Source organism: Populus alba, chromosome 2 (genome assembly GCF_005239225.2).
Source record: "Populus alba chromosome 2, ASM523922v2, whole genome shotgun sequence".
Lineage (NCBI taxonomy): Eukaryota > Viridiplantae > Streptophyta > Magnoliopsida > Malpighiales > Salicaceae > Populus > Populus alba.
In genome coordinates this window covers 1,956,369-2,092,421 of record NC_133285.1, presented here as the reverse complement: position 1 = coordinate 2,092,421, position 136,053 = coordinate 1,956,369, and the positions used below count along the sequence as shown (strand labels likewise).

Genomic DNA, 136,053 nt, shown 5'->3' with positions numbered 1-136,053 from the left:
CTTTTCGTGCCGAAAAGCATGCCAATAATGTTTTTTTATTTTTTAAAAATTATTTTTGATATCAACACATCAAAACGATCCAGAAAGTACAAACCGAACTCAATTTTAGCAAAAAAAAAGTTTGAATTTTTTCGAAAAACAGGTCACACCTCAATCCCAAACGGCCTCTAAACACCCTCTAAATGGATGTCCAATCAACTAATTGCGTTTCTAGCCAGGTCTGTTCCTACTGACTGATTTTTTTCGGTTCTTTATAGCCTTCTCCACGTGGGAAGTCTTGCTAGAATTTTTACAAATGGGGGCGTGTGTGTATGAAGATTTCAGTCATTTTAGAATTGTAGTAGTTTTAGCGGTTTAAAATAATTTTTATTTGAAAATATATTAAAATGAAATTTTTTATTTTTAAAAAAATTAATTTTAACATCAATAAATCAAACTAATTTAAAAAAAATATATAAAAATTAAAAAAATTAAAATTTTTAAAAACACGACTTCCTTCAAAACGCAGGATATACAGAGTTAGATTTTGGAGGCCATTGCCACGTACCCTCCCCAACCGGGCCATGTTTGTACGGAGGGTCGTCTATCTGGGTTTTGATGCGTTTGGGCTACAAATGTACGGCATGTCTGTCTACCGTTACTGTCATGGGCTTAAAATAATGTATTGTATGTGGACATGGCCGAGGGTCATACGAGAAAACCTTGGCCCTTTGCTTTGCAAGGAGTCCACTTCTCCAGTTCCTCTTCTTCTTTCTGATTTCCTGCTATTCTTCGGATCAAGAACCACGTGCAATTTTCCTTGCATCATGGTTGACAGGCTGGGCTTAACCTCCTCCTCCTTTTTTTTAATAAACATGCAGTACTTAATTTAATTCCAAAGGGATGTTGAATAGATGAATCTAGGACGATATCTTCTAATAAAATTTGTTGGCATGTAGTTTTTATACTTGGCTCGAGTGGTAGATTTTCTTTGATGAATAATTTGCGGGTAATCTAGGTTTATCTGAATTATATATTTTCAATTTTTTTTAAATAATATTTAAATAATATCTTTCTAGGTATGTTTCTTGAAAATTTCTTTCAAGTTGGCCCAATTAGGTCAATTTTCAAGATTTGTTTTGGCCTCATCTTAACTTTGAAATAACACGTCGCTAGACTGAACAATGAATCCAACCGAATTCAATAACTATGTTTTGAAATAGTAATACTGTAACTGAAAAAAGATTAAAAAAGAAAAAAAGTATGAAAGGCATAATCACTACTAAACTTTTCCCCACGTGATCATTTCCAATCTTCCCATTGAACCTGAAACGAAACATCGTTATAATATTTTTAAAATTTTTTCCCTCTTGTTCGATGTCTTTGATAGGAGCGTTGGTGAATGTAGTGGGTAAGGTTTTGATTTATAAATGCATGTAGTCTAATTTTTTTATATTTAAAAAATATAAATCCGACCTAATTTTTTAACCCGACTGGGTTGGATATATCAAGCTTAGATATTTTTTTATGGATATATATTCACGGTTGAGCATATTAACTTTATTATTCTTTAACGATTCTAAAAAAAATCTGGTTGCAAAAGAGCATCGATTATATGGATAACATAAGAAATTGATAAGTAATTAAGTGCATGAAGTTTGAATGGGATAATTGAAGGGAAATAAACTAAGACTGCTTGTTTCTGTGTTTGCACCTGTGTTTGGTTCAAATTTGAAATTTTTTTTTTTGTTAAAATTGAGTTCGGTTTGTACTTTTTGGATCGTTTTGATGTGCTGATATCAAAAATAATTTTTTAAAAATGAAACAATATCATTGGCATGTATTTCGGCACGAAAAGCTATTTGAAAAGCAACCGCTACCACACTGCTAAACACGTTTTAAAAAAAAGATGAGACTCCGTGAGTGTATGTAGAGACGACAAAGGATGAAAATTAAAAATATTATCTATATAAAAAACTAGAGTTTATTATATTAAATTATACCAATAAGTCAGGTTGAATGAATTTTAAAAATCCCAACCCACACCTAATCTATGGTATTTATTTATTAGTTTTTTAACTTGTTATTGTCCATGATATCTATTTTATCGAACTTTAACAAATTGAGTTGAATAAAATAATGCAAATATCATACATTACATGGTTTTTCTTAACAGCTCTAATATTTGGTTTTGTGTTTTTGGGTGTATAAAATTATAGTAAATGTTGTTTTTTAAAGTATTTTTTATTAAAAAATATATTAAAACAATTTTTTTTTAATATGAGTGTATTAAATGATTTAAAAATTAAAATATAATTTGATGTGAAAAATTAAAATAATTTTTTTTTAAATCTTTTTAAAATATAAAAACAAAAGTTTATTCAAATCCTAGTCAGCACAAGCTCTGTGTTCCGTAGAGCGTGAATTGAAGTCGACAAAAAATTCAAATTCGAAATCACGTGGTTTCACCAGCAACGACAAAACAGGAAAGGAACCGGTAATTTCCATCCCAGTCAAACAAACATCTCATTATCTTCATCCTTCCGTCCCATGGTCCCAGCCGTCCTTTTGTCTTCTTCTTTTTAAGTTTCAAATGGCTAATTAAGCATGTCTCTAGGACTCTAATAATAAATATATTTGAAATTTCGTACCCAATTATTCTTTAAACAACTATATGCGTTGCGTATATCAACGATTTATTTTTATATTTTAAAAATATTTTTTTTAATATTTTTTGTTTTAAATTAAAATTTTGATGTTTTATAATTGTTTTAATGAATTGATATTAAAAATATTTTTTTGAAATTAAAAAAATATAATTTTAATATATTTTTTTTATAAAAAAATATTTTAAAAAATAACCACTAATATTCCTATGAACACCTCCTAAATAAATATTTTAAAAAGCAATATTTTGGACTGTCTTGAAAATTTAAATGAAAATAGTGGAAATATTTGAAAATATGATTGCGATTGGGGTTCAAATTATTTTTCACTTTAAAATATATAAAAATATATTTTTAAAAAATTATTTTTAATATCAATATATTTTTAAAAAATAAATATATATATATAAAAATAATTTTAAATAAAAGTACTTAAAATTTTAAAAAATATAATTTCAGCAGCAGCAGTCTGTAAATAAAAGCAACAAAATCCAAGGCCACCAGCCCACATCCAAGGAGCGCAAGCTTTTCGGGAAAACGTCGTTAGAAGTGACCATCATCGTCCACTTCACTCCATACAAGCAATATACTGTTTTTTAGCATTTGTGTATTCATTTACTGAAATGTATTTGAGTATAAATAATTTTAATTTTATTCAATTATTATTATGTAATGGATAAGGGTGAGCATATTGTTCGGGTTTAGATAAAAATCCAGTCAAATTGATTTTATTTTTTAATTTAGAATCGAACTAGATAATGAATAAATTTTAATAATTCAGTTTAGTTTGGTTTTATATTTTAAAAAATTCAGTAATTTCAATTTAATTCACAAAATTTGAATTATTTTTGACATCTATTTTAATTTATAATAAGCTTTTCTTACCTTATTTTTTCTATTTTTTATTTTTGAAATTAAAACATAATCGAATCATTTTTTTAAAACATTTTTTAACTAAAATAATTCATTTTTTTACTTTAACTAATTCTAAATTAACTTTTATAAATATTGAAAATAACTCAATTAATGTACTGATTTCTAAGACGACAGATTTGCCGATTTTTTATGAACTTTAAAAATATTCCATTTCACTTCACAAAATCCTAAAGTCAAATTTCCCACCTTCCCTTTCTTGTTCCCTAGTTCATAAAGATTGCCTGCAAAACTACACGTGTCACAATCACAATGGCAGCTACCACAAACTTCTGGGGATTCCCCGCTTACAAATATCTCCTATCTATCCTTCCACTGCACAGACTTTCCTGGCCACACAATGGAGCGCTTTTCTCTGCTCGCTCCCCTCCTTCTTACACTCCTATGCTCCGCTGTCGCATCCACAGTATCTTCCAACGACCTCGACGATCCTTTAATCAAACAAGTTGTATCAGACGGCGAGGATGATCTCCTCAACGCAGAGCATCATTTCACTTCTTTCAAATCCAAATTCGGCAAAACATACGCGACTCAAGAAGAGCATGATTACCGATTTGGTGTTTTCAAAGCTAATCTTCGCCGTGCCAAGAAACACCAGATGATAGATCCCACCGCTGCCCACGGCGTCACCAAGTTCTCTGACCTGACACCGAAAGAATTCCGACGCCAGTTCTTTGGATTGAAGCGGCGGCTACGGTTGCCTACGGACGCTAACCAGGCGCCGATCCTTCCTACTACTGATCTACCTGCTGATTTTGACTGGCGCGATCACGGTGCCGTTACCGAAGTCAAAGACCAGGTTTTTAAATATCCATTTTCTTTTTTCCCTCTTGTTGTAGAGGCGCAGTATCCTCAGACCAGCTTTTCTGTCTTTCGGGTTTTTCCATGGTGTCTGTATTATCATGTTGGTTTTTTTTTTTGTAGGGATCGTGTGGATCGTGCTGGTCGTTTAGTGCTACCGGGGCGTTAGAAGGAGCTCATTATTTAGCCACAGGAGAGCTTGCGAGCTTGAGTGAGCAGCAGCTTGTGGACTGCGACCATGAGGTTTGACTTCTTTATTTCCACGCTTTTGATCCTGTCTTTCTTCGATTTCCATGAAAGACACCAATTTTGTTACATGAAAGTGGATTTTTTTTAGCTGACGAAGGAGACATGAAGTTTTAGTTACTGGGGTCATGATTTCTAATTTTGGTGCCCTGCTGTATTTCTACTTTCTTGTTGCAGTGTGATCCAGAAGAATATGGTGCCTGTGACTCTGGGTGCGACGGTGGGCTGATGAATAATGCCTTCGAGTACGCACTCAAGGCTGGCGGACTTGAACGTGAGGAAGACTATCCTTACACTGGAACTGACGGTGGCACTTGCAAATTTGACAAGAGCAAAGTTGTAGCATCCGTATCTAACTTCAGTGTTGTCTCAATCGATGAAGATCAAATTGCTGCGAATCTGGTGAAGCATGGTCCACTCTCAGGTATTTTAGCTACCTCTGGGTGCAGGCATTGGTATCTGTATGCTCATCAACCCCTTCGGTTGAGATATTCTATTTTGCTTACTCTTACTGGACACTAATTGTAAGGTTTTTTCCTTCTACTTTCCATGGTGCAGTGGCGATCAATGCAGTTTTTATGCAGACATATGTAGGTGGAGTTTCATGCCCATACATCTGCTCGAAGCGTCAGGATCACGGGGTGCTACTGGTGGGGTATGGATCCGCTGGTTATGCTCCTATCCGGTTTAAGGAAAAGCCCTTCTGGATTATCAAGAATTCATGGGGAGAGAATTGGGGAGAGAATGGCTATTACAAAATCTGTAGGGGTCGCAATATCTGTGGTGTGGATTCCATGGTTTCAACTGTTGCTGCAATTCACACTACAGCTCAGTAGATTGTTGTGCCCCTGGCATATCGAAGCACCAAATTCTTAGATGGTGCTCGTGCTCGTCTATATATTAAGTGTGATAAATGTATTGGCGCTATATATATATATATCTAGCGTAGTGTAAGATTCAACGAATCTCTGGCAGAAGTTAGTACTTAAAATCATTTTATGCCAGAACTCTATGTATAAGACAAAGGGTTTATGCATTTGCCCAATCTCATTAATAATGTAATTATTGCTTTTTAAGAACATCATGTTGTCATCACAACATGTCAACTTGTCTTTTTTCTTCTTCTCTCTCATTTACTCCTGTGTTTCGGAAAATTTTCTCAACAATTTAAGAAACCTCGTGTTATATTCCCAACTCCTCATCTACAAAGAGAGTTCAATGTCTATTTTCAACACTGATTACTTTCTTCCCCTCACTAGACAATATTGCACAACAGTACCCTAACAATCACTGACGAAGAACACAGCCAACACACCATGAATTCTAACTGGCAAAAATTCTTGAAGCTTGTACGATGACTGAGTTTCGGATAAGCTTCTTATTTGCTAACTGGCTGGCAAAATTCTAGAAGCATCATACAACAAATTTCCTTTATAGCTGCCCATATCAAAGTCAATCTCGACAATCCACGCGCAGGGAATAGGCAGTCACACCAGCAAGGTTTGATTCAATAATCAGGAACACTGCGAAATTGGTTGTTCCCCATGAACAGGTTCTTCCGAACTCGGAAGCGCTTCCTCGATTAGCTTTCTTGAGCTCCTTGATCATGTTTTAACAGGATTGCAAGTTTGCTATACTTTCATCAATGCATGATAAATTCTATTTCCTATCTAAGCCTGTGACTATTCTATTGAGTTGACGTATCTCACTCATCATCTTCACCAAGCGAAGCAAATGAAAATGGATAGAATTTGTATCCATCTCCCACGTAAAATTTGTTTTGAAACTCTACCCAATGAAGCCTCAAGGCATGTAAGAATGCACTAAGGGTCTCCATCACTAGTAGGACACCAACAGTTGCAAATATAAATACAATCAAGCCAATACTGCGAGCTAAGATGCTGTTGTACCTGCAGTCATTCACAGATGATTCATTACATTGCTTGATCAAATTTGTGACGTCAAGTTGCTTTCATCACAAGCCAAAACATGGACATGAGAACTCACCCCCAGGATAGAAGAAGAACCTTGTCATAGAATACACTTGCTAGCTCTGAATGGGCCAGACTGAAAAGTCAGCAAAAAATTCACTCAAATTAAACAGTTAACTTCCTGTACTAGAATGCATAAAAGTACCCCACATTCATTTTAAACACGAGAGATGTTTCGGGGAAGGCATATTTTACACAAGATCTTAACAATCAAATTGATTTTCCTCTGCTTTTAGACAGGAAACGGAGAAATGACAACTATATTCTAATGAGCAATCACAAACAAGAATTCAAACAAGGGCGGAAATTTAGCTTGAAAATATAAATATCAAGTAATTACTAGAAGAACCAACCTCAGGGCCCATAAACGTAAATATGAAGCTGTATTCGACACTGCTCCAAGCACAAACTCTATGGTATGTATAAGTTGGTGAACAAACACCTCGCTGAACTCGAATTCCTCATGGTTATGAGAAACAGAATGCGGCTCGATTTCAGGAGAGTAATCACTGCTGTCCAGCCGTGCATATGATTGACCTTGGAACCTCTGAACAAGGCATTTAGGGAAAATAGAGTTAATAATATTTTTTACAAAAGAGCTATAGCAACAAATGCAATTGAAAAAGATCAAGCATACTTCCTCATGTTGTTTCTTCAATAGAAAAGGCTTTGGAAACAACATCCATGGGACAGCAGCAAGGGCTGATAGTAGCAACAAGATCTAGTGGTGAAACACAGGACATGTTAGCTAGTTTGTTTTCCTTAAACCACGAGGGAAAATTTCCACACAATCACTATAAAAGAGATAATACCTGAAAAAATTTCTGGCCGAAAAAAAGCTGATTGTCGTCCAAATCATCAGTGGGACTTAGAAACATGTATATCATCACATGGTATAGATCAGCTTGTGAACCAGTGCACCATTTCACTATTATGAGGAGTGAAAGGTAACCAAACAAGCTGTTTAAGAAAATCATCTGGGGCACAAATTGATACCTAAAACAATGCAACAGTTTCCAGTCAATTCCGAAGATGGAAATAAGGGGGCAAAAAAAGATACAAGCAATGAAAAGCAAAGAATCTATATCTACATGCCCCCAAGGCCCCATCTCTCCACTCCAGCAAATAAGGACATTCATGTTTATAAGACCAAATTCTCTAAGAAATGAGAGCTGGATGTTCAGGAATGGCCATTAACTTAAAATCATCATTATGCTGATTATTCCCATAAGGACATGCTGTAACATATTTGAATCAATGCAATGCATGCAGGAATCGAGTAGAGCTCACCAGATATTTATGTGATCTCCAAAGAACTTTGCATTGAAGTAACTTATTATGATACCGAGATTCATCTGGGCCACTCCAAATAAAATTGACATCTTCATCTTCATTGAGTTAAGAAAAGGTAACTCGCTCCGGGTACCATGCCATTTAGGATCCAAACCAAATGGATAAGTGGCGCGAACCTTAACTAGACCAGCAGTAGAAGCATCCCTACAATGCAAAGAAAACATGGTTAATTTACAAGGAAAGTTGAACCACACATGCATACGAGTAAATTTGTACTAGTCAATACCCGCAAGACTGGTCACGACACCCATAGGCTGACAGCCCGAACAGCTCAAATGGAACCGAAAAGAATTCATTGTATATCAACCCCGTGTAGATTGAAAAAATTGCCATCATCATTATCACATAACGGCCACTGAAAGCCATTTCCATAATGTCTCCAAGCTTCTGTTGTTTACAAAAGCAAGTAAGCAAAAGTATGCGACAATTGATAGGAAGAGCTAGCTAAGACACAAGCTGTATCACAATTACCTGACTGGAAAGTTTCTTTTCCCTGAAAATAAAATATAATGTTGCCACCAGCAAGCAAATACCATGGCCCCAATCACCAAACATAACAGCAAAAAGGAAGGGAAATGTGACAATTGTGTATACACTAGGATTTGCTTCCTGGTACTTGGCAACCCTGAAAAAATAGTCAGTTAACACCTCTATTTCATCTTTGTAACACTGAACTGGTTAAATAGAATGATGCATGATTACAAGTCATGGAGCGGGAGAAATGTTCTAGTCAACTGTATTCGCTAATTCTGCTAAGTGTATTGACAAAGAGAACCACCCCTAGATTGTTTATACAGATAAAATGAACAGTATTGAATTAGTGGGATGGACATAATGCAAAAACATATAATATCAACTAAATAAGCTTTGGTCACAAACTAACTTTACATGATAAGATGGACCATATTAACAACAACAATGGACTAGTTTTCTGTCTCTAAACTACCATAATTTATGTGCTCAAAGAGAACAAGGAACAAACAATCAATTATTAGAGAAACTGTAAGTTCTGTCAATGCTAACAGAGTGGTCCCGTTCTGGCATTAACATTCCTATCTTAAAGGCATCAGAAAACTTCTACAGTTATGATAGAGCCCTGATAATCAATTAACCTGCCAAAAATCACTTTAAAAAATTAAAGACCCCTTGTATTGTCTGAAACACAAGTAACTCACCCATATGCATCTACAATTTCTTGAAAAGCAGAAGTAAATTTGTTTGTTCGGAAATAGGTAGGGGGTGAATCCTTTGTCTGCAAAACATGGAATATGGTTCCAATTTGTGAGCTGCTGTCTAAAGTTGCTCGCCGTAATCCATTTTGTATCTGTAGAGAAACAACCATGATATGGTTTAATAGTTACTGTTCATGCAAGATTTAACCAAGCCCCAAGCAATACAAGTTAACACCACAAACCTGATCTGTTGCAAAAACTGGGCACCAACCTTCAGCAACAAGACACTTCTTTGTCACATCCATGTTGAGCATATTTAAAGTGTGGTATATAGATTTTTCCTTCTTCACCTGTACAAGTTAAAAGAGACAAATTTAGTTGACAAAAAAGATTCAACTCAACTTAACTCAACTTTTATTATTCCCAGCAATGATCCAAAGGATGAAGTAAAATGACCCAAACAAACCAGAAAATTCCACTGCTCAAACTCAAAGCCAATGGTTTGTAACAAATTGCTCCAGTGCGCCAACCCAACATCTATAGTAGTTTTAAGCTCAGCAAGTCTTCCAGACACCTAGAAATCAGTGAATTTACAAATTTTACATCAGACTGGAATGTGAACTTGATTCTAGAAAATTGGACAGAGATGCTAGTGGAACTATGACAAAGCACTAAAGAAAAACTCAAGGTTAATTTCAAAAATGGGAATAAGGCACTCTCTTTTTAAATCTTCAGTTTGCTACCAGCTAAACATTATTTGTAAATGAATTAGGACTTTAGTGCAATTATTCAGCTTCACCTGCTTCCACACTAAAACTAGCTAGGGATTTAGGTTTATCTTCAGATAATGATGCTCTGCTGCTTTATTATTAAGGGTATTCTCCAGGTCATTGAACTTTTCCCAATCCAAAGCATCAAAACTTGGATTTAGCTTTTTTTTTTCAGCCCCCCCCCCCCCCGCGAAACTGTTACTCATTTATTTATATGCCTATAAAATAACACACATAAGGCCACACTACCATGCACTGACAAATTCATGTCTATGGACATAAATGATGGCAGATTAAATTCTTATGAACCTTGAGGCACGTAGTTTCACCTCGACATGCTGTACTTGGATCTACTGTCCCAATGATTAACTGCCAGCTGACAGGGAGTGAACTCCCTTTTCTTTTGAGTAATAAGAGTATGCTTTATCTTTGCATAGACCAAATGACAGTAAAGTGCCCAAAAAGCCAGAAAGAAAAGGAAAGAAAGAAAAAACAATTCACAATCCTTATGTGTAATCAAGTTAATGAGCAGATGGTAAAAAAGATGAAACAGAGAGAAATCAGAATCCTCAAGAAGAAACATAGAAATAATCATTTGCTCTCTAAAATTGACCGAGTAATTAATTTTAAGTGTGCCAGGCTTCTCATCCACAAGAATCAGAGGTAAGACACATGAGCAATCATAGTTTGTACCTGAGAAATTATCTGAAACTGTTTGTTTAGGTCCTCCAGAAATGGGTAGCGATTTGCTCCAAAACCTTCACAGAGTTTAAGAATCTTGTTCTTTGCTCTTTCACCAGAATAGAAGACAATGAATACATTTTTTTCAACCTGTAAACTGATACATCATGAGTTTCTCAAAATAAGGTCTGTATATCCAATTCTAGAAATGAAGAACAAACAAATGCAGGAATTAACCTTGTCCCCTGACACGGGATCAACAACAGCATTTTCAAGCACGGATTGCTTCAAAAAGACATTGCCCCTAGTTGCTCGAAACAAAATCCTTTCAAAAGCCATTGCCTTTTCTCTTGCAACAAGACCACTGATATACCCCAGCTTAACTTGCTTTGATGGATCCATTGTCATTTCCTAAACAATGTTGATTTTTAAGCATCAGTTTGCAGAGAATGACAAACTTTCAGCGGCTATGATAAAGAACAGAAAAAACCAAAATCAGTACTTGCTCCAACAATAATGCACTGTCAATGGATGCTTCAGCAGTGTTATATGCTTCAAGTTCACTCTGCTGAGCTGCAACACTGCTTTGAGCAGAGTGAAAAAGTTCACCAGCCTGACATGAGATACAAAAAATACACAACCCATTTCAGAGCTCCAGTGGACTTTTAAAGTAAATCACACAATCCTAATTTCTATAATATTCAAAATTTCAGGTTGAGTACATTCATAGTAAAATGTGAAAGCATTTGTTACTGAAGTTTCTCCTCATAGAAGAGGCCAATAGCCGGTTCATCAATGTGTAGAAATAATGTGTGGTGTGTGCAAATGTGTGTGGCAGAAAGATCATTATCTCAAGCACTACAGAGCTATATAAAGATGGACGAGAATTATAGGTCTCATCATCACACCAAAGGCTTTGGATGCAAAAGAAGCCATACCTTCTGCAAGACAAGCTTATATTCTGATAGTTCATTGTAAGAGTGCTGTAGCATTTCATTATTCGAATTTATCTCTATCAGCTCCGATTCCAGTTCTCCAAGCACCACCTTCTCGTGCCAAAACAAAACAAAACTTTGCCTCAATACATCTCAACAAGTTCTAATTCCAAGAAAGCATAGTCCAAAAAACTAAAATCTACAATAATACCTCCAAACGATCCAGATCAATATCACTACTTCTTAAAGATCTTGTCGGTGACAACCCAGCCTTTGTCATTTGCTCCTTGAAGAAACGTAGCTTGCGAGCCATTTCTTCGCATCTTTTAATCTACACAGCGAAAGGAAAGTTCAACACCTAACAAATAACAGCCAACATTTTCCACCACAGAATTTATCTCTACAACATCAAAACCAAAACCAAACCTGGGCAGCATACGTCCGTTGGAACGGGCTCTTTTCCGCATTAAGCTGGATAAAACAGTAAAAACACACCATCAATATATTAAATCTGAAACGTAAGAACAAAAAAACGAAACAGAAACTCAAGTTCTTCTGATTCAATTTCGTAACTGCAAACACGCAATGCTGAAATCATTGAAAGCAAAACAAATCCAATCGAAGTCTATCCTAACTGAAATCAACGAAATCACATTGCGCAAATCATTAACTAAAACAAATGTTAACAAAATCATCAAGATAATTAGGGTTTGGTAAGCAGAGGAATCAAACAACAGAAAATCTCAAAAGCTTACATCATTGAATTGGAAGAGGCCGAGGTCACCGAGATAAGAAATGGTGCGATAAGCTGATTCGATAGGAATGATAAGTTGCACTAATTGCATCGGCTCCGATCGCATCAGATCCATGGTTGGGCCAAAAATTCCGTCGCCCATTTTTTACAGATCCGAATATTTGCAATTTATTTGGGCTTAAAAAAACAGATATTGAGGAAGCGACCGTACACACTGGAGAGGTCTCACCAGACGATCAATTCACCTCTTCGTTTGTTTACGTTAACAATTACAGATTGCGTGGTATTGAATTATAGATGCTGTTTTGCTTCCCCCGTTGTTTTCACGCGCATAATTCGGATGTTTAATAGTGCTCAGGAAAAAGATATACGGTGTCGTTTTGAGCGCTATTAAAAGTCAATGTTGCTGGTGACTATAGCTTGACCTTTAATCGTTGACCGAGAGGAATAAAATATGAAGTAATTATGGGTAAAGAAAATTGACCCGACCCACCCGGAAAAATCAGATTTTGAAGCCAATTAACGGGCTTTTTCGACCAAACGCTCAACCCTGAAAATGATATTATTTTATTATTCTTGGATAAACGCTATTAAGTCATTATATCCATACAAACAATTATTCTTATGAAATCCTTATAAATATAATAAATATATTATAGAATAAAAAGATTGGAGGAATGATTTAATGTAGATGATCCTTATAAATGTAATGTAGATGATTGACTTACGAATATGTGATTCGTGTTAGTTTGGAAGTGTAATTATAGTAAAATATTTTTTTATTTTTTAAAAGTGATTTTTGATATCAAAATAATATAAAAATATTAAAAAACTATTAATTTAAAATGAAAAAATATAAATCTTTTAAAAAATACTTTTTGAAACATAAAAATTAACAGGAAAAGTAATGGATGATATATATTAATTTTCTTTTCATGAGGTGACAAGTGACGAATAGAGTTACAAGAATGATGTAGTTGCCCCTCAAGTAATTTATAAAATCACTTTATCGAATGCGTTTTGTGTTTGTAATAATTCAACATATTTTATAGGATAAAGAATAAAAGAAAAGGGGATAATGTATTCTGTTACTTCAAACTTGAAGTTTTAATAAAAAATTAATAATTTAACCCGGAGGAAGAACACGGAAAATATTCTAAGAACACATAAAAAATAGAAATAACCCATATACATACTATGGCTGCGCGCGCGCACAAAAGGAAATTACCGAAAAACTTAAAATACTCGTGTTCTTCAAGATATATTAAACTGCCATGGACATATTTTTATTACCAGGCTTTATGGATATATTTTTTGTTTTTTTAAATAATAGTTTTAAAACTCAGTTCGGTTTGGCGAGTCGACTTGAGACCCAGCTAACTTAGGGCTGAAATCGAGCCAAGTTTATGAAAAAATAAAAGTAGTTGAAAATCCAACTGACATAATAAGATCTGGTAAAAAATCTAGTTGTAATCTATTGATTATTATTTTACTAAAATAATATTGTTTTGATTTATAAAAAAATTAAGGTTGATCTGATAACCCGGTCAAGACCCATAACCCGAGCCTGGGGTCGGGTTTAAAAATATTATTCTAGATTTTATAATTATATTTTTGACCTGATTTTAACATCACTAACTCATTGAACATATTAGCAGTTGCAGTTCTCTAATCATGTAATTGTTATTTTTCTCAAATAAACATGAGATTTTGATAGTATGGATGTTTTTCTGTATTCTAATCACAAATAAGATTTGGTAACTTAATTAACCATGTTAAAAACTTAATTGTAATTTATTTATTTATTTATTATCAAAATAATATTGTTTTGATTTATAAAAAAAATTAAGATTGACTCTGGTTTTGGATTGGGTTGACTATCAAACCAGATTTAAAAACACTATATATTAAGTAATTATCTCCTCTCAAAACTTTAAACCAAGATGTGAAATTCAATGAATGATTTGATATTATTCTCGTTTAATACATTTTATTAAATAAAAAATAATTAAACTTAAAATTTATATAAACTTATTATTATTTTATATTTAATTTAATTAAAAAACAGAAATAATAAAATTCAAACGCGGAAAACTATACTTGAAGAAAAGAAAAGAAAAGGCCGATTAAAGCTTTTGCACATGGATCATGGATGTGTCCCATTATTATTTTGCTTGATGGGAATGGAATTCTCTCCCTTCAAGAGTTACTTTTAAAACGTATTGCTTGAGAGTAAAGTCATGAATTTGACATTTTAGGGCACTAGATCTCATCATTACAAATCCTTACGATATCTAGCTCGTTTTGTATTTTCTAGACAATGGAACAATATTTCGCATGATTTGTATTGTATATTCATAATTAATTAATTGTAATTTTCCCCATCAGTAACTTTCAATATATACATATCAATGCCCAAGTATTTTTTTTTTCATTCACGGTAATGCTTAATAAATCCTGGATTACACAATAAGATAATGATCATATTATTATGCAGAGGATGTTTTGTATATACTATATAGATTACTCATTGTATATATATAATTTATCTATCATGCGTAGTATATTTTATTATTATTATTATACAAAACCCTAAACACACACACAGTCACACGCACATATGAAGACAGTTATTCTTTTCAGTATCCATTATTATTCATATATAAATATATTATTCTTCTATTTTTAACTTACATTACAGAAAAAAATGAAAATAAAAAATAAATCAACCATCTCCAAATCATATATATCTCATTTCCATTAAAAATCCCAAATCTCAACTATATGATTGTATATGTTATGCACGAGAGCATGATTCTAGCTAAGAGTGTGTTTAATATTGAATTTTAACTTATTTTTTTATTTATTAAAATTTTAAATTTTAAAAATAAAAAAATATATTTTAATATAAAAATAAATTTTAACAGATTTTCAAACACTTTCAAAATTATAATAACACTGATGAGAAGCAACCGCCTCACAAGATTTTGACTCAACCGGACAGGAGAAGCCTACAGGGATTTTTGTCCCTCCATAGACAAAGGTAGAGACGGAAGTAGAAACAGGTAAAATTATTTTATTTATCCAGATATAAAGACAATATCCTTTAATTTGAGGGACATTTATACCTGTATATAATTTATTATATCTATAATTTTAAATATATATTTTAAATAATTTGTATAAGAAAGTATTTAAGAGTTAAAAAAGGGTTGCAATTTAAAAAAAAATTTACTTAGAAATATATTAAAATAATTAAAAAAATTTAAATAAAACATAGACACTGTTTAAAGATGTAGCGTTTTAAAAACGTGCGACACCTAAGGGGGTAGTAGAATCAACTCGTGACACAACCAAGATGCATCACGAGTTGTTCAGGGGTGTCTCTATATCTCATAAATATGCTTCGCAAAACCCTTATTTATTTATTTATTAAACACGTTAATTAACTCTGTACACTATGTATCGAATATTTTAATTTTTTTATAGTTATATATTTTGTTTAATGGAAATAAATCATGTAGACATTCAATAAAAGTCTTTTTTATATAAAAATAAATAGGAAGGACTGAGATTTGTCTACGATCTAAATAGAAATATATATGAAAATTAAGAGATCTCAAAATAAAGGTGGAGACAGAAGGTATACCTTTCGCCTCTACGAGTCTTCATCGTCATCTCTGGAAACTCATGAAAGTCCAAAAAACAAAACTAAATTTGACCAGAGAATAGCCAGCAAGATCCCAATGGGGACTTTTCAACATTCTAATTCTAAGCGCTGCTCGTCCAAAATAAAGAAAAGGGAAAAAAAGAGCTCCAAATAGTGGCAATTAACAGGCATCTCTTGTGCATGAAGCCTACCTATTCCTGTTTTATATATCATTTCCTCTACTCACAGTTATTCATAGCAAGCAACTGAGGTTTCCACGTTTCAAAACCATGTCAAATTCGCAAGATGGTCTGGTTAATTTACTTCCTAGGCTATGTAGAATATTATTGACGAATTATAATAACTGCTGCACGTACCATCTAGCAAGATTTAATTGATAGAATAAAGGCTATTAGCTAGCAATCAATTAATTTTAAGGTTCTCTCTCAACTTGATCTCTTAATTTATTTTGAGTACAGCACTTCTCAGACACGACACTAGCTAGCTGCATGGTGGTGTTTCCAGAACCAAGTATACTATGAGCATGCTATACTTTCTGCAGAAGTCAGTTTGCCGATCGAGAAAACCTGACAAGATCATATGTTTTTAACAGAGATTTTCACACACGAATACGACCATGGATGTGTCTGCTGGCTGTAATAGAAAAGAACTGATAAAGGGACCACAATTTTCTAGCTCAACTAAACAAAGCCAAGAAGAAATAAACAGAGCAGATATGCATGCGCCTGACCCATATCCTACACTACCTAAAGAGAATAAAATCCTATAGCTTCGCGGTGACGAACCAGCCTTTTCAAGAGGGCCTGCAGGTAAAATTAAATTGGATTTGCAGGGCCATCCCTGGAGGGTTTACTTATGGGATTGATGGTAGCTTCTAGCTAAGCTTTACGCATCATGTTGAGTATATCTTCTCATGCAAATCCAAAGGGCATCTTCTTATTGGGGTTTAATTAGATCCCCACTACAAATACATATACAGCCATTTTTTGCTGTATTATACAAAATTAATAATGTTCATCCGCATTACAAAATAATTCTACTGACTTGTGTATTGTAAATGTTCTTTCCAAAGCTAAAGAATGAGTAAAAGCTGAAGAAGTACGTATTGGTGTCTGGTATATACGGTTAGGTGACACATATTTTAGGTTTATTTTGGTGAGGAGTGTGCATGAGAGAGCCTGTAGTTTGAGAAATTATTACAGTTGCAGAAAACAAAACCAAACCCAAGGCAATGCATCGATCAGTGACCTATATCAACTCGGAGCAGGGTTTGGGCCAGGTTTTATCTGACATCGCCACCACCCATGGATCTGATAATTTTTGTGTTTTAAAAGTATTTTAAAAAAAATTTAAATTTTTTTTATTAATTTTAAATTAATATGTTTTTAGCGTTTTTAAATTATTTTAATATAATAATATTAAAAATAATTTTTAAAAAATAAAAAAATAATATTAATAATTTATCATATATTTTAACATAAAAAATTATTTAAAAAGTAATATACTGGCTAGCTGATTCTTTTTCCTTGTACAAATTCTGTTATACAGAAATCATAACAACTTTTACGCATTGGTACCCTTCCAAGACAAGACAAGACAACACAGGAGCCTATTCTTACTGCAAGTCTTCGATATATAAATTTTAATGATGATAGCGTCTAATAAAAGATTAAATTATTGATGCTGCCATATATAGCTTCCTTAATATTGATCATTAATTATTAAAGGTATTAATAATTATACCGCATTGTCTACCAAAGAGAGCACAGCTGCATTTAAGCGATTTTTATCTTTAAATTCAAGGCAAATCTATGCAAAGGAAAGGAAAGAAATTACTGTTGTTTTACCGTCAATTACTTTGCCAAAAAAAAAAAAAAAGAACTTAGAAGTGACATGAGGTTTTTAGAAATGTAATAATGATTGTTTTTTTAAAGTATTTTTTATTTAAAATATATTAAAAAATATTTTTTATTTTTAAAAAATTAATTTTAATATCAACCCATCAAAATAATTTAAAAATATTAATTTAAAATATTTTTAAAATAAAAAAATAAACAGCACAAAATAATTGAAAAGGAAGGTGGGGGAGACCTGGGAACAAGATCCTCTGCCTTTGATTATATCGTGGGAGCAATATACACACAAAGGTCTCCTCATTCATGAATTAGGTATCCATATCCTGTAGATGCGTCCACCTTTCGGTTGTCAACGAGTCAATTTCATATTGACGAGGACAAGACAGGCCTCCAATAATTATCGCCTCTTATTTTCTACAGTTCCACACATATATATATATATATATATATATAAGAAAGAAATAAAACTATATATACATTGCCTTTTTTCACATTTTTTCTTTCAAAAATACTGATTTTATCTTTTAAAATATCGATTATCTAGCAGAAGGAAAAACATTACTAAAATATGATTGTTTCAACTACTTTGATCTATAATAATATATCGAATATGTTTAAATACTGGGACATGGATGAAATGTCCCATCATGCTACGTGGGAATGGTTTGTATTATTATTTATGGTTATTTTATTTTTTTGACATATGGTAAAATAGGGTGTGAGTTTGGTACACATTTGTGAACTTTTAAAGTTTTCGATTTGGTTTTAAATATTTTCTATTGTTTGAAGGACATTTTACTAAAAACATTTGGTATGTATATTTAAAATCGGATATAATTAAGTTCATACAGCATTTATTTAGTCTTTATTTTCAATCCTTACATGTTAAAATACAAATACATATCCATACATTTCATTTATATGGGAGACTTTTGAGATTTAAGTTTTATTTTACACTTATAATTGATTCACTAAAACCCACAAATTAATGACATTAAAATCTTTTTTGGTGTTTATTCAATTATAGTAAACTTTATTAAGAAAATCAATAAAATTCCATTTAAAATCAATTTGGTATAATCTATTATTATCAAATAGATTATAAATAGTAAAGTAAGAGTGAGAAAACTAGTATTAATATTTATTTAAGAGCCTGATAAAAGTTATTTCTCAAAGTGTTTTTTTGTTTATAAAAGTATTAAAATAATAATTTTTATATTTTTTAAAATTTATTTTTTAAATCAAGTGCATTAAAATGATTAAAAAAATAAAATAAAAACTAATTTATAACCAATTTTTTTTTCAAAATAAAGTTTTAAACACAGCTCGCCACGAAAAAAGAAGTTAGTGAAATATAGGAAGGAGCTAGATAACCTTTAGTTTCACCTTTTACTTTCTACCGTCCATGTTACTTCCTGGTGTAAAAATTTCAAATTGACTTGATATCTAAACCAACTAATGTTCGGCAAGTGACCAAAACTAACCGACAATGGAAACAATGAATCACAAAACTTTCTCTAATAAGATCATAAAAGTTGAAAAAGGGTCAATGCTAAAATACAAAATCGTGCATTAATGAGAGCGCTAAAGTTGAATACGATTTCCAAAGGTTGAGTTAGGGACTAAATTGACTACATTAAGAATGTGTTTGACAGTGTAGTAGCAGTTGCTTTTCAAATAGCTTTTCATGCCGAAATACATGTCAATGATATTTTTTTATTTTTTAAAAATCATTTTTGACATCAGCATATCAAAATGATCCAAAAAGTACAAACCGAACTCAATTTTAATAAAAAAAAAAAAAATTAAATTTGCACCAAACACAGGTGCAAACGCAGAGACAAACGGTCTCTAACTCTTGGATCGATGGCATGGAGGAACTAACTTCCTTATCATTATGATTTTAGTAGAAATATACACGCAAATTCTAAGGAAATAAGACCTTATGTCTATATCTTATGTAGAAATCCCAAACATGCACACTCCATACATACATGCATGCATATATATAGATGTGTTTGTGTATGCGTGAGCGCTGTAACAATGATCCGGAATTTATTTCATGAAACACATGGATGCATCAAAATAATTTGCCATTCCACATCCATCTGGCAAGCATCGAACTATGTTTTAATTTCCATAGAGAAATGACATATATTGGCTGTAAACTGGACACTAATGGGGCCATATGAAACGCCATATGAAACAATTAATACTCTCGAGGTGAAGAGAGAAGTCAAATAATGCAAGCCATAACACATGCAATTGCCGTAGTCTCACGTTTGATTTCAAGTGTTATTGGCTGGATTTCATGTCCATTTTCTTCATGCTTTGATTAATTCCTCAACATTGCTATCCAATTCCCTATTAATAAAATCTACAACCGACAAACAATGTGATCAAAATATATGAAAGTAACTTACTCAGTCGCTAGCTAGCTAGGCACTACTCATTGCGAGACTTCATGCAGCCAGGTGACTTGGATCGAACGGCTGACTTGTTCATGCTCAAATGCTGATTTTAATGGGTGAAGTATTGTAATGTACTATTCTTAAACACTAGAGAAACTAAGCTTATGTAATTGTTTTCCAACACCATGCAATTGTGTCTGCTTAAGCTTATCGTGATATCTAATCATACGTCTATTCTTTTTGTGCACGAGCTTAGGTTCCACAGCTACCTGCTCTAGGCAATTAAATCAGAAAAAACTTCATGTGTATATATATAAGGAACATGCATGTGTAGAAATTTTTAAATAATTTTCTATCTTTCAGATCAAGTTTTTATCTCTAAAAAAAGACAAGATGTCTTGAACAATACAGGCATTCAAATGTCTTCATTCTAAATTCCTATCCAAACCGGCCCCCACCCTTCCCAGTATTTGAGGTAAGCCCTCCAGGTAGAAACAAGAGAAACTTACCTGGAGTCATCAAGGCACGAGATCCGAATGGTTAATACTAATTTCAAATGCCGTGCATTATATATTAGCAGGCAATCATCGATACCTATATTTAATTACCACAAAAAAAAAAAATGCAAGCATTTTGTCCTTCTTCGACCAACTAGAGCCACCGAAATATTTGTCAAAATTCTCAGATATGGTATTAGGGAGATCGGATGATTCATCCTATATTTCATGTATACACGTAAGCATTTAAGAAATTAAATAACCCGAAAGCAGGGACAACAAATAATGATATACTTCTGAAAGCAAAGACGAACAGATAATTATAGAACAAAGTGTTATCTAGAGTAGTAAATCTTGATATAGATAGAAAATGAGAGAGCACATGCCATTGGTCAGATCTTACAAAACGAGGGAAATTTCTAAACTTTTCTATTTCTTTCCTATGTACCAAATCTAGCAATCTATGGAAGCATCTTCAATCCCTATTTTTATATACACGTACCTTAACCCATGTCATTGTTTATAGCCTAGGCAGAACACATATCACATGCAAGAACATTAAAAATTTCTGATCATCACAATCAACGTTTTCTACTCTACCATCTAGGTCACGTCCATGCACGTCTATTCAACTGGCTAAATATTGCAGTTGTGCAGACAAGTAGTTGATCTAAACGCCTGTAAAAATTAACCCTCCCATTACATGTGTAAGAAAGCATGTAAAGGCTTCCAAAGCCCCCCATGCCCATATTTTGTTTTATCTTTTAGAGTTTTATTAAATATATATAAAAAGGGTTTTTAAATTCTTTGCTAAACTTATTACCAGGAAACAAAAAAATTCTTTGCTTAGCAGAACACGAAACCTATTTCTTCCCACTGAAATCCGGCAAGCAAGCCAATAAACGGGAAAAAAGCAGCATCGAGTTCAGCACCAACCAGAAAGCGATCAATTCAATATATATTTCAGCCATGAAGAAATCAATAACCAACGAGAGAGATCAGCAAAATTATATATAGAAAAAGTACTCTTTTTTTTTTTGAGAAGCAAAAAGCTTTATAGCCCCAGTAAAGGCGAAAAAACGTACATTGCACGAATCCACATAGAAAACGTAAAAAAAAAGAAGAAAAAGAAATAACAAGGCATTCATCATGGATAAGATCAAATTAAATAAATCCATGCATATCATGAAATCTGAATTGAAATTCGAAACAAAATCCAAAAACAAAACATCCAAATTCTCCTTTCTGGCAATGTCCCATTTCTAATCTCTAAAATTCCTATGCTCTCTCTACTTCAGTTTCGAGGGCATCATGCATGTTTCAAAAAAGAAAAACTACAAGACCACCAATTTATGGAGTTCTTTGACAAATGGAGAGGTTTAGTGTAGAATGCAGCTAGGACCTTGGGGGTGGGAAGAATTGCGTACCAGCAATAAAAGCATTGAGAGGAGCTGGATATAGAGAAGACGGATCAAAAAAAGTATTACCAGCAGCCGGATTACTAGTGTTTGTTGTAGTTGCTGTGGTGCTAGTTGTTGCTGCTGTTATAAGACCAAGTTGTTGAGCTCCACTGGAGGAGCTCTCACCACCTGTACTGGTGTAACGCCCGTCAGGGCCTTGATCGTAGAGAATTCCTCTGAAAACATGGCCTCCGATGTTAACTGCCGTTTGATATGCTAACTGATCTTCTGCATCGTCCAGGGCGCTTACTTTAACGCAACGAAATACGGCTTGTGAATTCACTTCTGGTGGAAATGTTGTCATTTCAAGCCCTAATTGATCTCAGAGTTGAAGAGAATTAGTGTGATTTAAAGCAAAGCATACTTTGAGTAAAACTAAGAAACATAAAGCAAAGAATTTTATGTGAACTTTTTTTTGTCGTCAGTTTTACTAACAAACAGTGAAGGAATGGAAAAGAAAAGAGAAAAGAGAAAAGAGAAAAGAGAAATAAAAGCATGTGGAGGGCGGCTGACGATGGAGGTGGACTTGCTTACACACGCGAAGGATACTTGACTTGTTGAGTAGCAGGAACTGAAAGTAGTCTTGGAAGAATTATTCCTTCAAGATCTCTAGATCTCTATCTAACTTTCTTAAACTGTGATCAATTTCTTGAAAATTCTTTTCACAACCCATTAAAAGATTTGAGGACAAAAAAAAGCCCACCATCATATATAGATTTGTAGGAGTGGTGATTTTCGTTGGTCTTTGTTTGTATTGAGAGCTCCTACAAGTAGTAGTAGCACAACTTTACCTGACGTGGTGGTGGCTAAACGAGTGCAAGCAAGAGAGGAAGCACCACCTTGATTCTCTCTCTGCCTTTTTGGATTCTCTCCTCGAAACTGTTGTTGCTGTTGCTGTTCTTGATTTTGTTGTTGCAAAGCAGCTAGTTGTTGTTGCCTTTCTCTCCTTTTAGCAGCAGGGACCCAAGTGCTCTTAACGTGTGTATGGCACTGAAACCCTCGACTCTTACAACAAGTTCTACATCTCGAATGGGGACAATCTTTTTTAGCTTGGTTCCCACAGTCTTGACAGTTCATTCCTCCCCCTAAGCCTCCTCCTTGTCTCATCACTGTAAAACCTAATCTTGGAGAGTGATCATCAGAAGAATTTCTTCGACTAGGACCCACTCCAAACGAGAAGCTGTTCGTGTTTTGCTGCTGGGGATAATACTGCGGCCATAACTCAAACCCCTTGTTGTTGTAGATCTCCTCGTTTGATGATCTGTACAAAAACAAACTACTATTATTGACTTCTTTCTCTTGATCTTGTTTGCTTGATGGCCCTTCTCTCTCACCTAGATAGAACCACCCTGCCATTTCTTGCACCCAAAAGCTGATACAAACCTCAATTTAGACAAAAAATCCATAGCAGAATAACTCAATATCAGGAAAGTGGCGACTCTGAAAACTCTGCTAGATCACTCTGGCTTTGCTTTTTGGGTTTTTTCAGACTTGAATTTTGGTGGGGTTTTTAAGAGAAACTTCAATTAACTGAGTGTTTGTCTGTTGGTTGGTTATATATCTGATATTACTCCTTGACGATTCTGACGACTCTCTGAGACTAAGTTTTTTGCAGCTTTTTTTGGTTGGAGATTAAAGAAGAGGTAAAAGCTTTCAAGAATTTGTTGACTGTATATATGATACTTAGAGAGGAAAAGAGGGGAGGGGTACACTATACTATTCTTGACTTGTGGCTAGAATCCTAGAACCAACCACCAGCCAGACAACCATCCAGCCAGCCACGCCAGGCCAGCTTTCTTTAATTCTCCTTCAATGTTAATGAAGCAATAATGGCACGGAATTAGAGCCCTGCAACGCCGCCATGGTAACTGCACTGCTCCTGCTGCGGCTGCTCTCCCCACTCTGCTACACTCACCTCATTCAAGACAAACCTACTTTTCCCTCTCTCTTCTCCTCAATTACTCTCTGGTTCTTTCCTTGCAGTAGCTCCTAGTGTTTTTCTTAGAGTGTTTGTAGAGAAATAAAAAGAAAGACAAAAGAAAAGAACAAAAGGAAATCTCTCTCCGGGCACTTCTCTACAGTTGTCTTCCAGTTACAATGTACCTAAAATCAAAGATGTTTCAATCCCAGCCATTCAATTTTTATCTAGCGGGAAGTAGTGGACCCACGTGGCAGAGCATCCGCTTTTGCTTATTCGTCCTTTGCACCGGAAAACCCGCTCAGTACTTTTTCTGACCCTTTCGATCCTGTAATTAAATTGATTTTACTCCAAATTTTCGGTCTCCAAGCAATCCAATAAAAATAGAATGCCACTGTTTCGCCTGTGTACATCTTGTACGTATTACCTCGTTGAGACAATTCTGTGCTGACACGTATTTTAGATCAACGGTCAGAGACGTCAGTCCTACAATAAATGTAACAATTGTTGTTAATTTAGCTAAGCTAGGAATTTTACCGTAAATTCAATAGCGTTTTTTTTTAAAAAAAATATTATTCACTTTTCTCCATGTTTTTTTTATTTTTATTTTTCCGATTTTCTTGCCCGTCAATTCCTCGTATTCAAACACTCGAAATTCTTCATGTAATCATTTTATCATTGACTTGAGAAACAAAAACAGTTCTGTAAACTGGATACTTGTGTTTTTAATGTCAATTTAATTAACGGTCAACACATTTGATTTAGATATGACAAGGCAAGGGTGCCAGAAAATCACCCCATTTCTTGCAGATATGAAAATAATAATTAACACAACCTCCTTCTAACATGGTGGAGTCCAGTTGTTTCTTTTATATATTTTTCAGCAATATTTAATTATTTTCTTCAAATAAAAAACAAAACTAATAAGGATACAGAATATTTTTTTTCTTAAACTTAAGAGTTGGAGATAAATGGACTCGAACCGCACACTGTAATCTATCATAAGATAAATTATGGCCTCTCAGGTCCCTAATAAAAAACAATTCTACCACAGAGGCTAAACATGTTTATTTATTTATTTATTATATTATGCTATGTTCATATATCTTTTGTATTTATTCCTCATATTATGAGACGAGTTTAAAGAATTTTACTACAAGTTCACCTAGAGTTAAAGAATGCTTAGTCTTCCTTTTTTATTGATTCTTAATTTCACTTACCTAGGTTTGCTTGGATGAATGAAAATCCCAAGCATGAAAAACTCGCAAGACATCTAATATAATTAAAACGTTAATAAAATTGCATGTGCGCTGGAAATGTGTTCGTTGTCCAGTGGAAGAACCCTTTCACACTCTCCTTACAACTCACACATGTTCCTTCCTAGTTAATTTATCTAAAGTCTACATAAATTTCCTCCATGTCGCTGAAACTTCTTTTCCATACCCTATTGTTCGTATAATTAATGCATTTTTTCACTATAATCGTACGTTTTAGAATGTAAAAAGAAATCAATTAAGTACTTCATTTAGGCAATTTTATTTTTATGTTTGGAACTGTAACCAATTGCGTTTCAAAAACATATTTAATTTAAAAAATATTTAATTAATATTTAAAAATTTATTTCAACATTTTTTTAAAAATAACATCTACAAAGCTAGTTAAACACAAACTTTAATGGAACACACACATGTAGGGTATAGCCTCTTGGAATCGTTTTTGTAATAAAACTAAATGGTAATTACTTCTAACATTGATTCCCGAGAACGATGAACGTTGAGCCAAAATTAGTCAATTTACATGATCTGAGAAAGGGATTATTTTTACCATTAATCTCTGTGACAATGTCAGGATTAAACTTGAAAAGCAGATGGGATGAATGATCGATCATCCACCAGGATCTAAAAAAAAAGATTTGAAAACTTCATAATTTAAAAACCATAATGAGTGTAAGTTGCTGATGATAAAGTCTCGTAATAATTGAACTCTAGTGCCTAGAGAACCATCCTTAGCTTCCCATCTAATTAAAATCGAAATCTATATCCATTATCGTCGAGGATGCAATGCACCGATCGCTTCCATGGACTCGTCACCACAAAATTATCCCTCTCGAAAGAAAATGACTAAGCTTTCAAGTCTAGCTAGCTTGCTAATAGAAGAATAATAATTTCTTTATCAAGCCATCACGTGAACCGAAGGTCAGAGGTCTCTAATAATTGGATATCAGTGAGAGCAATTCCATAGGTACGGCTGGACTCCGGCTGCTTACTGTAGTTTTTAGATTACAGTAATATTTTTAAAATAATTTTTTGTTTGAAAATAAAAAAATAATATTTTTTATTTTTAAAAATAACATATCAAAACAATAAAAAAATTAATTAAAAATCACAAAAACACGGTTTTAAAGCAAAAACAAAAAGCCACTACGTATTAGTCCTCACGGCGCTCACTAATGCTGACAGTACGTGCCGATTATTACTGCTAATTATAATTTAGTACTTGTGATTTAATGAAAGTAATTGGCTAATCATTGTAGTTTTAGAAACTACATATCCAGTCCCTGGATTTAAATTTGTTTATATATCAGTTCTTTTTTTCATTTTTTATGTTACTATTTAATTATTTGTTTTCTTCAAAACAATTGGAAAAAAAAAAGAAGATTAGGTGAAATGGAGTATTTTGGATATGAAAAAAGGTTTTTTTAAAATGAGAAATATTAAATTGAGTATGATTAATATCATACGAGTTATTTAATTATTTTTTTATATCATAGAAAATAATTAATTAGTTTTTTGAACTACGAATACTAATTTATACATCAATATTTTTCTAGCGTTGGAGATTTTCACTGTAGTTTATAGATATCAAGAACAAGTTTTTCTCTCCCGGACGTACACCAAGATTTTAGAAAAAAACCATCCTAATATTCTCTTGAATTTAAATAAGCAATTAAGTCTAGTTAATTAATTAGTTAATATATTAGCGAGGACGAAAATTTGAAAAACCATATGAAGTGCCGAAAATCGATGAAAAGTTGAAGTTAATTAGTTTTGCTAATTAGGGGCCCGAGGAAACATGTGCCCATTTTCTTTACAATTGACTTGCTCAATATCCTTTGTCTATTGCGCGTTATCTAATGATTTGTTTAGCGATCGCCGACACGAAGCCCTTAATTTCAAGACTCCTTGTCCATATATGACTTGTGGCAGCAGCCTAGAATCAACCCCTTTCTAATATTTACCAAATGATAATTCACTCCAAAGGTACGATGAATATATTCTCTGCTCCTGGTATTGGTTCAGAAAAGACATATCAGAAATGGGTGGAAATCTTCGTTTTAGGGATTAGGGATCATCAGCTAAACGTTAATTAGTAGCCTGTCATATTTCGTAGGCTGTGTTTTAGCAGTGAAATCACCCTGTCATGTTTATTTAAATAGCCAGCTTACTGTATTATAGCCTTCCTTTCTGAGAAAAAAATTTGAAACTAAGTAAACCCTGTTGAAAAACATTTCAATATCCTGGCAGTAATATAATTAATCGGTTTCGTTTGCTGGGCGTTGAATATTTTCTAATAGAATAGCTAGGTCACAGGTGTGCTTGATATCATAATAGTTTTTATGGCTGTAATTTGAAAAGATAGGCTTCACTTTAGAAAGCATACCTAGTTTCTAAGATTTTAGAGTTGGATTTTACACGGAGTGCAATCTATCGGTCTGTGCAAGCCCTATCACAATGCTGTAATATTGTGGAAGTGTGGCAGTTCGAGGTAGGTCATACAGGGACAGGAAGGTGACGTTTATCTTTGTGGTTGTGCGATGTTTTTGCAAAATCTTGAAAAAAATTAAAAAAAAATATTACTTTAATATATTTTTAAATAAAAAAACTTTAAAAAAATAAAATATATCATAGTGATGGACAGGCCCGAAGAATTAATGCCGGACACAAATGCCTTATAGACGTGCGTCCTGTGGGTGTAAAAAAAATGTGGAATGTTGGAAACAAGTTCTTACTGTGTGTTTCGAAGACATTGGTGGTGACAATCCTCTTAAATGGGCTAAATCTTGACAGATGTGAATTGAAAGGAGATTTAAATTCCAACAAGAACTGAACTGAACAGCCCTACATTTGACCATGCAGAATCCTCAAACATGACCCATGAAGCTAGGATGTGACAATCTTCAGCTACTGTCATTTTCTCTTGCTAACTAGGTACAAAGGCTCACTGGCCAAACTATCCTAGCTAGATCTTTGCACCAGTCATGCTGTGATCACACTTAACTTTCGTCATGTTGAATCTAACATTTCCTTCCGAGACAAGAAGCATGGGGATTGCTCAGCTTCTCGAGCAACTCATCCTTGCATATAAATTAAGAAAACAAAATAATCATTGGAAATATTAAATTATCATGAAGCATAAAGCATGACAGCCAATTGAAGAGCTTCAATGTTTAATTATGATTAGCAGAAAGAAGTAAACCGTTTAAGCACAGCTACTTAGGTTATAGCTGGAGTGTAACACTAGCCATGCATCTTCTCAAATTTAGTGAAAGCAGGAACCCGCGGCTAAAGTAAAACCCTTGTTTTTTCCTTTTTTTACATTTCTCACTTCGCGGCTGTAGAAAGTAAGAATATGTTTATTGGTTCTGGCATGTAAGTGATTGATGTGTGCGAGTCTCAATAATTGTGTCTGCATCTTTCACTCTCGAGCCTTGTGCGCTCTTTCTCCAGTTGACTCTTCTTCTATCTCTTCCACTCTCGGCTATGCATTGATACTCGATCTTTCTTATATACGGAGCTAGGTTAAGGTGGAGGAGACCATGGGTACTGCACATCATGAATCCTCGATTGGAATCTATGGTTTTGGACTTGTTATCATGATATCTTCGGATTAAAAAAGAAAAAAAGCAACCTCCTTTTATGGGAGGATGTATACGGCAGGAGTACTTGAAATGATTCGCATACATTTATTATAATTTGTGCTTTTCACTCGTCTGAGTACATCTTACGACTGACCCTAATGTTTTGGCTAACAGCCAAGAAGATGAAGATTATGCAGCATTTTGAGCTACCAAATTCGAGTCTTTTATATGGTTTTTGATGATACATGCACTTCAAATTTATATTAATGTAAAAAACATAATATTCCCCTCCTAGTTTAAAAACAATAACCAGCTACATCCATTTTAGGTGCTAATTATTTTTATTTCTACTATTAGATACTTTTCATATATCAAGAGATTTGGTGAGAACATCAGCAAGCTGATCTTTAAAAGAGATTAAACGAACTCGAATCTCTCTTTTAACAACTCTATCACAGACAAAGTGATAGTTAACATCGACATGTTTAGTACAAGCACGAGAGACTGGATTAATCGATAAATATATAGAATCCAAGTTATCACAACATAACGTATGTAGTCGTGGAAACAAACGAAAGACGAAGCTCTGAAAGCAAAGAATGAATCCATAAAATTTCAGCGGTACCATTAGGTAAAGACTTGTATTCAACTTCATTAGATGAACGAGCAACCATCCATTGTTTCACTAATTTCCATTAGATAGGGATAGAACCAAGGAACATAAGATACCCACCCGTAGACTTCTGATCATCAACATTGCTAGCACAATCAACATCAATGAAACCATGAAGAGAAAGAGTGTCACCACAATGAATGTGAAGACTCGTAGGAAACCGTGGCCTATACATAGCGCATAATGCACTTGACATCAGCCCAATGAGCTGCAATGGAAGCATGCATAAACTGACATACTTTGTTCACACCATATCACAAATCAGGCTTAATGAAGGTAAGATACTGAACAATACCAATAATTTATCGATAACATGTAGAATGAAAGTACAAATCACCAAATAATGTAGCCAGCTTAGAAAAAGAAAAGGATATGGGAGTATCAATAGGCTTAAGGGACGTCATGTCTACTTTGTGAAGAATATTGAGAGCATATTGGTGTTGAGTGAGCATAAGTCTCATGGATGTGGATTTAACCGTAATGCCCAAGAAATAATGGATGGAGCTGAGATCCCAAAGCTTGAACTCTTAGCTCAGTTTCAAAAGTAGTTTGGCTATTATAGCCGAGTTGCTATATGTAAGCAAAATATTGTCACCATATACAAGCAAATAGACAACATCACCAGCCATATATATGATAAATAATGACATACCAACCTTAGAAGCACAAAAGCCAAAGGATAACATATAATCACTCAAATGATTATACCAAGCCTAGGGAACATGTTTCAAACTATATAGAGACTTATACAAATGACACACATGAGAGACCAGAGTAGGATGAGTAAATTCAAGAGGTTCATCTATGTAAACCTCTTCTTGAGGTATCCCATTAAAAAAATGTATTATGAAACATCAAGTTGATTTATCTTCCAACGACGATAAACAACAACAACAACAAATACCAGGTGAACCGAAGCCAATTTAACCACATGACTAAATGTTTCTAAATAATCAACACATTTTTGCTTAGTGAATCTTCTAGCAACCAAACACATTTTATAGCGCTCAACACTACCATCAACAACCTTTTTAATTTTGTAAACCTAACAAATACTAATAACATTTATAGAAGGGTGAGGGGTACTAAAAACCACGTACCATTGAATGAAGAGCATCGAGTTCCTTTTGCATGGTATGATGTTAAACAACATACATGTTTGCTTTCTTAAATGTGAGAGGCTCATGATCAGGATGAAAAGCTAAACAAGAATAAAAGAAGACAATAAGGTGAGTTATTTTATGTTATCCTAGGTGAAGAATCATGAGATGCTAACATGGGACAACAGAGCATGAGGTTGATGGAAGATAAAATTTTTAAAAGATCAACCACCAAGTTCAGTTGAGGCGGTGACATGCCAATAATGGATAATGAAGAGGAGGACACTAAAGTGGGTAGAAATTATAGGGAACTTAACACAACAAGGGATTAAGAGGAGGTGTTTGATTCTAACAAAAATTAGGACACAGACCGTGAGGTGTCCAGCAAAATAAGAGAGTTACATGCAACATAAGAAACCAAAACAGATATGCACACTTAGCATTAAAAGAAATAACAAGTGTAGATATATCAATAGGACTAAAACATACTGAATGAGTGTCATGAATGGCTAATAAAGGCAGCTGCATTAAAACAGTAGGAGATGTAGCGATATATTATGGGGAATGCACAGAGGGTATGTGATGGGCAATTATAGAGCCAGTTGTTGCATTTGTTCAACAATCACAAATGAAAAAAAGTGTTCATAAAATTTAACATGTCTAGCAATATAAACTCGATTGGATGACAGATTAAGACAATGATAACTTAAATACGAAGAGCTATAACTAAGAAAGACATCAAGAGTAGAGCGAAAATCTAATTTACGAGTATTATAAGGGCAAAGAAAAGAAAAACAAAAACAACCAAAAATACAAAAAAAATTGTAATAAGGAATATACTGAAACAAACATTCAAAAAGATATTTGTCATTTAAAATAAAAGGGGACATGCAATTAATTAAATAGACAAGAGTTTCAAAAGCATAACCCCTATATTTTAATGGAGTGTGACATTGACCAAGAAGTGTGAAACCATTTCAACAATGTGCTTATGGAGATGTTCAATGGTGTTATTCTCTTAGAGGCCATTTGTTTACGCGGTTGTGACTGCGTTTTAATTACAATGCAGTTTGCAACCGTTTGGTAATGAAAAAAAAAAGTGATTTACTATTCATGGGTCCCACATGTTCTTTGCGTTGGTAACGCAGCTAAAGAAAGGCAAGGAATTCTTGCTTTTCTTGCACTGTTTATGCTAATTGCACTGTTCAATGAACAATGTACATTGATACACTATTCATGTGAACACTGCAAGAGAATTGCACTGTTCATTTAAAAACAATGAACAGTGCAATTCACTTACACTGTTTGTGTGAACAATTTTAGTTTTATTTTTTTTTTCTCTTCAGTTTGTTAATTTTTTTAACATTTTTTTTTTTAAAAAAAATTGTTTAGAGTGAATTAAATTCACTTGCAATGTGACGTGAATAATATTTTTTTTTCCCAAAAAACTAGTATAGAGTGAATTAAATTCACTTGCACTGTAATAACAATTTATACATAATAATATTTTATCTAGTTTTATTACACGCTCAAAAAATTATGAAAACTGTAAGTTCTTGTCGGATGTATTTTATACGTAATGGAATTATAGATGGTTTCATGGAATAATAAAAAATATTCTATATAAATTATTATTTATTTCATGATGCAATAACAATAGTTAAATCTATAATATTTAAATTAAAAACCATTAATATTAATATATATTTTTTAAAATTATTTTATAACCTTAATTTCAAAAACTATTCTTAACCAAACACATTAAACTATTTTTTGTTCAACCTCATTTTCAACCAAACACCTATTTTTCCAATCCAACCTCAACTAAAAGTACTTTTTATAAAATAATTTTTTTAAAAAATATAACCACAACAGCAACCACAACACCAAACACACCCTTAATGAGTATGGGGACGAATTAAGCGACGGTGAATGCCAATTTTTTTAAAAATAAATATATAATTTCTTACACTTTTTGCCCTAATAAGTTTGAAGCAAATTATTTTTTTTTATAGAATTGACATTCAATATGAGCTTGAAATCATTGAAACACACCAAGACATTAGATTTAGTAACCAGAGAAAAGAACCAAATGTATTAGTACATCCATAAAAATAACAAAGTAGAAAAAACAGTCAGAAAAAAACATAGGGAAGGGTCCTTAAATATCACTCAATAACAATTTATATAGAACATAGGTTTTGTGAGTTGTAGGCTCTAAAGACAAACAATAAGATTTTTCCAAAGGATATGCTTGATAATTAAAATCAGATTTTTTTAAAGTATAAGACACCTTTTTATTTGACATTAATAGACTTAAAAATACATGGATTAAGATGTCCAAGATGACAACGTCAAACATCATCAGAGGTAGACAGACTAGTATATAATAATGCCTAAGGTAAAGACGTTGTAGAAGATTTGGAGATATCATAAATTCATCCATACTCTGACTATAAAGAAACACTTTATTGGTTAGTAGATCCCTGACATAAAACACAAATGAGTGAAATTCAAAAAAGCCATTATTTTCAACATACAATTTATGAACAAATAATAAAGGTTTTTTAATATGGGAAAGATGTAGAATATTTGACACGGTAAATGTATGTTTTGGTGTGCGGATTATAAAGTGAGCAACATTTGATATACTAAGTCCCTTACCATCGCCAACATATAGCTGACCAATGCCCAAATACGATTCTGAATTTGTCATATTCATAAAATCATGTGTGACATATTAATTAACACCCATGTTAGGAAACCAATTAGCTGATGTAGTGCTATAATGATTATGGAATGCTAAGTTAGCATTTATGGTCACTTAGTAATTCATAAATTGTGGAGACTGTGGAGCATAATGTCCCAAACCATAACATAACTGATATTTGGTTTGGCGATTATTAAACCACTGATTACTGTAGGAAAAATGATTACCATGCTGCCCATTCTGATGAGAATTATCAATGTAATTATTGTTGTAATTGTCATTGTTTCCACGAGAATTATTGTTGCAATTGTTACGGTTGTTGTGCCTTCATCCACCTTGAAAACTGCCTATAAAACAATATTGAGAAGAGTTTCCAAAACCACCTGTTGATTGGCCATGAAACTAATAGGATCGACGCTAAGCAAAAAAGACCAAAGAGCTGTTAGATAGGGTAGGCACCAGAGGGGCTGAAATGTGTTAGTCACAAGAGAACTTTTATGAAGATATTCATGGGTGGTTAGATTGTTATGCAACTCAGTATAAGTAAGTGATTTAGCTTTGATGAAGAGGCTAGTAATTAAGTCTTTTATATGATTGAAGAATAAGAATAAATGACTAATTGAAGATCAGCGGAGCATAATGACATTATAGACTTGTCAGCAGCATAATCAAGTGCAGATTTGGTGTTTTGATTAGGATCCATAAAGAATAGGTTTGTATAAAGCTCTGATGACAAATTGAGATATAATAAGTTTTTAGAAGGCTTAAACAATTGTACTAATCATCTTCTTTATTTATAAAATTTAGGGTTGTATATAACATTAACAATGCAACCCCCTCCACATAATCAAAATCATACAAGGTAACATAATTTGCTATATAATTGTATTTCCTATAATACAATTTAATTTTATTTAATTAGTATATTAGAATTGTTATCCACATTTGTTTTTTAAAACTAGTGTAATCTCTTGAACTGGAGTATAACTAATTTGATCCAATGGATTCATAACAATTTGCAATACAAGTTTTTATTTACTTATTTTTTTTAAAAAAAAAGAGTTTAACTAAAAAAATACGAATTGGGAAACTTAAAGTTTTCTATTGTTTGCCTAGGTTAAAAGAAGCACCCAAGACAAGGTTGAGCTCAAGAAATATAAGCTTTGCCATTCTTTTTATTATTATTATTGTTATTACTATAAATTTCATGAATCCTATGTGAGATTAATGAATTCATTAAAATAACAAAATCAAATCTAAAGGTTAAAGCGGATTGTAAATCATTAAAAGTGGATTAAGGTTGTTCAATAATTGCGTTAATTAAGGAATCAAATAATTGAATTGACATGGATTGAGATATTATTTTATAAAGATAATTGTTGTTTTCACTGAAATTAAGATGGCTTGCATGCCATAAAGCATATATACAACGTTGTCGCACGTAAAATATTTTTAAATTTCGGAGGAAAGTATTTTTAGTTTTTGGTTTGGAGCGTTGTGATTTAGAACAATTGGAACCCATAATGATATTTTCGAAGAACACGTCCACTTGGTAATCAAGACAGATTTGAAAGGTCATATGTCAAAATGATGCTTGCTGCTTTCTTGTCATTGCGAAAGCTTTGCCGCGTTCTAAAGGGAAATGATCGAAGGTGAATGACTTAAAACGATCCAAGCACGTGTTACTACTTATGTTTGGTAATGTAGTTCTTTTTAATTTTTTTTTATTTAAAAATATATCAAATTTATATTTTTTTAAAATGTTTTATGACATTTTTAACAAGCTTGAATAAAAAAGAAATTAATTATAATGTATTTTTGATTAAAAGACATTAATAAAAAAAAAAACAATATCGTATTAATAAACACATAAAACATGTGGTATGGAAACCAGTCATATCGTAAGGCTGAGCTTCTGCAAAGATTTAGATCAGGGGCGTCATCACATCAGGTTCATTTCTTCGCTATTTTACATACAATAAAGACAACATAGTGGTGTTTCGTGCATGTTTGCTAGAATTTTTAAGTACCTTGATTTTTTTTGAAAATATTTTAATTTAATTTTTTATTATTATTTTAAGGCAAATCAAAGATTATAATTGGTTGAGAAAACATGTTATATTGTTTTGTGTGCGGTTGCTATCATGAGATAGAGTATTTTTAAAAAAATATTCCACTTGAAAATATACTAACATATATTTATCAGCATATTTAAATTATTAAAAAAAACATTAAAAAAACCCATTAATTTTAATTTTTTTCTAGTCAAGTTCATGTTTAAAAAACATATACAAATAAAAGTTACCCGTGCTTACTACACGCTACTGTGTGTATGTAGTACTGGACAACAGGAACTTACCAGGGCCTCGAAGTCTTATTGTTCCTCGAGGAAAAGTGAAGGCCAAGAAGCACTCGATTCAAACTTCGAAGGCCAAGTACTTGAAAAACAAAAACACGCGCGCGCTCCGTAGTGAAATTTATATGTAACCTTTGCAAAAGCAAAAAACGCGTCCCTTTGGAGACATGTTCGGAGAAACACGTAATTTGAATCAATATGCCACTTGTACGTCTGCCTTTAGATCCGAGTATTAAAACGTAACTACAAATCTTGCTAACAAGGTGTTCGAGGAATCTCAAGGTCCCACCAGCAAAGCCTTTGAAATACTCTGTGGTGCTTTCGACGTCTATGGACTTAAATAAGCTTTTGAGCTGCACTTACGAGAGGTTCTTTTGTCCTAGTAGACATGGCAGTACAAATATTGGTGCCTTTATGTCACTAAGGTTCCTCCCTCGCTCTTATTTACCAAAGCTAGCCAGCAGATATTGTCACTTTGGAGACGAGTCAAGAACCCTAATCCTACCCCACCCGTCCTCACTTGCCCCATACAGCAGGGAGGGAGACTATTTGAGCATATATTAGGTGAATCTCTGTAAAGAAACCAACCACATTGCTTCGACTTTCTCTTCCTTTTGTCTGGCGAAATTAATCCATCAACTGCTCGGCGTGTCATTTTATCAGATCTTAGATTATAGTTTCAATTGTATGTTAAATTGGACAACCTATTTTCCTCTGCCCCCCTGCCATTAGAAGAAAAGTAAGCTCCCACGTCACAAAATACGTAGCCACTGTTGGGCCACGAAGATTTTTGGTACACAGGAGGGCTTCGATATACACGATCCCCATCGTAGCGTGGGTCCGATTGGGACATAGAGAGGGGTCCGTCTGGCCTTGCATGTGAAAGACATGATGAAGTAATAGTTGTCAATAGACTGAAATTTGTAGAGTGTAGGTCACCCTTTAAGCATATTATTGGTGTAATGGCCGTTAGATTGACCAAATGTCTCAACAAAGGTTACGGGACTTCCTGTCTCGTTCCTACTGCCCCACTTTTGACAACCCTAAGAAGACCTGTTTGTAGGAGCTCGGCCTTTCGTTCTCAAATCTCATCAATCAAAACCAGAGGTCATCTCCATGGTCATGGCAAGCTATTTATTAACCTCTGTCACTGGGACTCTGCATCTCACCCGGAAGTACCCGAGTCGATACGGTACACGGGTCCGATACCCCGCTTAAATTTCGGATCCTTCTGACAGATGGAGGAGGAGGAGGGTCCTCCTGGTTACGTTTTGATGCAGGGAAACTAAAGCCTTAACCTGATAGGCAAAAAATAAAAGTTGTGGGCCTCGGTTTTACATTAGCCCACCCTTTTAAGTTATAACTTAGACCTTATAGCTATGAAATCTCATTGGGCCTAGAATTTAAGCTATTTAGGCCTTGTTAAATGATGTTTTAGGCTTGTAAGCAATCTATTAGACTGGGTCATTTGAGATACCTATCTGTATATTGATGACAATTGAAGAAAAGTTGGAAGACTTGACCCAGCCCATATCCTGTTCACAGCTCATATCACGGGTTTGGGTGAATTATCCCGAGTTAATCATTTGATCAATGCCTCGTCTGGGCAGCTTTGTGTGATTAAAACAAGTAGTAAACGAAGGATAGGAATTGATCTTAAATTTTTTCTTCAAGAATTTACAAGATGATTATAACATTTTTTTCCATTCAAATTGTATGAAAGTTTTCAAAAGAATTTTTCAATTGATAATATATTGATTTTTTTTTTATTTTTGAGATTAGTGCATTAAAAAAAAAGTTAATTTGATATTTTTTAAGTAAAAAATAATTTAAAAAACTTTAGAAAACGAGTTCAGACTAAAAATTGTTCAGTTCCATATAGATTTATTTATCTATTTCCAAATGGCTAATGCATTCAACTTGTATCTGGTTTAGAGCTAGCATCGGTATGCTTGTACTTCCTGCTGGTGTTTGTTTTTTTTTTCAAGAACTGATTTTGTTATTTTTTTAATTTTTTTTAGCATTTTTTAATTTTTTTGATACATTAATATCATAAATAAAATTTAAAAATATTTTCAAATAAAAAAAAACATTAAAAAATAATTATTATTACAATTTCATTCACTGAATTTATTACATGGAAATTGGAAGAAGTAGGAAATTAGACCCCAACACTTGCTCCTCTGTTCTGATTTCTAGATGTATAAAATTATTCTCCCCTGATTACTGGAGATTTATTTCAGCATCAAATCAAATCAATCAATTTTAAATAGGAGTGGAGACAGTACTGTATCTACCATCATTGTTTAAAAATGTAATTACAATTATTTTTTAAAATATTTTTTATTTAAAAATATATTAAAATAATATATTTTTAATTTTTAATTTTTTTTAAATATTAGTATATTAAAATATCAAAAAATAATAAAATAATATTAATTTAAAATAAAAAATAAAAAATTTTAATTTATTTTAAAATATTTTTAAAACATGAAAACAACACATCCTCTTAGTCAGTCTGAGCGAGGAAAGCAATGGTCCCCCTGCATCAGAACTCGGTTCCTATCATACATTTGGAAATAACATCACCATGCTTTATCAATCCCAGCAAAACCTTACACAAATTTGGCAATTCTTTTCATTTTAACCTACATGGATGGATTTATAACAAACCTGCTCCTCTCCCCTCACCTCTCTTCCATCTCTAATATTCTTCTCTTTATATCATTAAGAAAAGAAAGATTCAGAATTAAATTCAAAGGAGCTAGCCAGCTATCAGTTTGAAGGAATAGCGGAGCTTAAAGAGAGGAGGGGGTCATCAAGTAGAGAAAGAAGTTATAGTAATATGGCAAGAGGGAAGATCCAGATCAAGAAGATTGAGAACTCGACTAACAGGCAAGTTACTTACTCCAAAAGACGAAATGGTCTCTTCAAGAAAGCTCATGAGCTCACTGTTCTTTGTGATGCCGAGGTCTCTCTTGTCATGGTTTCTTGCACTGACAAGGTCCACGACTACACTAGCCCCTCCACTACGTATGTCCCATTTCTCTCCCTCGTTTTCTTTTCCTGTCAAACCCTTCTTCCTTTTGTATATTTTGATTTTATTTTTCATGGCCAGAACGAAGAGGATATTTGATCAGTATCAGCAGACTAAGGGAATAGATCTTTGGAGCTCCCACTATGAGGTGTTTAATTATATCTAATTTCTATTATCTTTTTTGTGCGTGCTAAGTCAAGTCCCTCTGGGTTTCTCTGTAATGGTATAAAGCTTGTGTGCTCAGATAATGAAAGAGAACTTGGAAAAACTGAAAGAGGTGAACATGAAAATCAGGAGGGAGATGAGGTGATAAAATGCCTGAAATTTGTGGTCCATATGATCGTTATTCATAGGTGGTATCTGTTCTGTTTTTTGCTAAAAAATTTTTATGTTGTCGTGATTATACTTTACAGACAGAGGATGGGTCAGTGTTTGAATGATTTGAGCTTTCAGGATCTGCAGAGTCTTGAGAGCGATATGGAAAGTGCTTGGAGGGTTATTCATGACCGTGCGGTAAGATATTCGGCCCAGCTCACAGCATTCTTAGGGTTCTAAACTAGGAAAATTTGCTGGACAGATCAAACTGTCACAAGAATGGATATAAACAACAATTCTGGTCTATTGACATGTATTTCAACTTCTACGTTTTGCTCTTGAACTATGGATTCTTCAGCTATAAATGTTTCAGCAAGAATTTGTCTGGACAGTTCTTTTGTTACTTTAATTTGGAGCAAATCAACTGAAAACTTCAACTCAACCACTATAATACTGTCTTCTGGTGACAGGATCGTGTGCTTACTAATCAGATTGAAACTTCCAAGAAAAAGGTATTCCTGTTTGATCATTTAGTTCTGTACATCTTCTTTGATGTCCTTTTGTCTTGGATATTTGAGTCATTAGAATCCATTTCTTCTTATTGTTCCGTTAAAGGCGAGGAATGTGGAGCAAATCAACAGAAAACTTCAAATGGAACTAGTAAGTATGGAGCTCCAACGAGCTAGACAGGTAGTAGAGATTATATTATTAACGGAAAACCTTGAAGCAAATGTTTCACTTTTTGTTATGAAGGAAGCAATGGATCAAGATCCATACGGCTTGGGTGACAATGGAGGGGACTACAATTCTGTTATGGGATTTTGAAATGAAGGTCCTTGCATATTTGCTATGCGATCGCAACCCCACCAGCCTAATCTTCCCAGGGAAACAGGGCCATCTCTCACAACTTACCCCTTGCTTGAGGCTACATCCAAGTTGCTCAATTATCCATGTATTGACTGTTACCAATCAGCTGAATGGCTTTGCTTTCAAGTATCTGTAGAATGAACTTGTATTATCCCGGACTGCTTCCATCTTGACAACTGATATGCTGCGGACGCCTTCTCTTCACTAATTATTAGTCTAATGATTCCTGATTTTCAGTTTTTCACAAAAATATTTCAAGTTCCTACTCGTTGCTTGATGATATATGTTGTTCATCAGCTGAAATATTCGTGCACTACATGTATCTGGCCTGATCAATTTAGCAAGTTAGTGGCATCCCACTCAGCTGCTGAAATTGCATCATGTATTCTGCATTCTTCATTTCCTTTGTTGATTTAACCTTAACGAAAATTGCTCGATGATACATGATGTTCATCAGCAGAAATATCCGTGCACTGCATGTAATGAACCATTACAAAATTAAGAGTAAACATGTAGATAAAAACAAATATATGGACTAAATTATTTTAAAAAAAACTACAAACAGGAACTAGAATAAGGTCTTATCAAGTCGTCCGTTACATTTCTAAAATTCTTGCAACCAAATGATGCACGAAGCATAACAAATTTACTCAAGAGTTTTGCAAACTATAGGTGCTTTTATCTTCCTATTTTACTACCAATGAGGATTTTGTTAAATCTCTTATTGTTGTACGCAATTCAGCTGCTCAGTTTGCTCTTGCATTGATGAATTCTTGGGCATCAATAATTTTAAAAAAGGATGCCCATCATCTAAACTTGAACAGGCACGCATGCTTGATGTTTCTATTTTTTTCATCGCCACTTGACATCCATGGAACCATTTCTGTCCAATTGATAGAATCACCGTGTGATATGTAATCCTTTTTAAAAAGGGAAAAATTCTTTTTCACAGAGTCTGCGGCATAGTTTCAAGACTCTGTTTGGCTTCTGGTACAGAAAAAGGTATCAAATTTAAAATTAAATTTTTAATTAAAAATATATTGAAATAATTTTTTTAATATTAGCACATTCATACAAAGAAAAAAAACATATAAAAAACATGAATTTAATATTTATTTTTAAAAAAAAAACTTAAAAAATTAGAAAGTACTCAGGAAATTATTTAGAACATCCTTGGAAATTGGAATGGACACCCTTACAATGATAATTGTCAGCATTTACAAGTTTCTGTAAGAACCAACCAGTTATCCGACCATTACCTAATCATCGTCAAATAATCAATAAAGAAATTGATCGGAAGATTTGAGCACAAGTAGTAACACATGTTGACAATTTCCTCGACGTTCCTTGTTCTTTACTTGCGACACTTGCACTTCCTTTCCAATTAAGGCCAGCCTTACCTACCCATCATTCCAGAACGATAAGAATAAATCCCTCAATGCCATCCCAGGCGACATCTCGATCAGATTCTCTGTCTAATGCCGAGGAAAAAAAAGTTTATTCCTTCGATGCCATCCGAGACTTGTTCCAATCCAAGTAGACAATTGGCCCCAAGAGGAAAAGAAAAAAACTTGATCTTAGCATTAATGCACTGTCCATTTTAGATTTTACTGAGGGCTAAGTGGTTTTTAATGTACAAGTTCAATTGATTTTCAGCCAGAAAGATAAAATTGAGATAGATTCTATTCTATTTTCAATAGGATAATATTTCTGGACTGAAAGAGATTTTTTGGAAAAAAGTAAGACAGTCACGCTTCCTTTCTTTTTTTCGAGAATAAGATTATATTTTCCATTAAATATTCCTTAAGTGTCTCGGAATACAAGAGAAATTCAATTTCCTTCTAATCACGAAATAAAAAAACAAGAAAAAATAAATCAAAAGCCGTTATTTTCACAGCCTAGCAGCAAAATCTTTCTGCCCCACACCCGGTAATTCGCTTAGACACAACTACCCCCATTTAGTGCGAGACAACAAAAAGGTAATTCAATTTCGGCTCTGAAAAGGAAGCTTAAAAACCCGACTCGCCGCCTCCCCAACCAATTAACTTTATCTAATTTTCCATCTCGAGACGGACAACAGCCGTTCGCGGCGACAGGTCACCATCACCGATAGAGTAAGCGGTGGAGATAACCAAAGCGGTGGCTCTTCTCAATTCTCTTCAAGGGTAGTTTCGTCAAATTCACGTAATTCTCAAGAGTTCCTCTTTTTAGTCAAAAGGTCAAACCCCCAGGAACACTCTTTCTGCCCGCGACAGACAATTAGCAAAGTTTCCCAGTTCCCCGTCACCTGAGAAAGCAGTAGTTGGCACACGTGCCCTTCCCCGAATTTACTTCCATAGCTTTTTTCATGAAATCTCCGGTCACCTGAGAGAGCCGACGCACCAGCAAGAACCAGACTCCCTTCACTGCCCACGTTTCTTTAAAAGAAAAGCCTCCAGCTGCTTCTCTTGCATGTTTATTTTTTAGGCATGGGAGCTCTCGGCCCTGTCTCTCCCTGGATTCCAGAGGATGACGTTTTGTTAAAAAACTCTATTGAGGTAAAAATCTTTTTTTCATCATTATTATTATTTCACCAATTCTTTGTCAATTAAAAAAAAAGTGAATAAAACCCATCTTTTTACACTAATTATTTTTATTTTTTATTGTTATTCTGTAATGGTGGGTTTTTCTTGTTTTCAAGCATGAATTTCTTGAAACAAAGATTATTCTGTTTCTATCTTTTCTTGTAGCATGGATTTTGAGGACATAATTATTGCTGTATTTGATGTTTTAATTAGGGCAGGATTTTCAACATGTTAAATGGCCAATATCGAAGAAAATCTGAATTCGAACTCGGAAATAAATAGTGTTCTTAACATGTGAAAAAGAATGGTTAATTTTTTTATGCTATGATAGCGTAGTTTGGTGAGTTTCGATTTTGTTAATGGTAAACGATGAGGGTCCGGTTCTGTTTTGGTGCTTGTGAGATTCTATGTGGCTTCGGCAATCATATGATAGCTGTTATCAGAGGCATTGAGATATTGAATATGTAAGGTATAAGCCAGGAGGGATATTTGTAATGCTTCATTTTCACAAGGAATTTAAAATAGGAAATTTCTTCATGAGCCAGTGCAAAAGGGGGGATTTAGTGGTGCTGGTGGTTGCACTGCGGACAGGAGAAAACATTGGTGGTGAGATGTATCATCTACACCAATTATTTTTCTAATTCGCTGGCATGACCTTGCATAAGTATTTCAAGAAGAGAAATTTCACGTGTCTGTGAAAGAGAGATCTTGCATTCTTTTATTCTGACTGTTGTCTATATGCTTTTACTAGTGCATGGCAGTAAGAAAAAGAGGGATGACAGCCATGGACATGGCAAGGTGTGATACATGAGGAAAACATTGAACACTAAGTTGAAACCATGAAAATTTAAGTTGTGGTTGTTGGCTAGGATGTCTCTGTGAACCGGTGCATTTGTGAGTGAAGTATTGTTCCTATTGCATCCATAGGAATTTTACCGTTAACTCTTTTTGCTTGCAGCTTTGACAATATAGTTATTGACAGTGAAATTTTTTTTTCTTCATCTGTTAGAACCATTGTTCTTATTGCTCTCTTTATTAAGCTTTTTGAATATATGTGTGTTTATAGACTGTTTAAAAGTAGCAGCAAATGGGTTTTAGTAGTTGTACCTCTTTTTTATGCTTCTTAAGACTGAAGCTTATAAAAAAACCTTGTCAATTGGTGCTTGGTGCAGCTTCTTATCTTATCTTTTTTTGTTGTTGTTGTGGGGTTGGATCTTTGGTTTGCTACCATTGTCTAATTAAATATCAATTGTTAAAGCTTTCTGACTTTTGTTCAGTGTGATTGTTTTGGGAGTCCCTATTTATTTTTGTTTCTTTTTTTATGTTTTGCAGGCTGGTGCTTCCTTGGAATCACTGGCAAAAGGAGCAGTACAATTTTCTCGAAAATTCACTGTTCGAGAAATACGAGATCGCTGGTATTCTCTCCTTTATGATCCAGTTGTTTCTTCAGAGGCTGCTTTTCACATGACTGAGTTTGAGTGTTCTGCATTGACTTTTCCATCAAAATTCAGTAGAGCTGGAAATTCAAAAGAAAATAAATGTTTTTCAGGGAAGAGGAAAACTGAAAGTGTCCGTCATTGTTACTATGCTCCACGTAAAAGAATTTGCAGCAAACCATTTAATTCCATGGAGTTGAGTTTTCTTGAGTCCCCCAATAATAACAATTATGTTGGCAATGAATATGAACAATTATCCAGACAATGCATGCTCGGAGATCCAGTTACAACTCACTTCGCACTTCAGGAATCTAATTTGGACATGATGAATCATGTGTTTCCTCAAATTGTGAGTAGTGGTACTGCCCATGCCTTTGATACTGAATTCCATAATACAATGCAAGAAGATTATTCAATGGAGCATGACAATACATACAATCACATTCCCCATATACTTGGAGAGGATCCATCTAACACTGAAAACAGAACTGTGGTTGAGGAACTCAGTCAACAACTGCCAGTTGATGATGACTTGTTACATGGGTGCTCTAGCTTTGATGGAAATGATGTCCTTAGTTCACCAGTTCCAGAGTGTAGTTTGTCATTTCACAATTTGGAGTTCTCTTCTTCACTTCCTGAGATGCCTATTTGGAGAATGGATGAAGGGATTTCAGTGCCAGATATTCCAAACAATCTTGGATTATGTGACAAAGATATGCACTGTGGTGATGCTTTTTCACTCCTTGATGATGGTGATATTAAGAACGCGTGTTCGACAAGTTTTGATGATCTCCAAAAAGACTCAGAGTTAAAAATGGAAATACTGAGTGATGTGCCACAAAATTCATCTCATAGCACAGAAGATTTTCTGGCTGAACTTACCAATTATTTGTCTAATGATGAGGAAGGGGCAAGTGTGGATATGGATGGAAAAGATTTCAGCACCAATTCTTACATTGCTTGTCTCAATACAATTTTGTTGGATTCACCAAATAATTCTAACGAAAATCACAGGCCCAATGCAACTGAACCAGAAGCATCAATATCAGCGGACTGTTTTGAAAGTCACTCAGGTGCTTGTCCTGGAAACTTATGGGAGAATAGGGGGTCTCACTGTAGTGTTGATGCAGGTTGTAATTCTGAGTTCCAGTTTGTTTCGTCTACATCAGTTCTAGATCCGCATCCTGAGGTGAAAGATGGGATTATTTGCTGTGTGCTAAACACTGAGGACACAGAGATCCCATTCAATGATGATATAGACCCCCCCATTGATTGGCGCCCAAGATCAGTTGCCTCCTTGGTGCAAAGGAGTTTCCAACATGCTGGCAAACCAAATTCTTTATCTGCCAAGGAATTACCAAGTAATAAAAATGGTAGTGTAGTTCCAGTAGTCGCTCACAGGGATCTAGAAAATCCTGGACAATTGCTTGCATCTTCTCGGATGGTAAGATTACAGGCTATGCCAGAACCTGGTCCAGTCCATCCTGTAGGTGATCATAGTTTGAAACTTGAGTTGCCCAGCAGTGACTCCACTCATAGGAGTGCAGGTTTTGCTTTTGGTGGCTCAACTCAATTTAACTCAGCAGATGCTAAGATGGAAACTCTTGTTCCTACTAAACTGAAGGAAGAAACTACCGAAACCCCAATGGCCAAGCATATGAGTCATGAATCAGCTGATTCTTTATTAGAGAAGCCATCTTTGGTTTCTGATTTCTTTACATATCCCCAGACAAATGTGTCCGCTATTAAACAGATAGAAGATGCACCAGACAGAGTTCAAAATCATCAAGTATCACATATGAAAGTGGGCTCTTCAGAAATTGCTTCTTCAGAACTAGTAGTAAACCATTCAGTATCAGATCCAGCTGAGCCATCTATCCAGAGTGATGATGATGTACCATATTTTTCAGACATTGAAGCAATGGTAACTGTATACTGAACTTCAAACAGATGGTGATTATCCTGTCTCTTTTGACAATTTCTCCTTTTGTCTGAACATATACTTTGTAATTCCACTTGCTATCAGATACTTGATATGGACTTAGATCCAGAAGACCAGGATTTATATTGCAGTGAGGAAGGTAAAATACATTCTGCTTCGTAACTAGCAATTGCTTTTCTCACATTTAACAAGCTCAGTAACTTAGACAGTGTTTATTAGGGAATCACATCAGTATGAAACAATGAGTGAAACTAAGACAATCCCAATGTTGTTCTAATTTGCATAACATTGAAAATACAAGCATGTGCTGCTTGTATTGGTAGTTATTTAATTCTATCTCAGGGTTTGTAATTGAAATCACTGAAAGATATTGTATACACAATTATCTGTGTTTGCGTGTGGGTTTGAGCATGCATGTTTAAGGGTACATGTTTTTGTGTTTATGTTCATATTATTAACTAAATTTGTTGACATACCTTTAAAAAATGATGTGCTGTATACGTGCATTGTAGCTAAGCATGGCATATAAGTTCCAATTTTGCTCTGCAGTCTCAAGATATCGACATGAGGACACGAAGAGGGCAATCATGAGGCTGGAACAGGGTGCTCATTCTTATATGCAAAGAGCTATTGCACGTCATGGAGCATTTGCAGTTATACATGGCCGCCATTCAAAACATTATATTAAGAAATCTGAGGTATATTAAAGATTCCTTAATTGCTTAATTTGTTGGGGTACTGGCTTTAAAGAATCCTATTCTTTTAATCCCTTGTGTCCATGGTTGTTTTTCAAATAGTTGCCTCATCTACGAAACCACAATTGGAGCTATAAATTTATACACCAGATACAATGCTCATTCAAATTGTGTATCTGAAGCAAATTGTCTAAATAGTTTGGTAATTTCATGTGATAAATATTCATGGTATATTAGTTAGGAGTAGGAAATATTGTTTCCTTTTCATTCAATTTAAAATTAAAGACTATTCAACCTCAATAAGATGCTGTTTTGCTATGGATCTTAATTTCTGAAGCTAACTATAATGTGTGACAGCCCATAAATCTTAAATCCATGGTAAAATCCATGCCTTGGTTTGGTTTGTAGGATTAAAGTGCATGTGATTTTTCTTTGTGACCATGCAGGTATTACTTGGTAGAGCAACAGAAGATGCTATTGTCGACATTGACTTGGGAAGGGAAGGCCGTCGTAATATAATATCTCGACGGCAGGTGAGATTTGCCCAAGTTTATTAATGTATTTTAACTGTACTGTTAGTGGCTTATTCTCGTTTTCTTTTTTTGGCCTAAAATTTGTAGAATTCAGCATTCAATCCCTATTCCTTTCACTCCTTTATTTTCATATTTTTTTTACCTTTTTCTTGTCACTTCAGGGATTCATTTCTTTTCTTTCAGACACTGTCATCATTTACTAAATTAATTAACTGATAAATTAAGAAGATTTGCTTGTTAAAAGTCATGAAAAGTGAGAATTGTTTATTATATATGGGTTAAATTAGGTTGAGATTGAAGATGGTATTTATGCATATCTCTTTATAAAATTTGTAACCATAGCAATGAAAAATGACATGAAATCAAACTTGTAATTGTCTTGCGTGCCATTTGAGAATACATGTGGGAGTTCTGGATCTTAAATTGCTGTAATCCATTTCTCGCTTCAAAAGCTCAAAAGACTTCAAGTAAAGTTTACTTGAGTTGTAATGGCTGATAAGAAAAAAATAATCCTTTTGAATCTAGCCTGTTTTGGCTCCATCAGACACCCTATGCTTCCTCTTCCTGTTAAATTTCACATCTCTTATTTTTACCTTTCTCTTGTAGTCCCACTAAGGCCTACTTTCTTCCTTAAATTGAGGTGCATGTAACTTTTCCTTATTTGTTTAGGCTACTATAAATTTGGACAAAAGTGGATCTTTTTATCTGAAAAACCTTGGCAAGTGCTCCCTCTCGGTGAATGACAAGGAAATAGCCCCTGGACAGAGTCTAAGCCTTTCTTCTGGTTGTTTGATTGAGGTTTGTTGCAATAGGTCTTTATTTCAGCATTCATGGTTAACAAGACGTTCTTTATGTGTAGAATTTTCTTTCAAGTGCTCTCTGCAATTTTATCACATATTGAATCTTATGTTGGCTTTTCCCGTGCCTGCTTTTACCTGTCAGTGTTTATGCAAGTAATTTTTAGCAATAACAAAAACAAGCCTGTATCATGACTAAGTCTGAAATTTGTGGTACTGCCATCTTTAGGGAGAGTATTTATTGTCTTGAATTATATGCCATAAATCTTAATGAAGTTTCTTTCTTGTACACAATTCATTCATGTGTTGACGGCAGTTAGGTAAGAGGTAATGTCGAGAGTCTCACTGTTTATGCATACACACTTGTAACCTTTATCTCTCTCTTTTTCCCAGCAGCTCATAGATATTTGCTATTTGATTTTCCAAATTAATGAATTGTGTACTATTATGTGCGCCATGAATAAATTGTCTCACTGTTTATGCATACGCACTTGCAAATTTGGACTATAGTTTTTTGATGTGCCAACTGCTCTAAGATCACTTTGTTCATGGCACACATAATTACCACTATTATACAGAACCTTATACTGTTTTCTGCTAAACATTAACAAAGGCAATTTATTTTGTTGCAATTGCTTATCATCACTAGCATCCACATGTTTCAGCTACTACAATACAAACGTGTCTTAATCCACGAATGACTTTATATTCTTCATGTTTTATTCCTCGAAGTTTTATGCTTGCACAGTACACCTAATCTCAAGTAATTCGTGGGTGTCTCTGATTTTGCAGATTAGGGGAATGCCTTTCATATTTGAGATAAACCAAACTTGTATGAAGCAATATCTAGCTAGAAAAGCCCAGGAGAACCAAACCTAGGAGCACCTGGTTTGAATCACACCAGAAATTCAGAGCGTCATCAGAAGGTGCTATTTTTTTACCATGTGCTTTCTGGGTTCTTTCGATAAGCTATGTTCAATCTGTTGTATGTAGATCAGCTGCCTTTGAAAGAGGAGTAATGTTCTCATGTTAGAAAGGATTTTTCCGCGTGATGTCTTAATTATTAGAAATTTATATAGGGATTACCTAAAAACTTTGCATCATCCTCTATGAGCTGCCCATCTTTCCAATGGAATTCTATCAAACAACAGCTACACGTGATGCAAGGAACAAGTTTTCACTTGCATGCAACAAGAAAAATCGCTAATCTAGGTTACTGAGCAATTACTTCTCTGTTGGGAATAAATAATGTTCTCTTGAGATATCGGGGGTGTTCGGGAATAAATAATGTTCTCTGTTGGGAATAAAATTGCTAATCTAGGTTACTGAGTAAAGGAACTGCACGAGTGTTAGTTCTAGCTTCCCCTTTTCTTTTCCCTTCCATCAAATTACTCTGCGCAGACTCTTCCTGGCAGTATGATCAGAGTCGCATTAGGATAACAAGGCTGTCGACATAGACCTGGAGTGTGCTTATGATTGCTTGGGCTCAAGCAAACATCTGAACCATGACTTTCCACTTCTGGTGGCTGATTGGGCCTTGACCTCCTCCACATCATTCCATCTGTTGCTGGAATGGGGGATGATTCCTGTTAGCTTTGAACCTGTCAGTGAAGCTTGTTATTTACTTTGTGAAGGATGAGACTCGGAATAACTTGGATCTCTTATCAAAGTCATTTATCAAATCTCAATGGGACTTTCATCTCTCATCAAAATCTGAACTCTGCTCTGTCTTCTTATCTGATCGATTTTGTTTTGCAAGGCAATAGTCGAAATGTTTTTAAATAGTTGTGGTTGGCACGGTTTCAAGAGTCGAAATGTTGAGAAACTTTAATGTCCTCTTTCCAACGCTTTCCTTCCCTTTCCGTTTCCAATGCTAAAGTATTTTATGAAGAAACCGTGTTTTCTCTCTCTCACTTGCAATCCATGTATAAATACTTGTCGACACGTTCAGAACTCATCGCTAAGTCAGGCACGCAGGTATACAAGACCTGAAGTGTTGTTTCTCTAAAGAAGATCTGGTCACTTTCAATGGAGAACAACAAGAATGTGTAGGGTTTCCAGCTCATAGCCAGGTTATAAAGATCAAGCAAGAATTCGAAAAAATCAAGCATACAACTCCGCAGCAGCTGGAGAAGAGAGGGGTTATAAGATGCAGGATCTATAGGCAGCGATCCTGTCTTCCGTTATCTAGTTTCTCTGTGGAAAATGTCAAGAAGCAAACGCAGCCTCACTTTCTCTCTACAGTAACTCCTTTTTAGGATCACATTGTCTTTACTGTTGCTTAAAGTAGATTCCAGAAGCCACCCTGGAGACATGCGAGTGCTCAAGGATCTAAAACATGCTCCCCAAGTCCGTAGCTCCTGGATCTTTCTAGAACTCGTGGGACTTCTCCGTGGATCCCTGTGACCTTATCTTCAGCGATAAATTCTCCTGTGGGTTCAGGTGTGACTGGGTTGCTTCTGGTTTATTCTGAGTCGCTGGGATTACTCTTGACCTGGTGGGTTACTCTGGTTTTATCTCTTCGATCACCTAGAACCTGCCTTACCTACAAGCCCTTGACGTTTCAGATAACTCCTTCAATGGCTCAATCCCATACTCGCTTTCCAACCTCACTCTTCCCCGTCGTCTCAGTCTCTTAAAGAACTTGCTTTCTGGACAATTCCGTATCTCCTGTGTCTTTATCTCACCTTGAAGAGCAATATGGCATCTCCATGGAAACAAGCTTCAACTCTCTTGTAAGGTTAAAAAGACTTGCAATCCAAGAAAAGAAAACCTCTGGTGAGTATCCGGATTTGGGTGTTCTCAAAGGCCCGAATTATCTCGATGCTTGTGATAACCAGATAAGTAGCCAAGTTCCTTCAACATTGCCAAGGTCACTTCTTGAACTTTCTATGCGAAACAACTTCCATGGAAACCTGCCAGATAATTTAGGAGATTTGGAGTTTTACAGGTTTTGGTTCCAGGCAAGCTAATAGCTCTTGATTAGCTTTACTGATCTTAGAGGTTTGTTGCCTTGATTTTTGGGTTCCATGCCGAGATTGTCAGTTTTGTCTCTACAGAATAAAAGGTTTACAGTAATGATTCCAACTCGGTAATACTTCTTCGTTGGAGAGGCTATTATTTAGATGGGAACTACTTGTGTGGTCCGATTCCGGGTCCTATCATGGATTTAAAACCGGGTTCTGCTAATGTGGGTTGTGTGGATAATTGTTTATATAGGTGTCCTGGTACGTTCTTCATTTGTCAAGGTGGGAATCAGAAGTCCTGAATGGACTGTAAGAAGAGATTCTCGCCTTCTATTTCTAAGACAAGAACACCAAACTAACCAGAATTGTTTATATAGTGACATGGACGACTCGATTAAACCTTCTTCGATTTATCTCGAGTCAATGATGTGATTTATTTTAATGCCCAGGGCTGGATTAGATTTTGGGCCGGTTTCATAACCAAACATGACATGGAATGGAATGGGGCCCAAATATACTTTTAAATTATCCATTTTTATTAGCCCATTTACAAACTACCGCCTCCCGAAGCCCATAATGTATAACGCCTTAAATTTAAGCGCCTCCGCCCATCAAATTGGAGTGCTAAAACAGAGGTACTTACATTTTGAAATACGGAATTGGGCTTTCCTCACTTGCTTACACCTTAGCCCTTAGACCTACCGTGGAAATATCTAAAGCCCTCACTAGCCCTCTTGGCTCACAAGGAGAAGGAAGAGCACTGGCTGGCTAGTAGGAGTCCTGGAAATGTCACCGGAAATGGCCGAACCAGAGCGAGCACGCTCGGATAGAGGCCCTCGGTTGGATCGACGACATAGAAGGGCGCGCCTCAACTGTCCCTCACAGCTCTACTACTCTCTCTCCTTTGCGAAAGCTTATATTTTTAATCTATAGGTACGCTTTCGAATTTGGCGTATTGGATTACTGAAGCCCCCTTTCAATTTTTGCGAGGAAGTGTCGTAATTGCTATGCTGAATTTATCACAAATACACACAGACCCTCAAAACTTGATACACCGTGGAGTTTGGTGGTGAACGTTGTTATGAGAAATTTAAGAGGAGAAAGCTTCATTCGAAGAGTTTGTCGCGAGGACGACGACGAAAAGAGATATTTGAAGAGGAGAAAGATTGTGCTTGATTTAGACTCCTTTGGTGAAGGTTTACGTTGTTAAAAAGCCGATTGTAGTTTCTAGGGTTGGTGATGACTCAAGCAGTAGTGGACTGTATTTGCTGGGCCAAAACCATGGGAGTGATGACAGTGACACTCGGTGCGTGATTAGAATTTCAGCAAGTATAATTTCATCGTGCCCCCGTCACTTTATTGGCTGTGCTAATATATGATTTTTCAATTTTGATTGAATTATTACAATATTTTATTTTATTTTTTGCCATGTGTGTAGTCCATGATAATGGGCAGATAATTTTCACGACTGATGTGGAAGTTTCTTGGGTTGGTTGATTTTTTTATTTTTTTTTGCTTGGAGTTATGTCGGTTTTAGGCACTGTTTGACAACAAGGTGAACAGCAAATTACACCACAGCAAAAGCATCATTTTTTGTGTTTTGGCTAGCGAAAGCTGCGAAACACAATATCTGAGATGTGATATTTTTAGGGTGGAAATCGTGTTTTTAAAATTTTAATTTTTATAACTTTTTATATTATTAATATTAAATAAAATTTAAAAAAAATATTATTTTAATACATTTTCAAAAAAAAAACTTCCAACCAACCTCACTGTAAACTTCCAAATACCATCCGATATCAATTTCCTTCCGCGGAAAACTGGAAAAGGAAGGGATCCTTTTGCTTGCAGCTGCCTTTTTACGCACTGCATAGTACTAATTTAAATGCTAACCAGCCGTCAATCTATGCAAAGGACCTGTGCCGGGCTAGCATAGACACATAGCAGGCGTTTTTTTTTTTTAATTAATATGAATATATAAACCAGTTTATATATACTTCAATTAATTTTATAAATTTTAAATTAATAATAATATAAATATCCAGTAATTCCAAAATTTATGAATCTCAAACTAATAATCTCAAAAAAACAAATCTAAAATTTAATTAATTAAATTACACCTTTCATATTACCACATGCAGGCAATCTGGACACATCTACATGTGACTATTGGGTCATGGGCATTGAATTAAGACCCTCTCTTGAATACACTTCTGTAAACTATTATGTGATGCGGCTATTTTGTCATATGTATTAATGAGAATCGATCCAATCTAAAGAATTTACAAAACCCAACAAACATGTGATTATATGATCAATCCGTAAAAACCTATGTACTTGATTTTTTATGTTCACTTTTCTTTTCTATGAGACTTTGTTGAGATTACATGTTATAATTTTCTTTTACTTTTGTTTATTAACGTGATATTGTATTATGATTATCAGCATATAATATTCAAGTGTCATGAAAGAAGAAATAGCTAATAATAAATTAAAAAAGTTATAAAGATAATTTCAACAATAAAAAATGGTATCTGTATCATTAAAAATAGAGAATTTATATCAATTAAGTTGGCTTATATTAATTTGATATAAAAAAATAGTTCGTAAGAAAAAAAAAAGAAGCTCTTGACGATGTCTCCATAAGTGCATCTTAGAACTTATTTGGGAGTCTAATAAATATTGTTTTTTTAAAGTATTTTTTATCTAGAAATATATAATAATAATATTTTTTATTTTTTAAAATTTTTTTTTTATATTAACATATTAAAATATCTAAAAATACCAAAATAATTTTGAAATTTAAGATTATATTTGGAAAGCAATGTCAATTAACAGAGATGACTGTTGTTCGATTTTTCTAAGAGGGCAGCCCGCTGGATCGTTTCACTCTGTGGTAGCTCGGGCCTTGTGTAAGATTCAAGCTCTCCTAGCTTTTGAAAACAATTCCTAACCCTCGGGTATTCCACAGTTTTAGCCCGCGAAGGTAAAGATTTTATCCAAGCATTACTAGGTTACTCTGTCAAGGAGCTCATACAGTTAGCTCTCCTGATGCTCATGTAAGTACGTGCTAATCCTCTTAGCATAGTTGCGACTACAAATGCAGGAATTTTGTGGTCACCCCAGGAAATTACCCAGGCAACAGTGCCTTCTCATAAATCTTTTGTCCCAGTCAATGATCATCGGCACCTTGGCTGCTCTACGAAGCACTGTGCTGAAAATACCTTTATTGTTGCTTTGCATGAATTTGATTTGCCGTGTCAGGAGAGTCAGTTATTTGCACATGCCTAACATGGCCCTCCTCATATTGAGCTGTTTTGACTAATATACCCGGAGCTACGGCAGAGAGGTGATTACAGATCTTACTGCAGCTTTTTATATGGAATTCGTGGTCCTCTGTATTAATGGCTGGGCGGATCTATGATCAGGACAGACTTTTCCACTCCAATCCAGCTTGGTAGTGTAATAAAAAGCACACCAGACTTACAATGTGGATTTATTGTCCGAACACAGTTGTATTTAAAGATAAAAATGTTGGTTTTATTAGTGGCATGGTTAATTGTCTACCAAAAACAAGCATGATTTTTTACTTGACCCTTGCATTTATCTCACTTTCGGTATGGTTGTAGAGTGAATTAGCTCACTATAGTTGAGAGAGGTCTTTAAACTAGGTTCGACAGATGCTGTTTTTTTTTTTTTTTTCCAGTTTGGGGATTTTGATTTTGAATGCGTCATTTGTTTATCCTGTTTTTAACCTTTCAAAAGCATCTAGTTAATTATACTCACTTTTACACGACAGGTAATTAGTATAGCCGCCTCACGATATTCTGCTGCCTTAATGTTTCTACCTATGGAGGACATCGTCCAAGGCAAGGCCCCTCGCCTCTTCCATGAGCACCTTCTTCAGAAATAAGATTCCACAACCAACAATCCTGCATGGTTCTAGCACGTCAAGTTAGCTTAGATAGCGAAAATACATTGCGAGTCCCATTTTTAGATCTCAGTCTGGGATCCCATTGTCTGATGAGGGGCTAAGATGATGCACCAGATTAGAGACAAAATTGAGCGAATTCAGCCAATTGTCCTAGCTAGCGCAAGCAATGCACACATGTAGTAGGGTTAAGCATGGAGATTTCATGACATATACCAATCAAATTGAACGGTACAAAGGGCTCCATACTTACGTACAATTGGCAAGGAAAAAGGGTGATTTAAGGAACATGTGATGTTAACTGATAGCTAGACAACCATTGAAGGAGGCAGAGAGACAGCAATTGCAAGGGATAGCCTGCAAATTACAGAATCTTATACCGTAATCCTCGGAAAACTCAGTTTCTGTCCAATAGTAAACCTTATCGGATGCATCCAATGTTCAATATATTATTGAAGATAACGAGGAACCTTTCTGGCAGCAAAGAGCTTGTTCCCCATGCTTATCAGTTCTAGAGATTGAATATTTTTACTGGTAATTAATGAATATATTATCCCCACTCCCCCAAGGCCCATACTTTACCACCCATCCTAGATTTCTTATCCAGTACAGTTCTTCCTTCCATACTCTTTTTATACCTAGAATATTCCTAAGCATGTTACCCTTTCTCCCTCTATGTTAAAATAAATATCACTATTTGAATTTCACAAAACTTAAGATCATTAAAAATTTATATTATTGTTAATTTTACAACTTATAAAATTAATTAAGTTAAACACAAACTAATCAAAATACCCATGTTCATCTAAAAAAACTCATGTCTTATTGAATTATTATATGAATATAAAAGATTATGAATAGGTAACTCATCGTTTTTACTATTTTGTACGGAACCAAACTCAACTATCTTATTAAATATATTGACGAAGCCCAAAAGAGGTTTAAAACCCACCAAAAATTATGAAAATATCACATCACTTTACATACCTCAAAAGATGAGTTGCAAGGCAGAAGTATTAGAAAACCTACGTACTATATATATATATCACTATAAGAGATTAAGAATAGGTTAACCATCACAACGCTCTTACCCTTCATGGATGAACAAACTTGATAGCTAAAACACGCTAAAGGATTAAAAGGAGTGTTTGGTGCTAGGATTTAATTATAGTTTTGCAAGTTCTTGAAAAAAATTATATGTTTTTTGAATAAATTATTTTAATATACTGATATTAAAATTAAAATTTAAAATATATATTATTTTAATATATTTTTAAATAAAAAATATTGTTATAAACCTCCGAAAGAGTACGGTGGGGGCATTCCTCGATGCCAGTAGAAGAAGGCCAGCGTAGAAGTAAACAAGATAAACAGTAGCCATTGTTGGTTGGTGAGTGGTGAGTGGTGACTGCTGGATGTAGTACTTTTCACTCGATATTATGCCATTATGCCAACTAACATTAAATAAATAAATAAATGTTAGTGCCTTCAAGGTGTCTCGTATGTTATTATTATATATATATATATATATCTCTTTGTCAATCATTTCGGAAATAAAATAATAATAAATTATCAGTAGCATGGTATGATATGACTAGTTAATCATACTCTTAGGCATAGCTGCTACTGTTGCTTTGTGATGACTCGACTCTCAATCTTCCTCGTCTCGGAATACAATCAACATTGTGCTATAAAGTCAAATACTTGATTGTGTTAGAAACTATTTTTTGAATGTTTTTTAAAGCTACAACTGCATGAAAATGTATTTTTAATGTTTTTACGGTTTTAACAGTAAAAATTAAAAAAAAAATCTAAAAAATATTATTTTTAATATTTTAAAAAAATTATTTTAAAAAGTACCACGCTGTAAAATATCCCTCTGAGAACTCTTATTACTGGTAGTAAATTCTTTCAGAAATGCTGGATAATAAAAAGAAAAACATATATCATACAATCGTGCTAGACTTTGAAGCATTTGGGTATGAACACGCATTTATCTGTCGCTGTCTCAGGGCCTAGAGTATAGAATCCAGCCCTAGATTCCGTCCAGATGAATGAATTAGGATCCAAGCACGAGCAAAATAGTAGCGTCTTATCACCTCACAGTGATGCCGACAACTCGTTTTGCCTATTTTACATTATAAATCAATATTATTAGAGAGAGAAAGCATAGCATCATTTGCTTGATCATCAAATCCTCTGGACAGAAAAAGTGTTGTTTGTCTTTCTTGTGCTGAGGTGAGCCAACGCTTAATCCAGACTGATCATATCCTTTTTAGTTCAATTAAATATTTATTTAGTTCAATTAGGTTGCGAATCTAATCTAGTACAATCTCTTTGAAAATACATGTCATGTACTACAGGAGAGTAAATTAATTAAATTACTTGTGAAAACAGACTTGAAATTAGATTCATCGAATTAAGTGGTTTTTTGAATTTGTTGAGTAATTTTGATTAGAAAGTTTTTTTAAAAAAAATCAATTTAGTTTTATATTTTATAAATACTTTTAAAAAAAACCCAACTTAACCACAACAGAACCAGAAAAATCAAACATAACCATATAAAAAAATCATTATAAACTAAAAAACTCATTAAATCAAAACCCTTCAAAATAGTCTAATTAAAAGTTTATTAATTTAAATTAAACTTATTTGAACCAAGCTAATCAGTTTGATTTTTTTTAAAATGGTTTAATTAGATTTTCTTATTCAAATCTCAACGAAATCCAATCTTTTTATAAGTTCTTGATGTTAATTTTAAATTATTTTTATACAAAAATAGTTAGAGTTCTACTATTATTTTAATTTTATATTTACATATATAGAGATAATAGAATTAGATGAATTAAAATCAGATGATATAATCTTGAAGGATATAATTTAACTAATTAGATTCTAAATTTACTCAATAAAAATTATTAATTTGAGTTTTATAAATTTTAAAATCATTAAAATTTATATAATTATTAATTTTAAGACCCGTTAAATAATTTAAAATATACATAAAATAACCAGATTCACTTTTCTGAAAAGTGAAAATTACATTTCGTACGCCCCCCCTCAATATTGATAAGTGATAGGCATACCGAACGAAACTCTGCCGTCTCATAAAAGAATCACTCATTGCATCAATTTCCGATGAACTCGATGCGTGGTGGCTGGTGAGCTGCACTTGCATCTGATTTCTATGTTTGTTTTCGGTGATTAGTCAACGTTTTCAAGAGAATGGGTTTCCACTGGCAAATAGCAAAAAAACGTTTTATTAAATCGGTTTGGTAATCCTATGCTGTGCTTCACTCGAATTATTACCATGTGATATATAGGCTCAAGTAATTGACTTTATAAGTGGTTGAAGCGCCTGAATCGACCTTTCTCCTCCATCAATCCTGGTGTTAGTCAAGGAAGCTTGGGTTTGGTAAGCAAAAGTTTTTCTTCGGGCTAAAGCAACGAGTTAATTTTGTTAAGCAATTTGTCAAATGGTCGGCGTGGTGCATTTTAAGTAATCTTGATCATGTGAGGGCTAATCCTACCTGGTCTAGGAGGATTATTGAAATGATAAATGGGCCTAATACTCACATTATTAGATAAAAAACTAAAACGCGTGTACGGTGTATTGTAGATCCGGTATTTTTCATATTAATAAAACATTGTGGATGACACTGTGAAATTTTTAATAATTCACTTTGATACTCAATTTTATTTTTGATGATTTGATCATAATTCAAAACCAATTGATTTAAACTTTTAAATAATGGCGGAATTAGAAGAAAAGAGACCAAGATTAAAAGGATATCGAATATAAATGGCATGTCAGAGAGTATGTAAATAATATATTTAGGTCCTCAAATTTTAAAAACAATGCAAAATATACAATTTAGGTCCCTTGAAACTTAAACAACATCAATCTTGGTATAAAAATTTATTTATATTATTTTTTGGTCCTTGGTTAGAAAAAGAAGAGAGATAAGAGTCATCGGATTCCATCGATGAGAGAGAAAATCATCGTTCAAGCGGTTTCCAACCACTAAAATGTATTTTTTTATATATGTTACATGAGATAAGAGAGGCTTGATAGTGATTATTTAGACCCATGATATTGCTTGAAAAAACAAATATAAGCCAATGAAGACAAATCTAACCTAGTTTGATGTCGTGTTTTTTCACTTTTTTTTAGGTATTTTAAGTTGATTGATTGGTTTGCGGTTGTTTCAAAAGGTGTTAGCGGGGTGATTCTAGATTAAAATGGCTTGATCAACTGAGTTTTTTTTAAATAATAAAAAAGACGTTACGCTGATTTTCCTGTCATCACAACGGTAACTAGAATCTAAGCTTACAAATGGCACGTCATTTGACTTTGATAAGCGATGTGTTGTCTATGTAATTTTTTTAGGATAAATAGGGGCGGCCGCCCCTTTAAAATATCAAAATAAAAATAAAAACAAGCCTTGGCATGTGAGCCAGGGCTTGAAGGCCCCCCTACGTGGGTGAGCCTATGGTCCAACACAACTGAGCTCTTTTTTAGCTCTTTTTTATAAAATATATATGTTAGTTGTAAATTTAAGATAAAAAATTATTTTACCCGGTCGAGTCCATAACCTGAATCACAAATTTGATAGATTAAGCTACAATACTTGAGCAATTTTTTTTATTTTTTTTTATTAAAACATAAAAAAATTATTTTTGATGTGAAGAGTCGTCGGATTACATGGATGAAAGAGAAAGTCAGCATTCAAACCGTTTCCAACCACCAAAATGGATTTTTTTGGTATCAATGGGTTACATAAGCGGAGAGAAGCTTCGACAGTGGTTATTTAGACTCATGGTATTACTTGAAAAAACAAATCTAAACCAAGAAATATAAATCTAACCCGGTTTGAAGTCATATTTTTTGGACATTTTGTTTTGTATTTTGAGTTGATGGATTGGTTTGCAGGTGTTTTAAGAGTGTTATTAAGATGTTTTTGGGTTGAGATAGCTTGAAAATTAGGTTTTTTTGGATAAAAGAGATGTTATCTTGATTTTCCTAGCACCATAATGGTGACCGAAATCTAGGCTTATAAACAGCACGTTGTTTCCCTTTGCAAGCGACGTGTCACCTGCATATTTTTTTTTCCATAATAAACAGGGGTAGACCTTTTAAATATATATAAAAAAATAAAAACAAGCTTGGGAATGCAAGCCAAGGCTTGAAGGCCCGCCACATGGGCAGGCCTATGGCCCAACACACATCGGCTCTTTTTTAGCCCTCCTTTTAATATATATGTGTGTGTGTGTGAATTTAAGATAAAAAATTATTTTATTAAGTTGAGTTTATTACTAGAATCATAAGTTTGATAAGTTAAACCACAATACTCGGATTATTATTATTATTTCTAATTTTTCTTTTTTTATCAATACCTTTTTTATGTTTTTTTGTAAAATAATTTTTAAATTTATATTTCAATTGACATAGCTCATTTGTGATTTTTATTTTATTATTTAAATTTTTAATAAATATTTTAAAAACAAATTACTTTGTGTGTATTTAATTTTTTATGAGATTTTTCTGATTTGACTATAATTTTTTTTATATATCTTTTGTATAGATAAACTTATATTTTAAGATAAAATTATTTTTCTCGTGTAATGTTTCTTATATGTATAGTCATGCATATTTGTTTTTTCTTGTATTGTAGTCCATCAATTATATGTGTGTGTCTATTTTTACTATAATTTGATTAAATAAAAAATGTATTTGAATAAACAAAATATAGCAAACACAATATAAGTAAATATCCCATATTGAGAGATTAAATGAATTGATCTACACATGTTTTTTATTTTTTCAATTTTATTTTTAGTTATCATTGATGGCTTTCTTATTTATTTATTAACATACATATTTTTCAATTTATTTGATTATATGCATATGTAAATTTTTTTATTTAAACCTGTAATTTTTTTAACTGTAAAAATACATCAAAAAAATCCGAATATATACTTTTTCTTACAAGAGAACAATTTCCGAGTCAAATAGCTAGTTGTTATCATTAAGGGTTCTAACAAATAGGAGGCGTGATGCATTTAAATTAATCTTGATAATGTAATAGCTTATGCTACTTGGTCTAGAAGGAATATTGAAATGATAAATGGGTTTAATACTCACGTTATTATTGTTAAGGGTTCGAATTTATAAGTCAATAATAGCGAGATTTATACCTTGTTTGGTGAAGTATTTGGACTAACGTTGAAAAGTAATTTTCAAGATGTATTTGATGAAAAAATATAATTTTTTTATATACATCTTTCAGTAAGTTTACCATAAAATTACTGCAAAATACCAAATACATGTTTATAAAAACATCTGGGTCATCCTCGCATTCAGATTTTTTTTTTCTTGTATACAAATTGATCCAAAAAAAAGCGAGCACCGTCTTGAAAGTGTTGAAAGCTGGGTCGGTTTCCTATATAACTATTGAATGCATGATTACCTCCACGTGTTCGCATACTGTTCCAAATGCTTCCCGTCAAAGCAGGCACGTAGGAGGTCGTTGATTGATCCTCCCCTCTCGTGTATATGTGCCATATCAATAATATGGAAGCGTGTCGATGTACTATAGGCTAAAATAATTACAAGTATCTAGTTAAAAAACGAAGCCCGACTAGCACTCCTCCGACAGGACTGGATGCCCATTAGCTGACACCGACTCTCCATTACGAGGCAAGTATCCGAGCTCTAAAAAAACAGTCGAGAATCTTCCTCTCACGATTCCTCTGCTTATTTTAGGGCCGAGAATTGCTTGAATTCATAAATGCACAACTTTAAAGGCATCCCATGCTCCCCGATAACAGCACAGGGAGAGGTCCCATAGCCCCCAATCGGGGATGGGGTGGCTGATATTTGATCTTTCCAGGAGGGGTAAAGTTGTCTTTATCGGAGCCTTCCCATCCGAGAAATATTCGACAATAATTCAACCTTTAGTAGAGCCAGACAACATCTAGCCTAGCTGCATGTTTGATTAACCGTGTGACTAGTAATTTGTTGGTAGTAATTTTTTCCTCTCTAGGATGGTTATTTTTTTTTATTATTATTTTCTTGTGTATGTTTGGAAGCAATTCGCATCGTACTTCAGCTAAAAATACAAGTATTATTATATCTATACATATTTATTAACAGGATAGATAAAAAAAAAAGAAAATAATTATTATTTTTATTAGTTTTGGTAGGATAATATGTCATTTTCTCAATTTTTTTATGTTTATCTTTTTTTATTGAATAACTATTAATAGTTATAGTTTGAGTATCTTAACTTTTCTTTCCTTCTTCGTGTATTTCTTAAAGCAGGAAAGATAGCTACTAGACCTAACTCTTTATATTTTTAAACACGACCTAGTGTTCTTGCTGCGTAATAGTATGAGAAGATTAAACCAGCAGAATGTAGCTTGGCTGGATTATACAATTTTTTTTTTCTGTTAAAAAATGGCTTTTCTTTTTTTAAAAATACTTAATAAAGGGAGTCAAAGTTGATAAATCAAGGGAGACCTTGGGAATTAGTCCATCGATTATGAGCTGATTCTAAATTTAGTTCCCAAGGTATCAATTTTCTCAGTTAATCACAATATATTATGTATTTCTCAATTGTTTGTTTTTTTAAAAAAAATATTTTTATTTGAAAATATTAGATTTCCTAAAAATTATATCAATTTATTGTGTATATGCACACTTCATATGAAAAAAATAAAGGGACAAGGACGAGGGGACTGGGGAACGTCTACTACTTATAGGGATCTGATTGGAAAAACAATTGATAGTTTGAAGAATCAATACGAGAATTAATGTTCGGGCATGACGGGTGCCCTTGAATCAAATAAAGCCAATATAGTTTCAAGTTACAGCAGAATTAAGAGTTCTTTTCTTTGGATCGGACTGGACATGGTATGAAACTATATAATTTATTTTTATTTTATATTTGATAGATATTAGATGAGATATGGTTGGATTTGATGCTTAAATTGGTTCAGATTTAATAAAATATAGTGAAAGAGTTTCTTCAATTTGACCTGATCAAAAATTTGATTCAATCTGTGATTTAGGATAAAACGCGAGTAAAAAATTCATTCACTTCTTTTGAATTTTTTTGTCAATATAAAATTACTTTTTTTTTTTTTAAAAAAAAAATTGATCAACTTCGATTGACCTTCCTGGCCTGCGACTCAGGCTTTGCACCGAGTCAACCCTCAAGTTGTATTTAAAAACCATAATAATAATTATTTTTATTTTTATATTGACTCAAATCAATGGTGAACCCAACTCATGATAAAATTTCCTCCTTTCAATAACTTTAAACACAAATTAATTTTTGAATTTTATCAACAACATCCTTGAACATAATAAAGATTAATTTTTTAATTGTCCGAAAATACACACAAAAAATAAAAATAAAAATAAAAATAATTATCATGTACAGTTCATTCATACGCAGCGCACCAAACTCCTAGTCATCGTCAGAGCATTAAACTCAGCAATCATGTTAATAAGCATATAACTGACATTGACAATTTGACATGTGATATCTCTTCTACTTTATTCTTAAAATTCTAAATTGAAAAACGCTCATGATCATTTTTTAATATAATAAAAAGTAAAAAAAAATTAAGGGATTTTAAGGAAAAGGTATTAATACAATAAAAGTCACATTAATTCATTAAAATTAAACCCCCTCGTTGAATGATAAATTCACATCGAATTTATGCATTGGAACAATTTTTTTTCTTACAATGTTAGTTTTAAAATTCAAAATAAAAAATTGAAGTCTAAATCAATATTTTTAGCTTATTCACATGGAAAAAATTTATGATTCTTAGTGAGAATCTTAAAATTACTTGCCTAACTTTTAAAATCATCAAAATCATAAGAGTAATGATTATATTAGAAAAAAAAAAAAGCAAAATTAAAGAACGCTGTGAAACATAAATAATTAATTAATATCATGTTAACCAAAACTGACATCTAATAGTCAGTCGAGGGTAAGTTCAAGGAAATGTTTGTTGGTAACTTGGCATCTCTCTGCTATCAATAATCCTTAATTTAGCACTTTTTTCCTTAACTTCTACAAAAGTTCTGACACATGTTACGCGGGCAGTCACTGTCCCAACGGGGAATAGAGATGTGTCTGGTTCTCTGTGATTGGGTTTTAAAAATGATTTTTATTTAGAAATATATTAAAATAATATATTTTTATTTTTGAAAAATAATTTTTAAAAACATCACATTAAAATAATCTAAAAATATTAAAAAATAAAATAAAATTTATTTTTAAAAAAAATATATTTTTAAAGCATAAAAATAAACATGCCTTTGTTAGATACTGTTCGCGGGCCTTGTACTACAGTATGCTTTTTAGTTTAGATAGAAGTGACATCCAAACCTCCAAAACAACCCTTGGGCTCTAGAATTTATCCGGGCGAAAAAATCTTAAAAGAGAATAAAAATCAATGAGAAATTTTATAACCATTACTTTTTTTTAACAGACATAAAAAAATAAAATAAAACTTATGATTTAATAAAAAAATAATAAGAATATTTTTATTTATAATTTTTTTTTTCATATTTATATCTATTTTTTTTATAACAAGTTCATGGAATAATTAATAGGATATCACTAGTTACTTTCTTAGTACCATAATATTTTTTGTTAATAATAAGTAATATTTTATTAATTATTTTGTTGATTATCTTTAAAAAAATGACATATATAATGAGGATAAATAAACCATAAATGAAGATATTTTTATTATTTTTTATGATTTATAAATTTTATTTTATTTTATTTTATTTTTTTAACTTATTTTTTTTCAAAGTGTATTAAATGAAGTGGTTAATAAGATGTCAGTGGTTACTCATTGTGTGTCATAGGATTTTTTTTTAACTAACCCCTAGCAACTCAGATGGACATGCACCTCTTCATACTAACAAAAAAATATAATGTATTTTTATATACGTGTAGCTAGAAATTTGAGGTATGAGTAGCTATAAAATACGTTGAGATATAAAAATCATATATAAGGATAATTGCAAAAGGTCTTTTATTGATCCGAGTTTTATTTTTTCTTTATATTTTTATAAATTCTATTTTAGTCAAATAAAAAAACTCAAATAAAATGCAATATTGAGGAGGTAAATTATTATTAATCATTTAAACTAAAAGATGAAAATTATAATTTATAAAAGTATAGAGAAAAAAATAAAATCCAAATCAAAAGAGTTCTTGTAATTATCTTTTATTTATATAATATACACACATGATTTTATACACACTAAAATCAGAAAAAAAAAACCTTTTCTATTGTATAATTCGTAGCCCAATAGATTCCCATTGAATAAATAAGTAGATAAATAACCGAATCATTTGTTTCGTATGGCCTTTTACCCTGCAACAAAGCTGGGTGAAGGGGACTTTTAATTAATGAAAATATATGTAGTGTGTGTGTGTGTGTGTATTATAGAAAAGGAGTAAAAAGATGCATAATATTTATGTTTTTTGTTTTTACCATGTTTTTATCTCTATTGTTGTTTTTTTAATATATTATAAGATTATAACCAAACACTAATTGAATTTAAAAAATAATGTTGTCTATAAATATACAAAGTACAGTGCCCAGGCATGATTTTTAGCCAAAGAAAGCATAAATCTCCTTACCATCACTCTTCTCTCCCAGTAGATGCAGAGATTACTTGGCTTAATCTGAACACAGAGGCAATACCCGATGAAGATCCAGTGCGATGTGTGTAACAAAGAAGAGGCATCGGTGTTTTGCACCGCTGACGAGGCAGCTCTTTGCGACACCTGTGACCACCGTGTTCACCATGCCAACAAGCTTGCTTCAAAGCACCAACGTTTTTCCCTTCTCCATCCTTCCTCAAAAAACTTCCCCATCTGTGATATCTGCCAGGTGTTTTTCCCTGTTAATTTGGCTCTTCGATTATTCATTTCTTGATAAATCATGGGGGTTGATGATTAGTTTCTTGTTTATTTTGCAGGAGAAACGGGCTTTCTTGTTCTGTCAACAAGACAGGGCGATTTTATGCAGAGACTGTGATGGTCCAATTCACACAGCAAACGAGCATACCCAGAAGCACAACAGGTTTCTTCTCACAGGAGTCAAGCTCTCTGCTACATCTGCTGTTTATATATCTTCTTCCTCTGTCACCAACAGTGGTGGTGATCTCGTTCCTGATTCAAAGTCTCAACAGCAGCAGCAGCAGCAATCAATCAAGAAACCTGTGTTTGATGCTCCAGTGAATTCCAATCCACCTAGAGTTCCCAGTACCTTATCTACAAACACAGTAGTAAACAAGGGTGGGGATAATTTGGTAGCAAATGAAGGGTTTGGTTCAACAACAAGTAGTACTATATCAGAGTACTTGATGGAGACTCTTCCTGGCTGGCATGTTGAAGACTTTCTTGATTCCTCTACTACTCCCTTTGGTTTCTGTAAGGTTTGCATTTGATTCTTTCCTTCTTGGTCAATGATCTACTAATTATAATTTTCCTTTTTAGTACCGAATGGGGAAAGTTGCTTACTTTGATATCTTGCCTCGATTTTTAGAGAAATTTCTGTGTTTTGTAGATTGATGATGGTCTATTGCCGTTTATGGATACTCATGATCTTGAGAGCAACATGAGTTCTTTCTCATCAGAAAGTTTGGGGCTTTGGGTCCCTCAAGCACCATCCACTCCATACCCATCTCAACAGTATTATTATCCACAGTTGGTAGGGCAAGGTGGGTTCAAGGAGATAAAAGAGACCACAAACATGAAAGCTAACAGAAGGTTGGCAGATGATGTCTTCACTGTTCCACAGATCAGCCTCCCAACCAATATAAGCTCCAAGAGATCTAGGCCCTTATGGTAGGGCCAAATTTTCATAATCTTTTCAGTCATCAAGAACAAGGCCTCGTGCTTTGTAATTTTGATCACATGTCTTTCAATCAAGGGTTTTTTTTTTTTTTTTTTTAAGTATCTGGGTTTGAGTTGGTCTTCTTGTATATTGCCTTCTCTCTGTGTGGTATAATCTTGGGTTTTCTTTCTGTCTTTTATACTTGCAAAAGCACAGCATTATGTGAATATGAATGAGATTTTCAGAACCTTTTTCTTTAGAATGGAAGATGAGTGAATCTTGCCACCGTAGTACCGAGCCCTGAAAAGATCAAAGAAGAATGAACCGACAAATTTGTCCTTTGTATCTAAGAAGTAAGGGAAGTGACAGTTAAAGAAAGAGAGAAGTCGTCCCTTTTAGGTTTGTGTTATCAAGTGTCAAGATCTGAGATTATGGCGCTGTGGAAGGGAACTTGGCTACAACAAGAAGGAGAAGATAAACATGGTATGAACGATAATAACAGCGAAGATGATAGTGATGGGATAAGGAAGAGGGTGTTGAGTATAAGCAAAAGTGATGGTCTGATTTTGTCCAGTAATGCACGATCTCCTTGGTGCACTCTGTGAAACTTTGTTGTTTTGCTTCATTCCCATACCATGCCCCAATCCATTACAATTGTGGAAAAAAATCTTCACCTGGATAGTGGTGTCGAGACCATGGCATAAAACTCATCCATGTTGATCGGGACGACCCGGAAACTTGATGATCTAGATCCGAATTCAACCTGGGTTTTATATGGAACAGGTTTAGAGCTTGACCTAAACAGACAAACTAGTATAAAATATAGATTAGGTCTAGTCAGGTTATTTTCAAGGATTTTTTTAATAAAGTTTTTTTAAATTTTTTTTTTCAAACAACATTATTTTTTATGAATAAACTTTTTATTAAGATTTTTATTTTAAATATATTCTTAAATTAAATGAGTTTGATAAACATGTCAGATTCAAGACACTTGGACTTGATAGTCAGTCAAGTCTAAGATATGTCTACTTGGCTATTCTTCAAGTTCATAATAACATGATTCTAGTAAATATGTAAGATTCAAAGTATCTGAACTTCACAGTCAGCCAAATCTAAGGTGTCCGAACTTGGTGGACAACCAAATTCAATATGTATGGACATGGCAGTCAGCCAAATCTAAGGTGTCCGAACTTGGTGGACAACCAAATTCAATATGTATGGACATGGCAGTTAGTTAAGTCCAAAGGAACGTGGATCTAACAAATATATTAGACCCAAGATTCTTGGACTTCACGGACAATCAAGTTCGAAGTAGCGTGGACTTGACTGTCAACCAAGCCCAAGATAATATAGATCTGGCACACTTGTCAAACCCAGAGATGTCTAGACTTGACAAACAATCAAGTCCAAGGTGCTTGGACTTGGTCGTCAGCCAAGTGTAGAGCAACATGGATTTGGTAAGCATATTAGTTTTGAAAAACTTAAACATTACCAATTATAAGGCTTTATGCATGATATTAAACTGATCATCTATAATATAAATGTTAAATATATGATAAACTGTCATATTTCTCAATTTATAATAGTTGTACATATTAAGATAATGTTTTCTCTATACTTGTAGGTGTATATAATGTTTCTTAAGGAACTTTCCATATTTACTATCTTATTAATTAATAATATGCAAGAGTTTTTTTTTTCTTCCCATTAATGTCGACGAAGACAAGGGATTTTCTAACTCTTCATTTTTCATAAAACGATAAGGTTTAAAGGAATATAAATATCATATGAACCATGCATGCAAAACATAAACTCTTCTCTTTCTAAAACAAATGTACAAAAACTTCTTAACATTAATGAAATTAAAACTCAATAACAGATATTTTTGTTCTTAAAATTTAAATTTTTTTTAAATTATTTATTGTTTTAAGTCATTTAATATATTTCTTGTATTGATTTTATCATTAGAGAATATTTAAGTTCCTCTAATTGAGACTATTTTTTATAAGTATTCAAGACCTTCACAATTAACTTGAAGGTTTTTTAATTAAAAATAAATTCAAGTACTTTAATATGTTGATTAACCATGGTATCAAATGCTAAATAACCTTTTATTTGTGTATTTTAAATTTTATAACATCATAAGTTTTATTTAACAAAATAAAATAAAAAGATAATGTTGTTTTGGAGTTCACCACGCCGGGTGAGAAATGGATCGAGTCCAGTAATTATGATTGACATAAGCATTGTTTTCCTCGTCCTCTTTAACAAGGAAGCATTCCCTTCTTATCAGGTAATCTCATGTTATGGATTGCATCATGTTTTGAAATTTGGATCCATGTCAGATTTGGTCAGGTGCGAGAAATTATCGACCTTGATCTGATTCCAACCAGAGTGAACATGTTCAGCCCATTTCCTGGAAAAAGATGGAGAAAAAAGTATAGCTAACCAACTCAATTATTCAATGAGTCTTGGAGCTTTTTATTTTTGTGGTTGAATTGTGTTTTATGATTTTTTTTTAATTTGTTTTAATTATTATTTTAATTTTTTAATTTTTTGATAGGTAGATGTTAAAAATAATTTTTTAAAAATAAAAAAAATATTTTTATATATTTTAAAAAAAAAACACTTTAAAAAATAATTATATAATTTATAACAGCACAAAAATCAAAATAAAAAAGCACAGATTAAGCCAGCCTTTACAAACGGAATCTGAGAGAGAATAAACCCGTCTTGGCGAGAATATATTATATATATATATATATATATATATCAGAAGTTGTTAGACTGGAAATATTCGGTCCATTTCAGAAAAAGCGACAATGATATCATGAAAAGAACATGCTAAATAATATTTCAGCCCTTCAGAGTTATAGAACTTTTTTTAAATTTTCCTATATGGTCCTTGGCCACCACAAAATTTAACGTAAGTCCACATTTTGAATTTAAACCTTTTTTTCTAATTGCTTAAGCGTTTTTCGTTGGATAAAATCACATGTATGGGGATCTGGTTGAAAAGAAAAAAGAAAAGCATGAAAAAAATGAAATACAATATTAGAGTGAAAGGGCCCGCCGTTAAGTTCCTTTAGACATATAACGGATGGGGGGCAAATCGGAACTTTGTAGAAACATCAGGATCGATACTATTAAAACACAAACTATAGGGACTGAAATGGAATGCTTTTGAACTTGTACGATGGATCCGTTTCTGGTTTTTGAAAGAAAGTTAACCAACGTGAAAAGGCAAGAAAGCTGGATTTCAGGAAGGATGGTGGGGGTCAGGTTGTGTAGTTCAGAGCCAGCTTTCCCGGTGAAGCTTCGGGATCACCCGTGACCCGGCTCATATGGTAACGGTAGAGACTAGAGAGTAAGAAGCCATTAATTGTTTCAATTAGAAAAACGGACCATTCAATTTTTTTTGGACCTAAAGGTCAACACTGTTGTTGGTTAGGAATATTTACATATTGTTTTTTTTTTTAATGTTTTTTAAAAATATATTAAAATAAATATTTTTTTATTTTTAATATAAGCATATCATAACAATAATAAATAAATAAATAAATTAAAAATTCATCCCTTTGAATATTTAAAAGGATAAAAATTTCTATTTTATAAGGAAAAATTGATACGCGTAAATTTTTGCTTCTGAGGGATTTTTTTCAGGGATTGAATTTGGGCTAGATCCAAAAAAAAAATTAAATACATTAAATTTATAACTTTTAAAATATAAAAAACTGAATTAAATGTAACTAAATCCAAATTTGAACCCAAAAAACTATAATAAATATATTAAGAAAATTAACGAGTAGCGGACCACATTAAAAAAAATTACAAAAACAGTGGAACTTTTGACCCTATGAAAAACCAGCCAATGACATTTAATTTTCAGAGAAACTGCGTCGTTTCTTGAGTCCAATATCATCCCAAGCACCCAGCAGGGTTTAATGCTTTTTTACACAGATACTTTAGGGCTTTGTGCAAATTAGTTAGCCTTAGTACTTCAATCAAGCTCTACTAAGTACTAACTTCAACCCACACTCTATTTCCGCTCCTAATAACAGAGAATGGGGAAGAAGAAATTCATCGCCAAGAAAAAAGCCGCAACTTTCCAGTTATTTGCACGCGACTCATCCGATCCCAATTTCGACGGCACTGACCAAGTTTTCGTGCGAGTCGACAACAGTCCCTACTCAATAGACAACTTCTTGGCCGAAAACAAATGCTACAGCAACAGCCGCTTCGATGACGATCCTAATTCAATTTTCCCCGACGCGCCGGATGATACCGAGGACGGTGAAGATGGTAGTTTAGGTAATTCCTTGCACTTTGGAGGTGGATTTTTTTGTGAAACATCGTCGGGGCCTTTGCCAGAGGATGTCAGGAGAGAGATTTTGGAATTAGGGTTTCCTGATGATGGTTATAATTATTTACTTCACTTAAGAGATATTAAAAGTAACGTTAACGGCTCGGGTTATTATCAAAATCCTAAAGCCAAGCTTCATCAGCTTCCTCATGATATCAAGGTTAGTGAAGTTTTTGTTTTGATTAGCTGGTTAGTTTTACTGTTTTCAAGTTACTGCAGTGAAAATGACAATGCTGGTGATTTTTGTCAGGCTTATGATGCATCGAGAGTAAAAGTTTCAGAATTGAAAAGTGAGGATAGGAATGATAAGTCAATTTATAATGTGGCGTCGAAGAGTGTTGGTGTTAGAGTTCAGAAAGTGGTTGATCCTGAAGTGGCGGCATTGCTGGATGATAGTGATTTGTCGCGGTTTGGTTCTGATGCTGAGGACCTGGAGGAGGATTTTGTTGTTCGTGCGAATATACCTGAGGGAGGGGAGGATTTGGATGCTGATGTTGAGGGATCGGAGGTTGTTAATGAAGTTACCAGTGGATATGTTAGGTATGGTGGCGATCGAGAAAATGTGTTGGGATGCGGAGGGGTAGAGAAAGCAATGAATGTTCTAGTGGAGGCAAGAGGTTATTTTAGAGATGAGAAGCAGCGGGTTCGTCGTCCTTTGGATGAGCAATTTGATTCGGTGAGACTCCACTCCCTGGGTAGTTTATTTCTAATTTGATATACGTTTTCATATGAACTTGTTTTTTTTTTTTTTAATTAATTTTCATGTCATGGCAGTTAGTCATAAAATTTTATTCTGTTATATACCATATGTGAGCGGCCAGAGAGAACCATCGATCGTAATTGTTTGACCTGTTATTTTTTAAAGATCACTTAGGATGTCATTGTTTGGAGTTTGGCACGACCTTATTAATCACATGGATTTGACTGGAGGTGTGGAATCTAAACTAAGATGGTGCTATTTTGGTTAAATTTTTGTGACCATTTCATGAAGTCAGCTGTTAGTGCCTTGAGCTATTATTTAGTACCACTGGCGATGTGAAGCTTCTTCCACCCTTATTTCTGGTTCATATCTAATCTGTAAGTATGTTTAACAGAAGGTGTTCATGCACCGGGAATATTGAATAATTATAGCTTGCTTTTGTCTCATGAGATATTTCTGTTTTTGCCATGGCAGCTTGAACATCAAGAATATGGCACTGACAATGAAGATGATGAATATGATGGTTACATGGCTGAAGAAAATAAATTTCTTGCTGACAAGCATAAACATGCCCTTAATGATCATGTAGTCGACGACCTAGAACTCAATGAAAAATATGAAGTTCCTGCAGATTTATTGCATGACAATGGTAGACCAAAAAATAAAGAGCTGATAGACTTGGCAGCTGATATCGTTCGCCTCTGTAGAGAATATGGGAAGAAGTATGAAAATGAGGATGAAGATAAGGAGGTTATTATTGAAGAGGAAAGTAGTGACGAGTCAGAAAAGTGGGATTGTGAGACTGTCGTCTCTACATATTCAAATCTTGATAACCACCCTACTAAAATTGGAGCTCCAGAAACTGCTAGAAAGAAGATGTTAGCCAAAGCAGTTGTAGGGGCTTTAAATGCTTCGAGTCATGTGATAACCCTTGGAGGAAAAGAAAAGCTACCTGAAGACTTTTTGCCTTATAGTGGAAAACCTGCTATGGAAAAGGTCAAGGGTGTGCCTAGCTTACAAATGGAGCAGCAAAAGAGGAAGCAACATGGCCAGGAGTCAAAGGAGGAGAAGAAAGAACGGAAGGTTTGAACTTTGAGTTTGGCACGACCTTATCCATCTGCTGTTCCTTTCAGCATTTCCCTTGCATGTCTCTCCCTGGCATCCAATGCTCACACCCATTGGATAACTGCCTATGGTTTGAACTTTGAACTTTGGTTATGACATTGAGATTGTGAGTGCAGGCTGCTGTAAAGGAGGAAAGGCGTGAAGCTCGACGCGTGAAAAAGGAGATGAAGGGTCTCTACCAGGGTGAAGCGCAGCATGCTCAGAGAGCTGCTGCTGTAGCAGGCCCATCTTCCATTCATCTTGTGTAAGTATTATTGAGTTTGCTTCTCCTATTAATTGAAATGTTTCCGGTATTTAAATATTTAATGATAAAGGACTGCTATGATCATTTTTATTTGTGATGCTATGTGAAGTACAGGCTAAACTCTGATGGCATATTGCTTCTCAGTCGTGATCATAATACTTCATTTCTCTGATATGGAAATGTTGAGTTACTTGATGCTAATGTGGTTTTCTTTCCCTCTCTGTTCAAATAGGTAATTTCTGTCAGATTGTTGCTCAAGACCGCAATATCTTGTAGTAGGATATCCATGTTGTTTGAAAATCATCAAAGGGAAACATTTTTAACAAGAAAAGGTGCCGCATACTCTGTTCATCCTTGTTTCCTATGGAGCATGAAGCTATTGCAGTTTCTCTTCGTATGTATCCGAGTAACAAATTTTGATGTCTTTCCGCTACAAAGGTTATTATTAATGTCATACCTTGAGTAAAATTGTTTAGGTTTTTGGAAGATATACTTTGTAGATGAACCTTTGATGAGTTACAAAGCCATGGCTACCATTTTGTTGGAAAACATGTCTCCTCGTTTCTGTCCGTGTCAATCAATGTTATAGATCATGGACTATTTGAGTTGTAATGTGTAATCTATAAGCTGAGCAGCAATGGGAATCCGTGGATGACTTGTGCCGGACCTTTAGTGAGAGTTAAAACGAGAGGTAGGGAGGCAGGAGCCAGTGGACAGCCAGAAAACCAGATGAGATGACCGGTTTTAGCTAATCCGATATTATTATTAAGTAATATACTAAAATATACTAAAACGTGATACTATTATTATTATTAAGTAATATGCTAAAACGTGTAATTTTTTTATTGTAGCTAAAGCTGTTTTTTTTTTTTTTTTTACAGTTTTTTTTTCATTTTTTTTTGTGGCTTTTTTTTTTCATTTTTGGTTTTTTTTAGCAGTTTTTCCTTCTTTTTTTTTTTTTGCTCTTGCTTTTTTTTTTTTTTAATATTTTTTCACAGTAGCAGGTTTTTTTTTTCTTTTTGTTTTTTTTACATGTTTTTTTTTAACGCGTGAGTTTTTCACTATAGTAGCTTTTTTTTTTTTTCCTTGCTTTTGTTTTTTCTGTTTTTTACATATAATGTATCACTGTGCACATAGTGAAACACTTGACTTTTTTTTTTTTACCCATGATTTTTTTTTTTGCTTTTTTTTTCTTTTAATGAATTTTTTTTGTTTAATTTAGTTTGTTAATGTGAAAAAAAAAATAATAATTTAGTTATCATACTTTCATTATACGGATCTCGGTTTTTTTATATATTAAGCTAGTTGAGAACTTAGCATTATAGCTTTTTTTTAAAAAAATAAAAAATACTATTGATTATTATAATGTTTCCCTTACATGATTTTTGTTTTGGCTGCAGTGTTTCCCCCACGTGTTTATTTTTTAAATTATCTTTGTTAAATTTATATTTTTAATATTGAGTTGGTTGAGAATTTAGCTTTAGCTTTAGCTTTCCTCACGTTTTTTCATTATTTATTATTATATTTATTATATGACTGTTTTTTTCTTTTTAATTTTTTTTAATAAATTGTTTTTGTTTAATTTAGTTTGTTAATGTTATTTTTTTTTATTTAGTTATTATATTTTTATGATACGAATCTCGGGTTTGATGGGTTAGCCTGATTTGACGAGTTATTTTTTTCATTTAGTTTAGTTTGTTAAAGTTAATTTTCTTTCTATTTAATTATCAGACTTTCATGACACGTATCCTGGGCTTGACGGGTTAACTTGGTTTGATGGGTTAACCTGGTTAATTCTGGGTAAACTCGTCATTTTTTTTCTATTTAGTTATCAAACTTTCATGAGGCAAATCCCAATTAATTCAATTTCTTTTTTCTTTTTCTTCATTAGTTTTTTCCTTTCTGTTGATTTTTTTTCTTTGTTTTTTTAAATTAATCTATTTAATTATCACACTTTTATGATACGATCTTATAGCCAGACTCACATCCAATATTCTTGAGTCCGGTGTTACAGTCAAGCTCACTTAAACTTGGGTCATGCAAGTTTAATTTTATTATTAATATTATAAATATTACTCTTAGGTCAGGTGTTGCAGCCAAACCCAAGATTTTTAGGTATAACTTTGCATAAAAACCTAAAATTTTTAAATTTTTAAATTTTTTAATATTTTTTATACAAAAACAAATAACCCGCAGCATCGCGCGGGTATCATAGCTAGTTATAAAATATAGCTTGTATATTAGATGGTTAAAGAGGAATTTATTTTATGGTAAGATTTTGTTGTACTTTATAATATAAAGGACACCAAATCATTTGAATGTTGGAGGAAAAGTTAAAATTGACATATATATATATATATAAAGGACACTTGGCATAATTTAATATAATTTTTTTTTATTTTCATAATTAATCAATTAATTGCATGACATCTATGTTAAGTTGTTGAATAAATATTGACTTTTTTTTTTGGTAACCCAGGATGTTCGGGCTAGTTTACGGGCATCACGAGTAATTCCCGGACTCACTGAACATCTTGCAAGTCCAATAAACATGTAAGGCATTGTGGGGATAACAGACATATACATTAAGGCTTGAACCCATGATGCACATGCAAAAAAAAACTATTACCACCATTGGCTAGAAACCTCGGTGTAACTTTTGAATCTTATAGACATTGGTACAAAGATATGCTTTAAATTCTATAAACAAGGTTTGCTTTTAAAGGATGCATATGTGTTGTTTTTATAAATAAAAAATGTTATTTTTATTATAAATATCAGTTTAATATCGACAAAAACCAATTAGAAAAATAATTTTCTTCTCCTCTTTATTTTTCTCCAAGAACTTTTTATTTACTTTATTAGAAATAAAACATTATTTTAATAAAGTATATAAATTTAAAATTTTGCTATATCCTAAATATATATTGTTTTAACCTTACAAAAAATAAATATAATGAGAGCAATTAATCTAATCTCACGTTTTAAAATCTGTTTGCTACTCTCATTAATACAACAATTATCATCATCCATGCATTCTTGCAAACAAACTAGGTGGAATGCCTCCACTTATTTAAATAATTCAAAGTATATTTGTAAGCATTTTATAGCATGATCATCAAAAGAATCCAACTTTGCTACTCTTTAGTGGGGAATGGGAGCATTACAGCCTCCACCGGATCTAGGCACAGGATCCCAGTCGCTGTAGTCTTCTACCATATCTGCCGGATGAATCTCAGTATGCTGTTCAAGTCCTTCCTTCAATTCCTTGAATTGGCGGGAGGAAAGGGATGCCGGAGATGATATATGTGCCGGACGCCATGCTGATGATGATTCTGTCGTTATCTCGGGCATCAGTGTCATCAAAACCATCACTATCATGCATGAAATGTGCACAACTGACCTTCCATTTAAGGTCGTCATGTATCTCTTGTGCCTGTATTTCAGCGTTGCCGATCGCCTTATTTGGTTTTCCCGGCACGTCTAGTGGCAACCACTATCACCGCGTATATATCGGACCTGATTTGAGCAAACTTGGGTGGCTAAGGTAGTGTTGCGATGGCTAGGGGTACCCAAATTAAATGCTTCCTTCTTTCACACCTAATGAATGATACAACACGATCCTCGCATGTTTTTCGATGAAAGCAAACTCAGGACTCTGTGTCGTGACACTATCGGAAAATAGTTGTCTTGGAATGCCAAACCAACAGCACAGAAGTTGTATCTCCATGTAATCTCGAGTACTCGTGTGCTCCTTATCTCGTGTAAACTAAAATAATTCGAATGCTAAGGATGTCAGAAAGCATTTTCTCATTATTTGTTTTTTTTAAAAAAATTAAGTTGAATTTATTGTTCATCCTTATGAACAGCGCTTTGTTAAAAATAAAAATAGTTTTATTTTTTTAGTATTGATTTGATTTGTTTTTTTACGAGGTTATACCAGTTTTATAACTTGAATTATGAGTTTAGCAAGTAAATTCCAATTAACTCGAGTTTTTTTTTTTTCTTGTTTTACCATTAAGTTAATTAATGATTAAACTTTGTAGTTTATTTTAATTTTGTTTTTTTTATTATTAATATAGGTGTCCGGACCAGTTTATGCATACCTTGACTAATCCCACAGGCTCTGATGTTATCGATCATGTAAACTTTCAGTGGCCCTAAGGTTTGTAGGACTCAAACTGGTGATCTTTAAGGAACAAACATAGGACTTAATCAGTTGAGCTACACCCCTCAGGGTTTTGTTTTAATTTTTATTCTATAAATTTATCACGGTTTTATGACCAAGATCGCGGTTTTAATAAATTAATTTGAGTCGATTCAAAATATTATTATTTTAATATTTTAAAAATATATGTTTTCTAATTTTTTTCAACTTAAAATTATATTTTTACTATTGGTTTGAGTTGCTTTTAGACAGATTAACTTGGTGATATTGAATTAACTCTGCTACGGTTTAAAATTATTTTTTTTACTAAAAAAACATGTCAACATTGAATATATTTTATAAAAAAAATTCAAAAACAAAAATTAATCTAACAACGTAACACAAGAGAATGATCTACTAAAATATATTACTCCAAAGTGAATCACTTGTTTTTAAATGTAAGAATAAAAAAAAAATCCCTTATCTATGTGTATCCAGGATAGTTCGAGGATAGCAATCATTCTTTAATTTGACTAACAAATTTTAAGATATTGGTACGTCTTGATAATGATGGTAGGAGGTGCGTTAATGATGATGGCCACGTTGTTGGCTGTATGGAAAATTAACTTGATGCGTGGACAACTATCAATAATTATTTTTTTAAAAAATGCTTTTTTATATTTTAAATATTATTTATTTATTTTTTAAAATATTTTTTAATATTTTTTAGATATTTTAATATGCTGATATTAAAATCAAATTTTTTAAAAAAATTATTTTAATATATTTTCATATAAAAATTATTTTGAAAAGTAACATTATCATAATAATAAATAAATTCTAAAAATTTATTTTTTAAAATATTTTTTATTTCAAAATATATTAAAATAATTGCCACACAAGAAGGTATGAATATAAAAATGGATCCTGCTAAGATGAATGAGTAGATTGGACTCACTAATATTCCCCGAGATTTTGGCTTTCCGGATAAATGCGTAGAGCTCATTATGAATTGTGTTTCCCAGTCCTCTTTATCTATTGTGTGGAATGGTCAAAGGCTTTCCTCCTTTCAGCCTAAACGGGGTCTCCGACAGGGATTATAAAAGATGGATTGTTTTTATGTTTTAAAGATAAAATAAAATTATTTATTTATTTTTAAATTTATTTTATAATTTTTTTTATATTAGTTTGATGTGTTAGTATTTAAAATAAAAAAAATATTTTTAATATTAATATATCCAAACAATAAAAAAAACATAAAAAAATTAATCTAAAAAAATTTGCAAACAATGGTTAAACTGCTTGAGCTAAACATACCTAAAACTTTAAGGAAGTTGTTGGTTTATCATCATCATTTGCAGGAACAACTTCATAATTATAATCACTCCGGCCCTTCCCCACCAAAAGAAAAAAGAAAAAAGAAATTGTCTTACCATTTTTGGCCCTTCCCCACCAAAGTTGCTTAATCCGGAACTAGCTGTGAGTCTTGGCGCCATAAAACACGGTTACTTTAGCCGAACTGTTGAGCCATTTTTCGTTATTGCAAGACATTTCCTTCAAATGGGCAAGGAATTGCAGACCAAGTCGGTCAAGAACAAGCTTTTGAAGGCAGTTTATTGCTTCGAAGCTCATGCCTCTTGTTGCATTTTACCTATTGAGTTGTGGGGGTTTATGGCATAGATCGTCCCTCAGCTAATACAAAATGTTTTACTGGACCTCTCTACCAAGATGATGTTGCACCATATCTATGTACAAAATGTTCGAAATAAACTTGATAATTTTTTTCAATAATTTTTTTGGTCACGATTTTAATGGCCAATCCTTAATTTCTAATGACGATAGCTAACAAAGGGTTATTACTGAATAAAAAGTTGCTGTGGAAAGACACGAAGCAAATTCATTTTTACCTAAAACGCATCAGCCATGAACATGTATAAACATCAAATTCATTTCTATATTTGATGAAATTGTTCATATCCAAACCCGAGGAAGCAGTGTTCAAATTCAAACTCCGACACGATCATCTCCAAGAGAAAACCAGATTACATGCATAAAGACACCCACAGAACTCACGCACACATGCTGGAAGGCTGCTTCGAAAAGAACTAATAAATGTTTCAGAAATTAGAAGGGATAATCATAATATACATCATTTCAAACATTTGAACAGTGGAACAGAGGAGAGAGGAGAGAAAGAGAATATAGAACACTACTGGAAACAGGGATCAAAGATACAGATGCCACTTTAGACCATTTATTTTTCAATATGATGCCCACAGAACACATTGATGAGATAAATATTTCACACTGAACAATTAGAATAACAGGACGGGATATCCACAGAAGAACTTGAAAGAGTTACCGATCATTGTGAGATTGCAAAGGGAGACAGGTGCACTTATCTTTCATTGCTTCAGCCTCACTTCCATACTCTTTGAATATGTACTCATCCTGCTTAAATGCGGGAGGCACCTTCCCCTCACTGTAGCACTGGTTACATAGACTAAAATGAGATTTTATCTCCTTGAAGCGGGAACCAATAATCGGGTAGCGGCAAACAGAGCAAACATAGTGTCCATGGCGGTTCCTATCCCCAGATTCGAGCTTCATCAGAGTTGACATAATACCAAAGCCCCAATCAGGATCATCGAACATCACAAGAAACTCCTTGAAAGACACCATTGAAGAATCTGCTTCTCCATGAAGCTCTAGCATTTCACTAACTCCATGAGAGGGAACATAAATAGCCCTCAGGAAATTGATGTAAGTGACAGCATCAGCCTTCTTAATCTGAGAACCACTTTCACTCACAGGACGCCACAAGAGTGCATCAAAAGCAACCCGTTTTCGCTTTTCAGGATTGCCACTGCAAATAGGGGCAAGAATGGCATAGAACATGCCTAAATCCACCCTGCCTGGGCCTGTTTCATCTAAAACAGAGAGGATCCTCTCATTTATGGCCTTGACAGCCCCCTGGAAGGTTTCAGGCTTCAGGAAATTAAGCAACCGCCTCAAAACTTCCTCTAAGTTAGGTTTGCGTATTGATTTTTCAGGAACACCACCACCAGAATACGACACTGGTACATCATTTTCACTCATTTCCTTCTTCAAAAGCTCCACGTCACATCGACTCAACCTGGTAATCCTCTGAAACGCCCTAATTTGAAGAGCATTAGCTAAATCTTGCCTCAATGTAGTTTTGTCATTCAGTCTCTTAAATTTTGAAGGTTCTACAATGACAAACACTCCCTCCCCATTGGCACCCCCATTGCCCTTTACTTTCTTCTTCTGTATCTGCTTCAAGTGTGATATTGCATCATGCAATTCAACCCTATTTGTCAATTTCAATGCTTCCTTCAAAGCTTTCTTAGCTTCCTCGGTCTCCCCAGCCCCCAACAACGAGACAGCCCTATTAAGCTGAGCCCGCCAGTGGTTTGGCCAGACAGCTAAAACCCTGGTATACATCTCAGAAGCTCTCTGAAACCTACCCAGATCCATGTACAGCCCGCCTAAATTATACAAAGCATCCACATGGCCAGGTTTCAAATCAATTGCCTTTTGAAACACCTCTATTGCCTTTTCATCGTCCCCCATGGCATGTAAAGCAGAAGCTAAATCACAATGAGCATCAGCAAAGTCCGGTTTCATAAAAATAGCCTCTTCCAAGGCCTTAACAGCAGCCTTATATTCCCCTACCCCAAAAAGAGCACTACCCAAAAGTTTCAGAGCTCTAAAATGAGTTGGACAAAGAATAGCAGCTTCTCTATAATACTCACAAGCACTTAAAACCATGCCTTCACCTTCCAGCGCAATCCCGAGATTTACATAAATCTGAGGAAGCAAATAACCCCATTGATTCCCACCTGCCTCCGCTGCCTCCAAGGCCAACAAAAACTCCTCTTTAGCCTCTTTATACTTTCCAAGCACGTATAAACAGTTCCCAGCTCTAAAATGTGGCCTAACATCCACCGGCTGCAACTCACAAGCTCTCTTAAAACTAACCAACGCCTCCTTAAACAACTGATGATCATACAAAACCCTTCCAATTGCCATATGCCCATCAAATGCCTCTTCTCTTGATCTCGCTCCATCGGCTCTGCTCCTCAAAACCCCCAATTCTTTCACAAAAAGTGCATAATCATTCCCGGACTCTTCCCAAAACACCCTCTTATCCGAGATCTCCGAAGATGGCCCTAATTCCCTCGACCACCCAGCATCTGAAAATGCATCAAAATTATCAGCTTTATATTTCCCATCTTTCGCCTGCTTCGCTTTCAATCTCTTAATCAAAATCTCCAAATCATCCACAATTTTCCACGTGTCATCAAAAACAATCCCGTGATTTGGCGACACCGCCCAATCAGCCGTCCTCTGCTTCTTCTGCGACTCAATAACCCTCTCATCCACAATTGACGACGACGACGCCTCCACCTCGATCGAGCTCCCTTTATTTTCACCATTCAGCTCCAACTCAAGCGCATCAAAATCACGGTCCACGTCACCAGCTCCATCATCATAAGTACGCAACAAACCATCATACGTTAACCCTTTCTCCCCGTCAATAAACTCTCCGTAAGTGCGGAAAACTTCGTCAAGAATCGCATTGATTTGCTCCTCACTGAATTTAACTCTAGGATTTACAGCCACCACCAAAGCTGCCATTTCATCTCTGTTGAGACCTCCATCCCGGTTCCCGTCAAATTGTTGGAAAATTCTCTTCACTTTCTCTGATCTAGTCCCTCTCGTCGTCATTTTAGGGTTTCAGAGAAAGAGCACCCAAACAGAAATGATAATAATGCAATAAATCGATAAATGTTAGGGTTCCGGTGCCAGAGGCTGATTATTATTTATTATTGTTATTGTTATTTGGGGTATTTTTAGGGTTAGGGTTTGATTTTTTGCATTTTCTTTCGAAGAGGAAAGGTGATTTTTGCAGCAGCAGCTATCTGAGTTTTATTTATTTATTATTTTATTTTCTGGCTTCGATGATGGGTGGTGGTGGCCTGGTGGGGCTATGGTGCCCCCCGTCTGGAGAAGTCTTTTTGCATTCTCCCGTGTTTTAAATTTAATTAATTTTGTGGCGACTTTTGTTACTTTCGGTGGCAGTTGCTAATTGGCTACTTTTGTAATAACATGAAGGAATGCCAGCTGACACGTGGGAGGATGATTGTTATTTTGTTTGATTTTTTATTTTTGTCACTATCGTGCATAACTCCTTATTTTATTTTGATAAGGTTGCTCTGGACGACCGATATTGATGAGGGCAGCAGTTAATTTTTTTTATACATATATATTTTTTTAATTTAATTCTGTCAACCAATAGAAAAAAATTGTGTTTGGAGTTTTATTTTAGTACATTTTTAAAAATATCTCTAACTTAGAAAATATTAATTTGATGTTTTCATGTATTAATATTAAAAATAACAAAAAAAATTTAAAAATATTTTGATATATTTTTAAATAAAAAATATTTTTAAAAAATAATTTATACTATAATATCAAATACATGACTATAAAAAAAATAAAATAGGTCTATATAAATGGTTTGAAAATATAATAACACTTCGGTTTTTTGAAAGTGAAAACTAAAGAAAATAATTTTTTTTAGATATAATATTTAAAATTTGTATTGAATTTAAAAAACACGTTTTGATGATTTATGTCATAAATTTATTTTTATTATAAATCTATTATATAATAATGTTTTTGAGTTAATGAGTAACGTATACTTCCTTATGATAATCTTTTATTTAAATGGAATAAAATTAATATTTTATTATTAAATTATTAATAATTCAAAAAACAAGTATGATTATATATTACTATTAAAATCATTTATAATATTAACATGTTTTTTATTTTTTTTTAAGAAAAAAAAAGAATATATTTTTCCAATTTTTAATTGAAAAGGAAAGAATGGAGATGGGAAAAGAATTGAAAACTTGTATATTCTTTTTGGAAAGTGAATTCCGGGGAAAGTGAATTCCTGAAAAGTGAATTCCGGGAAAGTATTTTCCAATGTTTGATAGTGTTATGGAAAATGAACTGAAAAACACTTTTCAGTGTTTGGTTATGTCATGGAAAATGAGCTGAAAAATAACTTATTTATATTTTATTTTTCTCAAGTTTATTAAAATAATGAGGAACAAATCTTACAAATTAAAAAGTTGAATGAGAATGAAATTGAAAAAAAATATATAATTTCATAAATTATCTCAAATAAAACAAATAATAATCAAAATAATAGGGATCAAATCTAAAAAATTAAAAAAAAATGAAAAATGAAGAAATTAAAATAATAATAATCAACATTTCATAAATTATTTCAAATAAAATAAGTAACAATCAAAAGAATGAGGATCAAATTTGATAAATAAAAAATCTCAATAAAAAAATGATAAGAAAAAAACAAATAGCAATTATAAAAATAAGAACCAAAGTTAATATAAAAATAAAATTTTAAGAGATGAAATTGAAAAATAAATATTCAAAACAAAATATATATAGCAATCAAAAGTTTGAGGATCAAATTTGATATAATCAACAAACAATGACATTTCTAAATTTTTCACAACTTCTGGAAAGTGTTTTCCCCTCAAATTTTTAAGGAAAACACTTTCCTGAAAACCAAGCCAAATTTTCCTTTTACTGGAAAGTGTTTTCCATTGACCAACTTTTCTACTGGCAAACAAACACAAGAAAGTTTGGAAAGTGCTTTCCTGGAAACCACTTTCCGGAAAACAAACACAGCTAAAAGGAAAACACTTTCCTGAAAACCAAGTCAATTTTTTTTTGACTAAAATTGACTGAAAAGTGTTTTCTGTTGACCGGAAAGTGTTTTCCGTTGACTAGAAAGTGTTTTCTGCTGACCGGAAATTGTTTTGCGTTGACCAACTTTCCTAATGACAAACAAACACAGGAAAGTTTGAAAAATAGTTTCCCGAAAACTACTTTCCAGGAAACAAACAAGGCCTAAGAAGTAGTTTTCCATGACTACATGGTCTCTTGGTTTCACACTTCATTCGACAAGTAATATTAAAGAACTCTAAAAGGCGTGGGAAAGCACTGTAGCTTCCCCATGCCTTTTAATTATGCTTAATATAATAATTATAATATAATAATTATATTATTATATTATAATATATATTTTTTTCACTTCTATAGCAGTTTTTTTTTTCGTTTTTTTTTATTTTTTTCTGCTTTTTTTTTTCCTGTAACCCTTTTTTTCCGTTTTTTTTTTTCTTTTGTTTTTTTTTTCAGAGCTTTTTTTTTCCCACTTTTGTTTCTTCTTCATTTTTTTTTACATGTTTTGTTTTTCTTTCTTTTTTTTACCCAAAATTGACTTCTTCTTTTTTTCTTTTTTTTAATATTTTTTTCAAAAATTATCTTTACTAATTTTTTAAAATATTAAGCTGGTTAAAAATTTAACTATGTAACTTTTTTTCTTTAAAACATTGTGGATTGCTATAATGTTCTCATACATTTTTTTTCCTTTTTATGATTTATTTATTCTTTTTTTTTTTTCAAAATAGTTTTTATAGATTTTTTTTTTATATTAAGTTGGTTGAGAATTTAGCTTTGTAGTTTTTTTTTTTTTAAAAAAAAAACAATATGGATTGCTACCATGTTTGCCCCCATATGGATAAACAATATTTTTATCGAATTTATTTTTTCAATATTGAGCTGGCTGATAATATAGCTTTAGTTTTCCCCACATGTTTTTTTTAATTTTTTTATTTCTTTTTATTTTTTTCCAAATTGTCATTTTTTACATTTTTTTTTTAGAATTATTTTTGTTGATTTTATTTTTTTTGCAATCGAGCTGGATGAAATTTTAGTTTTTTTGGTTTTTTCTTTAAAACACTGTAGCTTTTCCCGCATGTTTTCTCTCTCTCTTTTGTGTCTTCTTTTTTTTTTACATTTTTTTTTTACCCCAAATTGACTTTTTTTTAAAAAAATAGTCTTTATCAGTTTTTTTTTTTATATTGAGCTGGTTGAGAACTTAGCTTTGTAGCTTTTTTTTTTTTAAAAAAAAAACACTATGGATTGCTACAGTGTTTCCCTTACATGGTTTTCGTTTGTCTGCAGTGTTTCTCCCACATGTTTTTTTTTTTTAAAATTATCTTTGTCGAATTTATTTTTTGTAATATTGAGTTGGTTGAGAATTTAGCTTTAGCTTTAGCTTTAGTTTTCCACACGTTTTTTTTTTGTTTTTTTAAATTTTTCCCAAAATTGTCTTTCTTCTTTATATTTTTTTTTCATAATTATTTTTGTTGATTTTTTTTTAACTATTGAGCTGATTGATAATTTAGTTTTTAAATTTTTTTTCTTTAAAACACTAGATTGCTGCAGTGGTTCTCTATGTGATTTTTTATTAAATAATTTTTTTTTCAGAATTATCTTTGTCGATTTTATTTTTTTTATATTAAGCTGATTGAGAATTTAGCTTTGTAGTTATTTAAAACACTGTAGATTACTACAGTGTTTTTCCACATGATTTTTGCCTTGCTACAGTGTTTCCCCACATGTTTTTTTTGTCGTTTTTTTTTTCCAAATATGTTTTTGTCAAATTTATTTTTTTTCATACTGAACCGGCTAACAATTTAGCTTTTTTTCCCCTTAAAACATCGTTGATTGCTACAATGTTTTCCCATATGCTTTTTTTTGTTATGTTTTTTTTAAATGGTCTTTGTTGTTTTTTGATATTGAGCTGGTTAAAAATTACAACTGTAGATTTTCCAAAATTTTTAAATTTTTATTTGTTTTAATATTTTTTATGCAAAAACAATGACCCGCGGCATCGCGCGGGTCAAGTGTCTAGTCTATATATAAAACAAAACATTAATCAATTATGTTAACGGTGCAATTACATTAACATCTGAACTAATAAGATTACTAAATAGTCTGGTAGTTTCTCATTTTATTTGATAAAAATAAAATATTTTTTCATTACTGAATGATCTTATAATTTCTTATAGGGACGAATAAAAAAATTAAAACACTAATTAAAAAAAAAAACCGAACTGTGAAAAAAATTGATTACACTGATTAAAATTTTGAAAAAACCGACCGATTCAGTTCGGTTTCAGTTTTATAATTTTGAAACCAAAAAAATCAAAACAAACCGAACCCAAACTGAAAAAAAATTTGAGCTAAACTGAGAAAAACCAAGCAAAACTAGTTTGAACCGGTTTTTATTGTGAAAAACCGAACCAAAAAGAATCAAAATCAGTCAGTTTGGACAAGTTTCGATTTAATTTTGGTTTTTTTAAAAGAAAAATTTAATTTGATTATTTTTTTTTAATAAAAATCAAATTAAATAAAAAATAATCACCCCTGGTTCCCCACTTCCCTTAACAAGGAACATCTATTTATAAAGGGACACATTAATAAGGCATATTTATGGTGCAATTATATTAGTATCTAAACCAGTACGATTATTAAATAGTCCCATAGTTTCTCACTTTCCATAACAAGTAATATCCATTTGCAAAGGAGCACGATAATCAGGTGTACCAACGGTGCAGCTACATTAATATTTTAGATAGGACGAAGTTACGCGTGTAGAATAAATTTAGCGGATTTTTTCCTCTAGAAACGTGCTCGACCATTGGCACGGATTCAGGTATTACTAACATTTAAAGAATATTTTCAAAAATTACTAATACGAATTATAATGAATCTACTTATTTGAATTTAAATTAATTAGCCAAATCTAAATCATGAGATTATAAAATTTATTTTCAATCAATTCAATATTAAATAATATAATTTTTAAAAAATACATGATAAAAAAATATTAATCCAAATTACGAGTTTTTAGAATTTATTTGTCAATCAAGTCAATATCAAATTAAATTTAAAAAAAAAATATATGGCAAAAGAAATTAAACAAACTTTAAATTAACTTATTAAATTTTACTATATGAATCATGCATTGCATCATATTTGATAAGTTTGTACTATAAGTGTCATACTTTTTTTGTATAAAATATTTTTTTTAGGCTTAATTTTTAAAAAATTATATAAAAAAACATCCAAACAAGGAAGAATGATTTTCTAAAAGACTTAAAAGAATTAAAAAAAAAGCATAAAAAACACTACATGCACTTGGAATTCATATAACAAAGGCATGTACAATTTTTTAAGTTATATTAAAAAAAACTTGTTTTAAAGTTAAACAAGAAAAGTGATATTTAAATAAAAAATATATATGATTTAAAAAAAATCAAGGGAAAATGCATTAAATAAAAAAAAAATAACAAGCTAGGTGTTTCAACCTACCAATTAAGGCCTCATGTGCCCGAACTTCAATAAAAAAAATTAGGAGCACGGGCCATCCAGCCTAGATCCGTCCAGACCCGCTCTTTTGAGCTTATTATTTTTTTTTTTCAAGTAGAATAAATAGACAATATGTTATTTGTCTGCAACCCAGTTTTTGAAGAAGGTTTGCTAGAATATCATACCAAGAGTGTTTTACATTTAAAAACCAATTTTTAGTATATTTTTTTATTTGAAAATATTTATAAAATAATTCAAATGCCCAAGTTAACTTATTTATGCTCTCAAGCAACAACTGAATCATTCAAAACACAAAAAATCAACTAGAAACTCAATTTCTTTTCAATGTCATGTTTATTTTTTCAAGTAGTTTTAATGTGAAGGAACTACTTAGTGATGCACATATCATATGATGAAATTTGTTATGCTAATATCGAGTATTTTAGTGATAAAAAATCAATAAGAATTAATATTTTTTTTCTCTATTATTAGAACCCTATGACTCCTTTCCTTCCTTTTCAAATCATAAACTGGAAAATAAAAAAAATAAACATTTAAAATAAAACTAGATTTTTGAAAACAACATAGATAAAAAATCTAAAAAAAAATTAAAAAAATGATCAAAGTTAACTTTCTACATCAATTTCAAGCAAAACATCTACTTTCTATGTTTTTTTATCATCTTTTATTTTTTTAAAATATTAACAATGACATAATCAAGGTTAAATTAAAATAATTAGATGAAGGTAAATTAGTTTGGTCAATTATTAACCGATCCAATATTTTTTTTATTCAATTTAAAATTAGATTAAGCTAAGTAGATAGCTATGTTATATAAGTTTAGGTTCGGTTTAATATTGTAATTTAATTATATTTTTTTTAATTTTTAATTAATTATTTTAAAATTTTTAATTTATATGTTTATTTTGAAATATAAAAAATATTAATTTAAAACAATTACAAGCTAAAAATACTTTATGCTTTAAAAAGGAATCTTGCACCTTCACAAAGATGCCTTAAGTGTTTTTTCCCTTACAATCGAAGCGCAGATGATCGCGGGCCGTATAAATCTCAATCAAAAAAGTATTCTTGTATCTATTGCTTTCCCTCCAAAAATCGGAACCTTTCCAACCTTTGACCCCTCTGATGAGCAATGAAAGCACACCGTTATAAACATGACAACACCAGACTCCATCCGTACAGCAGCAAATCGTTATGGATTCATGCTACAAATATGCTGCCTTCAAAGTCCCATCTCTTACACTCTTGCCCGTCCTGTCCATGCCCACATGATAGCTTCTGGGTTCCAGCCACGTGGGCACATTCTCAACCGTCTGATCGACATCTACAGCAAATCATCAAAATTGAACTACGCTCGCTACCTGTTCGACGAAATCCCTCAACCAGATATTGTTGCAAGAACAACACTGATTGCTGCGTATTCTGCTGCAGGGGATCTAAAACTTTCGCGCAAGATATTTTCAGATACCCCGTTAAGAATGCGAGACTCTGTTTTTTATAACGCGATGATCACTGCTTATTCGCACAATCATGATGGTCATGCTGCTATTGAACTATTCTGTGACATGCAGAGGGATAATTTTAGGCCTGATAATTATACGTTTACGAGTGTTCTTGGTGCATTGGCACTTGTTGCTGAAAAAGAGAAGCACTGCCAGCAGTTGCACTGTGCAGTGGTTAAGTCGGGAACGGGGTTCGTCACTTCAGTATTAAACGCGCTAATTTCTTCTTATGTGAAGTGTGCGGCTTCACCGTCAGCACAATCATCGTCCTTGATGGCTGAGGCTAGGAGTTTGTTTGATGAGATGCCTAACAGAGATGAGTTGTCGTGGACTACTATAATTACTGGGTATGTGAAGAATAATGATCTTGACGCAGCCAAAGAGTTTCTAAATGGGACGAGCAAGAAATTAGGGGTCGCATGGAATGCCATGATTTCAGGTTATGCGCATCGTGGGCTATATCTAGAAGCGTTTGAGATGTTCAGGAAGATGATCATGTCAAAAATTCAGTTGGATGAGTTTACTTTTACAAGCGTTATTAGCGTCTGTGCAAATGCTGGATGCTTTCGGCTTGGAAAGGAAATGCATGCTTACTTCCTAAAAACCGTGGCAAACCCTGCACCGGACGTTGCAATGCCTGTGAACAATGCATTGATTACGTTCTACTGGAAATGTGGTAAAGTTGATATCGCTCGAGAGATATTTAATAAGATGCCAGAGAGGGATCTTGTTTCATGGAATATAATCTTATCAAGGTATGTGAATGTTGGGTGCATGGATGAAGCTAAATCCTTTTTCAACGAGATGCCCGAGAAAAATATTTTGTCATGGATTATAATGATATCTGGATTAGCACAGACTGGGTTTGCGGAAGAGGCCTTGAAGTTTTTCAACCGGATGAAATTGCAGGGTTTTGATCCATGTGATTATGCATTTGCAGGAGCTATTATATCTTGTTCCGTGCTTGGATCATTAAAGCATGGACGCCAGCTCCATGCTCAAGTTGTTAGGTATGGGCATGAATCAAGCCTTTCAGCTGGAAATGCACTGATCACAATGTATGCAAGATGTGGTGTTGTTGACGCGGCACATTGTTTATTCATTAATATGCCTTGTGTGGACGCAGTATCTTGGAATGCCATGATCGCAGCTCTTGGGCAACATGGACAAGGTACTCAAGCAATTGAACTTTTTGAAGAGATGCTGAAGGAAGGCATATTGCCTGATCGGATATCCTTTCTCACAGTTATTTCTGCTTGTAGCCATGCAGGTTTAGTTAAAGAAGGCCGTAAATATTTTGATTCAATGCATAACGTTTATGGTGTAACCCCAGATGAAGAACATTATGCACGCATTATTGATTTGTTATGTCGAGCTGGGAAGTTCTCAGAAGCAAAGGAGGTGATGGAATCAATGCCTTTTGAGCCTGGTGCACCAATCTGGGAAGCACTTTTAGCTGGTTGCCGGATTCATGGGAATATAGATTTGGGGATTGAAGCTGCAGAGCGACTCTTTGAGCTCAAACCTCAACATGACGGAACCTATGTACTGTTGTCAAACATGTATGCTGTAGCTGGCCAGTGGAATGACATGGCTAAAGTGCGGAAACTAATGAGGGACCGTGGGGTGAAAAAGGAGCCTGGGTGTAGTTGGATCGAGGTAGAAAACAAGGTCCATTCATTTTTGGTTGGCGATGCTAATCACCCTGAGGTGCGACAAATTTACAATTACCTTGAGCAACTGGTCTTGGAAATGAGAAAGATAGGCTATGTGCCTGACACAAAGTATGTGTTGCATGATGTGGAATCTGATCTAAAGGAACATGAGTTGTCTACTCATAGTGAGAAGCTCGCAGTTGCTTATGGATTTATGAAACTTCCCCATGGAGCTACGGTCAGGGTTTTTAAGAATCTTAGGATCTGTGGTGATTGCCACAATGCCTTCAAGTTTATGTCAAAAGTTGTGGGAAGAGAAATTGTAGTGAGAGATGGAAAGAGGTTTCATCACTTTAGGGATGGTAAATGCTCTTGTGGCGATTACTGGTAGGCACAGTTTCTGTTAAAATCTGGGAAGGTTAAAGTTGAAAGCAGAAATGTGGCGTGACTGATTAATAAATTCCATTTGGAGCCTCCGTTACCACAACTGCAACTTCTGATATACGTGATTTCTCTGCAAAGGATCATGCAACAGTGCAAAACTAACCAGAGGTTTCTATCCGTTTTTTTATATTGATATAAAAGAAACTCAAGAAAAAGTATTCTCTCTTGCAATCTCCAATGACAGGATCGGTTTTCATCGAAAGGTTGCCAGATGACCTTAGGTATAATAATTTCTTCAAATGAGAAAAAACCTCTTCTGAAGGATATGCATCTCAGAATTTCTCTCTGCAGCGTTGCATTTATTAGTCTTTTTTATTCTTATTCTGAAAAAGCTGTGTTTATGCAGAAAGAGTTAAATTCTGTCAAAGAGCAAGTTATTGGATTTTCATGCTTGAATTATCAAATTCAAATTGGCTTTCAAGGATTGGAGGTGCCCCTTTATCGTGTTCTTTTGCTTCAGCTATCTAAGTGCATGCGCTCTCTTTTCACATGCTTTTTGTTGGATTTTAATGAACGTCAAGCATCAAAATCCAATGAGGTAATTCGAGCAAGTTTTTATCTATATTCAGAGTTTCTGCCACTGCAGCATTGTATTTCTGTCAAGGCAAGTTACTTACTGGATGATGGGGATTTGACAGCTCGGGAATATCAGGTATCAACTAAAGTTCTACCGCTTATCATCCTTATTTTATCCTCAACGTGGTTGCTGAAGTATCAATTGATGGCCAATAAGCTTCATGTAATGGTGAATAGACCAATTCTTTAATTGAAATCCGAACAAAATCGCAGATACAGTGAACAAGCAGCATCATTGAATAGGGGCAAGTGCATTTTACAGCTTCAGCTGCCCTGTCTAGAATATGTAATGTAATACTATATTTGACAATTTTGTTCTGGAATAACCTTTCGTTGACGCTAACATTCCATCTGTGCATTCCATATTAGGCATTTACCCGTTTATCAGACAGCTCTGGTGAGCAAAGTAACTGTGCTCATATTATACATCCTGTGCACGCAGCATCTCTATGTCACATTTACTCCATCAATAACTTCACTTGCTGTAAAAATCTCCTACTCTTCTCCCTGGTGTGTTTTCTTGTCTTTCCATTTTGGGGCCTTGCAATTTCTTCTTCTCCGAAGATGGTATTAGCAGTTTGAGCCTCAATAAGAAAATCTAAGAGGAAGGAGTTATTTATCTGTTTTGCGAGAGCTTCTTACGAACCAAAAAAGACAATCTTCTTGCCATCAACACAAAACTGAATGTTCAAAACTTGCGATGGCTAAAACGTCCAAGCGAAGTGATCAACACTGACGGGAGAAGGAAGAGAAGTAGGGATGGGGTGCTTGGGCTCGAGGCATAACGGGCTAGTTTGGTGGGGAGTCACTAATGGAGTGATGCAATGAACTATGAAGTTGGCGTGGGCCAGCCAATGAGCCTGACCTTGGGTTTAAGCCTGCCACCGTCGGCCCAACTAATAGATTAACCTATAATCCATTAATTGATTAACCTAAGCCTGTGTCCAACTAGATACATTAATTATTATTTTTTATAAAGAAAAAAATCCATTAATTGATTCGACACCATATTGTTTACATGGATACACAAGTTTGTGATGGAAGCCTCTAGTGTTATAAGCGAAAAAAGCTATATCTTAGTAGGAAAAAAAATAATTATATCTGGCAATGCTGCCAATAACTCGTTAGTTGAAAAAATAATAAGCACAAACGAATTTTTGGAAGAATTTCTTGAATATTAAATTAAATCTATGAATATTATTTATGGTCTATAAATCTATACAATTAATCGTACCCTAATCTCACTTTTTTTTTCTTTATCCATAAAAAATGACGAGCTCAATTTTTTTCCTTTATCTGTAGAAAAATATGAAAAGAAAAGAAACTTCCATTGAGAGACGACGTAAGACCACGGTGTCACAAGTCAAAACAAGGCACCCTATTTTTACCCATCACAAAAATAAGCTCTTACTGCTACAAAAATAAATAAATAAATAAAAGAATTCTATGTGATTAGCCACGATAACGACGTTCAAGCGCGGCAAAATCGTCGAGGCTAAAATGGTAATTAACAAAAGTGTTAAGTGAGAGATGGCGGTTCTCTCATAAATATCAAATTCAAGCGAACCAGGCAGAGGGAGAGAGAGAAAGAGAGCAACGGCTTTTTTGGTTCAGGCTGTTATCTTCTCTTTCCCTCATCTTCTTCTTCCCCTCGTCGATAATTTATTCGTGCATTGTAGCTTTTGTTGATACAAAATGGACAAGATGAGCGTGGCGTCGTCAACCGGAGGCGATGACCTCACGTCCGACGAAACGAGTGGTCAAGAAGAGAGGATTCTGGTTTCGGTCAGATTGAGGCCTTTAAACGAGAGAGAAATTGTAAGGAACGATGTTTCTGATTGGGAATGCATTAATAATTCCACCATTATATTCAAAAGCAACATGCCTGAACGGTCCATGTTCCCCACCGCCTATACATTTGGTAAGTAGTTAGGCGCTGATCGCTTTGTTTCTTTTCAGAAAAGGGAAATCTATTTGTTTTAACGGTTAGATTATGTGTGTAGACAGAGTATTTAGGAGTGATTGCCTAACGAAGCAGGTGTATGAGGAAGGAGTTAAAGAAATTGCTCTTTTGGCTGTCAGTGGCGTTAATTGTGAGTAATATTATATTATTTTTGGTACTAATTTTATGAAATTTCCATATAGTCTGAAAAATTGGTGGAATTGATTATTTTTTTCTGTATCTGCAGCAACGATTTTTGCGTACGGGCAAACGAGCAGTGGAAAGACGTATACGATGCGTGGAATTACAGAATATGCGCTTGCAGATATATATGAATACATGGGGAAGGTAATTTAAAGGAAAAAAAATTATATATCTAATTCGTTTTCTAAGATAGCTTGTGTTTGAAGCTTATACCTTGTTCGTTGTGTGGTAATATGTTTTTTTCTTTTTTGTTATCATTTTTTTATGTGTTAGCACAAAGAGAGGGAGTTTGTGTTGAAATTCTCTGCCATGGAGATTTACAATGAAGCTGTTAGAGACCTGCTTAGCACATCCAGTTCCCCGCTTAGACTCCTTGATGATCCTGAGGTGAATATTATTGTGCCCTATTTGATAATTTCCATTTTCAGGACTTACATAGACATATCGTTAGCGACGACATTATTTTCGATTCAACAGAGAGGGACTGTTGTCGAGGGACTTATAGAGGACACTTTGGTTGATTGGAACCACCTACTGGAGCTCATTTCCATTTGTGAAGGTAAGGGTGAACATCGATGTTAGCTTTATAGTACAGTACCATGCTGCTATATATGTGTTGGATGTGTATTTAGCATACGAGACTTGTCATAATTTTTTTATGTTGGATTATTGCAGATCAAAGACAAATAGGGGAGACCACGTTGAACGAAACCAGCTCCAGATCTCATCAAATTCTAAGACTGGTATGCGCCTCGTTTACTCAAGCACATAGTTATTATCCCCACTCTACTGCAAATTTGAGATGTAACTGTTACTTATTTTTTCTTCGTGGTTGTCAAATGATGGGATCTGCCAGACTGTTGAAAGTTCTGCTCGTGGATATTTAGGTGCTGGAAACTCAACCACTCTTACAGCTACAGTGGTATGAAACTTTTTCTAAGTGTTTTGCATGCACAATTTTCATAAAAACTAAGAAAAACTGGTAAATGCAGCCCTAAACAGAATAAAACAAAAATAATGCAGCATGCCTAGAATTATGAATTACTAGATAATTGGACTATAAATGATATCCTAGCTTAAATTGGTTTTGCTCTGCAGAATTTTGTTGATCTTGCTGGAAGTGAGCGTGCTTCTCAGACATTAGCGGTTGTTACAAGATTAAAAGAAGGTTCCCATATAAATCGCAGTTTACTGACTCTGGGAACTGTAATCCGCAAACTGAGGTGGGGAAGTTTTTTATAAGTTTTTGTTTGCTCTATTTTCTTTTGGTCAGGTCCTTGGTTCTGGCTGCAGACTTCATCTCTTCTTCATTACTCTCTCATTGTATTTCTTATATGATCCGATTGTTTTATCTCCTGTATCATGACATAACTTATTACCTTGGTGCAGCAAGGGAAGAAATGGACACATTCCTTACAGAGACTCCAAGTTAACACGCATACTGCAAAACTCCTTAGGAGGCAATGCCAGGACGGCCATCATTTGTACATTGAGCCCTGCCCGCAGTCATGTTGAGCAATCAAGAAACACCCTTTTGTTTGCAAGTTGTGCTAAAGAGGTGACCACTAATGCACATGTTAATCTAGTAATGTCAGATAAGACATTGGTAAAGAAACTGCAGAAAGAAGTGGCCAGGCTGGAGAGTGAGTTGAAGAGTGCAGGATCAAATTCCCTTGTTGACGATTCCACTGCCTTACTAAGAGAGAAAGAGCTTCAACTTCAAATTGAAAAGGTGAGTTCTCATGTTAGTTTGCACACATAGAAAACTGGAATTTTTTTTTTTTTCCAAAACATGCGTTGAGCATTTAACATCAAAAGGAGATCTCATCTTTGCCAAGCACCTTTGTTGGTGTTTTTCCCAGAGTTTTACTTCCATAATTACTGACTCGGATTAATAATGGAGTCACAAACTTTAACCAAGCGAATTAGTTCTTACATAAATATTAACCTTAAACTTTAAGGGAAGGTACACGACCCATCGCAGTCGTGTTCACTGGCCATAGATTTATAATCAATAAAGTTTATACCTTCAATCTGGTTGACTTTTTTCTGGTTCTGCTCGCCACAAATCGAGAACTTCTCTCTTTCCCAAAGCTGTTGTTGTTGTTGTGGTCAAAACCATTTGCTTCTGTAATGAATGGGCTGGATTACATTTTCCTTTAAAAAGGACCTGCACTGTCAAGTTCTGCTCACTTTTCTTTCTCTTTAATGAAAATATCGCAGATGCACCAGGAGATTCAAGATTTAACTTGGCAACGGGATCAAGCTGAATCTCATCTCCAAAGTTTGCTTGAATCATTTGGAATTAAAGATCAAGTTTTTAGAATGGATGACCACTCAGCACCAGGATCCTCAGAAATGATCAATGCTTTTCGTCTGGATGCAGATCTCCCAGGAACCAAAAAATTTAAGGATTTTGATTATCCTGGCGCTGTTTCTCCTAACAAGCAAATAGTACAGATTCCTGAAATTCCTGAAGGCAATTTCCTGATGGATGGCAGTACTCCAAAATTTTCTGGGCCAGGTTGGGAGGATATTGGCAAAAGAAACAGTGAGGATGCTAAAGATATTTGTGAGGAAGTTCCAGGTACCATAATGGTGGAATCTAGAAGAAAAGTGAAAAAAGAAGCTGGTGTATTGTTTCCTGTTTTAGAAGAAAAAATACCCATGCAAGAAGGTGAAGTGCCATCCTCACAAGAGGAAGATAAAGAGTTGATTCATATCAATTCAAATAACACAAATGAAACAGTGAAACAAAAAATTCAGGAATTGCACGAGACCATTAATCATTTAGAACGATCTCCTTCATTCTCTGATGCAGTTGAATCTAGCTATAAAAACTTGAAATGGACTAGAAGCAAAAGTAGGAGATCAGTTCTCATGACTATTCCATATGCTCTTTGGTCTGAGAAGGAAGAAGGTAATGGAAGGGTATCGCCTACTGCATCTGAAAAAGACTTTCCTGAAAGGTCAGAAGACTTGAAGCAAAAGCTTCTTGAACTAGAGCATGATGTTAAACTTGAAAACAAGTCTGAAGAAGATTCTCAAAATCCTCTTTATGGTGCATCGGCAGAAGAAGATGTCATAAAAGATATAGATGTAGATGTAGAGGACACCACCAGCGTCCTTGATTTTGTTGCAGGGGTTAATAAAATGGCGGCCAAACTTCATTCAGAGAACCTGAGTCGGGATATGCAGGTAAGAAGATAAACCTCATTCTCTCAATCTCTCTCGCTCTCTCTCTCTCTCTCTATATATATATATCCTTATGTTACTCTTCATGCAATAGTTTAATTTTCTTTCCGGTTAATTATATCTTATGCTCTTCTCCTGACTCGTAGCTTGAATCTACGAAAATTTCATTCATAAAAAATTTACATGATGAAGAAATTATGGACTTTGATAACCATTTTGCATCGCCAACAATAGCATAATGCACAAGATTCTTGTCTGGCTACACCATCAAGAATACGCAAGATTGCTTTCAAATATGTGCTTTAAGAATCATGAATTCCGTTAAGCTGTTTTCCACCAACTCTTGTGTTTCATTCAAGGCTTTGCGGTTTCTCACTATAAGATTTCATAATGTTCTCCATCATAGTTTTTGTTAGACATGAAGCTGCATAGCAGGTCAAGGATGCACATTTTTGTCCTGAAAATAATAGAATCGATGCCCTGTCAATCAACGTCTTATATGAGTTGGCTCCTACATTAGATTCTGTTGTGCTGTGGAAAAATAGAAATTTGGAGGGCTGGCAGGCCTGTCCTAGTAACACCAGAGCTGACCGTCCCCTGTTAAGAAATCAACTCAAGTGTTTGGTCTAGTTTACAACCTAAGAAACTGAGAGAGACAAGTTTGGCGCAACTCAACCATCTGTTGCAGCAATCTGTGCTGGGGCCTCTAGCTTTTCTTTTTCCTTGCGTCCATTGATTGTAACTGAAATAAAAATAAGAATAGAAGCATGATGGCTAACTTAGTTTGGCAACCCTAGTTATAGGTTAGTTTGCTTTTTTTAACGACATGTATTTATAATGGATATATTTCAATTACCGGGACATACGATTATTCTTAGGTTTTGCAGGCATCAACTAGGCATCATCATAGTAACTGGCAAGTAAAATATGAGAGGTACCGGAGAAAGATAATTGAACTTTGGTCCAGATGTAATGTACCATTGGTCCACAGAAGTTATTTCTTCCTGCTATTCAAAGGAGATCCTTCAGACAATGTGTACATGGAGGTCGAGCTCAGAAGATTGTATTTTCTGAAGGACACATTTTCTAGCGGAGCTAATACTATAATTGATGGTAAAATCGCCTCACCAGCCTCAAGGTAGTCTTCTATTCCACTTTGAATTTTATCTACAGTAATGCAATCATACACACCAGCAGCTTGCCCACAAACAATTGCTTGATGAAAAGAAATCTCTGTTTTCTTCTGATTGGTGAATGTTAACTAAATGGAAGTGTTACTTGTGAAAATTTTGAACTCCATTGTTTTTTTCATTTCACTGCCCATGAGAAAACTGACATTCCTTTTCTATTGAGGATAGCTTGAAGGCTCTCAGTCGTGAAAGGGACATGTTAGCAAAGCAACTGCAGAAGAAATACACAAAAACAGAGAGAGAGCGCCTTTACCAGAAGTGGGGCATCCCGTTAGACACGAAGCAAAGGAGCCTTCAGTTGGCACGTCGTTTATGGACAGACGCAAGGGACATGAGACATATAAAGGACAGTGCTACTCTTGTAGCCAAGCTGGCTGGGATTGTAGAGCCTCGCCACGCCCCGAAAGAGATGTTTGGACTGAGCTTCTCAACGAATCAAAAACCCGCCAGTTGGAGAGACAACATGTCTTCACTATTGTAAGCTTGTTAGAGGTGAAGTTTATTTGCTCACACCTGTTCGGTGGGGACTTGATGGCTCTGCATGCATCGTTCAACTTGCACCGTTGAAGCAAGCTTCTGTCGCGCAGAAATTGAAACGCCTTGCGAGTTCATTGCAGCAGTCAAAAGTTTGTGTTCATTAATCGTCTGCTTCTCACAGCTTTTGTTCATACATGTATCAGATTATACCCGTTTGACATGCATAGGGAACAAGTTTGTGACTGTTACACAGACCTGCGCCAGGAAATGTTTGACCAGGGTAAGGCATTAGAGATGTGCCCGCAGGATTTGTGTTGGGGATATCTTTACGTCTCATCATTGTGCTTTCCTTACGGATCTATATGCCTCGCGTAGCTGTGATATTCCATTCTTTATTTGTGTACAAGCAAAAAAATATTTGAACTAGCCCATAATAAAAGCCTTCGAGGAAAATATACAAGACTATAAACAAAGACGCAAAGGATTACCACCAAGCTATAGCATGTTCTGCATCGTAATTGCCTCTCCAGTAATTTTCCATCCCGAACGGAGCCTGACAGCTCATATCTTGTTGTATAACTGACACGACTAAAAGCTTGATGTCTTTTTCCAAGTGCAGGAGTGTCGAAGTAATAAATAACCCAGCAAGACCGGGGTCGAACCATAGAGAGGTTAATTGTATAAATTATAATTAATAAAACAACAACAACAACAACAATAATAACAATAATAGTAATAATAATAATAGTAATAGTAATAGTAATAGTAATAATAATAATAATAATAATAATAATAATAATAATACTAAGTATGTGGTGTTGTTATACCTGAAAATGATCTAAAAGATTGGGTTACAGGTTTTCCAGCCTATATACTGAGTTTATGAAAAGATCAAAGAGATATATTATATAATATAAACAGAATAATAATAATAATAGTAATAATATTAATAGTAGTAGTAGTAATAAAAGAAGAAGATTAAGAAATTAATGAGAACTTTGAGATGAAAGATTAATGTAAGGATTAAACAATGATAAAAACAAATGTCAAGGTTAGAGGATCAACCAATGGTATTTCAAGCAAGTATAGTATAAATACTCAATTTGAAAACCACACACAGAGAAGGTTCTAATCGGATGATTTCTCATTAATAGCTCATTATAAATTATTAACATGATCATATTAATTATCTTATTTACATAACACCAAACTTTTAAATATTGTCAGGAATTCATTATGTTAATTGATGTTAACAACAAATCAAGTTCCTTTCATAGCCCAGGTATAGGTAATACCATACGGTTGGGTTATGAGAGTGCCAAACATTTGTTGTACCAAATGTTATACAACACAAATCTAGATTAACCATTTAACAAGCAATGTATTAAGAATTAGTAAGATAAAAAGATAAGACATGTTAATATTAAACATTAAGGTCCATGTTGAGTTTACACCATACTTATTCTTACACCATTAGTGTAACATTTTCACCTTGACATAATAAACTTAGCTAAACATAATGAAGAAGAAAAACATAAATAAACAAAACAAGAACATAAATAAGATACAAGTTAACTAAGGAAAGGAAAGGAAATGAAAATCATAAACAAGAAATTAATGAAAGCAAAACTTAAGAATTATAAAAAATATAAAGAGAGAAATAAAGAGTATGAACTTGATCTGAACAACCAAGCCCCCAAATACATGGCAAATGCCTCCTTGTATAGGCCAAAATTCAGAATTATTAATTTGATAACTAATTGTTGAGTGGGTGACCAACTTTTGACTTTGTGAAAATCTTTATCTTCTAGTATGAATAAAACAAAAATGCTAGCATCAGAACTGGGTCCACTTGAAAGCATGAAAGTTGTAGGAAATTAACTCAGCTTTCCAGAAAAAAAAAATAAAGATGATTTGGACTTCTAGAACTCCAGATATGGGTCAAACACTGAACAGTGTTCGGGTTGCAGGACAGATTACAGACTTTTCCTGTTGTTGCTATAATTTGGAACTTGAAAACGGCCTTCTTAGATCTTGATGAAAACATGAAAGTTGTAGGCCTATATCTTACTGAATCTGTGTAAACATTTCAGGTCATTTGGACATCTAGAACTCGAGATATAACCCAATTACCGAACAATGTTCCAGTTTGAAGTGCACCAACATCTCTTTTCTAAGTTTGGCCCTCTCTTTGTCCTTTCAATTTCCATACTTGAACTCATCAATCAATCCTTTGATTTATGTGATAGGCCTGCATTTAAGATGAACATTTACCATATATTAAGGCATTTTATAATATTAGACTTGTTATTATAAAACATGTTTTAGTTAAAAAGTTATTGATATTTTAAGTGTAAAATAATGATATAAAACCTTTGATAAATATACACTTTTAAGTACTAATCAATAATTTTCCATCCCGAACTAGAGATATTATCGAATTGATACCTCTAGATAAATTATACCTGGATAAGTCATTATTTTTTTAACAGCAAACATGTAAGCACACGTTTATTTTATAAATTTATATATGCTAAAACATAACTTTCTTGTCAGAAGCAAAAACATAACTTTCTGGCTAAAAGGACACAAGGAATGACGATGCTTTCTTGCTAGAAGTATAGACAAGGAATGAAGATGCTTTAAGTAACTTGGTCATGTGTAACATGTACATAAATACATTCATCAGAAAACATTTCTTCAGGATTTTCTAGACCAAGACTTTCAAAAGGCTCTTCTGTTTCTACAGCAGGATGAACATAATTGATCAAATCATCCTCATGGATTTCTGCACCCATGTCCTTGTGGCCAAGTGGAAACACCTTCTGCAATGCCTGAATTGCACTAGCCTTCACATGATCACTAACAGCAGTAGCCTCAGCTCCAATTCTCACTATGGCTGCTGCGGCACCCAGGGGAGAACGACCACCTCCCTCCTGCCTTTCTAAATATCTCAAGGATCATCATAATAATCTCCGAGCTTGAATTCTATAACTTTGGTGTCCCTAAATCTAGGAAATAACTCCTCCATCAACCATGTCTCCAACAATTTACAAAGCCCAGGAAGATCATTGCCATCGTCATCCATGATAAAATCAAAAATCGGTAGATTTCTGTAAGGAGAGTTATCACTGTCTAAACCCAACCATTTACGACACTCGTCAAGCTCGCCAAGAAGCAGTGAACGAAGACCACTCTCCAAAGCGAAGTCAATCTCATGGTTTTCCGTGCAATTAAAGACAGAAACAAGACTCTCTTGATTTGTTACCTTAATCTGCTGAAGTTGTCCAAATAGGTTATCACTTATCAGCATCTTGAGATGGGGCTTTTTACCCACGAAAGCTTTGGCAACAGGGGCAACTGAATTCTGTGCTGGGATATTACTTGGTGTGGTGACGAACAGGTCAACCTTTCACAAGGAGAAATTTTCAATGAGAATTGGGCAAAAATGATTAGGCAAAGGTACATTTCATTACGATCATCTTCTGTACTCTACCTGCTCAGTTGCAGTCATGCGTAAGAAGGCCTCATTCATGAAATCTTCCCCGGTAAATCCTCCAGCAACAGGCGCTGCTCCCCCTCCTCCAACAGCCCATAACGTGTTCCGGACTCCTTGGAGACCCTCCTCCCTTCTTGTTCGGTATTCGTCGCTGAGAGGCAAGGCCAGAAGCTCTAGGACAGATCGAGGGGTAATCTCTCCCAATGTCTCATCAATCCGTGCCTGCAAATCTGGTCCAAGGCTACTGGCTCCTTCCTCCTGCATCCACAACAGAAATTTATCAAGAGTCCAATAACTTGAATGGGCATCAACGTAAGGTATAACTGATGAGAAAGAAAGAAAGAAAAAACTTCACTGCATCATTATTTCTTCATTCAAAATAAACCCATCCCTTTTCTTCTAGTAAATTCATTATGTTGAGACGCATTCACAAATTACTGCAAAATAATCCCATGCACAAGACTCTTTTGCTCCACCTCTAAATAATATCACAGGTCGTGCTCTAGCAACTTAGCATTTTCATGAATTCTCAGTCTTCACATTTTTCCATTCTAAATACTTCCAAATGCAACCAATAAAAGATAACAAAACACACTCTTGAATCATGATTGATTAACTAAACACGAAGCAAGCGCAATGTGGTACCTACAGCAGCTTCAAATCCCTCTCCAGAACCTCACGCCCTCTAATAAAATCCGGTGGATTCAACGCCATTGCATCCCTTGAAATATCCTTTTTTGATACCAAAACAGAAAATAAAATAATAATAATGATGACTAAATTGGTGACGGTCAGAGAAGGTGCAAGATTGAGAAACTATTTGCGTTCAAGCCTCATTGATAGGCAGGGTAGTTGGATGAGCCATGACAAATGAGAGTAAAACCTGAAATGAACCCCTAATATATTGATCATTTATCAATTGAGTCCCCAAACTAAAATTGTATTTTTACATCTAGCATGTTTCATAAAGTTTTTAACTGGAAATTTTTCCCTATGTTCGTCAATTTTTATGTGAACTTCTCTTCACAAAGATATTGTTTTATTGCATAAAATATATTAACAAACACCATCAAAACAACACAATAGAGAAATATGTTAAAAACTAGGCAGTAGCGATGTAGTTTTGTTTGGAAACCAATTAAAAAGCGTCTCCAAAAATATCCAATAAGCCTCCTTGCGAATGAAAAATAAAATTAATTCATGCAATGTGATAGGTTAAATAATCATTTCAGTCTAAAATATTGATCAAGGCCTCAAAAACAATCATCTATTATTTTTTCAAAAATATTTTTTAAGTGAATTTTTTTAACTTGAAATTCACGAAGGCCACCAATCCTTTCCATTTAATTTCAGTGGTTTAATTAAAAAAATGAAAAGGATGAAATTTGACTTTATGATTATTTACTGTTAAAATTTTAATATTATATTAAAAAATCATCTCATTATAAATATTTAAGTAGCTTGATTGAATTTTAATAATGATTTTATTTTATTTTTCCAATAGATTACAAGAACTCAAACCTTAAATAAAAAACATTAATGTGAATATTTAATCAATAAAGATTTTAGTTCTACTCTTAATGTTCTGCGAAAACCTTTATATTATACACAAAAAAATGCCATAATCGATGAGTTTGTGAAAAGCCCGTAATGAAAGTACGCTATTTATAGTCCTGAGTTCACGTGGGTCAGCATGGGGACAAGAGAAAAAACTTACCCCAAGTAGTTTGGAACTACCTGAAGATAAAAGTTTTAAAGACCATTAAAGTCTTAATAAAAGTTTATTAAAAGAGCGGCAACTTTGTCCTCTATAGAAAACGACTTCTAAATCAGCTCAAAGGTGCCACGTATCTATGACGCGAGGGCACATTTACAGACCATTGGAAAGTGGCAGTTGTCGGTTTTGATTGAGTCAGGTTGCTTTTTAAAATATATTTTATTAATATTTTTTAAAAATTATTTTTAATATTAATACATTAAAATAATTAAAAATTATTAAAAAAAATTAATTTTTTTTAAATGCTTTTAAAACGTAAAAATAAATAGGATTTATTATTTAACATTGGGTTATTAATTTTTTAAATGTGATGTTGATTTATTTTAAAATATATTTTATTTAAAATAATATTTATTAAAAAATATTTTATTTAAAATAATATTTATTAAAAAATATTTTTAATATTAGTAGACTAAAACGATATGAAAATAATAAAATAATATTAATTTAAAGCAATAAAAAAAATTAAAAAAAAATTCAATTTTTTTTTTTTTTAAAATGTAAAAAAACAAACTAGCATATGTTTTCACTTAATTAGGATTAAAAAAAACCCAATAACTTATGTTTTTTTTTTTTACTGAATTTCATATATAATACAATTTTAAATTTTAATTTTTTAAAAACTAAACTAACATATATTTTATTTATTTTACATATTAAAATTTATTTTATAATTGTTTTAAACAAATATATTTTTTTAAAACTAAAATTAAAAATATTCTCTCAAATATATTTTTTAAAATTACTACAAATATACTATCATAATTACATTGCATGTGTACTAGGTATGTGAGGATAAAAAAAAAAATTGACTTGGAGAGAAGTCATAAAATGCAATATCAAGTATGGAAATTTTGTATGGGTACAAGTACAAGTTGGTTTGAATATCTATATTAATAAAAAAAAATAAAAAAAAAAAACAAAAAACAAAAGTGAAAATTTTGTTTGGACCAAAGGGCCACATTTCCACAGACCTCTCTCATGCCACATGACTGAAAAACTCACCAATAACAGTGAATCAGAAATATTGTTTGATAATATTTTATAGCAAACACATGACGCAACCATCCGTTGTAGTCTAGTTGGTCAGGATATTCGGCTCTCACCCGAAAGACCCGGGTTCAAGTCCCGGCAACGGAAAGCTATTCTTGTGTAGAAAGTTTTGCGTGTAGGTGTCCAGCCCAGTTGAAAGCGATTCCCTCCATTGACTGAAGAAGGCGTATCAATGTCTATATGGAAAGCTTCCTTTTGAAATTTAATTATTTTATTTTATATTAATATATTTTTTTATATTATTAAATTCATTGAGTTTGTTTTCTGCTAGATTTTATGTTAGCGGTGAAATAAACACAATAATATATTTGATAACAAAGGAAATTGTGTTTTATATCATGAAATTACTAAAAAAATTAAGTTTGAAATTCAAGTTTTTGTGTAGCAGTTTTTACATGTTTTTTTATTTAAGTTCGTAAAAAAATTTTAAACCCTATTTGTTTTTGCGTTTCAAAAATGCTTTTAAAAAAAATTTAAAATTTAAAATTTTTTTATTTTTTTCTTTGCTTCAAATTAATATTTTTTTTGTGTTTTTAGATCATTTTCATACGCTGATATCAAAAATAATTTTTTTTAAAAAATAAAAAAAATATTATTTTAATACATTTTCAAAGTAAAAAATACTTTTGAAAAACAACCACGACCACACTTCCAAACATAATTATCTCAATCATTTTATATATGTTTTTTGTTACACATAAATTTCAACAATAATTTTTACCAAAAACATATCTAAATCCAACTAATCCATACTTTTTTTAAAACTTATTTTTTAAAAAATTAGAATCACAAAATTTACTAAAACAAACACTATCGTAGTTTCTTCCATCTTAAAGTTTCAAAATACCAGTGCCTTAATTTGTCTACACCCCCTCGTTGTTTCTCTTTGCTCCCGTCTTGCTCCCTTTTCCAGATATTTTGATCTTCCCATCTTGCTCATTTTCATGCCAGTCACTGAAATCTAGGGTATTTTATACAGTTTAACACATTCATGAGTTCTTTGACTTCAAGATCAAGCAGAGGACACAAATGTTCCAAATATTCTGTCATCTTTGCTTAAGAATCTATCACCATTTTATTTTTTGATTGTTGAATGGCACTTTAAACAGTGATGCTGTGGTCTATGAAGCCTCCTTGGATTTTAGTAAAAATTTTCATATAATTATAATCATAACAGCAGTCGAGTGTGTTTCTTTTTGCTCAGTTTTTGCTGTAATCTTCGAATCCTTTCTTCGTGCTGCAGTCTTTGTGAAAAAAGTAACACTCATGAAAACAGAGTATTGTTTCCCCCATCTCTTTTTCTCCTACAAGGCAAGGTAATGAACGTGGAAAATCTTGAAAATTCAATTCATAGGAATTGGTTTTCTTGAAAAACATAGTTTGCGGATAAAGAAAAACAAACGTCCGTGTGGATGGGATTTTGCTTGGTTGATCTACGGATTTGTTGCCACCTAAAAAGTCAAAAGAGGTGAATCTCCATTGCTCTTCCTAATATGACACAAACAAAAGAATCCTAAAACAGTGGAGGAGGAATGCGTCTTACAGGATAGGAGACAGGCCGGGGCTTGATCATGCACAGTAGCACTCGACCTTGTTACCTGCTGGCCGCTGCGATAGAGACAGTCAACATTCACTAGACAAATCAAGTATGCAACAGTTACATGTTGAATTGAAGATCAAGCCAATCAGATGGCTCTAATGACCCAGTCTTGTCAATCCAATTTGAGCCCATCATCGAGTTGATTTCTAGGATATCGCTAACTGAGTTTAGCCGATGCTTTTGCTCATCAGGATTTCTTTTTTCCTCCTCCTTTTTGAGATGGGATGTAATAAATCCAAGTTCGGAGCATTACTGTTAATGACAAAATCATTACCTTTAATCAACATCCAAAACCTTCTCCACACACCCCTAGATCTTATCATATTCAATGTTTTCCACTCGCGATCAAATCCATTTTCTTATTCTTTTTGTCAATGGGATGTAATAAATCCATGTTCAGAGTATTAAAATGCTAAGCTTAGTGATCATCTGCTTAATCTAATTCTCGATACTCCAACCGGCCAGCTGACTGAGCTGTGTGGCTCGTCCATTGGGACCGTTTTCCCCATCTTGCCACGCCAAGTTTAAAGTTCTCTGCTTCCCAGATGACACGACGGCCGGCGTGGACTCCAACAATTTATCGAACCCCCTCAGATAACCCACCACGCCTCCTGTCAGGGTGGCATTATCAAGCCCCTCGTGATGAGAATCCACGAGCAAGTTAATGATCAAAACCATGAGAAGTGGCCAGAAAGTAAAGTGCAAAAAAGTTCCCCCGGTAAATAGCCTTCATTCTTTTAAAAGGCCATGCACCTTTTTTGGCTGCGAGAATGTAAAAGGGCAAACAGTACTTGTGGCATAATAATGTCCAACTATCAATTCAGTGCATGTAAATGACTTAGAATTTTTTAAAAAATAATATTAAAATTATCATGAAAATATTTTTAAAAAAATTAATATTTTTTTATATTAAAAATACTTTTAAAACATATTTAAATACATGTAAAAACACAATACCAAACAAGAGTACTTTAGAGCATGGTAACTCCTGTTTTTTAGTGTGTTTTAAAAGTTTATTTCACTTTAAAAAATTTAAATTAATATCTTTTTTAAGTATTTTTTTATGATTTTAATGGGTTAATATTAAATATAAAAACTATTTAAAAATATTTTCAAATAAAATTACTATACATTATAATATCAAACACGTGTAAAATTACAGTAAACTGATATATTATATACAATATCATGCCATTTAGCAAAACTTTATTATCTTAGTATTCCATGAAACAGAAAACTATTTCCTAAAAAAAGGAAAAATTGATCCCTTGCATATAAAACATTTAATTTAAAGTCAAAGTTTGACCATTAATATTAATAATTCAAAATAACGTAACTACTTAATTTTTTTTTTTAAAAAAAAACAATAATTCTAAGGATACAATGTACCGAAACAACAGTTCATAGCTTATCCTGACATAACCACAACAATTTAGAGATAAAATAATGTCATTAAACGAACAACACAACACACAGCATAGTGTGACTACAAAGTACAAACAACGGAGCAAAAAGACCCCAACCCAACAAATGGCCTCGTTTCTGTCTTCCACTCTTTCCAGTCCATCTCTCCTTGCACACACGCTCCTCCTCCTCCTCCTCTGTCTCCTCCACTAAATAACCTGGCCGCCATTTTTCATTCCCATTTCTTCTCTCAGCTTCCACTGCCAAAACCCATTTCATTTCTCTAATGTCCACGGCAACGGCTATTTTTCTCTTCTTCATTTCTGCAACCATAATAACGTACACTCAAAGCGATGTCGTTTCTTTGTCTGAGGAGATCCAAGCTTTGACGTCGTTCAAGCTCAATCTCAACGATCCACTAGGAGCATTAGACGGTTGGGATGAATCCACGCAGTCAGCTCCTTGTGACTGGCATGGCATTGTATGTTACAATAAACGAGTTCATGAAGTACGGCTACCTCGTCTCCAACTCAGTGGTCAACTCACTGACCAACTCTCAAAGTTACACCAGTTGCGGAAGTTAAGTCTCCACTCAAACAACTTCAACGGCTCCATCCCTCCCTCGCTCTCTCAGTGCTCTCTCTTACGCGCCGTTTACTTGCAGTCCAACTCACTCTCCGGTGACTTTCCGTCAGCTATCGTCAACCTTACTAACCTTCAATTCCTCAACGTCGCTCACAACTTCCTTAGCGGAAAAATCTCTGGTTACATTTCAAATTCTCTCCGTTACCTTGATATCTCATCAAATTCATTATCCGGTGAGATACCGGGGAACTTCTCATCGAAATCTCAGCTCCAACTCATCAATTTGTCGTACAATAAATTCTCCGGTGAAGTTCCGGCGAGCATTGGTCAACTTCAAGAGCTTGAGTACTTATGGCTTGATTCTAATCAGTTGTACGGCACTTTACCATCAGCAATAGCCAATTGTTCATCGCTTATTCATTTAAGCATCGAAGATAATTCGCTTAAAGGTTTGGTACCGGCAAGTATTGGCTTAATACCTAAACTCGAAGTGCTTTCTTTTTCTCGGAATGAACTCTCTGGCTCGATTCCGGCGAATGTTGTCTGTGGAGTTTCGAAGAAGCTGAGGATTCTGAAGTTTGGAGTTAATGCATTCACGGGAATTGAACCGCCGTCAAATGAAGGTTGTTTTAGTACTCTGGAGGTTTTAGATATTCACGAGAATCACATTAACGGCGTGATTCCGTCTTGGTTGACTGGTTTGACTACGGTTAAAGTGGTTGATTTTTCAGGAAATTTATTTTCGGGGAGTTTGCCGGATGGTATTGGTAATCTTTCGAGGTTAGAGGAGTTTAGAGTGGCTAATAATTCATTAACTGGTGATATTCCTAATCATATTGTAAAATGTGGTTTCTTACAGGTTCTTGATCTTGAAGGGAATCGGTTTGGTGGTCTGATTCCTATGTTTTTAAGTGAAATAAGGAGGTTAAGGTTGTTGTCTTTAGGAGGGAATTTGTTTTCGGGTTCGATTCCACCGAGTTTTGGAGGTCTTTTTGAGCTTGAAACGTTGAAATTGGAGGCTAATAATTTGAGTGGAAATGTGCCTGAGGAGATAATGAGCTTGACAAATTTGACCACTTTGGATTTGAGTTTTAATAAGTTTTATGGTGAGGTTCCTTACAATATAGGGGACTTGAAGGGTTTGATGGTTTTGAACTTGAGTGCTTGTGGGTTTTCAGGGAGGATTCCGGCTAGTATTGGGAGTTTGTTGAAGCTGACAACTCTGGATTTGAGTAAGCAAAATTTGTCCGGTGAGTTGCCGATTGAGATATTTGGTTTGCCAAGTTTGCAAGTTGTTTCTTTGGAAGAGAATAAGTTATCTGGGGCTGTTCCTGAAGGTTTCAGCAGCTTAGTTAGTCTACAGTATCTGAATCTCACATCTAATTCCTTCACTGGCGTGGTTCCGGAGAATTATGGATTTCTTACGTCATTGGCTGTTCTTTCATTGTCTCGGAATTATATTTCGGGTATGATCCCAGCTGAGCTCGGTAACTGTTCGAGTCTTGAAGTGCTTGAAATGCGTTCTAATCATCTGAGGGGCGGCATTCCAGGTGATATCTCTCGCTTGTCACGTTTGAAGAAGCTTGATTTGGGTGAGAATGCTTTAACTGGTGAGATCCCGGAGGATATTTATAGATGCTCCCCTTTGATTTCTCTTTCGTTGGATGCTAATCATCTTTCGGGCCATATACCAGAGTCTTTGTCGAAGTTACCAAACCTCACAGTTCTGAATCTTTCCTCCAACAGCTTGAACGGGACTATTCCAGCAAATCTTTCCTACATTCCAAGCTTGATATACTTAAATTTATCAAGGAACAATCTTGAAGGAGAGATTCCAGAGTTGCTAGGTTCTCGGTTCAATGATCCTTCTGTGTTTGCTATGAATGGGAAATTATGTGGTAAGCCAGTGGATAGAGAATGTGCAGATGTTAAGAAGAGGAAGAGGAAGAAGTTGTTTCTATTCATCGGCGTGCCCATAGCTGCAACTATCCTTTTAGCATTGTTTTGCTGTGCATACATTTACAGTCTTTTACGCTGGCGCAGCAGGCTTAGAGATGGGGTAACCGGTGAGAAGAAGCGAAGCCCTGCTCGTGCAAGTTCAGGGGCAGACAGAAGTCGTGGCAGTGGAGAAAACGGAGGGCCAAAACTTGTCATGTTCAACAACAAGATGACATATGCAGAGACATTGGAGGCAACTAGACAGTTTGACGAGGACAATGTCTTAAGCAGGGGAAGATATGGACTTGTATTCAAGGCTTCATATCAAGATGGAATGGTGCTCTCAGTCCGGCGCCTCCCAGACGGATCAATCAGTGCAGGCAACTTCCGTAAAGAAGCGGAATCACTAGGCAAGGTGAAGCATCGAAACCTAACAGTTTTACGTGGCTACTATGCAGGACCACCTGATGCAAGGCTACTCGTCTATGATTACATGCCAAACGGAAACCTTGCGACTCTCCTTCAAGAAGCCTCGCACCAAGACGGGCATGTTCTAAACTGGCCAATGCGCCACTTGATTGCTCTTGGCATTGCTCGTGGGCTAGCTTTCCTGCATTCACTCTCAATGGTTCACGGTGATGTCAAGCCACAGAATGTCCTTTTCGATGCTGATTTCGAAGCACATTTGTCTGAATTCGGGCTCGATAAGTTAACCATAGCAACACCAGCAGAAGCTTCCTCGTCCTCCACCCCAATGGGTTCTCTAGGCTATATATCACCAGAAGTGGCATTAACAGGACAGCCGACAAAAGAAGCTGACGTGTACAGTTTTGGCATTGTATTGTTAGAGATTCTAACAGGAAGGAAACCAGTTATGTTCACGCAAGACGAAGACATTGTCAAGTGGGTGAAAAAGCAATTGCAAAGAGGCCAAATATCAGAACTACTTGAACCCGGATTGCTTGAGTTAGACCCGGAATCATCAGAATGGGAAGAGTTCTTGCTAGGAATCAAAGTTGGCCTTCTTTGCACAGCACCTGATCCACTTGATAGACCATCAATGGCTGATATTGTTTTCATGCTTGAAGGTTGTAGGGTTGGACCGGATATTCCATCTTCACTACCTTCTCCAATTTGAAGAAGCATTTTATTTTCCCTTTGTATTTTACTTCCAGAAAAAAGTCATTCTTGATTTCATTTTATTTTCATTTTATTTAATTAGTGTGATGTAATTCAATTTATCACCATCAGTCCAAGAGGGTGTCTTTATTTATTTTTTCACTGTATTTATTGTTCCTGAATTTCCTCCGATTTTGCATGACTTTGACCCCACGACGCCGTTGAAGAAAGTTTGTTAACTCTTGAGAGTACGAGCTGTGACCTATCAACAGTTTGTTGTGTTGTGTCATGTGTGGTATCTTAACATTATATATATGTATATATATAAGATAATAAAATTCCATTTAAAAATATAGCTTCAATTGAACATTTTTTAAAGAATTAAACATTAAAAAAAACTAAGAAATGGATTATTTTATAAAAACATATGGATATCATAAAGAATGTAAGTAAAAAAAGTAATAATCAAATCATTATATGTTTTTAGTAAATAGATCTACTAAACAATTTAATTAAAATCCATATAATTCAGATATGATATAGTTAAAATAAAATAATTCAATCTAGTTAGTTTTAAATATTTAAATTTATTTTTATCTTTTAAATAAACCAAATGTTATTTTATCTAAAAAAATCATTTTTCATACATTTTGAAGTAAAAACTAATATAATCTGTAACTGATTTTATAAAAATAATCTTACATTTTAATTCCTAATTTTTAAAATCCCAATCAAATATTATTTTGATACTTTATTTTTCAATACAAATCAGAAAAACATCTAAAAGTCTCTAATTCTATTCTATTCAATGGTCAAAAACTCGGAAGATCTATTCCCGTGATTCCTCCATGTAGGAGGACCCAAAACCCTGATTCCCGCCAGAACCCGATATGACACGTGGCGAACATAGGGCTAAGGGAAAAGTAGCCGTTGATGAGACCGGCAACACCCAGGTGTCTTTATCGGAAACAGGAAATGGAAGGCGTCAAGATCCGTGAAAGTGTCTCTCTGCCAGGATTTTTAAAAAGGCATGAATGATAACTAGCCAGTCAGGTATTGAAGCCGTTGCCACGTTGGATTTTAAAGTTTTGACCAGCACGTGGTCCCTGACTGACTCCAGGTGCTTAAATTCAACCATGGTCCTTCAATGTATTATATATTTTCATACGAGTTCTCCTACTACAAATATATAGTCGCCTTCTTGCTACCATTTAAGGGCGATATAGGCCCCTTTATCTGAATTAATTTACATTTAAGCACCCATATTAATTCCAATCACTATGATGAGACTGGAAATAAAACTTTAAATTTCTTTTAATTGGAATTGGAGGAGCTGATTTGATCAAATTTAAAGTAGAGGATCTCGATTGGATTAAACGTGTAACGTTTAAGAATCGTTGGCTCCTGGTCCTGTCATGTCAGTTGTAGTGGCACGAAAGTTGTATGGTTTTGGCTATAGGGTCCCAACCACTTCATCTTCAGGTTTATGGATGTGTAGAAATACAGTATGACCTATGTGTATGTGCCGGTGGTGTTTTTGTAAAATCTGATTTTTTTTAAATTGATTTTTTAATATATTAATATCAAAAATAAATTTTTAAAAAAATAAAAAAAATATTATTTTAATATATTTATAAAAACAAATTCTTTAAAAACAAATACTACAAGAATGACAAGGAATCTTCTGACGGGTTTCAGAGTTTAAGAGAGAACCCAATCCCCACTACCCATCGACAGGGTCAAGAGAGGACAAAAGCATCGGTGTTTAACTTGAGGACTTGTCACTGTCAAATTGTACTTTAAAAAAATTTCTCATCTCTTCTTTTCATCTCCAAATTTTACTGCGTTCTATGCAAAAATGCTTGCTCTGGTATAACACAGAGGTGAGATTTTTGGTCTTGCTTTGCTCCATAGCAAAGTTAGAGCAGTAAAAAAGGTTCTGACACTTGATAATGGACCTCTCGAGAAAATCCGACTCCATTGTTGTCACAGTGCGGTTCTTTCGAGTGAAATTAGGGCCGCGGGGCCTGAATTCTCTACGAAGGTGACATTTTTGTTTCTAAGTGGTAACATAAACGATCGACAAGGATTCACCCTTTAGGCGCTAGCTCGGATTTTTATTTTATTTTATTTTTTTTATTTTTTATTTGGGGGGGGGGGATCCTGGAAAATATAACTGATAAAGAATTTATTAATTGTGACTGCATTATAAACTTGCGCACACTTCCTTAGATCTTCTCAACGTGCGCCTTTAAGGCGCTGTTTAATAAGCCACCTCATTCATTCGGCTCTCCGCTCAATCAAGCCTGCAGCAAATACTCCCAAAGCCACCGCACCTATCAAATAAAATAATTACTCTGGGCTTGTATGATTATTATTTTAAAATTTATAAAAATTAATTGAGTTATGTATAAGTTAATTCAGATATTTCATATGAATAAAAAATAATAATAAATAAAATACTCCATGTTTTTCATTACAAATCGACTATAGTAAAATATGTTTAAGGTTACAACAAAATTATTTTTTTACATTTTACATTTAAATTTTAAATTTTTAAAGTTTTACTCGACAGGTAAGATGATGTTTGCACACAATCAATTTATCATTCTTAATTTATTTGGGATGACACAATCTTTTTGTTTTTTAATAACAGTGGAATTATAACATTGCTTTTAAAAAGTAAAGAATTAAACACTTGGTCCAAAGGATCATATGGTAAATTCAATTTTTTCATAAATAGTTGAATTACATAGTTCTTTTACAAAAAATTATACCAGACCTTCAATTTATTTTCTCTTTTGATTTGGTTCATCTTCTCTTAATTACAACTATTTTATTTACACTGATCATTTCTAAATGGATTTTATTTTCAATTTTATTCATGATTGTTTGATTTTGTTAGTTTTTTTTTTTATATCAAATATGATTCTTATTTTTTTAATTACTATTTTTTTCAATCATTTTGATTAAGTATTTTTTATAAATATTTTTGTTGTCAGTATTTTTTTGGCTTTGTTATTTATGAAAGTGATCCCAATTTTATATCCTAAATTATATGTTTGATATATAATGTTCACTAGACAAGGAATCTTCTGACGGATATAAGAGTTTCAGAGAGAACCCAATCCCCACTACCCATCAAAAGTAAGACATTGGAGGACAAAAGCATCGGCGTTCAACTTCAGGACTTGTCATTGTCAGCTTGTACTTCAAAAACATTTCTCGCCCCTTCTTTGATCTCCAAATTTTACTGCGTTCCATACAAGAATGCTTGCTTCTAATGGACCTCTCGAGAAAATTCAACTCCATTGTTATTACAGTGCGGTTCTCTCAAGTGAAATTAGGACCGCGGGGCCTAGATTCTCTACGAAGGCGACGTTTTTGTTTCTAAGTGGTAACATAAACGATCGACAGGGATTCACTCTTTAGGCGCTGGCTAGGATTTTTATTTTTATTTTTATTTTTTATTTTCTTGGGGGGGATCTGGAAAATATAAACGTTGATAAAGAATTTATTAATTATGGCTGCATTATAAACTTGCACACGCTTCCTTAGATCTTTCGTTCCCTTTTTTGCATTGCGACTTTAAGGCGCTGTTTAATAAGCCGCCTCGTTCATTCGGCTCTCCGCTCAATTAAGCCTGCAGCAGATCTCAATAGGCCCAAAGCCCCCGCACCTATCCAATTAAGTAAAATACTAAATTGCGCTGTTTGTCGTTGTAGCTTATCTACAGTAAAATATGTTTAAGGTTACAGTTTTACTTTTTATTTTTTAATTTATAAAGCTTTACTCGATACGTGGAGTGGTCTTTGCATACAACTAATTTGTCATCTTTAATTTGTTTGGGGATGGTATTATTTTTTTTTTGTTTTTTAATAACAGTGCAATTACAGTATTACCTTTAAAAAATAAATAATTAGACCTTTGATCTAAGGACCATATGGTGATTTCAATTTTTTCATAAATAGTTGAATTATGCATGTACTTTTATTATGCCAATTTATTAGCTTTGGCTTCAAATGCTTGATTGTTATTTTTTTTTTTTTGTTATTGTTATTTCATCCTAAGAGCATTTTTCATTTTTTTATAATTTTATGAATAGTTAAATTACTCAATTATCCTTGCCATTCAACTTCCTTGGTCTTGGCTTCAAAGGCATGATTGTAATCTCTTCATAAGAGTTTTTTTGTTATTACTATTTAGTTGGAGCATTTTTGGTTTTGTGTACATATAAAAAAGTTGTTGATGTATGCTTGACACATGTTGGCAGCCTTCAAGCGGCGTGTGTTGTTAACGGTGGTGGTTAACGTCAAGTTTCTACCGTATTATTTAATGTGTCTCTGCATCATCTTCCTCCATGTGTGGCACGTATATACTAGTGAGGTCTGGTTTCATGTTAATTGGCTTTTTTTTTCTTCTTTTTCTTCATTGAATTGTGTGTTGGCCAGGTAAAAAATTATACAAAACCTTCAATTTCTTTTGTCTTTTGATTTAGTCCTTCTTCTTGTAATTGCAATTATTTTATTTACATTGATTGTTTTTAAATATATTTTATTTTCGATTTCACCCATGATTGTTTGATTTTGTTATTTTTTTTATCAAACCTAGTTCTTATTCTCTTAATAATTTATTTTTTGTTTTCAATCATTTTATTTATTTATTTGTTTTTCTTCAATTCTATCCTTAAGAATTACTTTTTACTGAATTTTTATGTCAAATTTGGTGCCAATTATTTTAATTGTTATTTTTTCAATCATTTTCTTAATTGATTTGTTTTTTCAATTCTATCCATAAACATTTAATCTTATTTAAATTTTCCTTTAAAATTTAATTTCAGTTAGTATTATGTTGAATTTAGACCTAATTATTTTAATTATTATTTATTTTGTTTAATATATTTTTTTTGTATTGATATTTTCTTTTTAATTTCATTTCTTAATATTTGTTTGATCAAAAATCTTACTTCATTATTATTTCAGGTTTATCTTTAATGGGATTACCCTAATTTTATACTCGGGTCATATACTGGGGGTGTGCTTTATTAATATTGATGGGACAATCACTTTTTGAAACTCCCACGCTTTAATGTGAAACAAACCCTTTGCGTGATACGAATATCGTTGCATGAAATTCAATTTAAATAAATGCATTCATCAGATTTTAGGAATCTAATTCTATTTTAAGAGAAGTGAGGTGATTAATTTCCATTTGGTTTTATTTTTATTTAAAAAAAACTAACTAAATTAATTTTTTTTATAAAATTTATTCTATGTGGACTAAGAAAGTGATTTTTCATCATAACAATTACAATATTATTTTATTTTTAAATTATGTTAAAAATTAACTTAAAATCTTATATACTTTTATTAATACATATGATTTTTATTATATATAAAAATATTCACTATATAATTCATAATTATATTTTTTAATTAATATAAAAAAAATATTAATTACACCTATACATTAATTATTATTTTTGCGTTGCAGCTAAATGTATTAACACTTTATTTTTTACTTTTATTAATGCAAATAATTTTCATAAGCTTTTTAATTTATAATTTTTTTAAAAAAATAAAATTTAAAAACTAACAATTTTATTTTTTTACTAAAAAAATTATCCAATACACAGCAAAAGGAAACACGGGTAAATATCTAAGTACATAAACACGGTAATATAACCAGTACATTCTATTTCTGTCATGAAAATACTGTTTTTTAGAGTGATGGCTTTTCCCTTTCCCTTTTTTCAGTTTCAATTTCCTCAGCCCATATTCGCCACAAGTACTACTATTCAATATATAAAGCCGCATACAATACAATTCTCGTACAAGAGTACATCAGACATACACGTAAAGCATAGAATATTTTTTTTGTGAGATGCTAATATGAATTTGTGATGGAGCCACGAAACCTTCCCGGATGAATTATACACAGATGACTGAAAAATTACAGTGATAATTTTCTAAGCAAACGTGAGACCTTCGGGGAGACGTTCATTTTCAGGTTTAGGTGAAATATACCTCCGACAAGCATAGAGCATAGCTGAATGGAAGCCGGTTGGGTTGTCTATAAATACAAAGTGCCCACCCTGTTGTTTGGCAAAAAAAATTAAAAATCCAATCAGCACTGGATCCAATTTTTACTAGAGTTTTTTTATCATACTAATTGAGAAAAATTGAGACCTGTGGGACCCGAATGATTTCGCATGGGACCTTCATATGCTGGCGAGCTTCTTGGGCACCTTGATAGTTCATCCAATCTTCGAAGCCATATATGAAAGTGGTTGGCACTTTCCATTCTGATGCACTGCACATGAAACATGGGTGTGTCTAGTAACTCCTTCAGTGGGACTTTATTTTGAATGTTAAAAAGAGAGAGCACAAGCATCCTATTTCGCAATGCAGGCATCCATGCATCATTTATGGTAACTATCCAAAGCTCATCTAAGATGAGATGATGATCGTCCTAAATCAGAGGATGTTTAGCGCTGGAAAATAGTCGTATGCCGGAATAGAGATTTCCCTAGGACTGCAAGCTAATATTCAAAACTAAGTTTTAGATTCATTTTAGGCTATGCTCATATTTCATTTGCAAAGAGGAAGACGCGAAGTTTCTGAATAAAACCCATTGGCACCCTCTAACTCGCTTGCTCTTTCTTCACCATGTCCGGGTTTTCCAACATCCTTTTGGTCAACCAAAATCGGATGCATGCCATTTCACAGACGAAATGGTCTCAGCAGAACGGGCTTTTGTAAGAAGCTCATTTCTCCACCCTACACAAGCAAGTGATCTGAAATTCCGTGCCAAGCTTTCTAGGCCTTTATAGTTCCTAGACCCCCAGCAATCAAATAACCTAAATAACAGAGTAGATGCTTGCAACAGCATAAAACCCTACATGCACCTAAAACACCCATGACACAGACGAGAGACCATTTTTTCAACCATGAACACAGATGCAGCAATAGGTTCTAGTTTCACATATGAGCAGAAAAATTTGGCCAACACAATGCTGTCAACTTCAATTCACAGAAGGAAGGTATTTTGACACACTGGAGCAACAAATTAATATAAAAACAAGGGGGGTTATCAGACCTCTGTAGAAGGGGCATCCGAGCAAATGCTCCAAATGAAAAAATATATTTCAAGCACAGCTCTCCACTAGCTTTGGCAGCTAAAGTATGATACACATAATCTGCAGTTAAAAGAGCAAGCATCAGATACCTACTAATGAGTGCACAATGTCAAAAGATGGTATCCCACACTACCTGATAGCAATTTGGACTCCTCCTCATTCAAAACTTCTCCGGTCGAATAGGCACCAAATCTAGCAGTTGTGTAGCGGTTTACGAGATCTGGACCCCAAGGACCTAAACCTCTGGATAAAAGGATTGATCAGGGCTGTCAGAGACAGAAAGGTAAAGGAAACTTGATGCATCAATTATACTGGTACTATGAATAAAATAAAGATGGAATATCGTAACAAAAGGAGCTAGGGGAGGGGAAAAAGACCTTCTTTCTCTACAAAAGCTAGTACACTTCATAATAAAATCGTATTTAAGGCATTTATTGAGAATCTTTTTGGTTCCAAGTACCTAAAGAACTCAAACCAAAACTATTTAACCGACAACAAAACAAAATGTTGATCTCACTCCCAGTTTTTGGCTCATGGGTTAGCTGATGCTGCCACAGACCAACTATATGGGGAAGAATAACTTAATGAAGGCTAAGCACGTGTACAATTATACATGGCAATCTAAAATGATTGTTTTAAAGAAATGTTCAAGGACACTCAGACTAGGGGAAAGGAAACATACCTAACAACCTTCTGAGGAGTAAAATTAGATTCCCACAGATGATTAAAAACAGCTCCTTTCCAAGTTGCCCTCAATTTGGTGAGCCACTCGGGCTTGGATTCCGATTCTGACGAAAATCCAGCAGGTCCCACTAAAATCAAGTGCTGAACATGCTCAGGATGCTATAACAAAGACACACAAACAATCATCAGAAAAGAAGAAAATGCAATCATATGATCCTCAAAATACCAACAACCAAGCCAAAGCAAATCACCTTGAGTGCATATTTAGCCGCAACGTACCCGCCAAAAGAATGCCCAAGTAATATAAAGCCACTAAGGTTCTTCGCTTTTCGCCATTCCTCAAAGGAATCAATGAACCACGCCTCAGTTTCTACATTACCAAACTTAACATACATGATTCGTTTCCAAGCACACAAAGCATTTTCCAAAGTACTTAACTCATAAAATCCTCTTAAGAAATGTAAAATTAACTAACCTTCAGTGCTTTTGCAGGTAAAGTCAGGTCTACTTGATCCACCCCAACTGTACACAAAATTAACCGGTGAGTTAGCAGAGAGCTGGGGAGTTAAAGAAGAAAACGATTAATGTTAATTAAGAGATAATACAAGCTTAATTACCCCAGCTGATCAATGGCAATGATCTTAAAACGACTAGCAAGAGCGTCAAAATTTCTGAAGAAGAAACCTTGAGAAGCAGCATATCCATGGACCATTACAAGCGTGGGAGAATCCTCTTTACTTTGAAACGTCGCCGTATTAATAAACCTAGGCTCATCACTCGCAGATCGAAACCATCGTACTTTCGACCCCGGTGGACCCGAACCAATATTCACTTGCTCTACCACATACGAAGTCCTATAATTCCCATATTACACACAAATTAGGATTTCGCTTCGCTCGACTACGACGAAAGAGAGAAGGAATCGGGGGATTGCTTACTTGACTAGAGAGAGAAGGCGTTTTTCGGCGGCGATGATGTGATCGACGGAAGTGGGGATCCAACGGAGAATAGAAGGCCACAAAGATCTTGTTTTTGCCCATGATGATGATGATGATGATGATGATGTGGTGGGAACGGAAGCAGAGGATCCTAGCTCTCCGGCCATTCTAGACACGACTGAGGTTGACACACGTGAGCGAAACAGGTTCATAAAAATAATCTGGATATAATCAAGCAAATCAGAGGACAAAAAATGGTTCTTCAAATTCGTGATTACAAATACGGAGTTATTTATAGATAACGGTGACTGCCTGGTGGATTGTGCGCCACACAATGTTAATGGGGTTTGACTCCGTTACGAGACCGCGCTGCCTGGAAGGTTGAGAAGTCATTAGAGATTTCAAGAAGAGAGGTTTTGTTATGATTCCACTTCGAGTCCAAAAAAGAGGATGACAAATTGTGTTTAATAAGGTACTTACAAATAGCCTGGGAAACAAAGGGCGTGGAAGAAACGTCCAATCACATAGTCACACGAACAGTACGCCAATGATTTGGAGAATTATGATTGGCGATTAACATTTACAATGAGTGGTCTTGGTAGCATTTGATCATGATCCTTTGTTATACGTACGGAGAAATTTACTAGTTGCGTTAGCAGTGACGTAATGGAATATGCGGGTCTGCATTCGAAACGCTTCCCCCACGTTATTTTAATTGCAAATTTCTCAATAACTTGTTAGGCAAGCGCTCAAGTTTTTGACTGGTTTTGGTAGTAATAATATTGGTTTTGATACTCCCTCAATCCATAAATAATTTACCGATGATTCTTGCACAAATATCTAGAAATAAAAGAATTGATTAAAAGTGATGGTTTTAAACATGTTATTTCACTTTTTTACCGAATTATATTTACCTAGTTAAATGTTAATTTTAGGTAAATTTAAAAAGAAAAAAAGAAAGAAAATGAGTGGAATTGTATAATAATTATACTCTAACTTTTAGAATAGACTTACATTAAAATTGCTAAAAATGAAAAATAGGACACTTAATATGGGATTAGGGAGTAAAAAAAAGTATGATACCACCTAATATTATCTATAAAAGATTTACGAGGACGTTTAGCTATCACATTTAGAATCTTCGCTGCTGATTTTTGCTCAAGAAAGCCAATTATTTGGTGTAAAAACAGCGAATTTCCATTCAATTTCTCTGTTTCCCTCGTCATTTGAATATTCGACGGAACTAAAACTCCGGTTAGCAAAAACTGAATTCAAATTACTGTTCGTATTAAATTAAATTAAAGGCTATATTGCTCCAAGCTGCCATTAGTTACTGGTAAGCAACTCCTATCCAAACAGTGACGGATTCAGACTTGTTGCCATGCAGGAGCTAAAATCTAATTTCAACTTTAAGGAGGGACCAATTCACATAACTTGTTTAAGAAATTACAAAATGAGTGGCTTTAAGAACGAGTATGGCCCCCGCCGCCGCCTCCCACTCCCCCCGACGTCATCGTTGACATACAGCTCCCTTCTTATAGCCACAGCAACCGTAGACCACAGGCTACTAATCCCAATTTTAGCAGAAACCATGTTTCAAGTGCATCGTTCATCATTCCATTCAGTGTGCACATCAGCCATTGAGACACCCATTGATGGATGGCAAGGTCAATCTGGTTCTTTCCCCACAGAGCGGGAAGGTGCAGAATCAAGGAACCTTGGCAAAAATAATCTGGCTATCCTTGCTAGCTCATAACTAATTCTGCATTTTATCATATAAGCAATGGCACTTAATGAGATCATTTGGTAAAAAAACACAACTCTTACAAGAACTTTTTAGCACAAAACAATTCAGCTCCAGTAACATACATAGATAAATCACAACGGCCATCCAAACACCAAGTAGAGGGACTCTTTACTCAGCTCTTGATTGACCAGCTCGGGAGGAAAGAATGATACCAACAATGAGACCGTAGAGGGCAAGTGCTTCAGCAAAGATGAGAATGAGGATCATCCCAACAAAAAGCTTTGGCTGCTGGGCATTAGCTCTGCAAAATACAAGCCAACATTAAAGTGGAACTTTCAACAAAAAACTGAAAACCAATAACTCATTGGGCAAAAACATAAAAGAAAACACAACCGACCATATGTATGGCATGTATCAACCTTGAAAATGGAAGGCTAATCAGCGTGCCCCACATCAATTAAAACATATAAAGTATAATGCAAACTTCATTATTTTACCCAACTAAGTTGCACAGACACTACGAGTTAACTACACCAAAAGGGTGAAGATAAAATTATTATAATCAAATACCTGCTTCTCACCGGGCTCTAAACATCAGGACCCAACAGCAAACTCCATACATCTAAGCTTATATTTTCAAATATCTTCACAAATGCAGACCAACAATAAACCACTTGTAGAACACAACCTTAAATATTTTTGCTAACAAGAATTCTAAGCACTGTCTAGAAAACTTTAGCTTGCGTTTATTTTAGTGACTGCATCTTGTATCTGATTTTTGTTTGGATGGCTTTTCATATATGACGATGTTTGGGGTTCCTCCAATCATTAAGTTTCACAGTCTCTACTAGTTATGTTTACGCTTCTGTTTACAGAAACTTAAAGCTGATTAAAATTTGCTTTGAATTCCCTTTGAGAACATTTGATTAATTTGATTGAAACTAAGTTCAAAGTCAGGGTTGAGTCCAAGTTACAGCCCCCCCTGCTCAATCAACTCCTATGAGCATGGTTACTGCTGAGCAAATCTCAAACACTCAATGGAGAAGCTCATAAACTAAAATCAAACAAGCTTTCAGAGCTCAATTCACAACTGAATCAAGCTTGAGAAACTATTCCAATCCATTCAATCAAGCTAAATCAAGCTTGCAGCCATATCACATACACGAGCAAAACAAATATTGAATACAAAAACATAAAGCAGCCACACCCAGTATTTCATATCATATCGCAGCTTCAAATACTGCTCCCAAGGTGGAACACAAACAATTGAAGACAGCAAGTTAACTTGCACGTAATTAAGTGCCTAGTCTCCTCAAATACCAATGCGGCCAAAACATTCTTTTAGGCTTACATAGACAAGAAAACTCGTACATTGACGTTAAAAAACCAGTAACATCTATATTTTTCTAAGCAGCACGCTCTCGTTCATTTCCTACTATTCAATTAGATGAAGTCAATTACCAAGCAGGCAAAAAAAATTAGCTATTGTAATCAGATATCAAGGCAGTCAAGAGATTTACCTAACACCAGCATCACCAACGATGCCAATAGCCATACCAGCAGAGAGACCAGCGAGGCCACAAGCAAGGCCAGAAGAGAGATGAGCATATCCATCAAAAAGATAATAGGATTTTGCTTTAGGGTTAATACCGGTACTGATAATCACAGCAATGATCAGACCGTATATACCCAAAACTCCAGCCATAACAACCGGAACTATGGATTTCATCACGAGTTCTGGTCGCATCACACCCATCGATGCAACGCCAACTCCACTCTTCGCGGTACCGTACGCAGCTCCCATGCCTGTACAACCACCCAATCAAAAACCAGACCCACGCCCTCGTCAATAAAAAAAACAATTAGAATCTTAATACTCGTAGATCTAGATCAAAACGGAAATTGGGAATTAGAATTTGCTTTCAAAATAAAATGAGATTAAAATTATTGGATTACAGGAGAAAACAAGGGCGGCAGCGGCGCCGAGGAATCCGAAGAACGGAGCGGTTTCATCGCCACTGAATGTCGAAGCCATTTTGTTATTGGATTTTGACGAGATCGTAGAAGAATCTGACAACTCTTATGTGTTTTTTTTTTTCTTAAAAAAAAAAAAAAAAAAAAAAAAATCTGGAGAGTGAGCTTCTTGGCGGTGCTTCGCGATTAACAGATTTTTAGAGCCGAGGAAGTTACTGGGCTCTTAAGCCAGCCTGGGTAGAGAAATAGAAAAGAGAGACTGGGCTGCGGGGCCGAAATTAGGTTAGTATAAATTAAAAATTAAAATCAATGAAGGGAAATTTTACTTGTGCAAAAAATAATTAAGGGAAATTTTAACTTGGATTAAAGCAAAATATTCATTTTTAATTTAAATTAAAATCTATTTCTAATAAAAAATATTTTAAATTTTTTTCCCTAAGCAACATTATTATATAAAAAGTCTTGCGTAAATTAATATGTTAAATTATAAAAATATTCTATTATTATAAAAAGTCATGTTATTCTAACTTTTGAGTCATAGTACGTTTTATTTCATAAACAATTTGAGAAAAAAAAAATTATATTTGGTTATTTTATTTTTACTTAAAACTATTTTTTGAAAAATAAAAATAAAAAAGAATTCGAATGAGCATGTTAAAGAAAAAAAACCTTCAAAACTTTGATCAAATTTAGAAACCATCTTTGACAAAGTCACTAATTTTATATCAACACCCTGAGACTAGCCATGGCTAAATTTCATGTCATGTCAAGAGGGAGCTAACCTAGTTAAATTCCATCAACTAGATCAACTCACAACCAGGTAAAGCAGATCAAAACCAAGATGAAAGTTGGTTTTAACTTTTTAAAAAATAATTCCAAAACAATGTCATTTCAACTATTTCAAAAAAATTATTGAACCAACATGGCTTTACATTGGCCTTATACAACCAAAATTGACACGCCCAATTCATGATCCAAGCCTCCGCCGGGTCATGGATCATACCACAGCCGGACCCATAATCCAACTGTCATAAAGTGATAAATTTACACTAGTGAATTGCAAATATGATGCATAGCACGGTCGGTATATGCTTCCTGACCGTAGCTTACTAGTAGTAAACCCGCATATCCAACTATCCCAGGACATCATATAAACAAGCAAAGTTTTGAAACTCCTATGGTGAATGTCATTCTCATACTATGGTTTTCCCGACAAACAAATCCTAAGCATATCGAGGGCAGGATACAAAAAACATACCAAAGTGACATTTGACGAAGACGAGCATGTCTGAGTTTCTGAGCATATCAAAAAGACTTACCGATGTATATTATTCTTTCATGATACAGTACATCCAGAATGAAAACGTTCGCCAATGGAAACAAATCTAGGATGAATCGCAATTGAGTCAGCAATTCATGAATGGGCAAAAAATGACAGCTCAAGCATTGGCCAGCCACCACTAAGCACTTCATTTAAGCTGAAACTTGCCAGGTCGTTTCAGGTCCATAAAGGAACAACAAGTCGGTCACCCGTCAAAATGTCGTAGAACATTACTACAGAGTAACCTGGAAAATTATAAATCAAAAAACCCTCTTCTTTCCATAAAGAGATCAGAATGAAAGAAAACAAATGTGTCACTGAATGACACTCAATGTCATCAAGGAATTTCTGTTCCCTCCCTAATTCTGAAATCGATCGGTGATTGTAAGAGGACAAAGTGCAAATTAAATGCCAGACAACTATCAGTGACATATGTTGAAGTGCCAAACTGAACAGCATATCATGATAGAGACGATCAAAGCTTAAAGCATTATCATATTCTTTCAGCTAACCAGGGGCAGGATTTTCTCATTACTGCTTACATAAACTCAAAGCAACTCGCTTTCTGGACATGAACCACAGCTTCAGTAGTTCCAGGCCACTGATATTTAGCACACCAGACTGCCATGTTGCAGTGCATCGAGTCACTAACGTTTATTAAGAGAAATTGAATGACTTGTACAAGAAAAGGGCATATACCTGGCATCAGCAAGACTTTCACCGTATATTTCCCAACCTGGCAACAGCAGAAAATTTAAGCGGTAAGATAATAGCCAAAAAGACAAGCAAGGATTAATTAGACTCGTAACTTTGAGGTGCAGAAAATGTGACAGCCTACATACACTGCAATCATTGCAATTAAACAAATTTGAAAACTCCACGTGCTGAGTCAACCAATCACTTAAACAAAGACCTTACTGTTTTAATTTTCAAATGCCATGTATACAAATATCGCCTTGCACTGTTTCATGTATCAAGCTGGGATTTAAGGTAATGGAAGTTAATCTCCACGCACATTGATAATATGTTGATGTACATCAACAAATGCAAAAGCATACCCACAGAGAGGGCAAATAGACAAAGCAGAGCCCAGAAAGGCGGCAGTAAATGCAGAACTGTTCCTTGAATAAAATTTTGGAGAACAGAAAAATCAGTAACAGTTTGACTTGAAAAATCAGTGAAGCACTTGAGCACTTCTTGGAGTAAGAGAAATATTTTGTATGTTTGTCAATTGTCATGACTGAAACAATCCTAGACTGTACACAGAAAACAAGAAAATGTCAGGAATAAGTAGTGTCTCCTCTATGCCAATCCCTAAATTAAAAAAGCTGGGCATCAACTCCATGTCTCAGAATACATTATTGACGTGATAATCCAATTTCAAGAAGCAATCTGATTCAAAATATGTTGATGCTCACGATCCAGATAATAAGAGCTACAGCAATTGTCAAGTTCCTTTGGTCCTCTGAGCGGCACTTCAGTGCAATCTGAAGACATTTGCAACAATACTAGATGTCGAACAATCTTCACTGGGGCCTTGTGGTTTCAACAGGCAAACTGTCCCCTCCCTTCCATGGCACTTTCAAGATCTTTGACAGCATATTGGCACTTCGAATCAAGCATTTACAAAGGTGCCAAGCCATGAACTCCATGGCTACCATCTTATACGCAAAGGAACAGAAATGAATGGACTTTCTGTAAATGTCACACGGAAGCACACCCAAAAACTGGCGAGTCAATCCTGGGACCATCAAGGTTCAACAGCTGGTTTCATTGCCATGTGGTTCTCAATCAATTTGTCCACAAAGGCACGGATCTGCATATTAAAAGCATCCAAAGATTATTGAGTTTCACAGAGATGACAAAAATTGAAAATAACTCCAAGATCATCAGAGGAAAAACACACTCATGGCAAGATGATACTAACAAGGACAAGGTTAATACAATGTAAGAACAATCCAAAAAAGTGCTGCACTTCATGCTAATATTATGCTATTGGAGTACACACCTTATTCTTGCGCTTGAAATCAAGAAACTCAGAGACAGCCATGGCTTTTTCTGCATCTGTAGCCTTCTCCATGACCTGATGATAATTAACATACATGTAAGACAGTGACAGAAAGACAAGTCACAAGATCCTGGATAACCAAATTGTACACATTTATAGCCCAGGAATGATTAATTTGGAACAAAATATAAAATAGAGGAGAAGCTCAAGGAAAATGTATAAACCTTGGTAGCACTTTTCTTCATTATTGATTTGTATCCCTCCTTGTCAATTTTCCTTGCCTTATAGACAGGCATGAGCAATGATGAAACAAAGTCAACAACAGCCTGTTTAATACGATCAGGACCTCGAGAACGATGTTTCGATGGTTCCTTGTTTATAGTATCCTGTGAGATGGAGCTCTCGTTTGCTCTTCCATCATGCTTTCTGGTGGGTGGTCTGGAACTCGTGTTTGAATCCTCTTCATCTTTTATACGCATAGCACGATGGAAAAAATCTGAATCAGCTGCTGCTGCTTGGCATTGCCATCTCTCAATAGCATGATAGTCCTTTATCCCCGCACTACCAGTAGTATCCACCCATGCTTTTGTAAAAAGGCTACTGTCAACTGCTGAACTTTCTCCAGACTGCTCTCTAAAATTCACATGGCAAGCAATCTCATTTGAATGGCTCCGCTGAGATAAGTTGTCACCTGACATTCTTGAACTGTCAAAGTTGGCACAGGCAGCAGAGAAATCAACAGACCAGTCCCTAACCCTGCAATTTCTAGAGTCAATTTCTGATATACAGTCTTGTTTTCCAAGAATGCCACCAGACCACTTTCTTCTAAGATCATATTCATCCATTTGTGCGTATTGTTCCCGTCTAGCAAATTTGTGAAATGAAGGTATCTTAGGCAGCTGCACCAATGTGCTGCACTTGGCTTCTGATGATGCATATGCCTGTGCAATGTGCTACCACCACTTAATTTCTTCATAATGGTAATCACAACAGGATAAGAAAAGAAGTGGCCACAAAGTAAAGGAACGAGCTAGTCTATGTACAATCAAGCTGCAAAGCAGTATCCTTAAACATATATATGTCATTTTTTACTATGGATTACACAATTGAAACACACCAATCCACTATCCATATATCAGAGGAAGGGACAAAAGAAAAGATAAAAATGCAGTTTTTATTCCACAAAATATTTTCTAAACTTTAGGCTAAAATTCACAAAAGTTAAGGTTGTTTTGTTAAAATCATAACCAGGGAGTGGATGTGTGTAAAATTTTCCAGGTCCACAACAAAACTGTTTGCAAAATTTCATGGGAATGAGGAAACTTTAGAGAGAATCGCAATTCATGTGACGGTACAAAAGAAACAAACCTGGGCAGCTGCACAAGCAGCAGCACGAGCTGCCTCCGCTGCAGCTAAGGCAGCCTGTTCTTCTTCAGAGATGGCAGTGTTACCCTCTTCTAACTCAGTATCCAGTCTGCTTGAGTCTTTCAGAGTTTCCGGCTTGCTGCTTGCTTTCTTCATGTTTGGGTTTGATGGCAAGGGGCCTCTGGTTGGTGCAGAAACCTGCAAATTGCCTCTGGCCTCCAAAGCACCGTGATGGGTGCGCAATGGTGGTTTCCCTGTGGTTGAATTGCTGAAAGATTTTCTCTTTGAAGAATCCAATAAAGTAGCATGCCTTGAAAACTTAACCCCACCATTTGAAGCTTTTTCCCTGCGGAAGACTTCAAGCCACACACTAACCAGCTGGCTAGCTATGGCGCGTATATCACGGCTTGTGTGAACACAAACTTTTTCTTTCACTGTTTTCCCTATACCTGTTCGAACAAATTAAAATTTCAACAATTAAACAATGATCACATACTTTCTATTCAAGACTTCTGACATCTGATCTTTTCTATAAGCCCATCAAACATCTGCTATAAGAAAAGCACTTCATATTCAATGAGCAGAAATGCTCAAGTTGCATTGCATGTAAATCAGAAACAATACCTGACAAACGCACGGCAAGTAAATCAGTTGAAACAAGCACAAGAAGACGAACACAATGACGCAACAGTTGAGTCCCATCCTTCCCCATCGAATCCTGCCATGAAGTGAATGAATCCATATGATTAGAGTTTTTTAAACTGCATATGACCATTATTAAATGACACTAGCAGCTTGAGAATTTTGAAATAATTTGTAAAACCCTAACACTCTGGACTCCTAATAGGGTAGCATGCTGTGAAATGAAATCTACCAGAATCCACGAGTTGAGCATAGTGAGCCCTTTCCTGGTCCCAGCAAAGGACTTCAAAGTTCCGACAGGAAGATTCAGCAGCTTTTTGGCCAGATGCAAACGCCCTGCAGTGGTTTTTGCACTAAAGAACATGTCTCGTAGTAAAGCTTCCCTGGTTAAAAGACGGGCCCGATCCAGAGAATTCTTATACAATACATTGGACAGCTCAACTGCCTCAAGTCTCTTTGTTATGTCTCTGACTTCATCCCGTTCAACCTCTGAGTGTCTCTGTGCCCCCTCCATTGCCTCTACTTCTGCTGTATAATCAGTTCCCATACTCAATATATCAATTATACGCACTGCCTCCCGGAGCCCACTCATCATAGCACCACCAACCGTGTCTGGATGCTCCTTGCAGGTGGCTTCACCCGCAAAAAAAACACAGTTCTCAACAGGCCTGCCTAATATATCATAGTCTTCTCCAGATGATCCAATGGCAACATAGGAATAAGCTCCGTAGCTAAAAGGATCCCTGCCCCAATCAGTCACCACTGATGCAACTGGATCAGGTACCAAAGACTCCCCAAAAAGTTTACGAAGAACCATTAGTGCATGACTTACATGATCAGATGAGCTCATTCTTTGGCCATCGATCGCTGCCTTGCCAACTACTAAAGCTATAAGAACAGGAGCCCCAGCAGTTTTCTTGACATTCCAAAACATAAAACAGTGACCCCTCTGGTCAGTTTCCTCAGCAGTCGCACCAAAGTAATCCACAGAATCATCCCAGAAAACAACTGGAAATTCAAGGACCACTTTATTAAGAACTCCAAAACCAAGTCGCTGAATGGAAGAACGTTTCCATTGGGGTAATGGAGGGGAAAACTTGATGGTTTCTGCTTTCAGGCACCCAAGAGGGACAGTAATCAGCACAGCATCTCCCAAAAACTCACTGCCATTCGAAGTGCAGACTTTGACTTTACTCCAATGACTTTCGTTTGCTCCTGCATCTTTAACGCCATATGAAATATCTGTGACTACATGGTTCAAGTGAATGTGAAGTCCTTCCCCAAGAGACTCGACAACATTACTATAACCTCCTTTAATCATACAATGAGCTCCTCCAAATCCTCCATAAACATCATCTTGATTCCAGTAGGGAAGAGAAACTTCCTTAAGAGAAGCAGCACAGCCATACTCTAAATGAGCAAAATGCCAATCCATAACCCTCCTCTCAAGGGGACTCAGAATCTCCTCTTTAGAACTCCTCTCATGAGCTCCACCATCAACACTACAAGTTTTGGAATCATATAATGTATCCACTGCAATTCCTGATTCAGTTTCATCAATAGTGGGTCCAGGATGAGCCATGCGACGAGTCTTCAGTGCATAGTTTAAACCATCCTCCAGAGACATTTTCATAGCATGCTGCCCTTTCTGAGCAATAACCAATACCATGTCATCAAGAAGACTGTTGTATTCAGATTCCAATTCTTCATCCAGATCTGTAGGAACTTTTTCTCTAGTCACAACATCATAAAGAGGACAATCACTATTTAGCAGAGTCAGCTCAAGGCCCAACTGAGCACAAATCAATGAGGAAGGGTCTGGTCTTCTTTCAGTAGTCAAATCAGCCTCAACTCCAGTTATAATACTAGCCCCAAGATCTACAGGGACCGAAAGAGATGAACGATCTGTATAAACACGACCACCTATTCTACTTCGAGCCTCAAGTATAATGGCAGGAAAACCCTGACGTTGCAAGTGACGTGCAGCAGATAAGCCAGCAGGACCAGCTCCAATGACAATTATTTTCTTTCTGTCTTCAGAATCACGCAGCAATTTATGACTTTCTCCTATATTGGCACAAGAGTTGGGTTTAACACTCTGCAAGTCATCCCTTAACTCTGGGGTTATGGAAGTGACCACCGTTCTGCCATCCAGCATTGTGCAAGATGGATCAGTACTGAAAGGATCCAAGCTGGCCAGTCCATTAGGTAACTTTGAATTGCTGGCACTATTTTGCTGAATACCAACAGCTGGTAATTCTTCATATTCCATGACATTGGGTAAATCTGGTGTCATTGGAGTAACAAGCTCCCCACTTTTCAAAGCTTTTGATGCCAGGTCTTGATTATCCACTGAAACTCCATTTTTTGGCTCCAAGGAATTTTCAGAACTTTTAACCTGGCCAAGGATAAAGGAGACCCCGTCCTCTAAATCAGCTACTGAAGCTCCAGAATTTCCCTCAAAAGTTTTTTTTTCAACAAGTTTATAATTGTGATTGGTAATAGGTTCTGCTCTCTCTTTCTCAGAAGCAATTCCAGTATTTATATAGCCCTGTCAGCACAACATGAGCATTTAGATGCCAGACATGATGTAACTGAAACCAAAAGACCGGACATTTATTTATTTATGGGGAGGCATCAGCTGTGAATGTGCATGAAAGAACAAAATCAAAAGTAGCATAACTTACACTCTGATCAAGAAATCCATAAATTTGCCTTATTAGAGAAGCTCGAGGTGATTCATCCTGGGAAGGTGTCTCAGTGACTCCACAGTCTGCAAGAGGTAATATACGGCTAATGTCTTTGCTCCAAAGACACAATATTCGATTCCTGGAACACACCAAGGCAGACGAGTAAGCAATGGGAAGAGGGGCACAGTCCATAGTCCACAATGGGTAACCAATCCATAAGCCATCCCAAGAACATGTTGGGGAGAACAAGAAACTACGAGGGTGACTAATTCTAGTTTTTGAAACAGGAAGACTGTAAAGAGCCAAAATATAAAATATAATAACCACAACATTGATGCTCTTAGAAGCTATGCTATAAAAACTGCAAAGCAAACTGAGATTATCATGATATTTTATTTCAAAGAAATAGGAGGCTAGCAATTAGCCAGTCTATGATCGCAATATGCTTTCTTAACAGAAGGCACCTTCCACTGGATATAATAACTGTCCATAAAATAGCATGTCCAGTTCAAACATACTATTGTATAGAGCAAGAAATAGCAACAAGTGAAAGATGGACACGTTGTTGACTACATGTATATCCCAGCATATTCCAGCACATAAACAGGAATAACACAACAAGATTTCACGATCTTTTGCTGTTGTTGGAATGATACTTAACAGTTGATTCACAAGAGGTGGAGGGTGGCTATTAGTTGTGTATGCAAAAACAACGATGTAAAGCATACATAGAAATAATCAATGCCACTGAAACATACAAGGAACCATCGGTGTTCTGTCAACTTGCTAACACCGAAAATAACAAAAGGATCTTCCAAACTGTAACTGGAAACAAGAAAAGGAAAGAAAACACAAAAAGAAATCTGCACCGGAAATGTAATGTATGCAATGCAAAGCTTGATGTCAAAAATAAATAACTAACCTGCACTCCAGATATTCCTGAAGCCCACCTTTGCGCTTTAAGACCTCCTTAAATTTTATCTTTTCAACTGGACCTGCTGCACGGGCTTTCAATCCAGCTGAAACTGCTGCAATCCCGCCATTTTCAGCCTCCACGCTATTTGAAGAGGAATCGGACTTCTCTCTGGTTCTAAGAGATCGGTCACTTTCAAGAGCATGGTCATTTTCCAAAAATTGTTGCTCATTTATCAGAATCTCCCAATCAGCATCCCCTTCATAAGCCATGTCTCCAAGTCTACGTTTTTTGGCCTTCCGCACAGCACGCTGGACAGCTGCTAAGTGACCATCTTTAATATCAGAACCTGGCACCAACACTGCATCTTCCAGATAACTTTCATTTTCTTCAGGAGTTACAGATCGAGGAGACAGCCCATTGGCCTCTTCATTGATGGACAGATAATCTAAGGAGTTCCCATTGTGGTTTGTGTGCAAAGATTTATGGACCTCCCCGGATATTACAGTGACAGGAGATAACCTACCATCAGATATTTCAACATTTTCCTTTTTAGGAACTGAATCAAGATCCTGCAGTTCATTTTGACTATTAGGGCTAGAGGAAGCTGAAATTTCTCTTCCATCTGAAGATAATGAAATTTGAGGTTCTGCATTTGATATGCATGCAGCTGAAACATCCTTAGATTGTTGTTCTAACGCGTTCAAGGAGCTTGCTTTACTCACAGAACAAAGCCTTAACCCATTCTTTAAAGTTTGTGTTTCCAAGCCGTCATTATGTCCTGAAGCAGAATGACTTTCATTCCAAATCCTATCTGAACTACAAGGTTCCACCATGGGTTCCTCTTGAGTATTTGAGATGCAAGGGTCCTGCATTTGTTCATCTTCCATCACCCCATCCTGAGATGAAAATGCTGGTGATACAGGTGCAGAAACCTCTGCAGTAACTTCTGAAGATTTACCATGTCTCTTGTCATCGGATTTCATAGTTTCATCCTTCATTGCAGGGATCCCTTTAATTCTATCAGAGTTCTCATTTGTGAAATAGGAAGTTTCACAAAACCCATTATCAAGCCTCTGGTTTTTCTCATGCAAAATTTGTCTAGAGCTAGAATCTAACAAACTCAAATCAGCAACTGTATAAAAACTGTTTTCAGCTTCCAGATCTTTGCAGACCACACCCGAGACAGAACCTGATCCAATTGTCCTCGCTGCTACATCCTTTGAACCCCCAGAACCAACTCCAGATCCAGGGCTCAACCTGTCATCCAAACACTGAACCCTGTTAATTTGTTTAAAACTTGAATTTGCACGAGACTTCTTTGCCAAACCCGATTGCTTCTTCTGAAAAAAGGCTGATATCGAATCTTCCAACTTTCCATCCAAAGGCCGATTTGAACTCTCAGCCGGCAACCAACTTTCCTCTCCTTGATTCTCTAATAAAGCACCCTGGGATTGCAAACCCTCCAAAACATCATCACCCACAACATCACCCCCAGTTCTCACTCTCTTCCCATCAATCCTCACTTTCCTCGCCCTCTCCTTGCATTTTTGTTCTTTCTTCTCCACATTCACATCCAATAACCCATCATCATGACTAGCACTTACAGATCCCAAATCCTTCTTAGGACCTTTCAACTTCTTCTTAAAACTCGCAAGTGTATCATCCATCCCCCCAAGATCCTCATCCTTAGCTTCCCTAACTTCCACCTTCTCCAAACCTACCTTAGCTTTTTTAGGGTTTCTAGGTCTCTTCATCCTGAACAAAGACCCGATAGGCTCATTATCATCAGAATCAATACCAGCCTCAATTTTCTTCCCCGATAATTTCTTCTCCTCTTTTTCCATCTCTTTATTAACCCTAGGTTTCAACAAATTCTGTGGCAAACCCTTCTCTAACCCTAACTTAACTTCCAAATCATTACAATTTGACAAATCATCACTTTCCATTTCTCTATTATCAAAAAATTAAAGCCCATATTTTCCTCAATTAACAAACTAATGCCATCATTAACTTGCCAAGACAAAGCAACAACCACAACATATCAAAACCTAAACATCCAAAAAAAGCAACAAAATTAGAAACATAATCTCTCGAATGCAAGTAATTATCAACAGCCTCCCCTTAGTTTAAGCAGAAAAATTAACGAGATTAACAGAAAAAGATGAAGGGTTTTGAAGCGAGTGATAAACAGTGCTGCGTGTGGATAGTGGAAAAAAATAAAGAGAAGCGAGGAGAGAGGGGGGGGAGGGGGAGGGAAATCAGACCTGAGCGAGTAACGGACCTTTGACAGGGAGGAGGGAAGTAGCGGCAATGGATTTGGCGAGGGAGAGTGAGATGCGTACGTTAGCGTTTAGTTTTTTTCTTTCTTTTCTTTTGTTTCTTGAATCGGGGCTTAATACACTGTGCCGCGATATTAAAGTTCGCGAAGGAAAATAACAACAATTAAAGCCGAGACGATGAGATTTTGTTTTCGTTCTTTCTTTCTTTTAAATACGATTGGTGTGTTGAGAGACTTGAACTTGGAAATTAGCATGGGCATTTGGATTATTCTTTTTTACTTTCGATGAATAGAGTCCTCATGTTATTCCTTTTATTTTTTCCAACTTTTTTTATATTTTCTTTTTGTATTTTGACCTTATGGTAATAATTGTAAGACCCAGTTTAGGGTTTTATCTCATTCAAGACTCTCGGATTATAAATTTATTAAGTCAACTCACGGTTTGTTAAGTTAATTTATTTTTTTATCAAAATAATATTGCTTTGAGGTTTTTTAATAAACAAAAATTGATTCAAAATAAAACAAGATTCAAACCGAATTTGGGGTCGGGTCTAGACC

At 34.4% G+C, this 136,053-nt stretch overlaps 14 protein-coding genes, 1 non-coding gene and 1 pseudogene across 21 annotated transcripts; 9 read left to right on the top strand and 7 right to left on the bottom strand.

Annotated features, from left to right (window-relative positions):
• The first annotated feature begins 3,885 nt into the window (after window positions 1–3,885).
• On the top strand, window positions 3,886–5,704 carry LOC118052757 (cysteine proteinase 15A). Its single transcript, XM_035063796.2, has 4 exons — window positions 3,886–4,377; window positions 4,503–4,622; window positions 4,803–5,049; window positions 5,184–5,704. Exons 1-4 carry the CDS (start codon window positions 3,919–3,921, stop codon window positions 5,459–5,461), a joined length of 1,104 nt encoding a protein of 367 aa, XP_034919687.1. The 5' UTR covers window positions 3,886–3,918; the 3' UTR covers window positions 5,462–5,704.
• Window positions 5,705–5,791: 87 nt separating this feature from the next.
• Window positions 5,792–12,614, bottom strand: LOC118052756 (V-type proton ATPase subunit a2). The gene is made up of 18 exons (XM_035063795.2): window positions 12,283–12,614; window positions 11,954–11,998; window positions 11,739–11,858; window positions 11,531–11,638; window positions 11,095–11,205; window positions 10,830–11,003; window positions 10,605–10,742; window positions 9,608–9,715; window positions 9,384–9,491; window positions 9,145–9,293; window positions 8,441–8,594; window positions 8,196–8,356; window positions 7,907–8,113; window positions 7,429–7,612; window positions 7,254–7,337; window positions 6,970–7,163; window positions 6,633–6,692; window positions 5,792–6,535 (listed from the first exon to the last, which is right to left on the bottom strand). Exons 1-18 carry the CDS (start codon window positions 12,421–12,423, stop codon window positions 6,331–6,333), a joined length of 2,451 nt encoding a protein of 816 aa, XP_034919686.1. The 5' UTR covers window positions 12,424–12,614; the 3' UTR covers window positions 5,792–6,330.
• A 9,265-nt stretch (window positions 12,615–21,879) lies between these two features.
• Window positions 21,880–24,251, bottom strand: LOC118052755 (protein EXPRESSION OF TERPENOIDS 1). 2 transcript variants are annotated; one of them, XM_073407420.1, is made up of 3 exons: window positions 23,559–24,251; window positions 22,967–23,436; window positions 21,880–22,487 (listed from the first exon to the last, which is right to left on the bottom strand). In XM_073407420.1, the coding sequence occupies exons 1-3, from the start codon at window positions 23,579–23,581 to the stop codon at window positions 22,111–22,113; spliced, it is 870 nt and encodes a 289-aa protein (XP_073263521.1). In that variant the 5' UTR covers window positions 23,582–24,251; the 3' UTR covers window positions 21,880–22,110. The 2 variants fall into 2 exon arrangements, with proteins under 2 accessions (XP_073263521.1, XP_034919685.1); XM_035063794.2 differs by having other exon boundaries at window positions 22,967–24,250.
• A 14,095-nt stretch (window positions 24,252–38,346) lies between these two features.
• On the top strand, window positions 38,347–40,060 carry LOC118052754 (agamous-like MADS-box protein AP3). Of its 2 annotated transcripts, XM_035063793.2 has the most exons (7): window positions 38,352–38,823; window positions 38,909–38,975; window positions 39,072–39,133; window positions 39,241–39,340; window positions 39,613–39,654; window positions 39,758–39,802; window positions 39,896–40,060. In XM_035063793.2, the coding sequence occupies exons 1-7, from the start codon at window positions 38,636–38,638 to the stop codon at window positions 39,965–39,967; spliced, it is 576 nt and encodes a 191-aa protein (XP_034919684.1). In that variant the 5' UTR covers window positions 38,352–38,635; the 3' UTR covers window positions 39,968–40,060. The 2 variants fall into 2 exon arrangements, with proteins under 2 accessions (XP_073263869.1, XP_034919684.1); XM_073407768.1 differs by lacking the exon at window positions 39,758–39,802 and having other exon boundaries at window positions 38,347–38,823.
• A 1,919-nt stretch (window positions 40,061–41,979) lies between these two features.
• Window positions 41,980–49,079, top strand: LOC118052753 (uncharacterized). Its single transcript, XM_035063792.2, has 7 exons — window positions 41,980–42,546; window positions 43,906–45,933; window positions 46,036–46,090; window positions 46,501–46,649; window positions 47,093–47,179; window positions 47,849–47,977; window positions 48,769–49,079. The coding sequence occupies exons 1-7, from the start codon at window positions 42,478–42,480 to the stop codon at window positions 48,853–48,855; spliced, it is 2,604 nt and encodes an 867-aa protein (XP_034919683.1). The 5' UTR covers window positions 41,980–42,477; the 3' UTR covers window positions 48,856–49,079.
• A 16,421-nt stretch (window positions 49,080–65,500) lies between these two features.
• Window positions 65,501–66,860, top strand: LOC118052752 (B-box zinc finger protein 21). The gene is made up of 3 exons (XM_035063791.2): window positions 65,501–65,805; window positions 65,894–66,352; window positions 66,484–66,860. Exons 1-3 carry the CDS (start codon window positions 65,620–65,622, stop codon window positions 66,766–66,768), a joined length of 930 nt encoding a protein of 309 aa, XP_034919682.1. The 5' UTR covers window positions 65,501–65,619; the 3' UTR covers window positions 66,769–66,860.
• Window positions 66,861–70,687: 3,827 nt separating this feature from the next.
• On the top strand, window positions 70,688–73,734 carry LOC118052751 (uncharacterized). Of its 2 annotated transcripts, none has more exons than XM_035063789.2 (5): window positions 70,688–71,276; window positions 71,367–71,792; window positions 72,291–72,899; window positions 73,058–73,189; window positions 73,418–73,734. In XM_035063789.2, exons 1-4 carry the CDS (start codon window positions 70,818–70,820, stop codon window positions 73,187–73,189), a joined length of 1,626 nt encoding a protein of 541 aa, XP_034919680.1. In that variant the 5' UTR covers window positions 70,688–70,817; the 3' UTR covers window positions 73,418–73,734. The 2 variants fall into 2 exon arrangements, with proteins under 2 accessions (XP_034919680.1, XP_034919679.1); XM_035063788.2 differs by having other exon boundaries at window positions 70,690–71,276; window positions 73,058–73,185.
• Window positions 73,735–79,426: 5,692 nt separating this feature from the next.
• On the bottom strand, window positions 79,427–82,357 carry LOC118052750 (uncharacterized TPR repeat-containing protein At1g05150). The gene has a single exon (XM_035063787.2). The coding sequence runs from the start codon at window positions 82,082–82,084 to the stop codon at window positions 79,691–79,693; it is 2,394 nt and encodes a 797-aa protein (XP_034919678.1). The 5' UTR covers window positions 82,085–82,357; the 3' UTR covers window positions 79,427–79,690.
• Window positions 82,358–88,619: 6,262 nt separating this feature from the next.
• On the top strand, window positions 88,620–92,187 carry LOC118052748 (pentatricopeptide repeat-containing protein At1g25360). Of its 3 annotated transcripts, XM_035063786.2 has the most exons (3): window positions 88,620–91,456; window positions 91,582–91,773; window positions 91,874–92,187. In XM_035063786.2, the coding sequence occupies exon 1, from the start codon at window positions 88,789–88,791 to the stop codon at window positions 91,180–91,182; it is 2,394 nt and encodes a 797-aa protein (XP_034919677.1). In that variant the 5' UTR covers window positions 88,620–88,788; the 3' UTR covers window positions 91,183–91,456; window positions 91,582–91,773; window positions 91,874–92,187. The 3 variants fall into 3 exon arrangements, with proteins under 3 accessions (XP_034919677.1, XP_073263465.1, XP_034919676.1); XM_073407364.1 differs by having other exon boundaries at window positions 88,620–91,343; window positions 91,582–92,187; XM_035063785.2 differs by having other exon boundaries at window positions 91,582–92,187.
• A 1,197-nt stretch (window positions 92,188–93,384) lies between these two features.
• Window positions 93,385–99,176, top strand: LOC118052747 (kinesin-like protein KIN-7C). The gene is made up of 13 exons (XM_073407791.1): window positions 93,385–93,732; window positions 93,815–93,904; window positions 94,001–94,101; window positions 94,231–94,344; window positions 94,435–94,516; window positions 94,633–94,700; window positions 94,814–94,879; window positions 95,056–95,180; window positions 95,347–95,693; window positions 95,919–95,923; window positions 96,181–97,155; window positions 98,031–98,290; window positions 98,511–99,176. The coding sequence occupies exons 1-13, from the start codon at window positions 93,507–93,509 to the stop codon at window positions 98,821–98,823; spliced, it is 2,772 nt and encodes a 923-aa protein (XP_073263892.1). The 5' UTR covers window positions 93,385–93,506; the 3' UTR covers window positions 98,824–99,176.
• Window positions 99,177–101,461: 2,285 nt separating this feature from the next.
• On the bottom strand, window positions 101,462–108,431 carry LOC118052630 (protein ACCUMULATION AND REPLICATION OF CHLOROPLASTS 6, chloroplastic-like; annotated as a pseudogene).
• Window positions 105,163–105,235, top strand: TRNAE-CUC (transfer RNA glutamic acid (anticodon CUC)). Its single transcript has one exon. It is a non-coding gene; the product is annotated as a tRNA-Glu (tRNA).
• On the top strand, window positions 108,249–112,001 carry LOC118052746 (uncharacterized). Its single transcript, XM_035063782.2, has one exon. It carries the CDS (start codon window positions 108,439–108,441, stop codon window positions 111,811–111,813), a length of 3,375 nt encoding a protein of 1,124 aa, XP_034919673.1. The 5' UTR covers window positions 108,249–108,438; the 3' UTR covers window positions 111,814–112,001.
• Window positions 112,002–117,571: 5,570 nt separating this feature from the next.
• Window positions 117,572–120,997, bottom strand: LOC118052745 (probable 1-acylglycerol-3-phosphate O-acyltransferase). The gene is made up of 9 exons (XM_035063781.2): window positions 120,555–120,997; window positions 120,234–120,470; window positions 120,092–120,138; window positions 119,868–119,986; window positions 119,615–119,775; window positions 119,066–119,175; window positions 118,893–118,992; window positions 117,983–118,106; window positions 117,572–117,888 (listed from the first exon to the last, which is right to left on the bottom strand). The coding sequence occupies exons 1-9, from the start codon at window positions 120,764–120,766 to the stop codon at window positions 117,763–117,765; spliced, it is 1,236 nt and encodes a 411-aa protein (XP_034919672.1). The 5' UTR covers window positions 120,767–120,997; the 3' UTR covers window positions 117,572–117,762.
• Window positions 120,998–121,809: 812 nt separating this feature from the next.
• LOC118052744 (V-type proton ATPase subunit c2) lies at window positions 121,810–127,154 on the bottom strand. Of its 2 annotated transcripts, none has more exons than XM_035063780.2 (4): window positions 124,258–124,676; window positions 123,822–124,107; window positions 122,424–122,602; window positions 121,810–122,316 (listed from the first exon to the last, which is right to left on the bottom strand). In XM_035063780.2, exons 1-3 carry the CDS (start codon window positions 124,334–124,336, stop codon window positions 122,470–122,472), a joined length of 498 nt encoding a protein of 165 aa, XP_034919671.1. In that variant the 5' UTR covers window positions 124,337–124,676; the 3' UTR covers window positions 121,810–122,316; window positions 122,424–122,469. The 2 variants fall into 2 exon arrangements, with proteins under 2 accessions (XP_034919671.1, XP_073263632.1); XM_073407531.1 differs by lacking the exons at window positions 121,810–122,316; window positions 122,424–122,602 and adding exons at window positions 126,296–126,332; window positions 127,015–127,154 and having other exon boundaries at window positions 123,818–124,107; window positions 124,258–126,217.
• On the bottom strand, window positions 126,701–135,661 carry LOC118052743 (lysine-specific histone demethylase 1 homolog 3). Its single transcript, XM_035063776.2, has 9 exons — window positions 135,482–135,661; window positions 133,224–135,265; window positions 132,299–132,440; window positions 129,844–132,162; window positions 129,594–129,687; window positions 128,973–129,418; window positions 127,829–128,545; window positions 127,605–127,679; window positions 126,701–127,412 (listed from the first exon to the last, which is right to left on the bottom strand). Exons 2-9 carry the CDS (start codon window positions 135,161–135,163, stop codon window positions 127,347–127,349), a joined length of 5,799 nt encoding a protein of 1,932 aa, XP_034919667.1. The 5' UTR covers window positions 135,164–135,265; window positions 135,482–135,661; the 3' UTR covers window positions 126,701–127,346.
• Between the last annotated feature and the right edge of the window lie 392 nt (window positions 135,662–136,053).

Coding starts and splice junctions, on each gene's coding strand:
- LOC118052757 (XM_035063796.2), top strand. CDS start 3,919: ATGGAGCGCTTTTCTCTGCTCGCTCCCCTCCTTCTTACACTCCTATGC. Junction 4,378..4,502: donor TTACCGAAGTCAAAGACCAG/GTTTTTAAATAT, acceptor TTTTTTTTGTAG/GGATCGTGTGGATCGTGCTG. Junction 5,050..5,183: donor GAAGCATGGTCCACTCTCAG/GTATTTTAGCTA, acceptor TCCATGGTGCAG/TGGCGATCAATGCAGTTTTT.
- LOC118052756 (XM_035063795.2), bottom strand. CDS start 12,423: ATGGGCGACGGAATTTTTGGCCCAACCATGGATCTGATGCGATCGGAG. Junction 9,716..10,604: donor AGTTTCAGATAATTTCTCAG/GTACAAACTATG, acceptor ACTGATTTCTAG/GTGTCTGGAAGACTTGCTGA. Junction 7,164..7,253: donor TGAAGAAACAACATGAGGAA/GTATGCTTGATC, acceptor TGCCTTGTTCAG/AGGTTCCAAGGTCAATCATA.
- LOC118052755 (XM_035063794.2), bottom strand. CDS start 23,531: ATGGCAGGGTGGTTCTATCTAGGTGAGAGAGAAGGGCCATCAAGCAAA. Junction 22,488..22,966: donor TTTAGCCACCACCACGTCAG/GTAAAGTTGTGC, acceptor GAGATCAATTAG/GGCTTGAAATGACAACATTT.
- LOC118052754 (XM_035063793.2), top strand. CDS start 38,636: ATGGCAAGAGGGAAGATCCAGATCAAGAAGATTGAGAACTCGACTAAC. Junction 38,976..39,071: donor TTTGGAGCTCCCACTATGAG/GTGTTTAATTAT, acceptor TTGTGTGCTCAG/ATAATGAAAGAGAACTTGGA. Junction 39,341..39,612: donor GGGTTATTCATGACCGTGCG/GTAAGATATTCG, acceptor TTCTGGTGACAG/GATCGTGTGCTTACTAATCA.
- LOC118052753 (XM_035063792.2), top strand. CDS start 42,478: ATGGGAGCTCTCGGCCCTGTCTCTCCCTGGATTCCAGAGGATGACGTT. Junction 46,091..46,500: donor TTTATATTGCAGTGAGGAAG/GTAAAATACATT, acceptor TTTGCTCTGCAG/TCTCAAGATATCGACATGAG. Junction 47,978..48,768: donor CTTCTGGTTGTTTGATTGAG/GTTTGTTGCAAT, acceptor CTGATTTTGCAG/ATTAGGGGAATGCCTTTCAT.
- LOC118052752 (XM_035063791.2), top strand. CDS start 65,620: ATGAAGATCCAGTGCGATGTGTGTAACAAAGAAGAGGCATCGGTGTTT. Junction 65,806..65,893: donor CCATCTGTGATATCTGCCAG/GTGTTTTTCCCT, acceptor TTTATTTTGCAG/GAGAAACGGGCTTTCTTGTT. Junction 66,353..66,483: donor CTCCCTTTGGTTTCTGTAAG/GTTTGCATTTGA, acceptor TGTGTTTTGTAG/ATTGATGATGGTCTATTGCC.
- LOC118052751 (XM_035063789.2), top strand. CDS start 70,818: ATGGGGAAGAAGAAATTCATCGCCAAGAAAAAAGCCGCAACTTTCCAG. Junction 71,793..72,290: donor TGGATGAGCAATTTGATTCG/GTGAGACTCCAC, acceptor TTGCCATGGCAG/CTTGAACATCAAGAATATGG. Junction 72,900..73,057: donor AGGAGAAGAAAGAACGGAAG/GTTTGAACTTTG, acceptor TTGTGAGTGCAG/GCTGCTGTAAAGGAGGAAAG.
- LOC118052750 (XM_035063787.2), bottom strand. CDS start 82,084: ATGACGACGAGAGGGACTAGATCAGAGAAAGTGAAGAGAATTTTCCAA.
- LOC118052748 (XM_073407364.1), top strand. CDS start 88,789: ATGACAACACCAGACTCCATCCGTACAGCAGCAAATCGTTATGGATTC.
- LOC118052747 (XM_073407791.1), top strand. CDS start 93,507: ATGGACAAGATGAGCGTGGCGTCGTCAACCGGAGGCGATGACCTCACG. Junction 93,905..94,000: donor GGCTGTCAGTGGCGTTAATT/GTGAGTAATATT, acceptor CTGTATCTGCAG/CAACGATTTTTGCGTACGGG. Junction 94,880..95,055: donor CCACTCTTACAGCTACAGTG/GTATGAAACTTT, acceptor TTTGCTCTGCAG/AATTTTGTTGATCTTGCTGG.
- LOC118052746 (XM_035063782.2), top strand. CDS start 108,439: ATGTCCACGGCAACGGCTATTTTTCTCTTCTTCATTTCTGCAACCATA.
- LOC118052745 (XM_035063781.2), bottom strand. CDS start 120,766: ATGAACCTGTTTCGCTCACGTGTGTCAACCTCAGTCGTGTCTAGAATG. Junction 120,471..120,554: donor CGCCTTCTCTCTCTAGTCAA/GTAAGCAATCCC, acceptor TGGGAATTATAG/GACTTCGTATGTGGTAGAGC. Junction 118,993..119,065: donor GGAGTCCAAATTGCTATCAG/GTAGTGTGGGAT, acceptor TTTTAACTGCAG/ATTATGTGTATCATACTTTA.
- LOC118052744 (XM_035063780.2), bottom strand. CDS start 124,336: ATGGCTTCGACATTCAGTGGCGATGAAACCGCTCCGTTCTTCGGATTC. Junction 124,108..124,257: donor TGCCGCCCTTGTTTTCTCCT/GTAATCCAATAA, acceptor GTGGTTGTACAG/GCATGGGAGCTGCGTACGGT. Junction 122,603..123,821: donor GTTGGTGATGCTGGTGTTAG/GTAAATCTCTTG, acceptor TGTATTTTGCAG/AGCTAATGCCCAGCAGCCAA.
- LOC118052743 (XM_035063776.2), bottom strand. CDS start 135,163: ATGGAAAGTGATGATTTGTCAAATTGTAATGATTTGGAAGTTAAGTTA. Junction 132,441..133,223: donor CAGGAATATCTGGAGTGCAG/GTTAGTTATTTA, acceptor GGTGTGTTCCAG/GAATCGAATATTGTGTCTTT. Junction 132,163..132,298: donor ATGGATTTCTTGATCAGAGT/GTAAGTTATGCT, acceptor TTGTGCTGACAG/GGCTATATAAATACTGGAAT.